Source organism: Electrophorus electricus, chromosome 4 (genome assembly GCF_013358815.1).
Source record: "Electrophorus electricus isolate fEleEle1 chromosome 4, fEleEle1.pri, whole genome shotgun sequence".
In the NCBI taxonomy this organism is placed as follows: domain Eukaryota; kingdom Metazoa; phylum Chordata; class Actinopteri; order Gymnotiformes; family Gymnotidae; genus Electrophorus; species Electrophorus electricus.
Genome location: NC_049538.1, coordinates 21,116,597 through 21,247,292, shown reverse-complemented (window position 1 = coordinate 21,247,292; position 130,696 = coordinate 21,116,597). Strand labels below are relative to the sequence as shown.

The following is a 130,696-nucleotide window of genomic DNA, read 5'->3' as shown; positions in this document are numbered from 1 at the left end:
AGTACAATGGGGAGGGTTCATCTTGCAGAGTAAGAATTATTTCAAGTACCTCCCCTATTCAGATCCTCTAGAATTCCTGTGCATTTTTTATTGTGATTTTTAGAGGTTAAGGCCTTAGAATGGGCAGACCTACTTATGATGCATAGACCAAAACAAATAAGTACCTTTAGAGGGATTTTTTTTTATCAGTTAAGGGCCAGGTTTTCAAGACCAAAACCCACTGCTATCATTGACCAGCACCGTACCCCATCACCTATAATCACAGCCTCCCAGCCAGTCCCTGCCTGTGACGTGAAAGACGCTGCCAATGTTAATCCAGTCCTTGTCTCTGGCATGAGGGGTGCCGCCAAGTCTGTTCCAGTTCCTGTTCCCAGCATGAGAGACGCTGCCAAGTCTTCCAGTTCCTGTTCCAGGTGCGAGAGACACGGCCAAGTCTGTTCCGGTTCCTGTTCCCGGCGCAAGAGACGCCGCCCATCCTGATCCATCTCCTGTTCCCGGCGAGAGAGACGCTGCCTGTCCTGTTGCAATCCCCGGTGCGAGAGACGCCGCCCATCCTGTTGCAATCCCCAGTGCGAGAGACGCCGCCCGTCCTGATCCATCTCCTGTTCCCGGCGCGAGAGACGCCGCCCATCCTGATCCATCTCCTGTTCCCGGCGCGAGAGACGCCGCCCATCCTGATCCATCTCCTGTTCCCGGCGCGAGAGACGCCGCCCATCCTGATCCATCTCCTGTTCCCGGTGCGAGAGACGCCGCCCATCCTGATCCATCTCCTGTTCCCGGCGCGAGAGACGCCGCCCATCCTGATCCATCTCCTGTTCCCGGCGCGAGAGACGCCGCCCGTCCTGTTGCAATCCCCTGCGCGAGAGACGCCGCTCGTCCTGTTGCAATCCCCTGCGCGAGAGACGCCGCCCGTCCTGTTGCAATCTCCTGCGCGAGAGACGCCGCCCGTCCTGTTGCAATCCCCTGCGCGAGAGACGCCGCCCGTCCTGTTGCAATCCCCTGCGCGAGAGACGCCGCCCGTCCTGTTGCAATCCCCTGCGCGAGAGACGCCGCCCGTCCTGTTGCAATCCCCTGCGCGAGAGACGCCGCCCGTCCTGTTGCAATCCCCGGCGCGAGAGACGCCGCCCGTCCTGTTGCAATCCCCGGCGCGAGAGACGCCGCCCGTCCTGTTGCAATCCCCGGCGCGAGAGACGCCGCCCGTCCTGTTGCAATCCCCGGCGCGAGAGACGCCGCCCGTCCTGTTGCAATCCCCGGCGCGAGAGACGCCGCCCATCCTGTTGCAATCCCCGGCGCGAGAGACGCCGCCCGTCCTGTTGCAATCCCCTGCACGAGAGACGCCGCCCGTCCTGTTGCAATCCCCTGCCCGAGAGACGCCGCCCTTCCTGACCCAGCTGCTGTCCTCGGCACGAGAGACACTGCCCGTCCTGTTCCTGTTCCCGGCGCGAGAGACGCCGCCCGTCCTGAGCCTGTTCCTGTTCCCGGCGCGAGAGACGCCGCCCATCCTGAGCCTGTTCCAGTCCCCGGCGCGAGAGATGCCGCCCGTCCTGTTCCAGTCCCCGGCGAGAAAGACGCCGCCCGTCCGGTTCCTGTTCCAGTCCCCGGCGCGAGAGGACAGACAAAGGAGGACAGACCCTCCTTTGACTGCTGCACTCTCTTATCTGCCACATAATGTCACAGCAGCACCTCCAGTCCTGCCAGGTCCTGCTTCTGGTGCTACAGATGCCTCTAGGTCTGGTCCTCCTCATGGAGTGGACGTAGTCATGCCAGTTCCCATGCCTCGTGTTGGCCCTAGCACCAGGATTAATCCTCCTTTTGACTCTCCTGTGCCTAAGGAGGCTGCTACAGGTGGACTCGCAGAAACACCTAGGACTCCTCTGCTCCCTGAGACTGTTGTGTCCACCCCAGTGACTGTTCCTCCTGTTACCCTAGCTCCTGTGTTGCCTAATCTTGTTCCTGGTTTCGTCTATGTTCCTATTCATACATCCATGCCTGTTTGTGCTTCTGTGCTTGATGCCACACGGCAGGGTAACAGGTTTAGTCACCCTATCTGTCCCTGTACCCATGCCTGTTGTATTCCAGGCCCTATCTGTCCCTGTACCCATGCCTGTTGTATATGAGTTATCAGTCATAACTCATATAATTTCCTGTGTATTTGCTTCTGTCCCAGTCCCCAGTTCTGCGGCTATGCCCCAGACCAGCAGTTCTCCTCTCTTTTTTTTCCTTTCATGTCTCAGTCACAACTCTGCCTCCAGTCCTTCTCCTGTCCTTCAGCTTACCATGACCCTGGGTCCTGTGCAGGGTTTGGTCCCATGCGTACCCCATATCTCGTCAAGAACCCTACCTAGAGTCTTACCCCTGGACCAAACCCTACTCCTATCTGCTTCTCGCTTTGTCTCTGCTTCTGTGTCTCCTGTTGGTCCTTCATTTGTCCCTTATCATTTCAGTTTCTGGTTTTTCTTCTCACTCTCTGGTTAGTTTCGTGCTTCAGGAGTCACGTGTTAAGGGGCGGGGGGTACTGTCACGTCCACAGACCTGAGCATTTCCCGGGCAACCTAATTACTTCCGGTTTCACGTCAGTCTCTATGGTTCCCTGTCTCCTCCCCTTAGTCTCCAGCTGTTCTGAAGTGTTTGCACATCACCCCTCCCTCGTTACATAATTAAAGTAAAAGTTGAGTCTCAAATGAATACATACCACCCAGTCTTTAATGTCCACTCTGCTCCACTGCCAGTCACATACTGATACTCAAACATCTGTATGGGTCTCAGGGGTCTTCTCTCTCTCTCTCTCTCTCTCTCTCTCTCTCTCTCTCTCTCTCTCTCTCTCTCTCTGAAAGTCACACCTCCTCCACTCCATGGCTACCTTTCCCTTCTGACGAAAGTGATGTGATGACTTTAGGCAAGAAGGTTAAACTTTCCCTGCCTTTTTTTCTCCCAAACAATCCCTCTACCCCTCCCTTCAATGGCTACTTTTTCCTTCTGACAAAAATGATGTAAGGCCCCACCAAGTTCAAATTTCCTGCCTCTTTTATACCCAGTGAACCGGACCTGTGTATGAGAGGATGTAGGATTTCTTTAATTGAGATATATTAATGTGATTACAGAAAATTTAAGTTTTCATTCTCATATAGATACAGACTACTCCAGTCTCTCTCACTTTCTCTGTCTGTTCCATGTCCTGACACACATACTGCAGTTAGAGGTCATTGACTGACACAGACACCTCTCCCTGACACCTCTATACTTCTTATCTGCCAGATGTACTTAAACAGGGCAATAAGCAAACTTTCCACAAAACATCACAAAAGTTCCTTTTTTTCTGATCTCTGACCAAAGTGGGTTACTGTATAAGTTTGATCACACAAGGTTTTTCTCCATTATTACACATTGGGCCCTTAATACTTTCATTGCATTCCACAACTGAGATTGGTGTGGGTGTGTAAATGGTGTAATTTACAACTTTTATCTTAAAAGACATCTCTTCCCCTTTCCTACTTAAAGGCATGTATCACTACAACCACTTCATTGCTTAATACACTTTCCAATTTTTCTCAATAGGTAGGCAGTGGTTCTATTTATCCAATCATGCTATACCTTATTTTAGTATAAGTTATTAAAAAGGCTGACAGGTATTTAACTATTTATTTAGTTAATGGTTTAAATAAATTATCATGCGTTGTATAATTTAACTCAGTGGGGTGTAGCATAGTAATTACAGGTCTATATAAAACATACAAGGTCCACAGACTGTGCTGTCAGGATCTGAAAATTATTAATTGTATTATTAATCGCTTAATCACTAAATAACTCTAGGCCTGTTCAAGCTGTTCAACCACTAACCTGTAGGCCACCATGACAGTGTAGGTATAATTTTAAAAACATAATTATTAACCACATTTATACTAGAATAATTGAATCAATTTTTTTTTTCTAACATGGCTTTAACGATGGCGATCAGGAGTTGAGTCTGTTCGATTGGGAGGATGATTTAAGAGTGCCTCCCCTTTCATGTGGGTGATCTGATAAAAGAATTTTAACTAATTACTGAAAATAATCCATTTTTCCCACTCGATTCCTAAAAGTTGTTATCAATAGTGTTTAGTCAACAGTGACACGTATCAGTATCAGACACATCAGTTGGAAGTTGGAGAAGCAACAGCGGCAGCATCACCTCCTGAGAGATCTTTCACAACGGGAATGTATGTTGTCTGACCTATGTTATGAAAAAGAACTTCTGGATCGAGCATTTGCTAAACTGATCTCTACACCTGTATACGGTCCTGGGTGTGGGTTTTGTTCTGAATTGTATGACGTGTTGAGATTTCTAAATCAGTGTACATCAGAAGGAATATTGCTGTTACACATGCATAGTGAATATATGGCATAATACTATGGCTCAGAAACGTCCGAATAATAACCCACTAGGTAATGCTTCAAAAAAATCTGAAAACATATAGTTTAGTCAAAATGACATTTTCTATGAACTGAATCAAAGTTTAATAAATTTACAAAATAGTTTACACCAACAAGATTCTTTCAACCAATATGTACTACACGTTGTAAATCAGCTGAATGAAAGTCTAACTTTAATGTCAGAATCTGTTAGTCAAAATGAATACGAATTGCAGAGTCCTGAAAACACACAGGTTAGTCAAAATGACATTTTCTATGAACTGAATCAGTGCTGGGCTGCGTTAAATGAGAGGGTCTTAAGTGGTGAATGTACTCAACAACTGGATTCACAGAATTCCTCAACCAGTTTTGATAATGATGAACACAGTCCTGGAACATATGAAACTGATGTAGATTTTCTCCCTTCAGATAATACTGAAAACCATATGGAAACGGAACAAATGGGGTATGGGGTAGATCCTGACATTAGAATAATTCGTAGAGAAATGTTCAATAACACAAAAATTGCCTCACTGGGTAATGTTAACAGTTTTGCAGAATTTTACAATTACATTCTAGAGGTTATAAATGGCATGATGGATACCGTTAATGAAATAGCTGGTCTGAGAGATGCTGTAAATTTTCTAGTTCAAGGTCCTAATCTGAATGTTTCATCACAACTTGAGTTGAATAACGGGGCCATGGAACTAGACTCTTTTCTAACCATGGTCGAGAAAGCTATGCAGAGCAATCTTGAGATCCTGGCAAGTGATAGTATGGAACTGGTGATTCAGATAGTGCACCCCCCCCCGAAGGCGGTGTTAGGAATAAATTAGCGCACCTCTTCAGATCAGAAGCTTTCCGAAAGAAGATGAGACATCTGTATGTTTTTTACAACACTGACAGCAATCTATGTTTTGCCTTATGCGTCGCACATCTTTTGAATCCTCAGGAAACACCCCAATACATTGAAAATGTTGCTAGTCAGATGCAGCGGGGTGTAGGATTATCCGATAATGATACAGTTAGTTTTAACGATATAAACCGATTTGAGAAGTTAAAATGAGTTGTAAAATAGTTGCGTTATAACAGACGTTCAACAAAAGCAGTTACTTTTTTTTTTAAACTAACAGGACACCCCATGAGAAAACCATTTTCTTATTCTTACACGACAACCATTATTACGGTGTTAAAAATATTGAGGGTCTTCTCGGGTTTCAATACGTCTGTTGTTTTTGTTACAAAGGGTTCACAAGTATGAGAAAACACAAATGCAAGTATTACTGTAACGTATGGCTTGATCCGGAATGTTATGGCTATACTCAGAATACGTTGCAGTGTTCAGATTGTCCAAGACTGTAGGTCAGATTACTGCTACGAAAAACACAAAGAAGAGATGCCAAACTTGTTGGGTGATACATATTCGTTATGCAAAATAGAATTCTACTGCCCCAAATGCGGAATGCTAGAACATCTGAGCCCCTTTAAAAAATAACATAAATGTGCTAAGCCTCAGTGCAAAGTTTGTAGCGAAAAATTAGAATCGGAGGTCAAACACGAATGTTTTATACAACCGTTACAGGTACAGACGGCGGACGAACATTATATATTTTATGATATAGTGTCCAGATAGGAAAAAGGCGTACATATAGCTAATTTTATATGCTGCATGGGGTTTAATGAGGGTGTGTGGACAGCTGAAGGGGATGGGTGCATCGAAGCCTTTTTTGAAATGTTCCGTCATAGAAAATTCGAAGGATTCACATTTGTAGCACATAATGCAAGGGTTTATGATTCCTATCTTTTGTTGAATTATCTGGTGAAATAAGGGGTTACTCCCACTATTATAGCACAAGGGGGGAAAAATTTTGTGCTTTGAAGACACCGCTTATCAACAGAGATTTATAGACAGTCTCTCATTCCTACCTTTGACTCTTAGCGCCATTCCAAAAACCATGGGGTTTACAGACGCTAAAAAAGGAACATTCCCCCACTTCTACAACACCGTAGAGAATCAGAACTATGCGGGGTCGTATCCTCAGCCTGAGTTTTACGGTGTGGATACGATGAAGCCCAAAGAGAGGCAAGATTTCTTTGATTGGTATGAAACAGTCACTGTTAAAGTCTTTGACTTCAGAAAGGAGATTAAAGAATACTGCTGTAATCATGTAAAGATTTTGAAAACAGGGTGTAAAATTTTCAGGCGTGAGATTCTGAGAGATACAGGCATTGACCCGTTCAAGTCGATTACCATAGCATCCCTATGCATGAAAATATTCCGCACCATGTTCCTGCCCGAAAACACTTTGGCCATCCCTCCCCTAGATAATTATATCAACTGTCAGAAATCTTTCTTGACGCCGTCTATTCAATGGCTCGAGTACGTCTCAGACAGACAGAACATACCCATTCAACATGCACTTAACAATAGGGAAGCCAAGATCAGAAATTATTTTGTAGATGGTTACTTTGATGATGGTAAAATGCGCAAAGCGTTCAAGTTTCTCATCTCATCTCATCTCATCTATCACGGATGTGATACATGCTTTCCATCATGCATGCCACACCCTTTAAGTAAAGCCTCAGAAACCTTCGGAGACGTTTATCAGAACAGTCTTAATATAATTCAGATGCTGCAGTGTTTTCACAAATTGTCTGTCACCATCATGTGGGAACATGAATGGAATGACATGCAAAAGAATGATGAAGATGTAAAAAAGTTTCTCAAAACCTTTGACTTTCCAGAATGTTTAAATCTTTGGGATGCTCTGTTTGGGGGTCGTACCAATGCCCTACAGCTCTATTACACAGCTCAACCTGGTGAAAGAATTGATTACTACGACTTCACCTCCCTCTACCCTTATGTGATTAAGGTAAAAATGTACCCCATAGGTCACCCCGTTATCCTTTATTGTGACTTGGGACCATTGGAAAACTACTTCGGCATCATCAAGATAAAGGTTTTACATCCCAGGGTGTTGTAGGCCCCTGTTCTTCCCTACTGGGTAAAGAAGAAACTCTTGTTCCCTCTCTGTAGAACCTGCGCTGAGCAACAACAGTGTAGCTGTGATCATGGGGATGATGAGAGGGCCCTGACAGGTGCTTGGTGCAGTGTGGAGCTGATGACGGCTCAGTGTGATGAAAGTATTTGAGATTTGACACTTTCCTAATAGAACAAATGAGCTGTTTTCGGAATACGTTAAAATATCTTTGAAAACCAAACAAGAGAGCTCAGGTTATCCTGGATGGTTGATGAAACCACAAAAAAGGAGTACGTTCAAAAATATGAGGAAAACAAAGGGGTTAAGCTGGAGGAAGAGAAGATTTTAGTCAACCCGGCCAAGAGGTCCATAGCTAAACTTTCTTAATGGGGTAAGATGTGCCAAAAACCAGACAGGTCGAACACGGTTTTGATCAGAAATCCTGAAGAGTTTTTAGAGTACATGTTCTCAAACCTGTATGATGTAAGTCATTTCTCTTTTTTGAATGACGAGGTGGCATTGGTGCATCACAAGGACATCAGTTGTTATAAACTGGGGAATGAAAACATTTTCATATGTATTTTTACTACCACATATGCTAGGCTCAAGCTGTACAATTTGCTAGATTGTTTACAAGACCGTTGCTTGTACACAGACACGGATAGCATCATCTACAAAAGTCATCAAGGTGATTGGATACTGCCTTTAGGTGATTACCTGGGGGTTCTTACAAGTGAGTTGGACTGTGATGACAAGATTGTAGAATTTGTCAGTTTAGGACCTAAAACATACAGGTATAGGACTCTCAAAGGTCAAACAACAACGAAAGCCAAGGGTATCACTTTAAACTATTCAAATGCTAAATTCGTAAACCTGAAATCTCTGACAGAACTGGTTGACGAATGTGTGAAAAACAATGATCAGACTAGAGTACTTACGACCACCCACAATCAAATCATGAGAGATAAAAAGGGCTTTCTCTTGAAAAACAAATCACAAATGAAAAGATTCAGGATTGTTTATGACAAACATGTTTTGTTGCCCGATTTCAGGACTCTGCCGTACGGGTATTAAGAATCTGATTGTATATAGGATCTGTATTTTTAGTGTTATTGTAAAATGTCTGTAACTAGAATGCAAGTACCATTTTAATGTATCTTTTGTGGTCCTAGCAATAGCGGAAAATCTTTTTTCATTAAAACATTACTTGAAAATTGTAATGAGACCTTGTCTAAAGTTCCTGATAACATTGTATGGTGTTATACGTGTTGGCAACCTCTGTATGATGAGCTGATGAACAAAAATAAACATAAATTTTGTTCAGGGAATACCAAAATCTTTGTGTGATGATGAACTGTTTTCCCTAAGTAAGACTAACCTTCTAATTCTAGAAGATTTGATGAATAACGCCAGTAAGAACGAAGAATTAGAAAAGGCTTTTACAAAATATACTCATCACAGGCACCTGAGTGTATTGTATATTGTACAGAATCTGAAAGCTCAAACGCCAGAAGACCTTCGTCTTAGGTCAAACACGTTTTCCTGGGAGACCCCTGTGGTGTACATTCCTAAGAAGAAAGCTTTAAAATATTGAAAAAAAAAAAGGTCTACACGACTAAAGTCAAATCTAACGATGCTGAATACCCATTATAAGTCATTCCTCCGGCAGAGGAAAGTTATATTACGCAAGGCGTCGGCGGATGGAAAAACCTAAAAACATTGCGTCCGATAAAACAAATTTAAGACAGACCGTGGAAAACGACCTAGACAAAATGATGAGACACATTTTAACCAGGTCTACCTTGGACCCTTATGAAAAGGCTAAACTTTACGTATCTGCGTTGAAAAGATTTTTAAATATAGTTAAAAGCGGAGAAGAAGAAATGGCTCAAATGACCCTATCCCTGCCCGCCGAACCTGAAAATAAGCCATTGACCGGGGGAAAACGAAGAATGATTGAAGATGAAATCGCTAAATAGGTTATAGGTAATGTCCCTACGAGAAGTAGAAAAAATGCTTTCTACATCATGGACAAAATCGCAAAATCCAGTGATGTAGCATTGTGGAACGATGAAGGATTGTTTATTTTCAAAGGAATAACCATTAAAGTGATCACACATGTTGGACTTGATTAAAAACAACCGCGACCCAAAAGATATCTGATGACCGGCGACCTTTAGGGTGGTACGAAGTGCTGCATGCCGTAGCCAAACTAAATATTCTGTATTCAACCATTCCTAATGATGGTGTTCGTCGAAAACTGTCAGACATTAAAAAATCTAAATTATTGTATTCACCGGTTGTTTCACCCGCTACTCCCTCGTCACCCAATAGCGCCGATTCTTCTTCTATTCTCAGACCTTCTGTTTCTAAATCCCTTTCCGCTTGGTTGAAATTTGATTAAATACGTAAACACATTAATGAATATTATTGTAATGAAAATCTATATTAAATAATACAATGTAATTACAAATTTACGTATCACGAGTCTGTTATTTAACACACACACATACACACGCGCACACACACACATACACACGCGCGCACACACACACACACACACACACACACACACACACACACACACACACACACACACACACACATCTGTAAATTAGCTGTATTGGCGCATTGCATGCAATTAAAGGTACCGTTCTTATTTATTCTAGGATACATGTTTTTCACATAAGATACTACCGCTTGATCGTTTAATTTTAAATAATCGGTATACATCGATACAATCTGATTAAAAGATCGTCCTTTAGCCCTTTGACACACACACAAAAAATACACAACGTTGCCCGCAACAAACAGAATCAAAACTCTGAACTTGTTTAGAGTTGTTTTATTTGTTTACAGTTTTTTTTTAAACAAATGAATAAATAAAATGAGGGAAAAGTTCGTAGTTTGGTGGGTTTCCGTATGAATCGAAAAATTCTTCTGAGGTATCGCTGTTGAGATGCAGGGCTAACCAGTGCTCCCCATGCATGTGACTGGGGTGAGGTTTCACTATGTACAGGGCAGGGAATCGTCTCATCTTAACCCTGGGCAGCTGGTCGCACGGAACCACATCGCAAAAGATCCTCTCCAGATCACGACAGCTTTTCATTACATTCGTGAGCTCTCTGGTATCCATGTTATTTATTTTAGGGATAATCGATGAGTATGTTGCGGCGATTGTTAATTTCCAAAATACTGTCAAAATTGGCGTAGACAACGAGATTTATGGTCCTCAGGAGTGTGTCTTTACTCCTTTATTAACGACAAATGCTGCCCGCAATCATCATGTGGGGAAAGATTAAAAGCTATAAGGGTATATCCAGCAAGCGTATTGCCAATTGATGGACATAGCCTGATCTTTAAGATGTTTTCCTGAAGATAGAATTAATGAATAATATTCACGGACCACGTTCCCGGACTGAAAATTGGGTTAAGGTTTTGCAGGATGCTGTGTTCCGTCGACAGAGAGCGATAAACTCTGTGTCGTAGTGTCTAAAATTAAAAGTATTTTTATGGTAGGATCCGCTGTAAGCCTCATTGTCAACCATCCCGATAATGAGTTTTAGGGAGCGGTCCAAGGAAGAGGTTTTCTTGGGTGCACACACGACTCCCGGATGGTAAACTGAAGGTTTTCATGCAAACTTTGTCGATGGAGTATTTGGCGGTGGTGCTTAAAAGGGCCTGTGCGTGACCTAATTTCACAGCTGGTGAAACGGTCACTTTTTTCACAAACAGGGAGTATTTTTAGAACGTAATCCCCGGCTCCTTCTGTCATTAGACAAAACTCATCTTTACTCCTCACCATTTTAATTTTCATATCAACGCCATTCAGTAAAAGTTTATCCTGAAAATATATGTCAGAATGTATGTGACCGATCAAGTCAAAGGTTTTACTTTCAGTACTGAAAGTGGCTCTGGTCCTGAGTCTGAGGTTACGCCCTGTCGGGTCCGTCGCCTCCATGTCCTGACGTGTCTCTGTAAAACAATCCGGCAGAAAACTGTGTTTCCAGGGTGTCCCTACTATAATTCAAAATACATTCAATGACGGCTCTGTAGGGGTACGTGTTACTCGCTTGGCTGATGAGGTCACCCAACATAACATCCACTTGTGAAAACAGAGACGCTATAGGATAGTTTATTACGCCGACCTTAGCATCACTAGCAAGGTATATGCAAAACGGTGATATTCAAGTCCAGATAATCATCTCCATTTCCCGCTACGTAAAATTCGATCAGAGAATTGTCAGTAACATCTGAAATCCGCGATCTTGCTTTTTTTTTTTTTAAAACATTTATTTAATTTATTTATTTATTTTTCTTATTTACGGATACAGCACGCCTTCCTGGAGGACGTCTAGTGTTCTTGTAGGTAATCGCGGCTAGTCCTGATCCTTCTTGCGCATGCGTTATGATGTTACTCACCACGTCACAATTCCTTTTCCTGCAGTTTTTATATGAGCTTTGCTATAGATATGCCTCTTTTAATAATGGGTACAGCCATCATACATAGTCCTTTGAATATACCACCGAGCCTTGACCCATACATGGTCAAGGTTCCTGCAAACCCTGGAAGTCCATTCCCCGCCTGATGCTTATTGTAGTATACGTAGACCTGAGGATCCGCGAGACATCGCGCCAATCTTTTCTTTTTCATACACGAAAATTGTGTTTTACAGGTCTAAAGTGAAGCTTAGCCACAAATAACCCGGACACAAAGGGTATATGAATGTTTTGACTGTAACATTGGTGGCCCGAGTGCCGATGGGTGCGGAGCAGGATGCACAGACCCCCTTGTGGACAACAACAGTGGCACTCACATATAACATCTACGGAGAACATAAATAAATAATTAACACTAAACATTGAATACGTATAAGGGACAAACACAAATCCATATTACTGCTACAACGAAGTACATATAAAATGATGTAAACACAAAGTAGCGACAATGACCAACAAAGGGAGCACACACGGACAGGGGTTTAAATAGACATACAAGACCTTAACATTAACCCCTCTATACGTGTGTGCAATCCCGGGGGGTGTGGTTACAAACACAGACACAGTACATTTGTGCAAATTTCCATTTCCAGCTCCTTCAATGAGTACTATGTATGAGGATATTGTACATCTGTGCTTCACAGGTCACTCTCTTCTAGTTTGGAGGCACTGAACTGCCTCGCGTGAAACTCATTTAAACTGAATAAACCGTAGTAATCGGGAGGTGGATTGAGCTAGATTTCTTTTGTGTTGACTTTGAACTGTTTTGCACTTCCGTTTGACATTTACTTTTCTCTACTGTATGAGGATAAGTCTTCGCGAACTTTTACTACAATGGACTTCGCAAACAGCCCTCAGCTCCTCCCCGAATCGGATTGTTGAGCCTGCTAGGCTAATTCACTGCTGGTGTTCCGACTCTGACTCACCTCATGGCCAGCAGAGACATTTTAGAATGCTCTGCTAATCTAGCTAGGTTAACTAATATTAAACATCAAAGTAAACAAAAATAAATAATGTAAATCTAGTGGAAGTTATTTTATTCAAGTGTTTCTCCCCCACAGGCTAGACTAGCAGCGCCTAATTTAACATTTAATTAACTAACACAGTAGCACTTCGTTAACTAGCAGCACTTAGTTAACTTAGTTATAATGCTATTTAGCATTAGATTTTATTGTTATTGTCTACTCCACTCACCACCGTCATGCTTTATTTCTCCTCTTCCTCTTTTTTCTTGTCTTGTCTGTTATTAAAAAAAAACTCCATGTTTTTTGTTTGGCTTTCGTTGTTGACAATTTGTTGTCAATATTAAACAATCATACACGCTACTTGCAGTGGGAGTGAATGGAGTCGGGAATTCAGGTGTAATATTGCCACTGCTGTCGTTTAAAGTTTGTCAACCCTCGGGAGCCCCCCCACCGGCCTGGGGCCCCAAGCAGTTGCACCTCTGGGCAGAGCCCAGTGTCAGCAGAGGCATGTTCTCAATCGTGGTGGTCAATACAAAAACGTGCCCATGGTAAGATGGCCCATATTACCCAAAGGTACGTGGCTACACCTGTCTCAGCAGTGCCATGTGAGACCACATTATACAGAAGATGTCAACCACCTAGTCTGCCTGAGCACCTGGTTAAACCAGACACAAGTTCACTGTTTCAAGTAATCTTATTCAACTAAGCTGAGATATTATATTTAAGTAAAAATAAATAAATAAACATAAAAAAAACATTCCACTAACCAGTTAATCATGCATTCCTTCAATACAACACATCTCCCTCCCAAAAATACAAGTACAATACTAGTATTTTAATAATATATTAGTATTTTAACATTAATATTTTTAATCTTCATGATTAATCATGATTAATCAGTCTATAATTGTGATTTAATTTCATCAACTTAAAAAAAATCAACACTACTGGTTTGAAATAGATATACTAGACAGGTTCCAAAATAGAAAAATGTGGATAAAATCCTTATTTTTAGCCACCAAAACTCTAAATTTTAAAGTTGACACTTTGTAATTACATTATTTGCAAGCACACAATGAATATTTAACATTAATGAATACCTAAAAACATAGGACACCAGAAGTGTGTTTTGTTGTCTTTTTGTTTAGAGTTTCAACAATAAGCCCATAAGAAGGAGGTTTACTCCAGAAGGAAAGGCAATTAAAAATGGGAGATATTGCCAAAACACTAGTGCAGTGTGGGAAATGAAAGGTCATGTGGCTTACATGGTACAGTGTAACTTCATTGTCATAAAAGCATTTCTAAACTAGTATAGGAAACACAGGGAACATCCTCACCTTGCTAATTAGTCTGTTCCGTAGTGTACACAATAGTTTAACATTCATACAAAGTTTCTGTGACTTTTAGCAGTGATTTTAAGCTCATACATCACCACCAAAAATATGAAACAAAAGACAGGATAGTAGGATATATGAACTTGGCTCATACACAACCTGGCTGTGGTTACACTTGCTATTTTAATGTGATTCAATAAACAAAAATGCCACTTTGGCAATCAGCTAAAGTCAGACTGATTGTTCACATGACACCTGGCAGATATGGTCAGATATGGGACTGGATCGATACACCCTTTCTTGAGCAGAGCTCACAATCAGCGTTGTCCTATTTAGTGGAACCTATCAGATGAAATCATGTCAGTGGAGGTAAGTAACATTTGCATTGCTTGAAATGTGTCCACACAACTGAGAGCCAATAGATTTTTATAGCAGACTCAGTGTGGCCAGGATCCCTCAACACAGATTGTACACACCCACCCCACAGTGAGGCCAGATGTGATCAAATCTACCACATCATACTGAAAAGACAAGTTTAATTCTGGCCATAGTGCAAGAGGCCTTTAGTAGTTTTGTTGCTTCTTTCTGAGGATAAAATGTTCATTTTAGTGCTTAATTTTGGCACACTTTCATATGTCACCTAGATTAACAGCCTACCTTAAAATATGTCAAAATGTCTTCCGTGTCAGAAGACAGATTATGCAGTGATATGGCTCTGGCATGTATATGTGTATGCACACATATATAAATAATTACAGACAAAAACTTTTTATATTACACTAAAAATAGTCTTCAAGTCTACTTACTGGGTATACTAAAAAGATCAATACTGACTATCAATAAAGCAGTATCACTGTACTTGTCATTATTGTAGTTGATTCAGTATTATGCACTGTGAGGTTTTAAGATCAACAGAAACACAAAGAAGACTGAGAGGAAGAAAGCTTGAAAGTTAATTTTGGCCTGATTCAATCATTCAGAGGATTAATACCACAAAATAAAGGCTGTTTATACAAACCATACTCTTTATTCTCTCCCTCTTTCACATGCACATTGCATATTATTATATCTTTCTCTTATTTGAACTGATTTACACAAGTAAATAAAAGGTTACTTTTGTGAGCATGTGCTGCAGTAAGTGTGGTAACATTACCCAAACACCATCAAGACATCAAAACATGTTTCTTATACGTCAGTCTCATTTCTCTCCTTACTCATGTTATTATCCCCCCCCCCGCCAATGCCCTTAAATACAGATGAAGATACACACACCCACACCCACACCCACACCAGAAATGAGCTGAGCTGAGCCTTGTATTGCTTTTGGAAGTAGTTGGCTGGACTACTGGAAGACCCAGCACTGCTCCTGGTACATTTTTCACACATATGATTCCTACTTGGGTAGACAGGAAAAGAATAGAGAATTAAGAAGGGACTCCAGATTTTTTTTTTTTTTTAGGAAAACAGAGAACAAAAAGGCACCAACCTATCCAGTATGCTCTCTTTCATCTTTATTAATTAAATACATCAGGAAGAACCTGTTGGTAAAGAGCAGAAAGAGTGAATATCATTCCACCAGGGACCATAACTGAATAGGGGATGTCCTGAACATGCACATATACAAAATTACTGAACGGAAACTCACTTCTCTAAAAGTGTTGGCAGTTCAGTGATTAGATAATGAACCTGGGGTTTACTATTAGTAGTTACATTTATATAGAACCTTTCTCAATCTCAAGGACACTTTATAGACAGATATCAGCTTTCACACACTCACACACCTGATGAGAAGTGGCAGCCAATTTGCACACAGCGTACTCTCAATCAGAAACCACAGCTCACTGCGGGAACTGCACCAGGTGCGGGAAAAGGGGAGGAGGAGGTTAAGACCAGGACAGAACACCAATCAATTAGGACTGTGGGAGAAAACCAGAAGCCCCAGAGGAAACCCATACAGACATAAGGAGAACATGGAAACTCCACCCAGATAGGGACTCAAACTCAAGACCCTGGTGCTGAGAGGCAAACATGCAAACCTCCAAGCCAGGCTTCACATTTCTGGCATTTAGCTTAACCACTGAATGATTCTATTCCACTTGATAATATTCAGCTGATTGCTCAGGGGCCCCAACAGTGGCAACTCATCAGTGGTGGGGTTTGAACCAGCGACCTTCTGAGTACTTTAACCACTGATCTACCACACCACTGCTCCCTTTGGGCAAGTTTACTCTAGGGTGCTGGACTCTGTGGTATAGGGGTTTATGACCCTGTGTCCTTCATTGTCACCAGCATACCTCTGCTTCAGTATATAGCAGAGATCTGCAACAATTAAGAATTTCAAATCAGCAGCTATGAAAATAACAAATAACACTACTTACAGAGTTGAACATAGGCTGTAATCCCATCATCTGAGCAGGAAAAAATGATAGTTTTAAGTAGTAATGATGGAAATAAACTTGCACATAAAAGATATAAAAAGTTATATTGTAGCTACACAGATCTCCAGGAGAAGGATTAATTCTTAGCTAGGGAGTATTTACAGGGAACAGATTAAATTAGATGAATTTAAAACACTTATACAAAATGCATTTAAACACACACTCACTCACTCACTCAAAATTCACTTCGCAGACTTTTAACATCCATGGCGACGTCTAGCAGGTGATAGGCGAAGAAGAAGTTGTAGTGACCCAGCAGAGACATGAACAAATACCTTACCATGTAGAAGATCGTCTTAGGAGGATTTAGCCAAGGTGAGCATTTGGAAACTATACCAGAAACACGCAAATGCAAAGACTCACCTTGTCTGTGAAAACTTCCAGATCTGATACTTGATGTCAGTGGAGGTAAAAAAAAAAGCATAGCTTTAATATAGCACTTAATGATGTGTGTGTGTGTGTGTGATATGTGGTTGCATATGAGTGTAGTGTTATTGTGTACCAGTTTAAAACTGAGGTATTGGGTTTAGCCTTTTTCTGATGTCATTGCATGGACATTGCCCGGAGATGCCAAGTCCATTCCCAGGAGCTCCGCTATCCTCTCTCTACCACAGACATCTCCATACTTTACATTATACATAAACACTGTGCTAGTTTCCACTGCTATGCTGATAATACTCAGTTATATGTCTCAGCAAAACCAGAGGACATATATCAGCTTAATATTATTGACGAATGCAGAAAGGACGTCAGAGAATGGATGTTGAGGAACTTTCACTTAATCTTGGTCCCCAGAGATAGCTAGGTCCTCACACTCTAATTACACAATGAAGCTCAGTGGTCTCTCAAGCACATCTTCTCTAACATCTAAAGAGCTTGGAGTTATTATGGATCCCAGTCTCTCGTTTGATGCACATGTAAATAATATTTCTAGGACTGCCTTTCTCCACCTTAGTAATATTTCAATGATTAGGAACATGCTCTCCTCACATGATGCAGAAAAGGTAGTCCATGCATTTATTACTTCAAGATTGGACTACTGTAATGCCTTACTATCTGGCTGTACCATTAAGTGCCTAAACAAGCTCCAGCTAGTTCAAAATGCAGCAGCCTGAGTTCTTACTAGAACTAGAAAATTTGATCACATCACTCCTATCTTACCTACTTTACATTGGCTCCCAGGAAAAGTTCATATTGATTATAAAATAATTCTAATAACCTTCAAAGCACTGAATGGTCTTACCCCACAGTAACTTGGAGAACTCTTAGTGCATTACGAACTACCATGTCTGCTTAGATCAAAGGTGCAGGCTCTTTACTAGTACCATGAATAAGAAAATGTAGCACAGGGGGCAGAGAATATTCCTATAATGCTCCCAGACTATGGAATAACCTTCCTGTAAATGTTCAAGACTCAGACACAGTCTCAATGTTTAAGGCTAGGCTGAAAACCTATCTGTACAATCAAACATTTTATTAACTACTTTCAATCTTAGGTAAAGGTATAGATCTGGGGGGGTCCATGGGCATTAAGAATTATGGTAAACTGAAATGTTATGATGCTGTCACCTCTCTTTTGTCACTTAAGTTTGTTGACTGAAATGGCAGAGTGTTGATGTTTTAGGGTACCCTCATGCCTGTGTTTTCTTCTGGCTCTATCCTTTTAGCTATACTGCCATAGCTAGATCTGCCGGAGTCCATCTTTGCACATTATAGTTCCTTAATTTACACACCCTCATACGTGGATATGCCTAATAATCTAGTGTCTCTTTCTGCCGAGGTACACCTACCTTTAATGTCATGATGTTACTGAGCCTTAACCTGTCTCAGCTGACATGGCTACTCCCACCCACCCCCTGTAGTCCCCTGCTGTAGTCTACCGCACCTCCACCCCAGCCAGCTACTTCTCCATTGCCCTTAATGGGCGTTCTCTTGCGGGATGGGTTTCGGACACATGCACACTATCAAGACAAGACTAGGACCTCTAGAAAATTGGACTAAACGTTAACTGCTTATTTTTTCATTTTTAATTTATTTTTCTCTTAAGATTGCTATTATTGTGGTGACCGTTGTCGGCCAGAGGAGGATGCCCCCCACCCCACCTTGAGTCTTGGTTCCTCTCAAGGTTTCTTCCTCATGGTTCATGGAGTTTTTCCTTGCCACTGTTGCGCTTGGCTTGCTCACTGGAAGCTTGGACTTGGACATTTTTAAAGCTTCTTTGTGGCATCTGTTGTAATAAATTTTGATTGATTTTTTGATTGACTTCTCTAGCACCTGCCAGCAAACAAATGCCATTAAGGTTAAGAGCTTGTTATTATCTAATTGTATTGGTACAAACAGCTTTCTTTCAGCTCACTACATACATATAGATGGGATGACACTGAGCTTTGTATGCAGGTTCAGCAAAGGTGCACATGCACTTTCTTTGCACACTGAAATAGAACAAACACTGCATACATATGACAGCAACCTTTCTTTTCACAAACTTGTCTTTTCATGGTAAATTTGAAGATACGAAATAAATGTAAAGTTGTAAAATATTATTAAGGTTATTATTAATCAATAATCCATTGTACTCATGCAGTGTGAGCACTTTGTGTCCTGCCAACATTGAGACAGTTGTATCCGATGATGCAGAGGAAAGCCAGTACTGGCTCCATATTACCCCTGCTCTCCTCCAAGAAGTAATAGATGGGACCTTCTTTATCATTCTTCTCAATTTTTCTGCCTATTCACCAAAACCCTCAAATATCCAAGATCCCACATGCCTTGATCCTTCAAACCTCTCCCCACTTGGGGGACTACTGGACACCTGAGAAAGAGACAGCAAAGGAAGAGATGAGTCATCCTGTTTACCACTCTAAAGTGCAATTCATTTTCACAAATATGCCTTTGGAAGTAGTCTATAATTCTAACTGTGACAAATAAATAAATACAGTGAAAATGATACACATGCATACACACACAAACCTGTATGTACTGACCTTGTAAAAGACAAGGATGAAGTTTAGAGCAACAGCAATGACCAGAGATGACTGGTAGCTCAGTGGTTAAGGACTTATAATCAATATATTGTCACTTCAAGCCCCACCACTACCAAGTTGCCACTGTTGGGCCCCTGAGCAAGGTCCTTAACCCTCAGTTGTTCAAGTTGTGTTCAGTCAAAATTCTGACTTGCTTTGGAAAAAGCTTTTAGAAAAGCAACAGCTAAATGCTGTAAATGTAAACAGAGCCAGGAAATGCAGGATACAGAAATCACACGACAGGCATTACTAAAACAGTAATAAAAAGAACAATTCCATTTAGATGCAGTCAGAAAATTAGAATATGTACTTTTCATGTTGAATATTCATTCATCTGTCTTACTGTTTCAGACAGGTCAAAAGCCAAACAACACTTTGACCATGAACTTGATCATCTGGACCCCCAGCTCATTCTAGAGCTCAAAGTCTTCCTCGGCTAGTTTCCCTTTCTTGGCTTTGGCCTTGACATTTTTCTCCTCTTCTTCTTCAGCAGCTTTCTGAGCTCTCTCCATTTTCAGCACTTCAGATGACACAGAACATTTAGAGAGACCTCAGTCAGCATAGGCCATGATTAAAGGAATGTAATTTGGTATCACAATTTGAAACACTTTTACTTCTGACTGAGCAACCCAACAGTGCTTATCCTTTTGATTGTGAAACTCACTCTGCCTTGTGGAGCTGCCTCTTCCTCCACAGCCGCTGACTCTCTTTCTGTTGCTCCCTCTGCCCCCTCTTCCTCCTCTGCTCCTTATCTGACAAACCAGAAATACATACAAGAAAGGTGGAAAAAAACCATTTAGGTTTATGTTTTTCTTGGATGTTACAGTTAATGTCACACTTCCCCTACACCAGTGTTGCAGTTCCCCTGGCAAGCCTGTCTCATGTCTTTGCTTTACTTCCTTTTTTTATTAGTTCTGCCCCTCATTTGGCTTCCCTTCCTGTCATTCTTTTCAGCTGTTCTTTGTTTGTAGCCTGTGTATTTAAACCCTGTCTTTCCAATGTTATTTTGCCAGTCATTGATGTTTCATGTCTGGTCTGATTGTACTACATTCTGTTTTTTGCTTCCTTGTTCTTCCTTGCCTGTTTTTTTTTTATCCTGTTTTTTTTTTTATTTTATTTTACATGTCCGGTCTAGTTTGTTTGTTATGAATTCTGATTTTGTTCTTGTCTGCCTCAGAGCAGGAGAGTAGGAATTGGATCTCACAGGGAGAGTATTGCTTTTGGCTGTCAATGGCTTTGAAGAAGCTTTTTTAGAGATCAGGCCACAAAGGTCGGTAACAATCCCGGAAGGTGTCCAATGCCACTGTGTCCTTCATCTTAAGAAGCATGTCAAATAACTTGAGTATCATTTTCACATTGCTGGATGACTCCACCAACATGTCCACCATCTGGAAAATGATAGTACCATTCACTACATTACTTGAATACAGGACAGAAATTCAAATATAATGGCAGCATTACAGCATAACTTCTGTAATAGAAAAGGAAAAGCTACTCATCCCATTGAACAAGGTGGAGAAATATCTCATACCCTCCAGCAGAGAAAGTAGCATAACCACCATGTTTTTCTGCAGGTCGAGAACCTCTTTTAGCAGGCCAATCTGACTGGAATCCTAGGATTAGACTAACACACATACAATACACAAAGCAGGAATAACAACCTCTGCAATGCCCTGCATGCAGGAGGGTGCTGTCTCAGGGATGGTCTGCCCACAAGGGAATGCTGCCTCTGTCTTACCCTGTGTCCAGAACACTGCCACCAGCTGCAACCGCCCTGCATCCAGACCCACCAGACCTGCTGCTGGCTGCCGGCGCAGTGCTGGATCCATCTTTGGCTGCACCTGGCAGAGCCTCATATGCCTTCCTGTAGCCCCCAGTGGACGCTTTGTCAGCCTTGAAACCTCCTGTAGTTGCTTCGTCAACCTGCCAGCTTCTTGTGAATCTTGTGAATCCAGTGGCCGCTCCATTGGCCCCCATTACTCTTGGACTCTTCATCTGCCACTGTTTTTCCCCAACTCCTATTTGTGGTTTTGCTTTGGTCTCTGTCATTGTGTCTATTCCTATGCCTATCATGGTAATCCTCTCAGTCCTCATGTCTACCTTTGTGTCTGTCCCTGTGCCTGTGACTGTCTTTGTCCCTGTGCCCATTTCTTTTGTCCTTCGGGTCCTTATCCCGAACCCTGTGGTCCGACATCCTGTCCAGTCCCCTGTCGTCCAGCATCCTGTCCTGTCTCCTGTCTTATCTCCCTGTGTTGTCTCCCTGTCTTCCCCCTAGGTCCTGTTCTTGTCCTGTTGCTCCTGTTCCTGCCCCTGCCTTAGCTTTGGCTTCTGTTCCTGTTATGTTTTTCATCCCTGTCCCAGTGTGTGTCTAGCCTTGTCTTCTGTACTGTTGTTCTTCTGGATCCATGCGTTAAGGGGGTGGGTTGCTCCTCCTTTGGCATTGCGGTTTCCTCAGTGACACCCTGTAATGCCAGATGTTCTTTTGTTTTGGTTGCTCATCTATCCATTTAATTTTGGTTTGTTTTGGTTTTGTGCCCCACATGAACCATGCTTTCCATGTGTGTCTGCTTCAATGTCTCTCCCCTGTGTAATCTGCCTCAGGTGTCCCCATCTTGTATATGTATATCTTGTATATTTAAGCTCTGTGCATTCCCTGCCTTGTTACTGGTTACTGTTAGATGTTACGGTGTTCGCAGTTTTCGTGTTCCAGTCCTTGCCTGTTTTCCTGCTTTGTTTTTTGTGTCTTGTTTTGACTTTTAGCTTCTGTGTTTTGTTTTGTTATTATGTTTTCTGGCTTTGTTTCTGTATCTAATTCCCCCGTTTTTTCAACCCTGGACCTTCCCTGAGATAATGAATATAGATTTGCCCTTAATAAATGTTTCTCTTATCAGCGTTTGTGTCCTGCCTCTAATTGCTCAGTGAAACATATATACAATAGGTTCTACATGTTCTATTATTAAAAAAACATTTATCTGAAATTTCTGAATTTAAACCACAGTGCATGATCACAAGTTTATGATATAAAAAGATGAATTATAAGTACAGTGCCAAACAACTGATTTATTTAAGATCAGTGGTTTCCCTTGTGCTAACTCTTGTTCAGTGGCATTGCCTCTCAAGTTTGATTAAGACCATGAGGTAATAAAAAAAGTGTTAACAGGGAAAAGAAGCCCAACAGTGCATTAGACAGATTAATAGCATAAAACATAAGGGTGTATAGAGATTCTTTGTTCTTTCAGAATGATTTGCGTACAGGGCAGAGGCCTCTACAGAGGCTTCTGCAGGCTTTAGCAAAAGATCCTGGTTAGGCTTTGGTGGACTGCAGGGTAAGATATATGACCTGTCTACCAGGCTCAGGACAATATTCCATGTTCCATGTACGTCTCCCATTATGCCACACAGTTTGTCACTGAAGCAGCTCGCATACAATTCATATTATCACTGTTGATTGGCGAGGCAGGTGTGTGGGGAACCACCCTATGGGACAGCCAGTACCTAGTGTTACAGTCAGAGACTGGATTCTACAATCATTTCAAGGCTGTTTTCGATCATCCTGCAGGTGGGAGAGAACTCGGAACGGTTTTGTGAGAGATACATCAAGGGAGACGCATGGCTGCTGAATATGCTAGGGAATTCCCTACAGTTGCCACTGGCAGTGGAGTGAAACAGCACTGAAAGTCGTGTTTCCTCGCGGGCTCTCTCCTGAGCTCCAAAGAGAACTCGCGTGCCGAGGAGAGTCAGCTTGCTATCTGAACTCATCCAACTCTCCATTACCGTGGATAACCTCCAACATACACATTGTACCTCACAATGCACACCACGGCCCCGTGCTTTCGTTCTGGACACCTCTGGCAGTAAATCTAGTGAAGTCCCTGAACCGATGCAAGTGGGTCGTTCACGCCTCACCCCCCAAGAGCGAGCTAGACGATTCTCCAGTGGGTTCTGTTTGTACTGTGGCGCTAAAGATCTTCCGCAATCGCTGCCCTGTCCGCCCCCATCGAAGGAATGTCTTCTCTACTCTATATTAATCGTCAGCTTACACTACCTATCTGTCAATGGTAAGTGTTTCTCTCTCTCTGCCTTGGTGGATTCTGGAGCAGGGATGTTTTTTGAATGTTTGGTTAGCTACACAACTAAGAATCACTAAATTTGGCTTAGTGTGGGTCTTAGGGTGTTAAACCCCTTAATGGCCAACCCATAGGTGAGGGTGTAGTCACATACAAAACCATCCCAGTCACACTTAAGTTCGGCTTAATTCACTGTGAGTCAATTCAATTTATGCTTTTACTCATGTCCCATGACTTCATTATAATGAGCTTTCACTGGTTGTCTACCCATGACCCTAGTATCTCTTGGTCTACTGCTGAACTGCTTTCAGAACTGCATGTCTTTGCCAGTCTTCTCCACTACTGTCAAAAGCCCAGATACCCCATCACTCCAGTCTATAGCTGACTGTATAGTTCCTTCACTCTATAGGTCCTTCTTGGACGTGTTCAGTAAGCATAAGGCAACTGAACTCCCGCCTCATCGACCTTGGGATTGTGTGGTGGAACTCTTCCTGGGGCTTCACTACCACGAAGAGTTAAACTCTACACACTTTCCTGGCATGAGGAGGCAGCTATGGAGGCGTATGTTGCAGAGGCCCTGCAACACGGCTTCCTTTGTCCCTCCATCTCTCCAGTTGCTGCTGGTTTCTTCTTCGTAGAGAAAAAAAGGAGGGCGATTAAGGCCATGCATTGACTACCGGGCCCTAAATGAAGTGACCATCAAGTACTCCTACCTGCTCCCCCTTATTTCTTTGACCCACGAATGACTGCTAGGAGCTACAATCTTCACTACATTGGACAAGCATAGCGCTTACAACCACATACGTGAGGGTGATGAGTGAAAGACAGCCTTCATAACAACACGTGGCCACTATGTGTACCTAGTAATGCCTTATGGGTTGTCTAATAGTCCATCAGTTTTTCAGGCTTTCATGGATGAAATCTTTTGGGATATGGTAGGCAAATTCATGATCATGTACATAGATGACATTCTCGTGTTTTCTCTGTCTCAAGCCGAACACGTGGATCCTGTAATGGCCGTCCTGGCCCGTCTTAGACAACATCACCTGTATGCCAAAGCTGAGAAGTGTGAGTTCCACAGAGACTGCGTCACCTTTCTAGGGTGTACCATCAAACCAGGAATCTGGATAAAGTGACTGCAGTCCAGAATTGGCCTAAACCCTCTACCATCAAGGACTTGCAATGATTCTTGGGTTTCACCAACTTCTACAGAAGGTTCATACAGGGGTTTGGTGCCATTTTAGCTCCCCTTACTGACTTCCTCAGGAATAAGGTAAACAGAAGCTCCGGCAGACCATGGCTGCAGATCAGGCCTTCCTGACTTTAAAGGAGGCCTTTGTTACAGCACCTATTCTCCATCAGCCTGACCCTTCTCTTCCCTTCATAATGGAGGTTGACGCATCAGATGTAGGAGTGGGAGCTGTCCTGTCACAAAGATAAGGCACACCACCTCAGCTGTACCCTTGTGCAGTCTACTCCAGGAAGCTGCAACCTGCCAAGAGGAACTATGATGTATGAAATTGGGAACTGCTCATGGTCAAACTTGCCCTAGAACAATGGAGGCACTGGTTGGAGAGTGCTGAACACCCCTTCTTGGTGTACACAGACTATCGAAATCTAGAGTAACCAACCCAAGACAAGCCAGGTGGTCATTGTTCTTCTCCCGGTTTCACGCCACTGTTTCATACAGACCTGGTTCAAAGAATCAGAGGGCTGATACTTTGTCATGTATCTATGACAAGGGAGAGACCAACCAGGATCCAAAACCCATCCTGCCTGACAGCTGCTTTCTAGCTGCTATACGGTGGAGCTTCCAAGACGACCTAGAGGATGCTTTGAAGGATGACCCTAGCCCAGAGGAATGCTCCCCAGACAAGCAATACATTCCAGCTTCCCTCAGAGGAACATTACTGGAATGGGCTCATATGACCTTTTGTAATGGACATCCTGGTATCACTCGCACCATGCGCATGCTGTCCCGTAAGGCCTTCCCTTCCTGTCAACTTGTGTGATTATATTATGTCTTGTGTGGTCTGTGCATGTGTATGTGTGTGATCCTTACAACAGGTATTATCAAGTGAAGAAATGTCTGCCATTTTGGAGGTCCTCTGAAATCTCTTGATTGGTCCATATTGCATTTGAACCCTTGTTCAGAGAATATAAAGGAAATTCAATTTTCCCAAGCATATTGGTTCTCTTACCTTTTCTCTTCATGACCTTGACTGTTTAGCACATAAGTTAAACAAGTTAAAGTTAAAAAAAATATCAATATATTTGTTAAAATCAAAAATGTCTGCCATTTTGTTAAAATTGAAAATCAGTGTCAACCCTGAAGAAAGTATTAAGTCAGCCAATTGGACATCTAATCCTTTACTCTTTAAGACATTTTTGCAAAGTGTTTCATTACTTTACTAAATTAGTGAGAATGTCCAGTTATTTAAACCCATGTCATTAAACTCACCGAGATCTAGAGGTGAGATACTCTTGCACAAGATTTCATAATACTTACAAAGGTTTCTGAACTCATTACATCATGAAATTGTCATGTTTTTGCATTAGACCAGGGGATATTGTACAAGAAAAATTTACAACAATTCCAAAACCAAGTTAACCTTTTCTGTCTTTTCATTCCAGTGCCAAATAATGTCATACAAAACCTGGCTGGATGTTCTACAGACCTTAGAGTTCTACATAAATCTACCTAAATACCCCCTGAGATGATGGTTTTAGTCCATTGGAACTGGTATGTAATTGACAGTACATTGCATTTGAAATAAAACAATGCAATGTGTTTAAGTGCAGAATGTCCGTTTTTAATCTGAGGGTGTTTACATCTATATACACTGCCCATATTATACACATTCCCCCATTTCAGGGAGTCATAGGAATTCCAAATGTTCTGGGGTACAGAGCTAGAACAACAACAAAAACGGAAACCTGTCACTGCACAATTACGCAAGGACTGTGCTGTATATAATACAGGGGTTTTGAACCTCGAAACAGCGCCCTCCTCTGTTCATTTAGCTATTCACTGTAATTCAGGGACAAGTTGTGTGAATTAAGGATATTGTTCACTGATCTGGTCATGTAGCCTATTCATTTCATTTGCAATGCTGCAAGTGCACTTGACAAAAGATAATGAAAATATTATATTAGTTAGGGTAGCATTAATATTTTCTATGTATTAAAAGAAGTAGCAGTTATGAAGTACCCATGTTAGTGCTCTACTGTCTGGGGAGTGAGAATGCAAGCTCAATAATGAATATATGAGAGCTGGACATCTCCTTTCACCTCCAGCATGTCAATTTGATTGTAGGGTTGAAAGCGATGGAAGAAATGACACAGGTGCTGCCCATTGACAAATACCTTGAATTTCTCTTCACCACAGCGAATGGAGATCTGAGAGTGTGGAAAAGACAGAGTAAGGGACTGACTATTTATTACTGATTTATACTTACTATAACAAAGGTAATATCGTGTGATAAATAGAAAACATCTGTAACCATAGCTATATGAACTCTCACTTCAAAGAACTGTCCCTCCAGGAAGGGGTTGAAGCTGATGCCGCTCTCTTCTTCACCCCAGATACCATTGATTAGGCTGTTTCTGATTACCAAGCCCTCTTGTATTCGGGGGTTAATGTGGAATGCAATATCTTGTGAGGCACCAACCATAAAGTTAATGCCAAACCTACAAAAGAATGATTTCATAGTTTATCACTGTGTAGCATTTCAGTATAACAGAGTTATGCTTTATGAATAACTGGAAAGCTGAACTGACTATGGTAGTGAAGTGGAGATGTTCAAAACACCACCTGAATACCTGTCAGCTCCATATGGGACCATGCCTCTAATAATTATGGTCCTCTTGAATGTCATTCCACCAGGGATCATATCTGAATAGGGGATGTCCTAAACATGTACACATATACAAAATTATATAAAACTACTTATAAAAAGTACTTATAAAGCTATACAAATAACAGATAACAATACTTACAGGGTTGAAGATGGGCTGTAATCCCATTATCTGAGCACAAAAAACAAAAAGTTTTAGTAGTAATGATGGAGATGATGGAGGTGAAGGTGATTAATTAGTTGATTGTATGTATTCATTTTAACCTGATGAACAGATATCCAAAGATGTAATTACACTCACTGGCAGATTTCCTCCTGGATAGGCCATGCTTCCTCCCTTAAATGAAAAGATTTTAAAGGTTATTACAGGAATTGAGAAAAATGAATATGTATTATATAGTTAGAAGTATTATTTCTCAGCTCACCCCCATTCCTGCTCCTGGATAACCTCCCTAGGGTGTATTTACCAAAAAAAAGATTGAATGGAAATTAATTTAAAACACTATAAAGAAAGACATGTAAATACACAAGCACATGTATACACACACACACACACACACACACACACACACACACACACACACACACACACACACACTTCTCTTACCGCCATGCCACCCATTCCACCACTAGGATAGCTCCCCTGCATGTGGAAACCATAAGAAATGCACAAATTAATTTTGGGAGGTGGAATCAAATAAAAATCTCAGGCATACAGTACTAAAATACAGACCCCCATTCCACCACCAGAACAGGAATATTTAAAAAAAAAAGATGTAATTAAATATATACTCTATAGCTCTATAGTCAAATATATGGTCTGGTCTAAGGACAAGCACAAACACTCACCCCCATTCCACCAGGAAATCCTCCCTGCAGGAAGTCAGTAGATTAGTACCAAAATCACATCACAGGCGTGCTGTGTTTTACAACACAGAGAACACAGGAATATACTGCATGTGGAAGTTTGTACACTCACCCCCATACCACCTCCCATTTCGCCTACATATCCTCCCTGTAGGAGATGAGAAAAACTCTTAATCTCTTATAATCTTAATGGGTGGTGGCCAAGAGAAACACAAAACTCACCATGCCTCCCATTCCTCCTTGCATACCCTAAAAGAGAAAAAAACTTCAGTCCAGATAAACATAACCTGACTTTTCAGTGTGGGGGTAACTGCAGGGCAGTTATGACCTCCTCACCAGAAAACAAATGTTTAAAGATTATTATTATTATTATTATTATTATTATTATTATTATTATTATTTTTGATGTTGTTGTTATTTCTTGAACTTGGGTTTTTCCCTCACCCCAATTATATTGATGGTATCAATGACGACATCTCCCCCAATCTCCAGGGCACACACCCTTTCCACAGGCATTCTGTGTTGGAAAAGGTAGAAGTCTCGCCCATTCACATTTACCTGCAGTTGTGCAACAGAACATCATTATGAGATCCTGGGTGCACCATAAATCACCGTAAATCAAATTGATGACTAAATAGTTATAATGGTATATATATATATATATATATATATATATATATATATATATATATATATATACTACAGATCAAAATTAGAGAACAACACAGTTTCCAGTTTCCTAACTGTCAAGGTCACTGTGTAATCCTGTGTGAATTTATCCTAACAGGAGTAAAAGAGCAGTATTTTGACCTTATTTCATGAGTTGCATATATTCTAAAGCACAGTATAAAAAACTTAAATGAGATAATCGAAAAAGAACACTGATCAAATTTAGAGAACACTTACAGATACCTGCAAGTTATTGGTGTTAATCTGGCATCTGGTGCTAATTCCATTAATTATCTGACAAACCCTATTTAACTGAAAGCCTAACTTTCCAGTTTTCACTGACTTTGCAAGCTGGTGAGCTGTTCCAAAGTGACTGAAACCCTCCGGCAGCAGGTTGTCCAGATGAAGGCCAAAGGAATGACCTTATCAGCCATAGCAAGAGAAGTTTGTCATTCCAAGTCTGTGATTTCTAGAATATTGCATCTTTACAACATCACAAACTCATTCAAGTCCCCTAAGAAGGCTGGTCGCCCACAAGAGACAAATGCAAGACAGGACAGGATATTGCAGAGAATCTCCATGGGTAATCGGTTCAACATTGCAGCTGGAATTGCTCACCAGTTCAGCACTGAACAGGGTAAGGATCTGTCTCATACAGTGTCTCGACATTTAAGAGCATTTGGACTGAAAGCCCACTCTGCAGTGACCAAACCTCTCATTAGCAGAAAGAATCAAAAGGCTAGACTAACCTTTGCTGAGGAGCATGTTGTGTGGACAGAGGAGAAGTGGTCCAGAGTTCATTTTAGTGATGAAAGCAAGTTTAATTTATTGGGTCTGATGGAAAAATTATGTTCATCAACAAACTGGGGAAAGACTGAACCCAAAGTCTGTAAAGAAGACAGTGAAAGGTGGAGGAGGAAGCATCATGGTTTGGGGAATGTTTTCGGCAGCAGAAGTTGGACCTCTCATACGGCTACAAAGCAGAGTGAATGCAAGTGTGTATCAGAACCTTCTTCAACAACACATGGTTCCTTCCTTGCATTCATCACTCAATCAGCCAGCAATTTTCATGCAGGACAATGCCCCCTGTCACACAACACAACAGCTAAAGCAGTTCCTTGAAACTGAAAACATTGAAACAATGAAGTGGCCAGCTCAGAGTCCTGATCTAAACCCAATAGAAAACCTCTGGAAAATCCTTGGTGACAAAGTTATAGCCAAAATACCCACAACAGTCACTGAACTCTGGAAGAGACTGCAAGAAGAGTGGACCAAAATCACACCAGAGCAGTGTAAGAGACTAGTGATGTCCTGTGGCCGCAGATGTGCTGAAGTCATTCAAAGCAATGGCCTGTACACTTCCTACTGATTGGTGACTGTTGTAACCTTCAGAAAATTTGGTTGTGATCTTTCTCTCTGCTACAGTCATTGCTGTTCTCTAATTTTCATCATTGTGTTTTAAGCAAAATCATGGTTTTATGTTGAAATACCTTGGTTATTTTGTAAAACACTGTTTTACTGGCATGGTATACCCCAAACAAAAAATCCTTCAAATGTTGACAAATGAAGATTACATTATTTCGGAAAAAATCAGAAGTGTGTGTGTGTGTATGTATGTGTGTGTGTGTGTGTGTGTGTGTGTGTGTATATATATATATATTAGGATTTATACAAACACCTGATAGCCCTCCGAGTTCACAACGACGACCATTTCAAAATGCCTTCCCTTGTGGAAGGGCATTTCATGGACTTTCTCCTCCCCTTCCCATGTGCCATTTTGGAACGTATTGAAGATCACTTTGTCCCAGAACTGAATACGTGGGTTGAAGTGGAAAGCGATATCGCATCCATCAAATTCACCACACTGCAGATTCACATGAAACCTTCAGGGGGCAGCATAGAGCAATATAATTATTCAAAGACCAACGGTTTAGGATGCACTATTTTGTTTTTGCCTTCCAATGATCAGACTGATAGAAACCAATATAAATACATGATATGAAACATGCATCTGATAATTATGGCTTTTGAACCCTGGATGAACGTAAATTCCTTTTGAAAATGTTACCAACATCCTACACCCAGAAAGATACGGAAAACAAACTAGAACACCTTTTGCATACAGAAGGAATAGCTATTTATGCAGGTGTAATAAATGCCCTGGACAATTCTCTTTCAGTTTCTTGTTTCTTGACTACAAGAATTCATTTTTTTTATTGTGCTATCAAACAAATTTCAGAGGAATTTCTAAGCACAAACAACATGTGACATAATATGGTACTAACTTTTAAATCACCCACCTGCTAATGTGATGGTGCATCATTCCTTGAATGTAAATTGACATTCCTGCTCTAAGACCTCCATTGATAGGGCCAACATATGGGATGCTCTAGAGAACACACACACACACACACACACACACACACACACACACACACACACACACACACACACACACACACACACACACACCTCATAGATATTACATGCCTAGTAACAGTAAAAATGACTAGGACATCAAGTCTTAATAAAACAATTACTCACAGGATTATAGATAGACTGGTAGCCTCTTGGAGCTATGAATTCCATGCTGCCTAAATGTGGTCAGTCTCTCTAGACTAATGGTAGGCAGGAGAAGAAGAGCAGGGTGCAAAGGGCTGGAACAGGGGCAAAAGCATTAGACTGTTCTTATAGCCAGGCAGACTGGGAGGGGTGGCGTCAGACCTCTGCTGATAGTCTCTCTGCTCTACCTCTGTTTGTTCAAACACTGTTATCAGCAATTACTTAGCCCAGGAGTGGTGTTAGGTGTATATGTAACAATGACGGCATTAGGTAAAGGTGTGTGTATGTGTGTGTGTGTTCATGTTTAGTAAGGGTGTGTTTGTGAAATTAAAGTGTTTGTACTTCATGACTGTGTGTTTGGAGCTTCATGTTCCTAACGACGTTCATATTTTGTGGACAACAGAAACCAGTGGGAATGAGAATGTGGAATTGTTCAGTTGGTTAGAGGAAACATTCAATGGAAACTTTCACAGAATGAATAAAATGGTCATTTTAGACAGTTTGTTTTTACACAGAATAATATCAGCGTAATTAGTTCTAGACATGTTTGAAATGGACAAGACAGGTTCAAAGGTTGAAAAGAAGTATATGGATAAAATCCTTATTTTTACCCACTAAAAGCCTTATGTTTACGTTACCATTTGCTATCTATATTATTTGCAACCACATTATGAATATATTCAACATGAATGAATGCCTAAAACCATACGACACCCGAAGTGAAATAAATATTTTTCTCTATACAATTTCACCAAACGGTTTAGACAACCCTAGGTTGATATGGAAGGGGTTTACTCCAGAAGCAAATGTGATTAAAAATGTGTGAGATAACGCCAATACACTATTGCATTGTGGGAAATTAAAGGCCACGAGGTTTAGCTATACAGAACATACTGTGACCTTATGGAGACATCGGGTTACTCTTTTGAGCATCCATTTTACTTAATGTTTATCATAAATGATTATATAAATCGCCATTTAACTGATATGCATTTTGAATAACATAATAACCTCTAATGATTAATGTGCTGCCATGACTCACTGAATGTCCTCACTGAATGTGCTGAGCTATCTGAATTTGATCAGGGATCTGCACATGTAGCAGGGGTGTGAAGAGTGGGAGCAGTGTCAGGCAATGCTTTTCATGAGGAAGGACTGAGAAAGCTCTAAAAATATTGCAACAGGCTTAAGTTTTATTGAAACAGGATTCTGGCACATACCCAGTCAGATTTAAAGAAAAGTAAGCTCTCTCCTGCCACTTTCAGAGTGAATACACACAGGCACATGGTGCTGACACAGTCTTACACTCACAGCAAAGATGTTGCATGTGTGTGTACATGCATGTCTGTGTATGGAATAGCTTTTCTGTGGCTTATTCATTTCAGCAGTAACACAGATTGGAGAGATCTGAAGTTTATTAATAATTTATTTCTCTATTTGGAAAAAAGAATAAAGTATTGCATCAGGCTGAAAGCAATAACAAGAGTTTGCAGGCAAAAACACAAAAAACAATCTGTTTATCTGACTGCAAACTGGATGTAACTCTCCTCCATTTTTCCATTACTAAATTCTTTATAGATACTCCCCCACCCAAAAAAAAGTTAACAAAGTACATAATACATAGTCACTTAGAACAGAATGGCTTAGAAGGTCTGAAAAATTCATAGCTCCAACGAAAAAATATATTTTCTATATATTTAAGTTGACAAAATAAGTTATCAGCCCTACAGTATGTAGATTCCTTCTGGTCAAAACCTTAAAATGACAGAATAGCCTCAATGCTTGTATTCTGTTCAAATTCACTGAAAAAATAAAGAAACACTCATGTACAGAGACATGATAGAGTGTAACTTCATTGTCATGATAAAGCAAGTGGACATTGCCCGCTAACAGCATTTCTAAACTAGTGTAAGAAACACAAGGAACACCTTCACCTTGCTAATTAGTCTGTACTGTACAGTGGCAGAAACACCATAGGAGTGAGTGTCACCCAAGTGTTACATACAACAGCATTACATACTAAGACTCTCGTGTGCAGAAGTTTTTTAACATTCATACAAAGTTTCTGTGATTTTTAGTTGTGACTTTAAGCTCATACCTCACCACCAAAAATATAAAACAAAAGACATGATAGTAGGATATATGAACTTGTCTCATACAAAACCTGGCTGTGGTTACACTTGCTATTTTAATGTGATTCAATAAACAAAAATGCCACTTTGGCAATCAGCTAAGGTCAGACTGATTGTTCACATGACACCTGGCAGATATGGTCAGATATGTGGGACTGGATCGATACCCCATTTCTTGAGTAGAACTCACAACCAGCATTGTCCTGTTTAGTGGAACCTTTCAGAAGAAATCATGTCAGTGGAGGTAAGTAACATTTGCATTGCTTGAAATGTGTCCACATGTAACTGAGGGCCAACAGATTTTTATAGCAGACTCAGTGTGGCCAGGATCCCTCCACAGATTGTACACACTCGCATCTCAGTGAGGCAAGATATGATTGAATTGCTACATCACACTGAAAAGACAAGTGTACTTCTGGCCATAGAGAAAGAGGCATTTGGGATTTTTGTTGCTTCTCTCTGAGGATAAAATATTAATTTTAATGTTTACTTTCTGGCACATTTTCATTTATCACACAGATTACCAGCCTACCTTAAAATATGTCAAAATGTCTTCCGTGTCAGAAGACAGATTATGCAGTGATATGGCTCTGGCATGTATATGTGTATGCACACATATATAAATAATTACAGACAAAAACTTCTTATATTACACTAAAAATAGTCTTCAAGTCTACTTACTGGGTATACTAAAAAGATCAATACTGACTATCAATAAAGCAGTATCACTGTACTTGTCATTATTGTAGTTGATTCAGTATTAGGCACTGTGATGTTTTAAGATCAACAGAAACGCAAAGAAGACTGAGAGGAAGAAAGCTTAATTTTGGCCTGATTCAATCCTTCAAATATTTAACGCCACAAAATAAAGGCTGTTTATACCATCCATCCTCTTTATTCTCTCCCTCTTTCTTTCTTTCTATCTTTCTTTTTTCTTTCTTTCTCTCTCTTTCACACACACATACACACATATTTCATATTCATCTTTCACTTATTTTAACTCATTTACACAAGTAAATAAAAGGCTACTTTTGTGAGAGTGCGCTGCAGTAAGTGTAGTGCCATTACTCAAACACTATCAAGACATGAAAACATGTTTCTTAAATGTCTCATTTCTATCGACTCACATTATTGGTTTCACTCCGCCACCCACCCTTAACGCACGCACGCACGCACGCACACACACACACACACACACACACACACACACACACACACACACTCTGTGGCACTGGGAATTAGCTGAGCTGATCTTCGTATTGCTTTCGGAAACAGTCGCCTGCTGGAAAGAAGTCCCAGCACCGCTCCTGGTACATTTTCCACACGTATGATTCCTACAGGTGTAGACAGGAACAAAATGGAGAATTAAGAAGGGACCTGAGAAAAATATGAGGAAAAGGGAGAATGAAAAGGTACAAGAGTCACCAACCTGTCCAGTATGCTCGGTTTCATCTTTATTAATTAAATACATCAAGAAGAACCTGTTGGGACAGAGCAGAAAGGAGTTTGGTACTGTGGCGATCAAACAGAGGATGAAAAACCTAGAGCTCCCTGGGGCCTGGATCACTCACATGTAGTTGGCTAAATTGTGTTCTTCTAATGTGTGTGTCTCAAAACCATGTGGAGTGGAGTCAAAGTAATCACTTCCAATTCCGCAGATGAAACACTTTGTCTAGAGAGACACAGGAAACCCAGTAAAAAAGGTTTAGTGCATCAGGGTATATTTCCAATTTCAGTTTGAAATAGTGAATGATTTACACATTTAATTAAATGGAGTGCATTAAAGAACTAATTGATTACAACATATAAAATAACAATGACATGACAATACGTGGAGAAGACGTACCTCCATGTCCTCTCTGACCTGCTCCTGTTGGTCTCTAAGTTCACCAAAGGCATCGATGATCAGACCTGCACATCCCACATATAGTATTTATTATTGGTATAGCCTAATTTAGCATTCCAACATACTACACCTGAGATATGTATAGTTAAGATTTGTTGCCCTTTGGGCTGATCAGAGATGCACAGCCTTTTGTATGTAGTCAATAGGAAATTAGTGAACTTGGCTTTCCAAACTACTGGCTTAGTGTACAGTATGTAGTACTCGAGTTCTTCATCTCTTCATCTGCTGTGTGTTAAGAGAGAAGGAATGGCCTCATCACCCTGAATGATGGCCAAGAGGATGACGATGACGAAGAAGAAGAAAGTGATGTCGAAGACCACACGGTAAAGCTCATATTCGTCTCCAGCTGGATCCTCAATCTCATCACCTATACCACCACCAGCTCTCACGCCTACGTACATATGGAACAGGTAGCACTGAAAGAAACAGAGACAGCGTGAGAGAGGGGGAGGGGAAACACATCACCTACTGGAGTCCTCTCATCTTCACCTGAAAATCCTGGCACGCTAACAATGAACAGGCTCTTACAGTCATCATGTCATCACACTTCATGTCTGGCTCATCCTCATCCTCGCTCTTGTTGTAGAATTTGCGGAAGAAGTTGAAGGCCACTACGGTATAGAGGTACACCACCACAGCCAGCAAGCCCACTGTCATCACCAACTATGCCAGGGACCGAAACACAGACATGTATGAACTGCAACAACTACATTTATATATCTTTCGTATATTTCCTCTTTTTTCTATCCTGCCCTGTTTACTGTACCTGTTTGCCATTGTGGGTAACGGAGGACAGGATAGTGCGCAGTGTTTTAACACCCATGGCGATGTCCAGCAGGTGACAGGCGAAGAAGAAGTTGTTGTAGTGACCCAGCAGAGACATGACCAAGTACCATACCAGGTATAGGAACGTCTGGGGAGGATTTAGCCAAGATGAGCATTTGGAAACTAAATCAGCTCTGGATACAGCAACATGCAAATGCAGTGAAGACTCACATTATCTGTGAACACAACTCCAAACTTCCAAATCTGATACTTGATGTCAATAGAGGTTAGCCTAAAGACAAAAAAACATAGCTTTAATATAAAACTATATATATATATATATATCTCATATAGGATGCTGTTTGTGTGGTTGCATGTGAGTGTAGGGTACCAGGTAACAACTGAGGTATCAGCTTCAGGTTTTTTCTCATGTGTCATTGCACTGACATCCAGAGATGCCAAGTCCATTCCCAAGAGCTCAGCAATCCTCTCTCTACCATAGATATCTCCATACTTCTCTAGCACCTGCCAGTGAACATCCCCAAATATGCTTATATTCACATGACAAATGTCATTACGACAATCAACAATTGATATGAAGAGCTTGTTATAATCTAATTTTAGGGCTACAAAAAGCTTTTTTTTTTTTCTTACTACACACATATAAATGGGATGACACTGAACTTTGTTTGCAGGCTCAGCACAGGTTCGCATGCACTTTCTTTGCGCAATAAAATAGAATAAATACTGCATACATGACACCCACCTTTCTTTTCACAAACTTGTCCCAGTAGTTGTTAGGGAAGGTTCTGCGTAAGAAAAATAAATAGTTCTACTGTTAACTCAAACAGACGTTATTATGACCAGCATATTTAACACTTCACTTCATGCAATTAAATCTTAGCCTAATTTAGCCTTATTATCCTAATTAGACTAATTAAAGCTTAGCCTATGCTTTTCAATCCAATTTCCATCAGCCATATGGTTTGCCCAATAGTTTCTTAAAAAATATCAAGGAACACAGCACATCTGTGCATGCATGTGATTGGAAGCCCCTTTTCATACGGTGTATTAAGCACCAATCTGTCCCACTGGCCCTTAATGTCATCATCCTCTGGTTGTTCAGTCACGTAGAGACCATCGAACTCCAGCTTCCGGGCCAGTTCCTTCTCCCTTTTAAAGATGACCAAGGGGACCTGCACCACAGAGGACAGGCACAAATGCAAAATAAATGCAAAGCTGTAGGATCTTTCCTTATTGTTAATCAACAATCCATTGTACTCATTGCACTTTGTGACCTGCCAACCTTGAGACAATTGTACCCGATGATGCAGAGGAAAGAGATGACAGTGTGTAAAATGCCAAGGAAAGCCATTGCAGGCTCCATATAACCCGTGCTCTCCTCCAGGAAGTAATAGATGGGGCCTTCTTCATCATCCTCATCACCATTTTCCTCCATTCCAGAAGCTTCTGCCTCTTCGCCAGACCCCTCAAACATCCCAGAACCCTCAAACATGCCTGAGCTTTCGAACTCCTCCCCACCTGGGGGACTACTGGACACCTGAGAAAAAGACAGCAAAGGAAGAATCATGATGTTTATCACTCTAAAGCAAAATTATGTTTTTGGCAATAGTCCACATTAATTATAACGCATGCATACACACACAAACCTGTTTCTACTGACCTTGTAGAAGAGCAGGATGAAGTTTAGAGCAAAAGCAATGAACAGAGCCAGGAAACGCAGGTTGTAGAAGTTGCGAGAGAGGTAGTTCTAAAACAGTGATATTAAGAACAATTGCATTCAGATGTAGTCCAAAAATTAGAAAGATAGGTACTTTTCAATTCAACATTCATTCAAATATTACTTCTACTAATTCTATATCAATGCAAATTTATAGACAAAATCCTACTGTTTCGGACAGGTCAAAATGCAAAGACTCTTACCATGAACTTGATCCTTTGGACCTCCAGCTCATTCCAGAGCTCGAAGCCACCCTCGGCTAGTTTTCCTTTCTTGGCTTTGGCCTTGACTTTTTTCTCCTCTTCTTCTTCCACTACTGTCTCCTCTGGCTTGGCCTCTGTGTCTTTCTGAGGTTTTTCTCCATTTTCAGCACTTCAGATAACATAGAACATTTCAGAGACCTCAACTAGTAATGGTTCATGATTAAAAACATGTAATGTGGTATCATAATCTAAATGACCTAAATGCTTGTTGTTTTTTCAACCCAACAGGGCGTATCCTTTTGATTGTGACACTCACTCTGCCTTCTCTGGTTCTGGAGCTGCCTCTTCCTCCACAGCCTCTGGCTCTCCTTCTTCTGCTCCCTCTGCCTCCTCTTCCCCCACTGTTCCTTCTTCCAGCTGACAAACCAGAAGTCAGAAACAGAAATAGTTACAAGAAAGGTGAAAAAACATTTAGGATTGTTTTTCTTGGATGATACAGTTGAAAGACTTAAAGTCAAATCTTTTGAATTACATCCAGTCTATGCAATATATTAAATGTTGCATGGTACTACACAATGTCACTGCAAAATGAAAAGCTTCTCGGACTTTGGCCTACCAGTTTTCTCTTGAGGAGTGGTGTACCCTCTGGTGTAGGGGGTTCTTCTGGCTCTGTCTCTCCCATATCACCCAGACCTCCAGGGATATCAAATCCAGGCCTGCCTCCTGTTTCTGTCTCCTGCCCATCCCCATCTTCTTCCTCTCCTCCGCCAGCCTCTTCTCCATCACCCGATGCACCTGAGTCCTGGACCTTCCTGGCACCTGGCTCAGGTGGAAGATCGCCATGCACCTCATCTTGAGTTGGGTCAGGCATGTTGGTTAGGATCTCGGTCAACGTCATCTTCTTTGCCCCCTCTACTAAGCCGCCTCCAAACAGCGTGTTCCATATGAGCATGAAAAAGCCTTTACATACACTGTAGATGAAATGTAGGATGCCCATAAGGATGGTGAAGAAGAAGGTGGCTAGGCCAAAGATCATCTCCTTTATGGTCATTCTCCGAAGCCTGCGGTAGTGTCGTCTGAGGTTGCGGAAAGTGAAAAGGTTGAGGAAGCCCACCACGCTCTTAATGAAGTCTGCGAATGCTGAGCTGGGCTCTGCTGGTGCCACCTCCCCATTTCCTTCCTCTCCTTCTCCATCCCCATCTCCTGTGCCACCACTTTCCTCCTCTTCTTCATCTTCATCTCCATTTCCTTCCTCCTCCTGCTCAGAGATCTGGGACGCAATGTTCATCTCAAAAATGGTGTCCTCGCAGAAGTTGACAAAGAGCTCCATCTTCTCAGACTCACCACCCTCGTTGACCACATCAAATATGAACTGTCTCTTAGACTCTCTGACCTGAGGCATCTCCCATTGCGTCCGGTTCGCCTCACTGATCTCAAAGTAGATGCGCTCGATCCTCTTGCTAGCACCCATGATCTCTATGCGGCCTAGGAAAGGGCGGAAGTAGTTCAGCACACTCTCAGCTTGCTCTAAGAAGTTCTGTAAACGAGTGTCATGGGGCACATGCTCAGAGAGGTTGGTGAGTAGCACAGCAATGTTGAAGCCGATGTCTTTGGCTGGCTCCTGGTAGCGGTCGGCAAACTCTTCATAGTTGATCATTTCATTCTCATCGGCCTCGGAGCAGGAGAGCAAGAACTGGATCTCAGAGGGAGAGTATTGCTTTTGGCTGTCCATGGCTTTGGAGAAGTCTTTTTTAGAGATCAGGCCACGTGGGTCGGTAACATAATCCCGGAAGGCATCCGATGCCACAATGTCCTTCAGCTTAAGAAACATGTCAAAGAACTTGAGTATCATCTCTACATTGCTGGATGACTCCACCAACATGTCCACCATCTGGCGAGCAATAGTACCATTCACTACATTACCTGAAAACAAAGCATAAATTCAAATATAAAAATGGCAGCAATACAGCATAACTTCTGCATTGAAAAGGTGGAGAAATATCTCATACCCTCCAGCAGAGAGAGCAGCATAACAACCATATCTTTCTGCAGGTCTAGAAGCTCTTTTAGCAGACCAATCTGACTGGAATCCTAGTATTAGAGCAAAACAAATACACACACAGCAGGAATAATATATTTTGAATATTATTCATCAGCAAAAGTTCCATCTTCATCCTTCATGTTCTAAGAGTTCAAACACACTGTATTCTGTGAGACATCTGTATTGTTATAAAACTTTACACAAACATACATCCAATTCCCATGAGACAGAGCTGTCAACTGACTTATGATTCTTACCAAATTCCAGTGTAACATGGAATAGCTATTTATTAACTTGACTTGAGTGCATACATGGCTTGCAACACCGTTATAAAAAAGTCATCCTGTCATCACCTTACCTCGGAGTGTATTTGACTCCGGAAATGATCCTGGGTTTGCATTAATCAATGACAGATACAAGCAGAGACACACACTGTTAACATATAAGCTGTAAGCAAGGAGCAGACAGATGTGTGGTGTGGGAGAGAAACGCACGCAAACAGAACTGAACAGGCAGCCGGTTAAAGAGAGCTGATGTGGAGCTAGTAAAGCAGCTATTTTCAAATCAGGCATTAAAAGTATCTACCATTTGTGTTGCTACGAAGATGAATTATTAAGCACTAAATATGTCTTATACCAACTGATGACAGGACTCAGGAAGGTCACAATATAATTTTCATTACAGGAATTACATTATATTCATTCCATTCCATTCATTATTTCATGGCATATCATGTCATAAAATGTGACTACTCATTTCTGTCATTAAATTTTGTAATTTTTTATGCTGGTTAGTTGTGTCCAGTATAATATAATGCAGATTGAAATAAGAACCAGGCATACACAGATGGCGGTATACACTGCACCCTGTAGGCTAATAGTCAACAGGCACATACTACAGCAGCACTCTTGAAGTACTGCAGCAGCTGACCAGAAGGTTAATGTCGATTCTAAAAAAAGTTAAGTGTTGATTCTTTTGCTTATCATATGGAGTGTATGTGGGGTGTGGTCCTCAGAGAAGCAACAAAGCACAGTGACACCTCCCTCAGCCCCCCATGGTAAAAATCATAACAGCCCTAATCCAACCAACAACAGGGAACCCCTGATAAATGAAAAGTGACAGGTTTGTGGGCTATGAGGTGGCGTCAATGAGAGGAACACAAATCTTGATGTTCTACTATTTGCAAGTGAATAGCACAAAAACTGGAGAGCACTGTCTGGCAAAATCACTTTGCTGCCTTGCAGCTATTAAGTTTGACATGGGAAAAGAATAACACCCTCCCCCCCCACTTGCTCTGAATGTTACTCTGGTTTCAGAAAGGGTGATCCTAACTAGCATTTTTTATTTATTTTTAATTTTTTAATTTTTTATTTTTTTGTGGGAAAGAAACCCAATGGCAGTGCACTTCAGGAAATGTGCAGAATGTCCCACAAAACACGGGAAGTGTCCGTCATAAGCGAGGTATGGAAAAGTATTTAGTGAGCTGTATTTTTATTGGTGAGGCATGAGCAAAGGAGAGACACAAATCCTTACGCCATTTCGGAGTCCTGGGACAGGGTGCATCTGGCAGGATTACACATCAGAATAAAAATGTTATCCAACAACATTTTTAAATCATTTTTGTATTCATTCCATCTCTCCCTCTTGGATACACTAATCCATTCTAACTTAAATTAGTCATATCCCATTTTAAAAGGTTCCTTCTTGCTGTGTCTGGTGGTCCCCTTAAGAGGGCAAACACAAAGCTGTGGTTACAGGACAAGCTGGACAAGCTCTGGCAAAAAACAACTCTTCCTCACCTTCTAGTTTACTAGCAGCCCTTTCATTTCTATACTTCTTTGGCACAATTCAATTATTACACAATCCTCTAAATACGGAGATAGTAGTGTTTGTCCGCTATAGTTGGATTTGGTTTGGATAACAGTGCAGACTGCCTAATGCAGAGCAGTCAGTTGATGATCATATGAACGATCCTTGTGCTCAAATCTAAGATGATGGAGACTCTCTCTAGAGACAAATACAAAAATGCATTGGCAAAAGTGGGGTGGGTACCAGGTATTTTGAGACAACAAAGCAAAAACAGACAGAAACACAGACAGCTTAAAAGAAATAGGAATCAATTAAAAAACACATATCATTGTGTATCAACCACAGTCCATACAGAAGCATTCAGACATCACAGCTAGTGTTAGTCACACTACCAGACTCCATGCTCTTTCAAAGTGTGAAAACACTGGATTAAAGCAGAAAACAGGTCATTAGCAATATAGGGATTCTTTGCTTCTCAAATTGTTGCTACCACCATCTCATAACCTGCCTGAGTAGTTCAATCAACCAATATTTTTCAGCCTTATTTTGAATGAACATTGATTTTATTTTATTTTCTTTTTAAAATAAAGGAGCAGAAACAAACCAATGTAAAGTTAATGTAAATCAATAAAGAATAAATGAGTGAATAAATGCATAGTTTAAGATGTAGATACTATGTGAGAAGAATTTAAACTGTTAATAAAATGAACATAAACATACAAAATAAAGCAGGAAATTAACACTTTTCTTTGTTTGGTTATATTATTTATATATCTAACGTAGTCAAAAAGTGGAAAGCAACTTTAAGAAACAAAAACAAGCAAACAAACGGTTTATAAGTTCCTTATTAAACATGCAGTGGAACTTATATATGCCTCACAGTATAACATGCATCATTTCTTTTAATTAAAAACAGTCTATAAAAATAATGCATATGACATGCATAACACATGCATAACACAAAACTCATTTGAAAAAACAATACTTTTGTTTTCCACATATTCAAAAACCTGCAAAAGGTTTTATCAGTGAGTGTACTTTTAATTTTTGTTTATGTATTAGAAGAACACTAAACAATTAAATACACACATCTGCTGTTAGGGAAACTGTACTTGTTCTGTTCATAAACTTTAAAGAGGCATTAAAGACCAACTCAAAATGTTTTTCTGCTTCAATTAAACCACTTAAATGTCAAAAATTAACATCCTGCTAGGATTGAAGACAAACAGCTAACTGTACTTCATTATTTGGCATGGGAAATAGAAGAACCTTCAGCAAAGTCCACAACTGAATGCAGAATAATTAAGACTTCATGTGTTTAATGAAATCAAACAGCATGATGAGCTTGTATGAATGTTTGTGTGTGTTTGTTTACATGTTCTACACTCGCACCTGTGCCAGCTTCATCATCATGTGTGCAAACACGTGCAGGAAGCCGACCACAGCATCCCACAATCTGCTGTGAGCCAGGGACTGCTGGTTCCCTGTGCACGGGCCCTAACAGACAGGACGAGCAGTACATGTCTTAGGACTAAAAGGAGAAACATGGAGGTGAAACATGTAAAATGAACTTGGACAGCTCAGCAGAACATACCTGGATGTATTCAGTCAGGCTGTTAAAGACCTGCTTAGCGACAGTCATTGCCTTAGAAAAGTTTCTCTTTCCTGGTTCATCAATGATGTCCTTTCCAGAGTAGTACCAGTAGAAGTCACTGATTGATTCCTTTAAAAGAGAGTGAAAGGTCACTGAGATGTCAACTGGCAGAGAACCAGAACAGGGACAGAAACAGTCAAATGCCTTTTTTGGTTGTTGTACCTGCAGTCTCAGCAGGTAGTCCACAGTACAGATGATAATGTTGATGGTTGTGGTGCTTCCAGTTTGCGTACGCAGATAGTTCTGGAAATCTGGAAAAAAATCACATGGGCACAAAAGATGATGAGCCTAATCAAAAAGATTTAAGTTTTAATTTTAATGTGCATTAAATTGGATATATGCACATGTTTCTAGAAGAACATTAAACCACAGCATATTTGTGATATTTTCACTTGCCATTATTGTGGCCCTCGCAAAGCAGCTGCAAGAAGCGGAAGAGGTCGCATGTGAACTCATCATCTGCCATCACTTTCTCATCTGCATCAGTGCACAGGACACACACATCCACCAGAAATTATTGTCATAAGAAACTGGTAAAAAGAGTTTTCTTTTCTTGTGAGTGATAAGTGGACCTGAGTTGTAGATTAAGCATGAAAGGAATGAACAATAAAAATCTTCAAGACTAATTTTGTAATACAATATGTGTGGCATTACAGAAATTCAGCTTCTTTTACATAGGGATGTAAATGCAAACACAGAAAAACATATGTTTAAGGCTGATGTAAAAATAATGCTTTGCATTGAATAAATCATCTACATTTGACATCAAGCAGTTGGCATATGAATGCATGAGTGGAGTATTGAGTATGATCATATTATGGCAGGCTGTTGGTTTGTCATTAGCCTGTTAGTACAACCATAAGGACTTCTGTAGGACATGTTTGTCTGTCTTTCCACCTCTGAGTAAAGCAGCGGACAGTGAGAAGATGAGGCACACAACAGGTATCCACACTGTTACAATGGTTTATCTTCTTCTTGCATAAACACTGATAACTATACACATACATACACACACACACACACACACATGTGCACATGCATGCACGCACACATACATGGAAAGCTCACACAGTGACCTGTTACATACGGATGACCACAAAGGGTATAATGTACACATATATAAGAACAGAACATGGAGGATTTGGGCGACATGGTGAAGAAAACCCACAAAGACCAAACAGAAAAAACTGATGAAGGAATCTCTGACACAACAACACTAACACACAGATTGATACGAACAGAGGTACACACGGCCATGTGAGACAGATCTACTGCGCTCCACAAAACACATTATGTGAAGAGCTGGAAAGCAGAGGAGTGGAAGAGGAGGGGAAAAGGCGGTAGGGCCAGCGAAAAAGCCCAGGTCAAGGAGAGGAACATCATATGAGGGACACCCAAGCTCATCCTCTACACAAAGCCTGTACACTTCTCCCAGATATAGATGGAAAACAAGAACATTAATGACCATGAATTTCACATCCCATGTGGCCAGAATGAGACAAAAATGGGAAAAAGGGAAGAAATGGGACTGAAATTGTTTGTGAGGCAAACAATGATTGTTGGTAGTTTGAGGCAGTACAAGAAACGAACTGGAAAAAATGTACAAGAACATCTATTGAATCCATAGGATATCTAAGTAATAATTAAAAAAAGCAATGAGTTAGGCAAACATCCAACTATTACAAAACAAATGGACAAAGATAGTTAGCAGAAATGTATTAGTCAAGGACAAGTTACATTATACAAAATATTTTAAAGTAGTTTTACTAAAAATACTATTCACTATATATATATATATATATATATATATATATATATATATATATATATATATATATATATGTATATATATATATATATCTCAGAGAGAGAGAGAGAGAGAGAGAGAGAGAGAGAGAGAGAGATGTATTAATCAATGATAGAATAAGGAAAAGACAACATGCCCTTGTTCTGAAAATACTTTGAGACCTTGTTGTAAAAAGTGGAAAATTGAGACTAATTATCAAAGTTACAAACAAAAATATGAGTAATGTTAAAAGCAGAGTTACCTCTTCAACATTTAGCTGGGTATAAGACTAAGAATGATAATCAATATGTAAAAACCAACATGGGTAATTCCACCCGCAGATTTAAATTGGCATTATTCTTTGTTAGAAAATATTTTTAGAGAAAGCATTGAAATGGTCACATGCATGTTTACAACTGGTTTTATTTCATTTCAGTATCAGAAGTAAGCATTTCTTATTTTGAAAAGCACACAGCTTTGCAAAAACTCTGTTCAGTCAGCCTATCACTGACAATTGGGAAGGAAATAAAAATAAAAATTAGTATCTGAAGGACATACAGCGTTTTCACTGAACTGTTCTGAATAAACTTATGACCAGCAATGATCTATGTTAATGATGAGCACCAATAATGTCAAGATTTAAATAAGTACAGAAGTACAAAGTACAACCTCCTTCTTTGGCCATGATGTTCCCAGGACACTGCATTATTTGAGAAAAACATTCAAATAATGTTTGTTGCCTATTTTTTTTTAATGGTACTGAGACTGGGGGTTCCGGTAGCTGCAATTCATTTCATGGTTTAGGTGACCCAGGTCACCACAGTTCTCTGTGATCTCCTCAGAGAAAACTGATCGGAAAAGACAGGACAAGAGTCTTTCCTCACAATCAGTCATCATTGAAAGAGTGTGGGAGTTACAGTAGATCTGTGACATGGCACTCAAGGGACAAAGATTGAAGAAACATTTCAGCCATTGCTGTTAATGACCTAAGGAGATGTTAACAAAAGGTAACCAGGCATATGTCAAAATACAAGACTGAACTGTTATCTGGATGTACTTTATAGGTTGGCATAATGTTCTAGTCTTTACATCTTTGATAGTATAATTAAGAGTTGGAATGAAGGGGGTTGAATGGGTCACTGTCGCAAAGACTGAAAAGCTGGCTTCCATTTTCCCTTGAGCACGAAATTAAATGCAGGTCAACTACACGCCACAAAGGAGAAATGTAAGAATCACAAAGATAAGGAAGAAGACAGTAGGAGATGGGACAGGAAGGGAGAGAGAAAGGAAGAGCATAGACTGGAATTATTTACCCCGTTCTAGCTTGATATCTGAGAACCGAGGAGGGGACAAAAAGGAGAAGAGAGATATAAATAACAGTCTAATATAAACATGTACACTGAAGTGGTTCTGTAGAGAACAGTACTGCAGAGCTCTATAATGGTTACATGCAGTGCCAAGAGTCTATTTCCTGTGGGTCAAAAACACAGTCAAAACACACATATGGAAAAGTACATAGATGTTTTGTTATGATGTGATTTACAGAAATGTAGCCAAAATGAACTGTGACTACTGCAACAGCACTGTTAGGTGCTTTAAAATGGCAAAGTTTAGAGACGTGTAATGTAGCGATGACAAACACACCAGTGCAGCATGTTCACTCACTTGTGCCCTCCTCTGAAACCATTCCAAGACCATCTGCCTTGTTCTGCCTCTCAAACGCATTCAGGTCCAGAACACTGCAACACATAATAATCATTATCCAAACTATGAAGGTGACCAAGTAAGTAAATGACTGCTAGAAAGTAAGACGGAGGGTTAAAGGAGGTGTGGCCCACCTGCAGGTCTGCATCAGAGACTGCAAGCTTAGGAAAAAGCCCACATCCTTCTTATCCTTCAGGTAGTCCAGCATTCTCTGGACAAGCACAATGCAGGAGAGCCATGAACACACGCAAAAAAGCTTCTCAAACCCCTGCAGCAACCTAGATCTACGACATCCCCTTTGACTCAATGATCAGCCTATTACAGTAAAGATGTTTGGCAGCTGCATCAGGTGTGTTAGAGCATGGAAAATATCAAACCATGTTAGGAAACATCACCCCAAATTCACCTCATGCTGCATACACTGTTTCAGCAGTGTACATTACTGTTAAAACATTGGGCATATGCATTTCCTATTGGTTTTTGGTATAAAACATGTCTATTTCAACATATGTAATAGGGCTTGCAACATTACATGTCATTGATCTACAATGCCAAGCTCACCTGCTGGACATCACTGTTACCTCCGTTGAGGATGGAGATGCCCAGTTTAAGGGTGGAAGATACCATGGCCCCAGGCTCACCTGAAACCAAGCACAGGAAAGATAGTTTAGCTCTAAGGAGGCCCTGTCCTGTGGTGCAGTGAAATCCAACAAGCTGGAAGTGAACCTATGAACCTCTTTCAGCCAGTCTCATCAAAGAAACTTTACCTCAGGGGCCATTAGTTTGCTTTACTTGAGGCATTTTAAATATGACGTTTGTCAACCCAAACCGTGGGAAGCAATCTAAATATAGATTTAATATTCTGTTCCTGTGTTTTTTGTTTTACAATATTCAATATTTAAACACAGCTTCTATTTGGGTGTATGTTGGGAACTTCACTATTGGCCACTAGGAGGCACCAGTGGTCCACTGATTGCATATTATTGAACATGGCAGAATGTATCTTCTCTAGCAGTTTGACAAATGACAATGAACTCAGACCTAAAATAATTGCACATTTCCTAATTATTTTGATTCACTTGTGTGTGTGCTCACCTGTGTATGTATGTGTGTGCCCGTTTGAAGCGTGTTTGTGCGTACGTGTACCTTTGCATGCACTGATCATTTGTAAGACCATCTCTGCCGCCCCGCGCTCATGCAGTCGAGACTGCTGGTACAGAAGCCTTTGCTTCTCCATTTCCTTCTCCTGTTTATCAGAGAGCAGAACAGAACAGTGAGCCAGTTGTCTGGGTCCACATCCCCTCCCCCTCCCCCGACAGAGAGAGAGAGAGACACATACACACGTGCGCGCACACACACACACACACACACACACACACACACACACACCTCACTTAGTCTGGGTGTAATACTACCCTGTGCTGCTCTTGTTAATAATTACCTACCATGTCTTGTGTTTGGACATTTGCTGCAGAGCACTTTCAGCTGCAATTTGTACACAAACGTTGCGGTACATATCTATACAAATCATATCTCATCTTTTATATTTATTATTGATTACTGCTCTCCTAATATAATGAACTGCAGGTTTTGGTAGTTAATAACACCCACACTGACATTATACTGATATGATTGTGGGTTCGGTGGTCAGAAAACCACAACTGTTGAAGGGCTACATAAACTGTGCATAGTACCCGATAGGCTATAGACTCTATACTTGTAATAACGTAGCTGTACACTTGTAATAATGTAGCTGTGGGTGTACATGGATAAATTCATTATTTGAGCATCAAAATCATTCTCATTCACTCACAGACATGCTCTCCCTCTCTCACTCTCTACCTCTCTCTCTCTCCCTCTGTCTGTGTGTGTCTCTCTCTCTCTCTCTCTGTCTCGCACTTTGCCCCAAAACACAAGTGGTATTAGTGATAAGGTTGTTATTTGAACTGCCCACGTTTGCTGACTGGCACAAACGTTTGACTACAGCAAACAGTCCTGCTCACCACCGCCACTGATACTAGTCTGGTGCACTTCTCTCTACCTAACTCTACAGCTGGGTGCTGCACGTTTGCTTACAAACTCCAGCCTCTGCAATCACTACACCACACACAGTAGGGACTTAAGATTTGTTCATAAAATGGTCCTTTAACAAAAGAAAACATCTAAACACTCTAACAGAGGTGTCTGAAAAAGGTTACAGATTATTAAATAAAATGAAAGCTCTCTGATTTTGCCTGAATAGTTTGGAATGGTGGTACTTTGATTGTAGGCAATTATATGATTATGATGATACATTTGACATATGCAAGGGATGATACATAAAAGGAACATACCCACCCACTGGGCATGTTAGAAATGATTCTGCACCAACTCCAAAGATAAGAGCACTCCAGCATTCAACCACCATCCATTAAACCACCCCCACCCTCCCTTGTATGCCTATGTGTATTTTTACAAAATGTGAATTGGAGATACCACTCTGATAAGCAGAGGGTCTCTGTAGTTTCTGTAATGCATCACATTTGAATGTGTGTGTTTGGGTGTAAGAAAGAGAGAATATGTGTGAGAACAGAGTGTGTCTGACTGTGCAGGCTTTTACTGTAGTTCTTGGTGAATACAGAGAGGAAGAATCCAATTAGAAATAAATACATGAAGACACATTGCATGACATGGGGGTTATGACACAAATGCCTGATTCCAATCCAGTCTTGTACAAATTACAATTCTCCAGTACTCAGTGCTGGGGTTGAAAGTGAAGGTTCAAACAGGACTTTGGCCCATTGTGCCTTGTAGTTTTGCTCATTTTGAACAAGTCAAGGAAAGTAAATCTGTTTATCTGTCAGTGAAGACATCAAAGAGCAACTTGATTTCCTGCATTGGAACCAAAGCACATTTTGAAGCTGATAAAATGTTCTTTGGTCAGTAGGTAAGTAAAGGTGAAAGAGACCAAGGGGCACTGGTGCAGAATGCACAGAAAGCGCGCACACACACACACACACACACACACACACACACACACACACACACACACACACACACACACACACACAGACACACACACACAAGGCTGAGTCTGGAGAGGTGGGACTGCTATGGTATTAGGGACCAGTTAATGTAATTTCTGTGAGTTGTTTTGAGTATATGAGAATGTGTTTGTGTTTCACATCTACAAGTACACAAACTCATACACACAAACACTTGCGCACACACTCATACCTATCTACTGCTGCACATGGTAAGCTAAAGACACTTCGAGGACGACACAGATTGCCTGTGAATGACTACAGTTGATAGATATTGTGTATCTAGAGCAATTTGTAAGTAGAAGATTAAGGAAATAAAAATGAAGTATTATCCATTATATGTAAAGGCATTAGTGTCCTCTGGGAAAAAAAAGCAATGGATAATACTGACAGTGAGCACATCACAGTAATGTATATTTATTTCACTTTGTAGTCAAGGCTGGTTAGACCACTGTTGGTCTGTGATGTGTTCACATGTCTTTGGTAAACTTGCTCAAGCTATGCGGAGGTTTCCATCTCTCTGCACTCCCTCTGGTTAGACGTTTCACATGACTACACCAGGACGACCAGGATGCAAACCCAAAAGGCAGTACACAGCAAAGGTGTGCACAAGTCAGTCCACGACAAGTGAGGTTAAGAGAAAGAAAGCAAGAGAGCAAGAAAGAATCAAGGAAGAAAGAAAGGAAAATGGTAAGAAAGGAAAGATGAAGGAAAGCTGAGAGAACGTAAGAAAGAGTGGGAGTGTGTAGGAGCAGGGGTGCAGGGTGCAGTGGTTCTTGACGTGGTCACTCAGTGCGTGGATGGGTGGAGCTGTAGCTGATGCTCCACTTTGTCCCATGGCCCCAGCCCTTGGACCCCCCATACCATCTCTGTCTGCCGCACCTCAAAGGATGGCTCCTTGCCCCCCTCCTCCTCTCCCCCTTCGTCCTCCTCACCAATGTGGCAGCTCTGCAGGGGTACACAGCCATGTGAATAACTCAGGCTTGCTATTTGTGATGCGTTGGTCGAGAATACACAGACCAAATACCCACCTTTGCCATAATATCAGCATATGCCATATAGAGATAATCCACATCGAGTTTACTGCAGTGAAGATAAGGTCAGCCATAAATGAGATATACAAATCTGGGAAAAGGAATTTCCTTAGAATAGTATTTCAATGCATGCACAGGTGAGAGTGGAGTACGGGCCTTACGTTTTTTCTGTGAGAGCTGTGCGGCTGAAGTGAAGGATGAGCTGATGCAGGGGGTCTGGCTTAGCTTCGGTCTCCTCCTCTTCCTCCTCCTCCTCCTCCATGGTTTTCTAAACAAGCCAAGTCCATAAGCACTCTACAGCCAACCCTGCCTAACCGCATTACCTAGCCAAAGCAGAGACGGCACGCTTACAGATAAATCATCGATCATCTTGTCCTCAAAGGAATAGCCTTCATTCTCCAGCCAGTTGCGCTTGTATCCATCGAGGAACATGTTGGACCCTCTGTGCCTGCAGGGGACAGGAGACGGGGAAAGCCTAACTCAGTAAAAGGGGAAACACTGTGTCTAAAATGGTGGCTTGACCTTTGTAACCTCACACAGTTCCAGTAACAATTGGGAGTGAGTGTACGCTTTGAACCTGGGGATGTTGTAGAGGGGAGTCATCCGGAAACATGCCACCACAGCCCGGCGCCGTTGTTTCGACAACAGCTTGTGCCAGACCATCTTCTTGGATTTGAACGGGTGTTCGGTCTGTGCAAACGAGAGAACGGCGAGATGAGAGGTCTAACCTAAATGTCAAAGACCCTTAGGGTAAAGGTCAAAGCAAATGCTTGCATTTCATGCTGTCTGTGGAAGGACTTATATAATGTACAACTTGTATAATTGTGCTTTTGCAAGGGCACTTACCACTTCAATGTGGTAGAGCACGGCAGCTACCTCCTGTACCCTCTTCACGACCTTCACTGGGTTCTCAGCATCCTCTGCCTTGCCTGAGGTCTCCTTATATAAAGCCATCTGCCAACGCATGGAGGGGTCCTCTACCTGCACAGTCAGAGACAGTGGTTGAGGAATGACTAAACACATTCACACGCGCACGCATACACACACACACACACACACACACACTTCCTCTGTCCTCACCTTGCCTTGTAGATGCAGATTATTCTGTAGGAATTCCCTCACTTCCTCATCTGTGTCTTTCTGTAACAAGCATGTCAAAAGTCATTTAGATCAATGGTTATTTAATTTTGTCAAAGGTTATTTAAATAACAATGTCAAAAGAGCTATATAAATAACACTGAACTGAGCTGAATTAAAATGGTTAGAACTAATTTCACTGTAGGTGGCTTGATTTAGCACAACACAGAAAAAGTTGTCAACCATATAAAACATTACCACATTACAAAAACTCATTCAGTTCTGTAGGTTTCAGTAGCTCAGTACCAGAGAGTAGCGGATCTTGGCCAAGTTTATGAGTTCTTGGTCTGCAGGTGAACACATATTTAGACCAATGGGAAGCAATTTCTTCAGAGCAGCTACAATCAGTGACGTCTGCACAGAGTAGCGGTCCCCACGCCGTTTCTTCTTGGTACGTTCTGCATCTGCGCCTCCACCCTGCAAAGACTTCTAAGTTAGACTGTACCATAGCTATTTCTGGTTGGGGATGGTGACTGATAAATGATCACAGTGTTTGGGGAGTGAAAAAAACAAAAGTTAAAAAAAAAAAATTCTAGCACAAAAATACTGAGGTGGCTTCGCCTTTTCTTCAAAAAATAAAACCTCCTTCAAAATACCCATAGGATTTATAGAGAGAGATATAGTATACTTACCCGAATACAAATAATAATAATAATAAAATAATCTGTATACATTGCCCATGTTTTGTTTCATTCTTGTACTGTCTGCTATTGTTCTACACAGTGACATTTTAATTGCTAAATTAGTGTCTGAATTGCAAATTATGTTATAGTTTATTTTTTAAAGGATGAGGGAGGTGCTGTGGGGAAATGATACTGAGGTTATTGGACTATTCTACTGGGTATCAGGGAGTGAAAATGTTAACATCATGCTTGGAGGGCAAACATTAATGTCAAACACTAAAATCTATAGTTACACACTAAGAAATGATGCCATTGTAATAACTAAAGTGCAGCGTATAGCCGGTGGGTGTTAGGGCTGAGAGAGGAGGTTGGGGGCAGTGTTTCTGCGGTGAGATGCCTGTCAATGCACACACAATGCAGTCCTATTGTTAGTAGTGCAGCATAGTTCACCCTTCAACACAGCACATTAGAAATCAGCAAAAGACTATGGGGCCTCCTTCATCACCCTGAGGTCTCTCTCATACACCCACACATATGCTCTCCACTGCTAGCGCCAAAGGGTTCCATTACTGTCTGTTATCTGCTGCCATGAGAGTTCCCTCTGGCCAAATGCTTGGACTTTTAAGCGTGAGGAGTGATTGGTGTGTGTGTGTGTGTGTGTGTGTGTGTGTGTGTGTGTGTGTGTGTGTGTGTGTGTGTGTGTGTGTGTGTGTGTGTGTGTGTGTGTGTGTGTGTGCGCGTGCACGCACATGAGTACAAATGCCCCTGTGTGTCAAGGGAAGAGAGAACCCATACTGAGGAGATAACAGGTGGTGCACCAGTAATGACCATCCAGCAAGACAGGAGCGGAGGCATGATTCTAAAGCCTGGCCTCCATACAGCTATAGCGTGTACACCCACAGGGACATTTTCAGGAAAAGAATGTGTGAGTTAAGTGATGGCCTATGTCAACACAAGTTGAGTTGGGTAACATACTTATAAATCTCTCATCCATTTAAAGTTACCTAAAGTAAGTAGAGGAAAACGGAATTTCTCTTTTAGTATGATGTTGAGTGAATTAGAATGGAGGTCAGTATCAGCTGAGAGATGAGAACCATTAAAAGTCAGGTCCCCTGGTCCACGACAACAATAACAACAACAAAAAAATAAAACAAATAAAAAAAACATTACCCATGATGCAACACTCAGTATATACGCAATATACTGTATATACTCTTGTTTCTCTAGGAAACTATGAAGAGATGAAATATTGGCAATGGTGTATTCATATGAAACACAGTTAAAGAGAAGTGGGGATTAAGGGGGCCCCCGTAAGGGAGCTTCACCACAGAGCTTTAATACCAGTCAAGTACAAACAAAAACAAAAGCAGTAATAGAAAGTTCAAGAAAAAAAATAAATATAAAGACAGAGAAAAGGGGAGATGAGGGAAAAACAGAAGTCTATACAGACTAGCAACAAACGAAACCCAGCAGGTGGCAAACCCATCAAACTCAGGGCCGGGCAGTGGGACTCAGAGGGTAATGGGACTCAGAGCCAGCAGCAAACCAGCAGCTGAACAGAGTGCTGTGGGCCTGATCCCACTCACCAGAGCTGAGAGCTTTCATCAAACACCTTCCAAAGCAATCTCACACACACTGGCAGCCACTGGGGCCCTACCTAGTTTGAATAAAGTAACTGACAATACACTAAAGTACAGAAAATACTAAAGCTTTTTTTTTTTTTCTTGATAAAGGTAAGCAATTTGCTTGAGTCTGAAGGTATACTTTAGCTGCGATGGATAAGCATGGTGTCACTTATCACCCTTTCAGACCTCAGAAAAAGAATGGCCAGGGGCCCTTGCTAGTGTGCATGGCTCAGTGTGGCAGCGAGTGTGCGAGTTTGATGGACAGGCCCGGCAGTGTAGGGCCATGCGAACAGCACAGCTCTGTCGTGCAGAAATGTGGTCTGACCTCTCCGTCACCGGCCTAGAGAACACGGCAGCCCCACCAGGACAGAACACAGGGAAAAAACACACAGCACTGTTAACATTGCCGCACCGAAGATCCGTGGCCTGCTCCTCTGCATCACCCTCACAGGAGGGTCAGACAAGACAACAACAACAAAAAAACAAAAACAACAACATCAGCTGCTGCCCCGACAGACTGCCAGACTGCGCAAAGAAAAAAAATCTCGACAAAACTCCGCTACACAAACTGAAGCAAGAATTAGTTTGGAAAAACAATTTGTTTAATACCTTATTCTATTTTCCATAAGAAAGATAGAAAAAAGAGAATATGGCATTTTAACTGAATATCCGATGGAGACATAGCATTAGATGTGGCATTCTGTCACTGACTGAATGGGAACAGAGCTGAGATTAGTGTGGTCCAGCTGTCAGTGCCTGGCTCACCTTGGTCATCTTGCTCTTGCTGTCAGCCATAAGAAAAGACATGTTGTTGATCTCATTCAGCACCACAAAGTTCTGCTCCTCACGTTTAAAGTTCTGCAGTGAGAACAAGGAGAATATATCACCATATGGCAGACAGCTGCTTCAAAAGTGGATGATAATAAAGCATGAATCCTTGGAATTTCAAAAGACAATGCATGTGCTCTTACGTGAGATTTGGACCAAAAGATGAAAACCTCTCCCACCATCCTGAAGAGGTCTTCTGCATCAGGATCAGGGGAAGTCAGCCACCTCGCCCTGCCAAAGCACAAGATATGATGTCACTTGTGACAACTTGTGACATGTCTCTCACTCACAGAGAACATACTGTATCTACTAATGCTATGGTCTTTTTTTCCAGTACTACCTTAATATTAGGGAGACAACTGTATATAACTGTTTCTAGGAAACAAAAAATAGCATGGGATCATCACAATTAATATTCGGGTGAAATGATACACAATGTGCTCTTGACTCAGGGCTCAGACTGCCGGTTTATGAGCAGAACCCGTTGGCCTCGGATAACGGTATTTATTTATTTATTGTGCTGATGCGGCCTCAGCACCTGTTGTTGTCCACATAGCGGATAAGCAGCGGGTAGAGGGCATACAGATCCCTGCAGAGCACAGCGAACTCATCGCGGATGGTCCCCTGCTCGCTGTCCACCTCAGACTTGCCCTCCATGCGGAGCTGCTCCTCCTCTGCCACCACCTTCCCCGAGCGCTTCTTCAGCTTCTCCATGGTTGGGATGAAGTGGGATTTGAGCATCTCTGGCTTGGCCCTGCTCACAATGGGCTGGGCGAACACTGTTGGAAGTAGGGAGGTGACAGCCACAATAGAGTATTGGATGCATACTGATGACATAATAAGGTCAAGGAATTGCCAGGCTTCATCCCATTTGGTATTAAGAATGCTTTTATGATATGAAAACAGCAAATTGCTGGACTGCTTCCAGAAAGGTTGCATGCGACTCACTAACCTGCCAATCTCTTCATCCAGGAGGCCTCATCAATGCCAAGGTTATTGACCACAATCTTCATGATGTTGCCCAGCAGCTGGTTGAGGTGTTCTGAGGTGACCTCTGTGCAGAGCTGTCCCTCTTGCTCCGGGAAGTTCTCCGCACCTCTCTCCCACCAGCGGGGGAGGTAGTTGCACAGCATTGGCAGGGTGATCTCGATCACGTGGGGCATCTCCGTGTAGCGGGCGCCGGACTCCGCCATGCCTGCGATCTCCTTCATGAGCACGTCCAGCTCGGGGATGTCTGGGCATAACTCCTCCACCTGACTGGGCAGTCCCAGAACTTACAAAAACAAGACAGAGTACAAACGTGAGCAGACCCACTAAATGACAAACTGCAGGTGCATTATACAGTTTTAGCTGTACTAATGTACCTTTCCATGCTACCAAGGCTCATTTCCCAATGTGCAGTAAGAGAGAGAAACAAGGACTGTACTCACTGGCTCTCTCTCTCGGGGTTTTGGTTGTGTAGACTGAATATGTGTTGAACTCATTGAGGTGGGGTTCCAGATAGGCCACAGGCATGGCTGCAGCTAGATGAGCCAGACACTCCCCAAGGGCAGGTCTTAGTCTAGAAAACACACGTGTCTGCGCTAAACCCAGTGTCTGAAAATATGAGCATGCTTCACACTACTTGTCTTTACGCAACTGCCTCAGTTGGCTGGCCCCAGTAAGCTTGATGTTACAGAGAATGAGGAAATTGCGCTTACTTCTCAGCATGGGGTGTCTTAACGGTCCCCACAGAGTAGATGCTGCACATGAGGCGATAGCAGGATATTTGCAAGTCATCCACTGACAAACAAGAAACAGATAACTGATAAAAACAGATTCGTTGAAATTGAGTCTACATACTTCTATAACAGGATCACACAAACAAGCAAGCAAACAAACAAAAAATAAATAAAGTTCTGAAAAGAGGATTATATCAGCAGACTCTGACTTACAGATGACATCATCTCCAAACTGGTGCTGAGCAATGTGATCGAAGAGTGAAGTAAGCACTGGCAGTAGAGCAACGGTGGTGTAGTTAATGTTCTGAGACACACCCTTAACCTACAGCGGAAACAGACAGATACGACCAAGCAAAACAAAATAGGAGTCAGTCAGATTTTTGTATTACAACAACAGGATGTGGTAAGGCTGCTCTAATAGTAGGATACAGAAGGGGCACTTCTGGCATCTAACCTGGTTTTTGGTGGATACTTTGCCCAGTTTGAGGTTTTCAACCATCTTCTCGATGTCATCAGCAGCACTCTCAAAGAAGGAGCGCAGGCCAGCCTTTACGATCTCTGGCCCTGATTTCATCACGGTCCTGAACAGAGTCGATGGGGTGAGGAGTGTATAGTGGCATGCTGTTGGACTGTACAGAGTGATGGGGTGGGAAGTGTGCAGAGTTATGGGGTGAGTAGTGTACAGAATGATGGGGAGTGATGGAGTGTGATGGAGTGAAGAATGTACAGAGTGGTGGGCTGAGGAGTGTACAGAATGTTGGGGGTGAGAGTTGTACAGAGTGATGGGGTGAGGAGTGTACAGAGTTTTGGAGTGAGGAGTGTACACAATGATGGGGTGAAGAGTATAAAGAGCGATGGGGTGAGTAGTGTACAGAGTGACGGGATAAGTGTGCAGAGTGATGGGGTGAGTAGTGTACAGAGTGATGGGGTGAGGAATGTACAGAGTTTTGGAGTGAGGAGTGTACACAATAATGGGGTGAAGAGTGTACAGGGTGATGGGGTGAAGAGTGTACAGAGTGACGGGGTGAGGAGTATACACAGGCAGGGGGTAGAACTGTGCAGAGTGATGTTAAAGTGATAGGGTGAGAGCCAGTGACCTCCTGGTTCCAGGGATATCATGAACCACAAATGTTGTGGTCTCTCTGCTATAACAAATCAGACTCATCTCATGAAGACACTGCTAGTGTCCTGGTGAATTGACACCAGTGCAACAGAACAGAGAAAACACAGTGAGCCGTTCTTAAGTTACCTGGCATCCAGTGAACGGGACAGGATATGCAGGCAGTTCACCACTGCTGTAGCATCAGTTCCTGCACACAACACACACACACCATGGATTTAAGTCAGGTTTCTAGGTCATTACTGGATCACTGCTGGACCCAGACACATCATGTCACCGTCCTCTATTACTTAATTTTTGTTTGTTTCAAATCAAGTTTGGTACAAAATTATTTTTGGGTGGCGGGGGAGGGGGTGGGGGGTGGGGGGTTGGGGGCGACTTAACATATAGTGAATTGGAAACGTTGCCGCGAAAATACTATGCCAAGTGTGTGTAACATTTGACCAGAAATACCATAAAAAATGAAATGGGAGCATTGGAGAGCATGTATAGTCTGATGCTAGACAGCATGAATTAAATGTCACTAAATATTCACCTTATATCACCATAAAGCTAGTTTAAGTGATAAACACAGACTATGGTCACATTGGTTGCAATGAGAAAGCACATGCTCAAAACTGTGATGGAATTGTATAGCCGATTATTCACTGAGCAGCATTTTGCGTGGTTATGCTTGTAGGAATATTTCAAATAATGCGAGACCATCTTCACTTTATCTTCAAGTCAGCATCATTCTGCAAAGGCTTGCAAATAGTCAGCAAAGCACAGCACGTAACAGCAATCAGGGCCACTCAGAGAGAAAAGCACATGGCAGTAGCTCCACTCAGAAAGTGTGAAAGAAAGAGAGTGAGAGAGAGAAAGAGAGAGATACTCAGAGACAGAGAGAGAGAGTAAACAGAGAGACAGAGAAATGTTAATAAGAGATTAGGAAGATTAAAGGAGTAAAATGAGCAAAGAGCAAAATGGAGGTTAGTCTGAAAGCAGTAGTTGGGTATTAATGACATGGAGCAACAGGACTGAGGGGGAGGAGGTGTTCATCCATCAGTCCCTTGCAGGTTTCTTACCAAAGAGGGAAACTCTGTGCCTCACTAGAGCAGCCAACTTACAGAAGATACTGAGGTAGGAAGAGAGAGAGAGAAAGAGAGGGCAAGGAACGAGGGGGAAAAGAGAGTGGGATGGAGGGGAACAAAGAAGTGAAGTTCAGGCAAGGATAACAGAAGGAGGAGAATCAATGTAGTCTAGAATGAGAGGAGACAGAAGAGGAATAACGGGGTGGAGATGGAGGACAGAGTACCAACACAGAAGGGAATACCAGGAGCAGAGCGCATGTGTGTGAACACATGAAATCTCTGAAAATACTGAGAATTGGAATAATTAAACCAAATGTTCCCAGATTCATACCTTTGATGTACTACAGTTTTCAGTTACATGTTTGTGGTCCTTTAGAAATTGCAAAAAGACAGGCCTCACTGATCTAAAATACTGATAATATGGCGAAAATTTTAAATACTCGCATGTGACTAACATGTCCGGTGTTTGTCTAGCATTGGTTACCTGGCAATCATCTCTTTCTCCTTGTTGGAGGCATGGCCACCACTGCCCAGTACTTTGGCAGGAGTGGAGAGGAAATAGAGGCAGTGATTCTTAAAGTACTGGTTAATCAGGGGCAGCAGGATCTAGAGGTGAAAAGGTGTCAGAATTTGAAAGATATACAAGCTGAAGATTTATATTTTAAGATATGTTATTCTGGCACTAGGGGCTTTCCCATAAAGTGATGTATACACAAATGAATTAATTAATTATATTCAGATGAATAGATTTTGCATCCAGGGGATGTCTCACCTTGGCAAAGAATTTGATCTCCTGCTCATGAGGGGATTTCTCAACTCTACCACTGCTCACAACGGCCTCTGGAGTCACACAATTACACACGTGCGCGTGCGCATGCACACACACACACACACACACACACACACACACACACACACACACACACACACACACACACACACACACACACACACACACAGCACTTATCACATTGGGTTGTCATCCCTACTAAAAAGCTGAGTTTCACATTAGCTATTTTCTGATCATTTGGGGGGAAAAAAAGAACAAAAAAAAAGTTTATATCCACACCCAGATGAGCAATAAACTCCTGGGCAATCTCCATCCACTTCAGTAGCTTCTGCAGGAAGCCATAAGCAAAGCGTTTCTCAATGGAGGAGATTTCCTGCTCCATGTCCTTAAGGCCCCTGCAGGAATCGAGAGAGAGATGAGACAGATGGGAAAACAAAGGCAAAGAGATTAAAATCTTAAACCAGGAGAGATGCCACATCCCCTTCACAACTGCCTTTCACATTTTTAAAGACCACATTAATCAGAAACTGCATAACATTTACACCACTAGTATTGAGCTACCTTGTGACAGCATATCCCTCGAACTGAAGGAATTTGAGGAGATCCTGTGCTTTCTCTCTGTCGCGGGCTTTCTCTTTAGCCGTCAGAGTGTCGTAAGGAACAAGTAGTGGATGGGTCCCACCACCTACAATCACACAGCGTTTAGGATGAGCAGTACATGTGCTTTTTTTCTACAATATCTCATTAATATTTTTCAGTCACCTGAAAAATCTGTTCTTGCTCCTGCTTACACAATGATTTCAACATGGTGTTAAAGGTCTGTTAGAGGGCTACTGTAAGCTGTCCACCTAATTTCAATAAACAAATTTGGAAATCTGGAAAAGATTTGGAAAGCTTTGTCCTTAAACTTTTTAAATTATTATGTTGGACTGCAGCAGAAAGCTCAATGGGACAACATCTTATTTTTCAAAAACATGCTATTTAGACTTCTTGAAGTATCTGTGTGTAAATATTCAGATTTGTTATGTGCAACACTATATAACTATATTTCTATGAATGAAGTTTAGAATAAAATGCAATCATATTCATTCAGAAAAAAAAAATTCATAAAAAAGCTGGCTCTGTACAGGCAGCATTGCAATTAGAATATTTCAAATGTTGTGGTGACTTTCAGGATTGTCATTTGCTCCACTACCAGACTCTAGACCTCACCTTTGGCTTGAAGCTCCAGCTTTTTCTTCCTGCCCCAGGTGTTGTGGTAATTCTCAGCCAACTGCTCTGCCATAGACTATAGGTGGATAAATGTTCAAAACACACAACCGTTACTGCAGGAAACAAAGCCAGTAGTAAAGCTGCTTGAAAAAATATGCAGCATATGATTTCCAACTCCAAACCATACCTGCAGTTCTCTGGAGAGAGCCATGGTGGTCAAATCCACTGGCTGGGGAGAGTAGCCCTGACTAGGATCATAAGTAGCCTGTATAGAAACAGAAATAAACAGTTTTATGAGAAAGATGGACAAAGAGAGAGAGAGAGAGGGGGGGTCCAAGCAATGATTTCTGTCCCATTTTGCTTCCTTGTTCTCTTTGTCTTTCCCTTTCATTCTGGTTTTACCTGAGCAGTTTGGGAGATCTTCCTGGTGGCGGTGGCAGGGGTCTTCTCAGCCTTCTCCCCCTCTTCCCGGGCTTTTTCAATAGTCCACTCCCAGGCTAACATGGCCTTTATGGACTCCTTAATGGGCCAGCGATAGATCTCTTTATCCTGAGGGGCACAGCAGGCAGACAGCTGTTTAAGAATTTGTGCAATATGAAATAATCAGTTACAGAACTAAGTCTTGCTAGCAAAACTATTTTATTAGCAATGAGTTGACTAGACATGTTTCAGTCATAGATAGTCAGTAGACTCACAAGACTAGTTGATTCAAGGAGACAATATATCAATGAGTACCTTCTCAGAAAAGGTCTTGTATGGGCGGAGCATAGGATGTGTCTTAGCAGTTTCATCCAGAATTTCTCCATATGTCCAGTTGTTCTGGATCTGAAACAAAACAGTTTTGTTATAATGATACTAAAACCATATCCAGTTATTAACTGCCACATCACATCAGAAAATGATAAAAACTACAATTTTTAAATTAAGTTTATGAATGAAGAGAGGCCATGTGGCTAACCTTCTCAAAGGCCCATTTGTCATGAGTATGCTCTGCATATTTGTTTATGAAGGCATCCAGCTTTTCTGGGATGATGGTGCTGTGAAGATCCAAGAAGCTGGTTAATGAATCTGACCAGGTTTTATCCTGGAAGGTTTCACAGTGTTCCTACTATAAATATGACTAACACACATCTCAGCTGACCTACTTCAGCTGACCTAGCTGGCTTGTCAGGGCAATACTCACTTGGTGGTCTCCACAGGTCTGGGATCAAAGTTACCCTCAGCATCAACAGTGGCTTTCTTCTCTGTCGCAGAATAACTGGCATCTACATAGTCTGGTGGAATGGCTCCCGCAATGGCACAGATGCATGGCATGGCAATCTTGAACAACTCTGCATCAAATTTCTACAGAGAAGAAAGTAGTAAATACACATCTTTGAGTATTTGTGTGCACATGCATCCTATTTCTCACAGACACAATTCATATGTTGCCATCTCACCTTGTGTGCACAAGACTCAAAGATTCCCCAGAAAAGTTTGCGCGACAGATGTAACTCCTCCTCTGACGTGGTGCCAAAGTTGGCCCAGCCGTTAGGCAGGCAGTAGTACTTCCAACAGCGCTCATAGTGATTAGTCAGCAGCTGAAAGAGAAAGTCACTTCAGCTACAACCCACAACTAATAATCTATAGTGTATGAAATGGGGAAATGCTGGCATGTGATCATAGAGAAAATGAGCAGTGAATAAACAAGCATACTTTCAGGGGCATCTTGGCATACTCATTGAGGATTGGCACATCAAACACAAGTCTCCTCAACAGATGCTGCAGCATTGATGGATGTAGGTACCTGAAAATACACATTGACAAAAGGGATCAAAGTGGAGAAAAACAGACTGGAACATGTTGAAACGAAAAAGAGCATATGAATGCTATCGAACTGCATGCAGCAGAGTCAGGTTACAGTAGTGCATATGAGAGAGTGAACTGACTTGACCAGGGACATGAGGCAGTCCTCGATGATGTCCCTCTGTGCCTTGGTGAGAGCACGGCCGCGCGACAGCCTGTAGATGGTGTGCAGCATGGAGTCGATCATGATGGCGCGGTGGTCGGAGCCAGCGAACAGAGGGGCGCACTTTGTGAGCAGCGGAAGTACGGCGGAGCACAGGTAGCGGTTCAAAGCCAGTGCCATCTCTGTGGTGCTAAACGCTGCCTACAGCCCAGACAGCACAGCTACATGTTCAGACTGTTCCCAGCCCGTGAACTAATGGCATGCTTTAAAAACTATGAGTTCTTAACACCTGTTTAGTTTAAAAATGTGTTATTGAGTCTATATGAATTCTAACATAATTTTTTGTTAATTAAGAACAGACAGGCAGTGGTAGCCCAGTAATTATGGTCCTTGACTTGTAATTGGAAGGTTGCTGGTTCAAGCCCCACCACTGCCAAGTTGCAATTGGTTGGCCCCTGAGCAAGACCCTCACTTACTCAGTTTGTACTCTGTCATATTTGTAAGTTGCTTTGGATAAAAGCGCCAGGTAAAAGTAATGTACTATTATTACTGGACTCACTCTCTATTATGCAAAATATACACAGACCAAATGTAGATAAGAGCTCACCGTGTCCAGAGAGGCTGCAGCTCTCATGTCCGGTAGGAAGCCCACCTCCAACACGTGGAGCAGGAAGTCTTGGTTATCAATGCCATATACTCTGTCCAGGAACAGCACCATGGAGGCTTTATGGTCTGGTACAAAGCTGGCAGACATCTTGGGTTCTATGATCTGACCCTCTTTTGAAAATGCAAACATAAAAAAAAACAAAAACAATAAAAGAGTAGAATAGAAGAGTAGAGAGACAAATGGAAAAAATCAACATAAGTGTATAGTCATTTCAGATGATGCCTTCTATTAAAATGATTAAAATTGCATACTTTGGGAATCCTTTTCTTTCCTGCATACCTTTGCCAAAGGTTGGAATCTGCACAGACAAGCTGATGACACCCACCAGATCTTCAATGGGCACCAAAGACCTGAGGATGGCTCTGATTCTCAGAGCCTCCCCCTTACCAGCCTCGATCAACTGTGGAGAGAGAATCAAGCAATGAATATGCCTTTGACATTTTACAGAAATCTATATAAATGAGAACAAATTGCACATTATGTTTAACATACATGCATCTCAGGGGCACAGCGTCCCAGCAAATCAATAAGAGCTGAGTAAAATGACATGATGGCATTCCCTAGATGGACCCTGTTCTCCTCATGCTGCTCCTCCCCACCAAACCTATGAGGCAATCATAGTGCACAAATCACTTGATTTCTCAATAAGGGGCAAAGGCACATGCCATAGGGCTATGCAATACTTCATCATAATGTTCCCGCATTGAAGACTTACATGAAGCGCCTGTCTTTCTTAGGGGTAGGACCATCCCTCGCTGGATCCTCTGAGATTTTAATTGCATCTTCCATGGCAGCTAGCAGGCCAGCCCCGCCCTCTCCTCTCAGGGCGGGGCCAAAACACTCGGGCCGACGAATGAGCAGTCGCACCACCACGTTGGCATTCTCCTCTACGCTCTCACCTGTATGGAGAAACTTACTTGCTGTCCCTCAGTGCATATGCTCATGGCAAGCCTAACTAGTTAATGTGTGATTGCAGTGCAATGATTCAGATCTGAACCTAAAATGACCATGTGTGGTCCATGATAATGGTGCTTTTCAAAGTCCAGCTGCTATTTCTGCCATCATTCTCCTAGATATTTGACGCATTATATCTACTTGTTACTCATTTTAAGACCAACACAAACATTTTTGTCTTACTTTTTAGAATGATTTCTGTTGAGTCAGTATACTAAAAGTCAGTGTAGATAATGTAACACAGAGCTCTAATGACCAAATTTGCAGCTTAATTACTCAAGAAATGGCCTGTTTGAATGCCATCACATTTTATGAGGAACATGATTCTCCAGTTGAGATAAAACCACATTAACAAACTCAGAAATCAATGCCAATGTAAATTTAGTTTAAAACCTACCATTAACGAATACAGCAAAACGGAGGAAGTCCAGATATCGCTCCCCACCACAAGGGTTCCAGCCAATGTCGGGGTAGCCTTTAGACAGCAGCATGGGGCACATCTGTAGTCCACACCCAGCCAGATATGTTACCACCTGTTGAATAAGAAAATGACCATGACAAAATGAACATACTACACCCACCTCCTCAGACCTGGATCAGGTCTGGAACCACTGGTGGAAAAACAAAAATCTCAGGTGTGCTGAGGCAATGGTATCTGTTACCATCTCAAGGTCCTGCTCCTGCAGGGCTAAAGCCAGCTCGTTGTTGTCAATACAGGATGCTGCAGCCACATCCAGGGGGGTGGATCCTCGCATTCCTGAATAACCCAAAATGTTTCATCTTCACATAGTGGCAATACACTCTGACTGTTCATGCATGATCACCACATCACAACTATGTGAAGGTGTGGTTAGTGTGGATTATGCAGCCCATTTGATGGTTTGGTTAGTGGGGATTATTCAGACCCTCTGATGGTGTTATTAGTGTGGATTATGCAGCCCCTCTGATAGTGTGATTGGTGGGGATTATGCAACCCCTCTAATGGTATGGCTAGTGGGGATTATGCAGTCTCCCTGATGGTGTGGTTAGTGTGTATTATGCAGCCCCTCTGATTGTGTGGTTAGTGTGGATTATGCAGCCCCTCTGATTGTGTGGTTAGTGTGGATTATGCAGCCCCTCTGATTTTGTGGTTAGTGGGGATTATACAGGGCCGTTGGTGTTGTGGTTAGTGAGGATTATGCTGGCCCTTTGGTGGTATGGTTAGTGAAGATGATCATCTGGTGGTGTGGTTAGTGGGGATTATACAGGCCCTCTGATGGTGTGGTTAGTGGGGTTTATACAGGTCTTTTGGTGTTGTGGTTAGTGGGGATTAAGTTGGCCCTCGTAGTGTGGTTAGTGGAGATTATACAGGCCCTCTGATAGTGTGGTTAGTGTGGATTATACAGCCCCTCTGATGGTGTGGATATTGGGGATTATGCAGCCACTCTGATGGTTAGAGCAGAGCCTCACCTAGACCAATGCCACTGTTCTGTAGCAGGTAGGACAGGTGGTCGAACATGGCACGCTGATTCTGACGACTGATGCGACAGAAGTAACACAGGAAGCGACAGCAATTTGTCACCATTTGGGGGAATCTAATCTCCTTCAGGGAGTGCAGGACAGAGAGTGTGTTAAAACAGACATGATGCGCTGATGTTCAGACATGCCTATAATGACAACTACACAACTGTCAGCACCTAACCACAAGAATATTAAAGAAAAGTTCCTTTTTCAACACCTTTGAGTCTCCTCCACCTCCAAGCACATTGACCATGACCTCCATGACAGTCTCGTGCATGCCCAAGGCCCTCATCAGGTTAGGATGCTGGTAGAAAACCTTATTATTCATGAGGTTCCTGAGAGACAGAATATGCATATCAAACATGGCAGCAAATCACAGCTCATAAGAGGAAAAAGAATTCATAAGAGCTTTCTGTTATTATTCTAATACTCTGGTATTGAAAAAGGAAAACACCAAATTTTGACCTGTCTACCACTACAACATGTGTGAGTGAAAACAGGAAGCACTAACCCAATAGTTTGGATCATGAGTGTCTCCTCTTCTGGGCCCATCTGAACGATGAGCAGCGAACGGATCTGGCCCAAGCATTCCAGCAGGTCCATGGTGTCCTGAACGGACACGGCATTGATGGCGTAGGCCTTGGGGAGAGCCCGGATCAGCTCGCCAAGAGAGTCGTACTGCCTGTGCAGCAAGCTGAACATCATGCGCACCAGCTCGGGGTTCTGGATGAACGATTCCTGGGCCCAGTGGATCATTGTGTGGGAGATCAGCTCCTGCAGAGTGCCTGGTAGGGGGTATATTACAAAAATACCACTCAGATCACAGTCTGAATCCCCTAATGTTTTGTTGTCTGCTTTTGACTAATCCAATAACATTTCATAGGCTGAAAATCGCTCAAAGTACTATCATAAAATGCTTATTGCATTACTAAAGAAAGCAGACTGTAAAGCACAAAGTAAAGAACCTACTTAAAAGCCTGAGATGCATATATGTATGAATATTTCTATATTTGTGTTCTATATTTGTATAAGTGTTACTGAATTCTGCCGGACTCTATGTGACTCACTGGGTTTGTACTCTTCCTCTTGTTCGGGCTCTTCGTCATTCTTCTTACGGAGGATCTTGATTTTTTCCACCAGCTTGAGTAGCCTTCCTCTCAGAGTTCTATCCACCTCTTCCTCCTCCTCCTCTTCTTCCATGTGCACACCTGACATTTACAGAGACATTAGCATACATTAGAAAACACGCAGGCTTTTCAGGTGAGGATGTATGAACAGAGTGAGACTCCGTGATTTGAAACTTCCATATGGGTGATATGGTCACTTGTGTGTTTGAGACTGACCGCAGTGACTGAGGATATCGTTGTGGAATTGCTGGAGATGTTCCCGAATCTCTTCAGACACTGGACAGTCATCATCATCCAGACAGTTCTTAAAGTTAGTCAGCATAATGACCTGGACAAAACAAGAAAAGAGCAAAGACCTATAAGCATGTGTCTGTGTAGTGCTCAAGCATGAGTTCTATGTGCTCTAGGGGCAGTGGCTAGGGTAAAAGAGGTACCTGCTCCTGTGGAGGGGAGCGGAACTCGCGCGTCTTGCGTGCTGTCTCAGCAGCCGACATGGTAAAGGCTCTCATCAGCTCATTGTAGCGTTCTCGCTGGTTCGTCTGAATGAGCTGGACAAACTTGTCTGAGAAGGCAACGATAGCCTCCACCCGGTGTCTGAGCTCACAGTCACAGAAGTACTGCAGCAAGGTGCACATCTGAGAAGGAGATGGAGAATGAACATATCATGCCCAGAGCACAGGTTTTTGGTGGAATATGCTGACACGCTACATAAGTCACCATAGTTAATGATTAATAATATGTAACTGACAGATGGCTTTTGCATGGGGAGGAAGGGAGTCTAACCTGCAGTTTGACTGATTCCGGAAGTTTCATTTGGAGAAGTCCTTCTTCTGGGGCATCCTCTGCTTCCTCTTGTCCCTCATCTTCTCCTTCCTCTGCCTCTTTCTCCTCCTCTGCCTTTTCTCCATTGGCCTTTTCTCCTCCCTTCTCCTTTTCTTTTTCCATCTCCCCTCCCTCATCTCCTTCATCCTTCTTGAGGGCTTTCAGCTCCTCATCCTCCTCCTCTTCTCCCACTCCTTCATCTACTAGCTCTTCTTCAACTGCCTCCTCTTTCTCTTTTGCCTCCTCTTCCTGCTCCTTAGCAGCTGACTCTCCTTCCACCTCCCCCTCCCCCTCTTGCTCCTCTGCCTTCCTATGGGCCTCTCCGAAAACGTTGGGGTCGATCATCTTGAGGATATGCTTGACATCATCGTCATTGAAGATGCCCATGATAAGGAGAGTGCTGATAAGTTTGAGGATGGGGACGAAGTGGAACTCCACACTGCCCCCTACTGGATCACGCATGGCCTGACTGCCATCCATGACAGCTTCTGTTAACATACTCAGAGACTTGGTCTTCAGATCCTACAGAGACAGCAAGAAACAAACTAACAAGTGAAATTTTGTCTTACATCAAAATAATTTATATGTTACTTTTTCTTTCACTTTTTGACAATGTGATATGGAACAACACAAGAACAAATTAAAATGTATTAGAATCTTGCTGTTCTCTCCAGACTGTAACAGATTTGGCCTGAAATAACTAAATCAAAGGCAAATCATGAAATACTTTATGCCATAAAACAGATATGCTTTTACCCCAGGAGTATACGCCATCCACCATACCTGCAGAGGGAAGATGGGGCTGAGAGTGTACAGGTCCGGGTCAGTGCCCACGAAGCTGACAGCTGTGAAGTGGAGCTTGGGCCTGAGGCAGGTGGTGAGGCCCACACCCGGCAGGTTATGTGCCTTCTCCTCGTCGGGGTACAGCGTGATGCTGAGTGTCTCCTCCGTCATGGGCACGATGAACTCGCGGTTGGTACCCAAGCGGTTGCGCTTGGCTGACTCCAGGTGGATGCTAATGAGCAGGTCGTAGTAGCCGATGCGTAGCGGCCCGGGCAGGTACGTGTTCTCAATGGCGTAGAAGAGCTGTGACTCATCCACGTGGCTGCAGAGAGCGTGTGCCACGCGATTGTTGCCCAGTGCGCACACGGCACAGTACAGCATCAGTGTGTGGTAGTGGAACTTCAGCAGGTCCTGCCGCTCCGACAGTTCCAGGATGTCGATGCACCTACATACAAGGAAAAGAAAGGAAAACTCCGTAAAGAAATTTCTCAGAAATTTTTAGGTGGCAACTATGAAAACTTCAGGGAAGCTGTAAATATAGAAAAACAAAAGATAATAGTTAAATGAATATTTGTATACCATTTTAATAAGCCTAGGTGCAAATTCTTAAATAAAAACATCACATTTTATTAAATGATCAATTTTCCAGATTTCACTAAAACTGCTGAAAAGTTTTCAGCCATAGATTTTCCATTACAGTCTGAGTAATGGTTATCACTGTCCTATCTGGTGGACCTGTTCTCCTCGGGTATGTGGAGCGCCATCATGGTGAGTGGCTCGATGCACTCCACCATCCAGCCATGTCTGTCCGATACTTTTCCCACCTCAGGCTTCAGGAAGTGGTTAGGCATTCGACTCCAGATCACCGGGCTCAGCATCTCAACGTCCAGGCGAGGCGGACACTGGGGCACGGGGTTCTTCCGCTCACTCCGGAACATGGCAGCTGACAGGGGCATGATGTTCTAATGGACGGCCCATGATTGAGGTCAGGAACCCAGGAGAAGAAGAGATAATTTCATCAAAAAACAGACAAAAATGAAAATTCATGCAAGCCTTGAAACTGTGAATTATGTCCTGATGGCCCATTTGATCTGATGAAATGAAGCAGAACAGAGAAAAGGGGTACCAGTTCTGAGGGGGTGATTGTAGCAAAGGTAAGCTGAGACAGATGACTGACCTTTAGCTTTCCCAGTTCAAACTGAAGCATGTTTTGACTGAAGGGCTGAACAAACACAGCAGGGAAAAGCTTAGTGTTGGGCTCCACCTGCAAGGAAAAAACAAACCCCCAAAATCCATAAAACCCTACCCAACAAACCAAGTGAATATATAAGGACATGTATGATAGAAACTGTCAACCCAGCCAGATTTAATTCAGCATTTGAAAATAAAAACAAACACCCAAAGGTGCTAAACATCCAGATAAGTCTTCTATACCCCACCCATGCCTTGTGCATCACCACCAACAAGACTCACCTGGTAAAAGGTGTTAATTTCCTTCCCATTGGCTGTGAAAGTCATGAGACCAGTTGCCAAGTCAACCAAACAGCCAACAACCAGATCCTCCTGAGTGAAGCACTGCTGGGGGCCACTGATTAAGTCTGCTGCCCACACCATGTAACAGTTGCTCCTCTTTATGCTATCCGGAAATGCATAACATCAGAGCGTACATATTCAATAGAACTTCAACACAAATGCATATTAATCAGAGGCTTGAGTCACAGAGTCATGATCCTCTACTCACTTCTGAATGATTTTTGGCCTGGACATTTGGTTATATGACATCCTTTAAACCATTTACAGTTTAAATATTTTACAATGCATCATTTAATGTGAAAGAAATGTAATTAAAATAGTTTAAAATTACACCAAACTTAAAGATCACAGAGATTAAAACACAGAGCTTCTACTGCTGTTCCTCACCTGTCATGAATGTTGCCTTTGTCATCTCCCACAGTCACCGTGACTGTGCGAACTTTGAAGAGGTCAAAATTGAGATCATACTGGTGGAAATCAGGGGTAACCCAACCCACCCAAACCCCACCTGGCTCTTGACCAGCGAATATCCGCACTGAGTAATAATACTGTTGTGGGAACAGACACAGAGTCAGACATGTATATATAACAAGTTTATACATTTCCAGCCAGGTCCCAAGGAAACCCACAAACCCTGTGTGGTTTAGTTGTTATAGGTATCAACTATAGTGGGTGGAGGAGACTCACTGTAGTGGTGCTGAGGATGATCTCTGGGTCATCTCGGTCATCCGGCACCACGTCCTCTATCAAGCGGGGCAGGACAGGAAGAGGAGGGGGAGGGGCAATCATGGCTGCCTTCTTAGCCTTAAACAGGAAACTGAGGTGGGATGCAAACGCGATCAGTGATATACCCAACAGTAAGAATCTGTTGATAAGTTATAGCAGTAAACACATGAAGGCTAGGAACACTTTTGGAGTGTATGTCTCTAAAGTTTGTCTCTATGTCTCTGAATCATTTGGCTATGTTTATTCTCTATGTCTGATTCATTTGGCTAAGTTTCATCTCTGTGGCTCTGATCCATTTGTTCTTGTTTTTCTGTCTAATCACAGCAAACTTTACTGACATTTACACTTTTTTTTGTTGAGATGCAACAGTTTCCAGATACAAGCATCATACACAGATTCAGCTGTAGACCTTTTGTTAGCTGATACAGCGACACAGCTTGACAAGCAACAACTGCGCAGCCAACTGACCTTGAAATAGGGAGTGTGCGATTCCTACACAGTTCTCACAATACACATAAATCCAAACTGAAAGCTGACTTTCTGCACCTTAACTTCAAACTCATTGTTTTAGTTAAAGGCAACAGGAATTATGTCAATGTCCAATTACTTTTAAATACCCATATCATTCTGAGATCTATCCTCACCCCTTCTTTTTGCCTTTCTCAGAGGCGGTGTCTTTGTCATTCTCCTTGATGCTTGGGAGGTCTTTAGGCATCGATGGTTCCTTCTCTTTCTCCTCCTGCTCCTTCCGGCTGGCTGACTTCTTCAGTACCTCGTATTCCGAGTGAGGATCCACCTCCAGGACCTCGTCTTCTGGGATTGTGAGGGCGCGGGTGAGGAGGGTGGTCCCTGCAGGCACCTTAAATGTCTCATAGAACTGGATGGGCATGCTCAGTCTCAGGAACAGCATGTCCGTATTGGCATTCTGGGAGCCAAAAGTCTTGTGCGTGAGCTTCAGGCAGGGGGCGCTATCCACTGTACCGTCCACACGAGACACCTGAAGCCGCAGAAGCAAGACGACTCACTAATATCTTATTAACAAATGCAACAGAGGTGTATATAATTTATCCAGATCATACATACAATTTGTGCCAAAATGTGCTCTATACTGAATTCTGTATAATTTCAATTCGCATATTATAGATGCTCATGAAATATGCACGAGTAGCACTTCAGTGCTATTAAGAGAGAAGTACCTCAATGTGGTTGTGGTTTGTGGGCACTGGAACGAACTGGGGCAGACTCTTGCTGAACCACATGGTGATGTCCCTCTTCATGTTGATGGCGAACGGCTCGAAGCCCTCCTGCAGACCACAGATGGCAAAGTAGCTCAGGCTGCTCACATTCTGGCCCAGGTTAATGCGTCCTACCTGGGACAGGCCCAGTGAGCACACGGGGATGAAACCTGGTGGACAAAGAAGAGAACTGCTTGAGAGAACGGTTAAATCCGAGCCTCTTTATAAGAAATAAATAGGTAACTCTTTTCAAAGTGGCAAAAGCTCAAACAACACTACTCTATAACACCCCATCCTCGTTATTATAAAGTCCATCTGAAACCAGTCATGGTCTAGAGTTAGATGCACTCACCTTCTCCAATTTCAATGTCTTTAAAGGCCATTTCAGACCCAGAATCGCTGATTAACATCTCTCCATTCAGAGTGAACATGATGTTCATCTCCACCAAGTCGATCATGCATCCCACCACATCACCAGACTGCCACTGTCTACCAAACGGCTCGTTCCCAATGTGCCAGCGCTGAGCCTGAAGAGAAAACCAGCATGCAGACGTCACTTATTTGTACCTGTACCACTGTTCCTCTCAACAACAAGGTTTCCCTGCTGTATCCATATTTTCATAATATGGTTTATCATCAGTAACTGCTGAAAAAGAATCTTAAATAAACTATTTCACTAAGTTTACAAGGACTCTGAAATCTACTTGTCCTTTCCTCTAAAGAGTGTGAGGGTTATCTCTGTACTAGTGTATTTGCATTAAAGCTAAAAGAAGTCATAAACAAATAATTTAATTAATAATATGATTAATGCATTAAAAATGTTATAACAAATGTTTAATTAAAATGATATGTAATATTAATTATGGATTAAGTATTAGGTGTATAATCTATTGACACCACTAACCTGTGAAGGTGAAAAATCAGTAGAAGCTTCTACATATACAGTATATGTGCACAGTGTACAGCTCTAATGTCTTTGAACATATTACACGCACCCTGTTCCCATTGAAGACGTAGGCCAGCTCGTCTGCTCCCAGATCAGTATTGGCACGCACGTTGGGCCGAGCCCAGCCCACTCTCATCTCCCCTGTGGTTACCGCCTCGAACTCAAAGTACCATTTGCCTGAGGTCACGGCGTATTGCTTTTCGGCTCTGAAGATGCGCACCTTGTCTCCACGGGTGTTGTCTGATGTATGACCACCTGAGGGCAAGACGGACAGCAAATTGGGCAAAATAGGACAAGGTCAGGGAGGATAAGAATAAGAGGACATTTTGAGGTTGGGAATTGTCTTCAGATTTTATGTCTGTCAAAATATTCCCTGTGTACCTGGACAGAAAAGTAAGCACAGTAGTAAATTGCAATTTAGGGATTATCACTTTAGCACAACTAACAAAAATCTTTTGTATGTGTGTGGCCCACGGTTTCCATGATGTCCAGCTTTTCAACGTCTATAATAGTGCTGTTATACAGTGCTGCTTATACTGTGACAATGAACGCTGGGAAAACCGATCTAAAAGACTAGTAGAAACTTAAAGGAGCTTGAAAAATACTCACTGCTCTCCTGGTCAGGAGGCTCGATGTTGTACCCATAGCCAATGAGGGTGCGCACGGCGTTGTTGACACTGTCTCTGTTGGTTTTCTTTGTTTTCTCGTCCAGCAGACTGTACGGTACCAGGCGAGGGTTACGCTTATTCATGATGTCCTGAGGAGCACGGCAGTGACAAAAAGAGGATACTGACAGTAATGAACATCTCCACCCCTTAATACAATTCGGCCAGATTCAATTCTGTTTACATTCACTATATGACGTATAGCATTAATTTGAAGTGAACCGTTTCTTTGTCAGGTGGGGGAGAGATGGATGAACACAACCAGCACAGTCCTCATATCAGAGGTCTGCGTACCTGGACGATGCTGTAGGTCCAGCCCTGCCTCACTCGGTCGCGGGCCCACACGTTGTGCCCATTCTCTGCCAGCTTCTCCACCAGCTGGTTCTGGTTGGGCGTGAGCTTCACATGGCTGAGATCGAGAGGGGCAGGCTTATAGCCGCTGCTCATCACATACCTGACAGGCCAGGACAGAGAGTGTCACAACTGAGTGTGTTCCTATACCCAGATACACTCAGCCATTTTAAAAGAAAACTCATGTAATCTCTTTGCTCCATATTAAAGTACATCTTAGCATTTCACTTAGAAAAAAAACAAACTATGTCCCAAAACAGTGTGACCCAGTACATACGTTTTGGGAAGTTTGATCTTCTTCAAGTTTTCTTCTGCTTTCTCATCTCCCATACCTACATGGCAGCCAAGAGCCAGGAGTGTCCTGAGACATTCCCGAACAGAACATACAGACAATGTCCATGTTAAGGGACAAGGCAATGAGCATCAAATGACTATAAAGAGGAAAGAGAAAAAAATGTGAGCAGGCTGGAATTCTCACTAACTTTAAAATCTCCCCAGACATCTGCAGATTGTAGTTCCTCTCAGGTTCTGGGAGACTCAGAAAGTCCACCAGGCACGGGTGGAGTTTCTTATTATCGTCACGGAACTGAGGAAGATGAACGATAAAGGTCAATGCCTCTGTGTGTGAGTGTATGCGAATGTGAGTGTGTGTCTGTGGGAGGTCGAGAAAGGGTGAAAGGAAGAAAGATGGATAAAAAGAAAGAAAAAAAGTTCAAAAGACAAAAAAGCAAGCAAGCTGCTTACAGGCCCATATGTCCAGCCTTGCTCGATGCGAGTTACAGACCATAGCTCATGGATGTTCTCTGCCAGCTTCTCCCTGATCCGCTCCAGGTGGGGAGGCAATACAATCTACCAAAGCACAGGGGCAACAACACTTACAGTCACAGATATTACCAAACCACAGATGTAATACTTACAGTCACAGACATTACTACACCAAACCACTGGGGTAAGATTTATTATGTATCTACTCACACTGATAAGACACCCATAAACAATCTGATTTAGTCTCTGTCACTTTGGGGTATATTGCAATATTTCTAAAAGTAGTATTATCACAGTACTGTCATTAAGGACTCAGTCCTGTTTATGTGCAATATATTATCATATTTATTATACACTCCATATATTTAATATATTTCTTTTTTTTCTTACTACCCTTGTCACATATTCTAACTACACAGTCTACAGTGTCCTTAGTTAGGAGCTGCACTTACTCCTACATAACCAAAACATACTTCTTCACCCTATATATTCTATACTTCTTTTAATTTTATTGTTTATATAAAATTGCAGAGTACATACATTTCCTCCTTCCATGTATATATAGTATTTTAATTCGTTATTCATATTTCCTACTTCACAAAGCATAGTTGTAGCGCACCCAAGCCTCACAAACATTTCAGTCTACAACTGTATGACTTTCTGAGCACATGACAAACTTGACAGAACTGAAACTACCCTACTTTACCAAAGCACTACATGTATACAGTTTTGCATAGAGCACCACATACTTTTTGCAGTGTATATAGCAATGAGCTCTTGAAAGAGCTGAGGAGAAAGAAAAACAAAGATGAAAGGGTTGAGGGAGTACCTGGGCAGTGTCCACAGGACAGGGTGTAAAAGAGGTGTGTGTGAGGGACATTGTGGGCCCCAGCAGGTTTCTGACTCCATTATAGTCATGCTTGTACTCTTTAATGGGCTCAATCCGCATTCTCTCTTTGGGCAGAAGAGCCTCGTAGCATGGCGCATAGGCAGGGGGAGGGCAGAACTTAAAGTCACCGTGACGACCACCCAATAGGAATCGAGCTCTGAGAGATCAAAGACATAACAAGTTAGTGAAGTTATGACACTGAATGGATACCCAATAATGCACCTTGAGTCTCTGCACCTTCAAAGCAAGAGTGGAAATGTACCTTTTCAAAGAAAAGTCTACTCTGTGCTTTATCAACAAACAGTAAAGTCCAGCTTTATGTCAACTTAAATTACAGACACAAATTCTCACTTGACACCAGCTGAGAAGCTTATGACAGGGAAGAAGAGGCCATCCAAGTTGAAGTTCTCGAACATGCCCTGCACGGGATGGCCGTTAATGCGGAAGGAAATACTGGGCACGCTAAGATCCAGACAACAGCTCACGACATCATCAGCGGCCAGGATGTGCTGATTGGGTGATGCCACCTGACGTGACACATGACCTGGAAGCACCAAACTTGGACTGAATAGGATTCGCTAGTGACATCAGTTTTGTCTGAGGCATGCAACAGTTGAGGATAGAAGAACTTCAGAGCCAGATCAAGACATCCATGCTCACCGGACCACAGGTGAAGCCCGTCAAAGCCGTATGAGTAGAGGTCATCTCCGACGCCGTTACCCCCCCAGCCCTCTCCGCCGCCGGGGTAGGGACTGAAGCCCACAGTCATGGCCCAGCCCACACGCAGTTGCGAAACTTGTGCTGTCACGAAGGGCTCCACGTAGTCTACAATCACCTCGTAGTACCACTTCTTATACTGTGTTGAGCCTTCGCATGTCCCTAGGAAGATATTGGGCCTCATGCTGAAGAGACAAGAGGTCAAAAACCTTAGCCAAGGAAAAATCCTTTCAACAATCACTGAGTTGCGCAACAGATTGCACAAAACAACAGAGAAGGGGTGCTAAAGCTTCCACAGACCTAAATCTCATATCTTGGATGCCTTTGCTAGAATGAACATATCAATGAAAACAGTGGGTGAGGGAAGGATGTGCCAAATAGTACTTTACCTGGTCACATAATTGACGATGTTGGTCTGTAGCAGAAGGTCACGACCCGGAAGTAAATTTTCTGTGATGAGATTTTGATTGGACCTCACAGCCACACCATTGCACACACACAGAGAGCGCAGGACATCTAAGACCTGAAGGGACAAAACAACGAAATCAAACACCATGTTTCTGTGTGCTTGCATTGGTTTCAAACAATCATTTCTCAACCAGTGCACCTTATGATTACGTCCATGCTTGTCCAAAAGAGAGATGATGGATTTGATATGGTTCTCCTGGATAATGTTCAGTACTTCAGGACTCTCAATCAAAACACAGTACAACACCTCTAGAATGCCTGTAGAGAGAACGGGCAAAGTGATGAGAACATTATTTAAAAAGTGCCAAATTACTGAAGAAGCGGGATGGAACACTATAAATGGCGGACACCTGAAGAGGCTTCCAGACGATCGAGCTTGCTCACCAGCCAGTCGAGATTATCACAGAAGAGAGCACAGTTTGAACGGTTCCCTCTGATGAGAGAGGCTACAGAGAGCAGAGACAAAGAGAAAGAGAGAGACAGTCAGAGAGAGAGAGAGAGAAAGAGAGAGAGAGAGAGAGACAGGCAGAGAGAGAGAGAGAGAGAGAGAGAGAGAGAGAAATAAATATGGTGGAGGAGAGATGATGACCCATGTTCTGCCAGCCAGAACAACAAGTACTCATGATTTCAGTGCTCTTCACCTGTTCATCCTACAATTGATGCATAATTACACAAAACTCTCAGGTGACCTCTTTCACATCATGGTGAAAAGGGGCAAATTCACTATTTTACAATAATGACAGAGTTACATAACAACTAGATGACAGGAGCTAAAGGCAATTGCAGCCATTTTCTTCATTGTAGATGTTTGGAAACCATTTCTTGCAAATAGTTAATTTAAATAATGGCACTTGGACATGTATAGTACATAACTGAATACATGATAATAATGACAAGTGTTTCTCTGTGGGAGCCCTCAGCCCAACTCAGTCCTTCAGGTGCTAAACGCTACCGCTTGGCACCAGGCTCACCCAGCAGTTCATAGAACAGGTTGACTATTTCCTTCCAGGACTCAGCTGCTTCCTCTCCAGCAAACTCAGAGAAGTGGGCAGCAGTGTTGTACACGTTCAGCCTGTCGACACACTCCAGAACGATGGTAATCATTCCCTACAGTACAATCACAGGCAATCCAGAGAGCAGTCAGAGAAAACAATGTTACTGTCACAAATAAGACCAACCTTAAGAATAAGTCACACCAAGAGAGACTTTCCACCACAAATTTACCTTGTGAACATCTAGGTTAATCGGTGTCTAGGATACATAATCTATACATTAACACACACACATACACACATACACACACACACACACACACACACACACACACACACCTACCTCTTCTTGGAATAGGTTCTGGCGGCTGCGCAGTGAGCGGAGTTTGGTCTGCTTCTCCTCATGCTCCAGCTCTTCCTCCGGTGGCCGGAAGTAGTGGATGAGATCCTGCAGCGAGAGGATCACCGCGTCCAGGGGAAGTGTAATGGGCCCTGTTGCCCTGTTCTTCCCACTCAGAGAGTCCAGCCCCCTGCAGGTCAGTGATAGATGCACACACACACACACACACACACACACACACACACACACACACACACACACACACACACACACACACACACACACACACACAAATATAACTAAAGTAGGATTTTAATATCCTTATCAATATGCTCATGTGCCTACTCTCTATTCATATTTCACAAACAATATTTTCTTTAAATAATAATAATAATCATTCACGGACATGTTCTGTTCCATACTATTATGACTCAAAGTGCCCCAGATCATGCCTGCCTGTTTACTCCTGTCTGGACTGGGCAGGCTGAATCATGGTTCACCTGCAGGGTCAGTCTGACTGGCTGCTGTGGTCAGTGTTCGGTGGGCTGGGAACTGTGTCATACTTGATGAACTGTGTGAAGAGGCCCGTGGTGCTGTAGATCATCCGCGCTGCCTGAGATTCTTCCATCTGTGAGCGTGCCATCATCAGCGTGTCATCCATATGGCCCTCCTGATGCAGAATGACCTGGAGGAGAGAGGGAGAAGAAGATGAGAAAAACTCCAGACGGCTAGCAATCGCCATGTAAGCATTTTTCACAGTATCCTCAGTCATACAGGTGAATCGCACCATCTGTGAGTGGGACAACAAATGAAGGAACCACAACAGTTCACTAATTAAACAACAAAAAAAAAGCATAATGAAGATGACAGTACTCATGGATGAGCTTGACGCTAATTATGCATTGCTACAACGAAGTGAGAAACACAACTGGCAGTTCCAAGCCACACTAATATATTGCACCTTTCTCTTCATGGTACCCAGACGAGCTGCTTTGGCATCCAGAGCAGCGTAGGTGACCCACAAACCCGTGGAGACATGCTGTACGAAGCACATGGACTCGCCGTACTTGATCTCCGGCACCCCCATCCCCTCCACGTCGCGCTTCTTCACCACCTCAACCTTCTCCTGCTCGGTGAAGCAGAGCAGCACAGGGGGGCTTGGAATAAGAACTTAATACTTGAAAAAAGAGGCCGACTGTTTAAGGAAAATAAATGATCTTTTTTTTTTTTTTTTTTTACCACAAAACTAAACATGTTGAACTTGTGCGAACCTTGGTGGCCCGGAAGCAGAAGGCAGATTGCTTGGTGTTGGCCTTCTGGGGCTCGAGCACCATCAGGCCTTTCTCCTCGTCCAGGCACAAATAGCGACCAGTGGTGATGTGGCGGACACGGAACGACTGGCCCCACTTCATGTGGCTTCCGCTCCAGCTGCAGGGAGCAAGCATTAGAGCGTACCATCCTTGAGTCAGATAAGAGATCTTTAGTTTTCAAGTGCACTGCCTAAATAACTCTGTTCTAAAAGATGCTGAAAATCGATCTGTTGATCTATTTTTCCACACAAAGACATATTTTCTGTAAAAGGTTTATGACGGTTTAAAGATTTGTTTTCTCCACAAATAAATACAAAAGTAAAGGTTTAAGCACCTAATCATATGATTGCTCAGTTCAAGCCAGTATCCCTGAAATTCCAGACTTACTCTGGTTATTCTCATGAGAGTTAAAGCTAGAAACTCCTGGCTACTGGCTCAGATCTTTATCTGCCCATTAACATTTTCTAGACTCCCCAGTAATGAGTGTAACATTACTGGTGTCTGTCCAACAGCAAATTAGTTCATAGGGGCGATTTCCCTTGCCTGATTCTCAGAGGTTCGAGTCTCCACAAAGAGCGAGCTTGACTGCAGACAGTTCCTGTCTCATACTGTGCTATGCTGAGAGAAAGAAAATGCAGAGGGAAAAGAGAGAGAACATGGGACAGACAGAGAGGGAGAGAGACCAGCAGAGAGCAGGAATCTGAGCAATGGTTAGATAAAATGTAGAAGAGATTCCTTTGCAAATGCTATTTCTTCTCTCACTTGCGCTGAACTCCTTGCTCGGGTGCCGGAACAGCCAGACACTCATCCATGTGACCATGGAACAGGCGCAAGACATGTCCTCCAGTCAAGTAACCTACAATTACAACCATCAGCAACAACAAAGACTATACAAAAGTAATAGAAGCCGTTTAAAGTAGAAAATGTATATGTGTACATTAAAGCAGTGCCTAAGGTCACATGGGAAGTGCATCGGAATTTGGACCATGTTATGTATGTGTATGGTGTGTATGAGCATGTTGTATATGAGTGTATGAGTGTGTTGCATATGAGTTGCATATGAGTGTGTTGTGTAAGGGTGTGTTTTGTATGAGTGTGTTGTGCATGAGCATGTTGTGTACGAGCTGTGGTGAAGGTGCATACCCTCTGCCAGCTCACAGCCAGAGCACACTGGGTTCATGTTCCACAGCGTCTGCATGAACGAGGCGTCTACCATCAGGTCTCCACTGGCACAGGACAGGTGCTGCAAGAACCCAAAGGCATCTTCAGTGCAGTAGCTCGTGTATGCTCATAACCTCATGGATGTAGTCAGAATAATGTTTCATATGCCAAGGGAATGTTGATATGGCAGGTGTGTGTGTGTGTGTGTTGGGTGGACATCCAATCATAGCAAAGACGAATGAAGATGAAGCGCAAGAATGAGAATCTTACCAGGTATCTCTCAGATGACACGCTAACCAGGATGAGGTCATCTCCCACTCTGACCTTCTCACCTTCCGACCTCTGTTTGGAGGCAGGATGGATGGTCCACCAGCATGCTTCACCTAAGGATACAGTAGGGTCCATCTCGCATTTCTACTTACAGAGAAATGAAGCCCAGATCACACAGGCACTAAACAAAAATATTAAAATATAGAGTTACCTTTACATTACCAATTCCCACAAAATAAATAAAAATGTAACTGAAAAGTGAACACCTGTAAAAGACTGCATAAGTACCTGTAGAATCCTCCTGTAATCCGACATCAAAGGCTAGCTTGTCTGTTAGTGATCGAGAGGTGGTCAGGCAGCTGAGGTACTACAATTATGAAGGGACAAAGGATATGAGAGAATGCACTTCTGCATTCATCCATATCATCAAATATTCTTCCTGGCACATTTCTCCATATACTCATTTGCTACTCCACTAGAAACATCTTTCATAAATACAGTTAAAAAGTGCAGATTGAATCTAGTCCATATGTTGATAGAATCAATCCATCAGACACCTTTAACAAAGCTAGCTTTTGACCACAGGTTTCTGACCACTGCTTATCAGGATATTATCTAGTTGTAAGACTATTGTCAACCTGGCTTTAACACAAATGTGTTAATTGCATGGTTTTGGGCATAGAGCTTGTAAAGCTTTATCAGGCACAGCGGGGTTTTTTATTACACATCAGGGTCACTGCTGCAGTGGTCTGCAGTCCTGGGGTCAGAAACAGAATGTTGGTGATTGCCACAAAGTGATGGGAAAGGTCATAATTTTATAGTTTGTATATAAACTTTAAATCCAGCATAGTTGTATGTGCCACTCCTCACCATGTCAGAGTGGTGGTGTCTGAGCAGGATAGCATGGCCATAGAGTAGTGTCCGGTGACCTCCTCCCTGGGAGGACTGGAGATGCAGGGAAGAAACAGACAAAAGACAGGTGTTAGACTAAAACTTCCCCTCGCCGAGACTGCAGGGAGCTATGCTTTATGTATGTATTATGTATGAGGGTGCTTTGGTGCATTTATATGTCCAGGAGTGTAGCAGACATGGTGGACCTCTTCACTTTCACAGAAATGCCATTCTATCCCTCATATTTTCTCTAAGATAATGGTTAGCTAAAAGCTGTAGAAAGATGCAAACTTAGCCATGTTCTGGCACAGACTTGTTATGAATTTTCTTGACTGAGTTAGAAAAATTCTGTAATACATCTGTCAGTGATCTATGTGATCCTATTAGCCAGAATGTAGCATAACTGCAGCTAACTCAAAAGATAATAACAAACACTAGGGCATAAGATTTGTTGGACATTGTTATCAGAAAAGGGTTCAGTGACATGTTAGTCAGTGACATTGGTCAGATTTTTGAACAATATGAGTATTCTAAATGAAATGTTCCCTGTAGGCGTGGACTCTCTCATAACACAGCTACATAAAAACTAAATTATTTCATTGCATGTTTGTGATAACTAGTTTGTTAACATAGGAGTAGCTGCCTGGTTTGCAGTGCTAATGAGTGGGACAGTGTGGCTACACAACACACAAAAACACACTGCTGTAAAAACAGAAGTAAATAATGTTTTGGTGCTATGGGGAGATTTGGGTTAAATCATCAATATCAAAGGCTGTTTAATCTGATCAGTAACAACGTTCATCTTGTCCATTTCGAGCTAGCTAAATAAATTTGTTATTTTCCTCTACATGCTGCTAATTTATTATTGCTGTGTCCTATTCCTGTTGTAGGCATGCAACAGGATCAGCAACTTTTCTTCAGTTCTAGTGGGAATTTGTGACACAGCATATTTAGTGCCAAAAACCAAAACCAACCAACCAAACAAACAAAAACAACAACAGGTAAACAAAATGTAAAGATCGAGCTTTGTTCTAATATATGAGGGACTTATATTTTTAAAAATGTTCTTCTGAAGGAGAGATAATTTGCAAGTTGAAACAGAAGTAGACAAGCAATTTAAAGGTTATGGGGAATATGGAAAAACATCCCTAATGCTTTGAGGGCCATGTCTACTTCTTTAACTGAATGTGCACTGGCTTTTTCAGACAGTAAATATTACTCTTTTAAAGCTAATGACAACTGTGTCCTGCCCACTTATAAAATTACTGCTATACTCCTGTGTGTGTATGTGTGTATTTGTGGGTGTATGTGAGTGTATTTGAGTGAAATGTGGCACCAGCCACCCTTTAAAAAGTCTTCATCCTTTGAGACATAATAAGAGAAGAATTTAAAACAAAAGCAGAACATTATGGGAGAGAAAAGGAAGAGAAACCACACCAAAGATGACTGGGCATCTCCACCTCCTGTCACACTTGAAGGAAGTGAGTCTCAGTACCACAGGACAAGCACACATGAGTACATAACTAACAGGTAAACAAACGGGTCAAAGTTCACACCAAACTGGGAGGGATCACAAAAGGCTGCCACAAGGACACCAGTCACACCCTGCGGTCAGCTTACCTTTTCTCAACATCCAGTAAGGTTTAGAAATGAGAAGACACAATTATTGTTGTTATTAGTAATTACCACCACCACCATTACCACTGTAATCATTATCATATTCATCATCACTGTCAGTAGCATGACTCGTGTGAGGAAGAGAAATGGACAATGCAGGTCTCTGAGGTTAAGCACACCTTAATCCACCAGGACAGCGGTGGTCAACTGGTCTGGGTCAGTGTGTTACGCCACCATGTGTCTGTCTGTCCACATTAGCAGCTGGAGCGCGGGTGTGGGAGGGGGTCCTAACTCCTGCCACCTGAGGTGTCACATTCCCTCCCCTTTGACATCCCGTTTTCCTGATGCCACTTTTCGCTGGGCTACATGCCATGGCATTCTCATTCCTGGCCTTCCAACGGCAGAGGGGAAAAGCCCCTTGTCTGCAGAATCAGGTGAAGCCTTGCTCCCTGGAAGCCCCTCATGCTCTTGTTTAATAACCAGCTACTACTACAGGCTAAATGAAATATGTCCTCAACTACCGATTAGAGAGGGGCATTTCTGCACTGTTTACTGGACGACATAAAACTACAGGAGAATCACAGAATGGGATGAGTGAGAGAAAAAGAGGTGAAGGAAAGGAAAATGAGAGAAAGTGCCATGCTGGGATTGGTCTTAAGGAGAAAAAAAATCAGAACGCTGAGTGTGAGTGATTTAGTATTTATTAGTGATTTAAAAAAAAAAAAAAAAAGATCATATAGGGAAAAGCCATTAAAAGTGAAGAACTGAAAAAGGAAAAGGTTTTAATGAGATGGTGAAGTCCTGCATGAAATGGTAGTGTGTCACAAATCCAATGAGGATGCTGTGTTTCTTTAGATGATGAGACGTTCTTGACAGCCATCACTGAATTGCTCAAAGAAACACAGTGCTTTCTTTGAAAACTTGCAACCTTATATGTCTTATCAAAATAAAGCCCACGGAAGACTTAGATTAAGATCAAAGCAGGGGAAAGGGTTAAAAGTATTGTAGCATTAGCCAGGATCTGACTCACTGCTCTCTCATATTACAGATTTGTATTCATACTCTCACTCACTCTTTCTCTCTCTCATTACTCTAGGGCTAACTCTTGTGTGAAATGTCATTTGGGAACCAAATGACGTTCCAGCCCAGCTATGCCAATAGTAGACAAAGTGAGGAACATGTGTGACAAAGGATCAAAGCCGAGGAAGAAGTCAAGGTGGTGGACAGTAACTGCAGCACCATTTCATTTCATCCAGACGACACACTGAGTGAGAGAGACAGGAGGTAGTGGAGGAAAGGTGCTTAGATTGGGTAGGGGTAAACAGAGGAACACGTGAGTATGAGACATATGTAAAGACATACCCATTGGTCCAAATCGACTGCCTATGGTCGGCAGAGAAAAGGGATGAGGCATCAGGAAAGAGACAAAAGGTAAATGAGGTTAAGTTACCCTTACACAGCTGTCTGGAAATGCTTCCAAAGCCAAAGACAGCAATGTAACTCACATCACCTCCAGACACCCCACCACAGCTCTGAAATGACCTCGATTTAATAAAAATAAATAGCAACAAGCAAATCGTAATTCTGAGAACTAAGAGCTACTGAGAAATTAGAAAACTTAAACTAAAGAGGAGAATAAATTAGAAAAAAGAAAATATTTAATTCCAGAAAGCTACTCTGGGACTCTGAAATGCATATACAAGTGTTGCAATAAGAATGCATCTTGAAGGCTTAATTATGCTCCTATGAACCTGTCCTGATGCATCTCATGCAGACAGACACATAGATAGACACATAAAAATACACACACACACACACACACACACACACACACACACACACACACTCACACGCACGCTTGAACGCACGCACACGCATAAGCACACACACACACACACACGCATAAGCACACACACACGCACACAATAGTTTACCTCCCACCTAAAGCCTAAGGTGCCATCTCTTTCTCAACAGTTATATAAATTTGCAAATGAAGAGTTTTTGGTTCATATAAACCTCATTTGGTATGTCTAAGATGGGCCTGCTTTCTCGAAAGCATCTTGGCAAAATCATCCAAATAAAACCCCATCTATTTAAACTCTCTCAATACTGAACATGTATGGTTCAGCTGACATCCATGGTCTTGAGAAACCCTGTCCCAACCATGCCTCTCACCTCCATCATCTCCACGGTATTGGCCAGCATCTCCTGCAGGGCCCGCACTGAGAGTGACTGCTCCAGCACGAAGGCACAGATCGCAAGGTCAGGGGGCACATTCTGGACAATGGAAGGAAGAACAGGCATGTAAACAACAGCCAAGGAAACAGCAAATCATCACTACCAAAACATCAGCCCTACTTAGCCAGGGGCCAGTGCAACAGAATATTCTGTATGGAAAGAATCACTTTCACTGGATTAAGAATACTTTTTGACTCATTTTGTCAGGGACACCACCATCTCTTACTTTTGAAGATGTCCTTGACATTATTTGACTTTCTGTGTTTTCTTTCAGTTACTTGGTTTTAGGGGTTATGAATATTAACAATCTACTCTGAAATTAACAATTAATCTTAACTATTCTGATGTCTTCAAAATGAGCATGTTCTAAATGCTGTGTTGTAGTCTTTGTCAAGAATGCTGTGAGCACTAGGCTAGCAGATTAATACCTGGGCATTGGATGTTGTTTCCAGGAAGCACAATCTGTTCCCAAAGCCCTCACAGGACAGGCACAGTTTGATCTGCTCCTTCAGGATGGTCGCTGAACACTGGAGCACTACCGTGTCATCCTGCAGTCCCGCAACAGCATGCGAGAGGGATAGAGAAGAAGAGACAAATAAACATTCAGAGCAGGGCAACGGGCTTTGTGATTGTTACATAGTGTGACCTACAGCATAATAAAAACACACTGATGTATACTTGTGATGTGGTTGAAGGCTTGCCTGTGCTATTTTTTAATCAAAAATAATTTATGGTTGTTGGATAATTCAAATGCCACAGTTCATTCCAACACCCACATAACTCTTATCTGGGACACCTTTGATTAGTCAGGATTTTTACAGGACACAATCAAACATTTTGTGATTGGTAAGAGAATTCATATTGCATTCTGCAGTATTAGTACTGCAAAGGCAAGTACTGCAATGACAATTAACGAGTAAGATATAGTGCAGCTGTAAATCAAATAACACATGCAAGGCCAGATGACAAAGCCGACAACTGCTTTTGACAACGGGAGTGAGTCCAATTAAAACCTCCTAAGCTGACGGTGTGTTGTTCAAACAAAACACCCCCACAGACCTATCCTTCAGTGGCAGTCCCTTCAGGAGCTGGCTGAAGTGTAAATATACCAATAAACACTCGCACCTCGAACTCTCCATCTGACACAGTGCCTTCTCAGCTGTTCCTCTGTCATTCATCAGAGAAGCATGCCATGCCTCTCTCTCACTCTCCCCCAGTCTCATTCTAGATGATCTTCAAATGGTTTCCTCCTGAACAAAATTTCTCAACAAACCTTTTTCATGTAACATATTTAAATCTAAATGTATCCTTAAAACTTTACATTTTCATCTCTCTCTCTTATCAGAGACTGATACATGTATATACTGGAGGTTTCAGCAGTCCAGTTGCTTGTGGAATGGAATGTTTATTTGGTGACGTATGCAGCACCTCAGCAAAGTTAATGTGATGTATGACATTATGAAACATGATGATTACATCATCAAACATGATGCAGACAGATGTTTCCCTCGAGCTCAGACAAAGCCTGTTGGCTCTTTAGCTGTGCCATCCCTCCCTTTAGAGTCAGCCCATGATTTATCTTTTTCCAGCCCAAATCTGTCTCCCTGTGCTATTCTGCTGTCCTGACAAACAGGAAATGGGGACAGTGTGCCCTCTGTTCTGTTCTCCAGCCTCACCCAACCACCTGTAGCACCAATTTCCAAACACACTGTACAAATTTCATAGAATATTTATAGTACTATATGTCTATACATTATTGTGGAGGTAATATATCAATAACACAGACAGTTAACTATACATTAAGTTTTTATTGATACAGACCTGAATTATAACATTTTCAAAACATGTTAACACCTTATACGTAAAACCTGATAAAACTGTCCTTCACACCACCAAAATAAATCTAAAACAGAACTAATTTTATGAAATATTGAATATGGAGAAAAAAGAAAACTAATATTGCAGGTAAACTACTGCACAGGTACATGGGCTACCTCTTGTTTCTGAGAGTAGAAATATACACCTGTGCGTGTGTGTGTGTGTGTATGTGTATGTAAGACCCTGGCCCTGATATGGAGATGGAGCGGCGGTCCAAATTTCTAAAAGCAGCCGCTACTTTGGTGACTCATACTGCTTGTTGGGTCTGAACGATCAGATGACAACGAAGTTGTGCACACAAGACCAGCAGTGATGACGGATGGAAGCTTCTCCATCTGACTATGACTCCCTCTGTCTGAACTCCGACCATGTCCGCTGCCAGCCTGGTTCTCACTGCTACTAAAACAGTTTTGTGCTTGGTTACCTGAGCATGCTAAAGACTTGTGGAAGACAACTGCATGGCTCAGAAATGGCAAAGCAACAGAAGCTTGAAATACATCTATCCAGGTCTAGCCCATAGTTTTTTTTTAATTCCACAGGCAATATATACAAAAATATAGATGATAATTATTCTGACTTTGTGCTCTCTGCGGAAAAAAAATATAATATGTATGTTTGATACAAGCTTTTATGATAGAAATTAGTTTTCTATTGCCAACACTATTCACTGAAGCAAAGCCCAAACACAAATAAACTCTGTTTTGGCCTTGAGTAATTCCAATTCCAGTGACAAATGCTGGGAATGCTGATAACATTCAGAACACAAAGAATTAACTAAAGTTGCGGGGAATTACAAATTGCTGCAATCACCAGCAGAGTTTACACATACCGGAACAAGGAAAGGCAAGGCAAAACAGTGGATAATGGACCTATATATATATATATATATATATATATATATATATATATATATATATATATATATATATATATATATAAACCTGGTTATCACTTAGGCAGCAAACCCATGATAATCATAGTTTTGCTGACTAAAGCCAACTATCTAGTGCGTCTGAGTTGAACATGAGATCAGCTTTACTGTAGCTATGTACCAAGCTGCTGTTCTTAGGCCTCATATGCTCAGGCTTAACTCATACTAATATAGACTGCTTCAGGCCTGCAGGTGGGGGGTTTGTTAAGCCACAATGCTTTGTGGCAGTGATGTATCATAGGTGGGTCTGCAAGCATGATCAGATTAAGGTAAACAAAAGTGTGTGTGTGTGTTGTGGGGGGGTGCTACTATTAACATTTTGATGCATTGTACTAACCTATCGGACTAAAGACATGGACTCACTGAAGATGGCAGACCACTGTAGGTGTAAGATTACAGCTAAACCATATTTAGGACAGGAGTCATGGTAAGACAAGCACAGGAAGATCTGGATGTTTAGGCAACTGGGACAAGCATATAGTGCTGCCAGTGAACTGAGACATGCCTTTTTATGGCCTTATTATGAATGCAGATCTTGACCTCTACTCTTTGCCAATAATACTGTCAACCTAAGTTATGATAATGCTCATAAGGAACAATGGCTATATTCAGGCAAATATGCTCTTACTCGCAAAACTAGATTTAGATATAAATACACCAGAGGATTATGAAGCAACACTAAACTAAAATATGAATGTTCAACATTTACTGGTTTCAGTGAAGTCAGAATGCTTCTCTGAATCTGAACCTATCACCCAAGCTTACACTGAGTGCAAGAAGATCTAAATGTGAAGCAGTTTTATCTACCATCTTTTAAATGAAAAGGAAAATTGGTAATTACAAATTAAAATCAGGTGAGTTTTGAGTTTTTGACAATTTGAAAATTTTGTACTGGCAATTTAACCATAATGCAGCTACAACAGTACTACCTTTAAACTCAACCAAATTCGACCATGAGGGCACTTACAATCAGGGTCTACTGAGAGATGACATGGCTTGTCAGGGGCCTGTATGCAGTGAGTACTCAGTCCTCAGGTACTTAACTCAAGAGACCAAACTGAAGTGTGGCTCAGTGTGAGTCAACAAATGTGCTGTGATTCCTGTGGGTGCCCCAACAGCAGACAGGTTCCTACCATCATGTTTAAAAGAGCACTCTGGTCCACAGTGAGAGGCAGGAGGCACCACAGGGGCCCCCATCAAAGGCCAACTGAACTCTACGCTCTGTGGAAATGAAGTGGTCATTCAACCCGATGCTTTAGGCTTGCTTTTTTTTTTTATTTTTTTTTTTAGCACCAATCTCTTATAAACATAGGCCTAGCTATATTCCCATATCATTATCCAGAGAATAAACACAGTCCTCCACAGAATCAACACAAGCAGAAGGCAGGATAGCCGATCAACATTAATCATTAAATATTTTAAGACAAAAAGGATCAGCAATAGGAGCCAAGATAAGAATAAGGGAAGAAAGCAAGCCAGAAAACCCATAGAGCTCCAGGGGTACACGAGAGACAGTCTCTGAGTGTGTACTGAGAGATGGTCAAGGGATTCCCCTCTCAATACAGGTCTGATACAGGTCTCCTTGTGCCAAGTATCGGACTCAAGCCCACTGCACTGACAGCAGGTGGGGAGACATGGATGGAGAGATGGATGAGGTGGTTGGATGAGCTCAGAACGCAGAGGAGAGGGAGGAAAAAGAAAAGAGCGACAGTCGATACCTGGGGGTGAGATCCATGGAGGGCTGACCTTTTTAAAAACGCTTTTGTCTGGCCCGGACTAATCCGCACTGAAAAAGCACACAGCTCTTCGCATGGGAAGCTTGCTGCCACTATGTCCCTAAGTGATATTTCACTTCCTCAGTAGTTGGGCTGCCCATGGTCAAGAATCAGTGTGGTATTTGTGGGGGCAGCATTTTGACAAAATGACCACATTAAACATAAACATCTAAGATGCTAACCAATCTATGTGCAAGTAGACGTTGATGAAATTCAGAAGGAAGAAGTGATTTTGAATGAATACCAAAATGTTTAAATTACACTTCCTGGTTGACAAAACGACAAAAAGGGATCCACAAAACCTTCCGTTAAAACACACTTTAACTATAATCAACCATAGTCAGCTTTGGACATAGCTAGTACCTACGGCTAACTTGAACTTGAACCAAACACACCAAGCAACGCACATCAGGTAACCGCCAAGGCATCCGTTTGCAATGGCGTAAACGTTTATGCCCTATAAATTCACCGAATAAAAAAAACCCCAAAAAAACAACAACAACAAAAAAACTGAATTAGAACGGAATAATGGTACAGTGTAACAGTCCTATACATAAAGTACCTAACAACTTTTCACACGTCTAGATTAAGCATTTCACTTTCTCTGCAACAGTGATGCATTTTATTGGTAATGCTAAAAAAAAAACAAAAAAACAACCTACGACATAGTGAACGCTAATAATGTCATTGCTGCCAGCCAATCTTATATTGGAGCACTATATGAACCACTATTGTGAAACAAGAAAGGCAGACCTAGCTTTTCCTTACATTTAGCCTTCTATGGGGTGAACCTTTATTAAATACAAAACAGTGGTAAATTACGAGTCCCCCCCTGAAATCCCTCTGAAAGAAACACCAAGTACCATAATATAGCTACTTTAATTGACAAATGTCTCCCAAATTAGCAGCGTTTTCTCAAAGCATAGGGTTTATAAGATGATTTACACACTGGTTTACAAAGTCTACCTTTTCATTTATTTTACACTTGTAATATTTATGTTCATTAATGCTAAGTTTCAGTCAACAGTATTTTAACTTAGTATTACAAACACTTTAATAATGCCAAGGAGTAACAAACAAAACAAATTGATGCAATCACCGTAAAATTACAAATCACTGTAAAATCCATAAACATGGGATTTTAAAATGAAAAACCAAACTTATAGAGCCTTAAATGAGGTGACTGTTAGTCAGTCCCCTATACTGACATGAAAGCAGCTGTGTCTTCTGCATACCAGGCTCTAAGGAAGTGTTAACGTTTAGGAAAGACGCATGCGCTCATGCATGCGTGTGGGTGTAGAAGAAGAGAATCATCACAGGAGTAGCTGAGCGAAGGGAAACAGAAAACTGACGCTGGTGTTTATGGAGGGGACTCTCAGTCTCTTAATGACATGAAAATAGCTGTACAGCTGCCCATTTAGCCCTTCTATCGTTTTATTCAAAACACAATATTGGCTTCACAGACCACCTTTCTCCAGCTTTTGGATACCCCTTACATTTGGTCGTAATTTCAGTTTCAAACAACATCTTCATCCCCCCAACCACTTCTACCCCTCACCCCAAACTCTATTTTGAGGTGCTGCACCTGTCACCCTTGAATTCCGCAGTACTGCTGACTGGCAGATAGTCCGAAGGCATAGTGCAGCTCCAGTGGAAGCCACTCCTTTACAGGCCACGACCATTCAAGTCACACGACCCACTAACACATGTCACCGCTGCATGTCTCAGAAAATCAGAAATATTTTAATAAGCAATTTCCCAGTTTCTCTCTCTCAAAAAAAAACCAAAAACAAAACTCCCCCCCCCCCCCCCAAAAAAAAACAGCAATATATATATAATTTTTTTTTCTTCATTAATCTATAGCACAGCTGTTGATGGGGTGGATGACTGGCTTATAGGTTATTTAACTAGATGTTTTTTTCTTTCACAGTTTTAATTAGAATATTTTTCTGTGTTGTTTATCTCATAATAGTCTGGTGGTACAGTGATGAATAAACATGTCTTCTCTGGCTCTCATTAGGCACAACTAGCACTTCTCTATAAGTGCTACTTGAGCAGCCTCATCATCAGTCATAAACAGCTATAATGCAGAATCATAGAAGCACTGATGCCTCCTGAGTCAGACAGACACTATAGAGGCTTTCTCTGCAGCACCTAACTTCTAAGGAAGTTAAACATTGATGTGCTTGATTTGTTTTTAACCAAATGTATGTGGTATTGAATCATTTTCCTAGGTTCTCCGGAGGCCATTGTCAATATGAAGGGAATTTTAAAACTCTTTTCCAGTTGAATTTGATATTGTGATATCCACCAGAAACATGTTTATAGATAGCCATCATTCTGAGTCATTTCTGAGGCAGACAGCACACGTGTAAGAACTTATTATGTAAAAAGAATAGTGTGAATGCAGCTTTGATAAAACATACATGACAGAGTATGTAGGCTATGTTCTGAAATTCTCATCGCTAACTGCCCATCAGGCACAATTACAAACAGATAATTAACTTAACCAAAGCTACTTATTAATGAGTTTTGAGATGTCTTTGAGGAGAAGATTTTTTTTGTGAGTCTTCTGGTTTCTGGCTCTCACAACTAACATTTAGTTATTGCAGTTGACCCAACATGTGTTATTATATAGTATTACAAACTGGGGGTCGGTTTTAATTATTCTGTAACATCACCAAAATAAAGGCACAAGCCTCAATGCAAGGCAAGCCACCATGGAAGTATGCACCTATTTACTGTGTAAGATCTTGTGAGAGAACTTTGTGTGTGTGTGTGTGTGTGTGTGTGTGTGTGTGTGTGTGTGTGTGTAGATTTATCTGTAGGTATAACTAATAACTAAAGCCTAAAATCACTGTATTTAAATCATTGATCAGGGAAACATCTTGCTCCACACGCATGCGCTCTTTCATGCACACACACACACACACACACACACACACACACACACACACACACACACACACACACACACACACACACACACACAAAGTTCTCTCAATGGATTCAAGCAAAGGAGAATTAGGACACAGGGTCTCTCGCTTTCCCTCCTGAGTGTCAGGCGTTTATAGTGACAAAACTATAAAAAGAAACTGCTGTTAGAGCCTAGAACCTTGCAACCCGAATACCCCCTTGAATGTGCTCCAACGCTCACACGATAATGCACTCTGAGCCTGTCTCCCCATATCTCTGCCTTTCCCCTTTCTAACTCTCCTAGAAACAAAGACATACCTGTCACATGCATCTCTCTCTCTCTCTCTCTCTCTCTCTCTCTCTCTCTCTCTCTCTCTCTCTCTCTCTCTCTCTCTCTCTCTTTCCTAAAAGAATCACTCCAGGCTTGACACAGGTAAAGTATAGAAAGGCTGCTTGACCCTGAGCTGGGACCGACTTGCTGTCACTTAACAGTGCCACAGGGCACTGTACTGTACGCACCGTCAAACTCACATAACAACAATTTAGCCTGGCCCTCAAGAAAAGAGATTGACGCTACATGTTTATCACGCCAAGTTTATTCTCCTTTCAGAGTAGCAGTGCTGATTTGAGTTCATTTTTTGCCTTTGTCATTGATATGAATTCAAATTCACAAAAAACTATTTATTAAATTAATTTCAGTATCTTTCAAATTGATCATGAAAACCACGTCACCTCAACGAGTTGTTTAGTGTTCCGCTGAAACGTATGTGTGCCATTTCTCTTTGTGCACTTGCCTTAACCATATTTACATCTGCAGTGCTAAAAGGTGCCACTCTAGCAAACCTACATACGATAAATGACACATGCCTTCATAAACTCCTACAGGTATTCTTCTTTTAAGAACATAGGGTGCAGTACATTACACTGATTATCTCAAAAGAAGCATACATTTCCATGCAAAAGTAATTTAATAAATTACATGGCCAGCAAGTTAGAATTTCTACTATTTAACATAAGATACTCAGTTGAAAGTATTCCAAATTGGCAGTTAACACATTTAGGACAGCTTTGAGGATTTGTTTTATTGTCTCGTTAAAAATATAAAAAGTTGATCTTTAGCTATAAGAATCCTTTGTAATGTTTCCAATCAGACACTGTCCATTTTGACACTTCTACAATTGTAATTTGGAGCTATTTTTATTATTGCTATTACACAGAGAGCTTTTTTCCAAAGACCTAAAGGATTGAAAACTTTCCACAGCCAGAAAGTCATCTCCAGGGAGAGTGAACTGAAACTGTTCTGAAACATTTATACTCATTCCCATCTGTCCCCATCTTTATAAAAGACATGCTAGTCTTGTCTCCATTTAATGAAGAAATCAGTTTAAATTCATTTTGTTGTCCTCTAATGCTACTACAGACCTGTTACAGGTAAATCAGTAATAAAAGGCACTCATGTTACTTATGTTGAAAGTTGGTTAATTGTTTCTTACTGCAGCTGATTCCTTGTATCAGGGTTTTTGGCATCTTTGTTATTTGTTGGCAGTGCATTCACGTTTGTTTATTAAATGGCTGATCATCTATAAAATAACATCATAAAATACTTTGCCATTGGCATTAATGGCATATTGTCACATTAAGATCCAATGACCTATTAGACCATGCTATCTGTTTTATGTTGTCTTTGGAGTTGCCCTACAAACAGATGGCCTCTCTGATGTCTTGCATATAGCTTGTTTAAATTGGTCTGTCTGGGAGTCCCTGTCTATCTTAGCCCTGTTTTGTCATAAGTCTCATGGTATTGTTTGCCTGGCCTATCCAAGCAAATCTAACCTTTTAGCCTAGACAGAGAGGTGAGGGGGCAACGGCAAAAAAGCCCCCCAAACTGAAGCCACTGAACTGCTTGCCGCATCATCTGCCCTCTAGTTGAAAGTCTCTCCTTTCCGTCCCCTAGGGTAAAAATAGATAACGATGCTAACAGATGCAGCAGTCACCGTCCATCTGCACATGCAACTACTCAAAGGGAAGAAGATTCTGGAACAAAGACTGAAAGTTGCATTGCGGTTGTCGAATTTAGGATGCTTGCGATCCAGTGAGCACATGTTTCTAATTAATAGGTTAGCAGGCTCCAAAAAATCCAGGCCAAAAGGCAATAGAGTGATCATAAAAATAGTCAACTACTCTAAATAGAGAAAAAGCAGCTGGCTCAAAAAACATCTGTCAAAAGTTGGCCTAGACGCCTAGCACTGGCATGAGTCTACTAAAGCGACAGCCATGGGTTCCTCACTTAACTAGGGCAGCATAGATGTAGAACAGGAATTCAGCATTTCTAAATATCAGGTGATGGTGGAACAGGATGCCAAATCCATTATAAGCATAAGAAACATGTGCATTGCACACTAAAAACACAGGCACAAGAAAAGACTTTGAAGTGCAAGCATGCAGAGACTTCTTTTCCAATTACTACATTACTACATGATATAGGCCTACTTAAACAGCAGTAATGAAAACCCCATTATAACTATGCCCTCCCCCAGTCTCCTGGAGCATGTGGACACACACACGTGCACACGCACATGTGCATGCATGCGCACACACAGGCACACATACACACACAAAGTCTACCCCTCTGGGTAAATGGCACTCACCGTTCGCAGGAACTGGATCTCTTCATCCCCTCCCTCTCCTTCAGCCATCCTGCTCCCAGGGTTATCAGCAGAAGCTCCTCAGGAGAAATCACAAAATCCTTCCGTTTGCTCTTCACTGGGTTTTTTTCCCCCTACTGTCTCTTCTCTCTGTCTTTCCTCCTTCTCCACTCTCTCATACACACTCCCTCCCTCTTTCTCTCTCTGTCTCTGTCTCTCTCTCTCTCTCTCTCTCTCTCTCTCTCTCAGTGACTGTGTGTGGGTGTGTTGGAGGACAGCATGTGTCCTGTGGCTCTCACGGTGGTGTGAGAGAGAGTGACAGTCAAATCAGTACTCCTCCAGTCTCTCTCCCTCCTTCTCTCTCTCTTTCTTTCTCTATCTATCTATCTATCTATCTGAGCCTGTCCATATTTGCAAAACTGAGCCACCCCCTTCTCTGATCCTGGTCCTTCCTCAGGTCTGGCAGCCTATAAAAGGCAAGTGTGTGTATTTGTGTATGAGTATATGTTTGAGGTCTCAAGAAGTCATAAAACAAATTAAATTAATTACAGAATACCACAACATTCATACAGAACTTGTGTTTCAATTATTCAAATCAAAGAGGAGAACAGCCAAATCTCTGGGTGTATATGTTGGTTCACTGCTGCCCATGATCAAGACATCAACAATAAATGACGAAATAAAAACAATAAATGTGTCCATATGAGAGTATAGAGATACAAGCTTTAATACTGAGCAAACAGAATAACAGAACAATCCATGTACTGGCCCTAGGACATATTAATGGGCATTCTTAAACTTAAGAACATGCCACCTCTATGGTGCAATGGCTGATTAAGGTGTAATTTCTCAAGACTAGGTGATCATCGATTATTTGTCTGAAAGATTATTTGTCTTCCACTTGTAACCTTATTACAATATTCAACCTAATGCATGACAATATTATCAGATGAAAACTTGAATGCACTGCTACCTTGATATCTATATTTGTCTGATGAATTACAATACAGCAAGTTTTATTGTAAATTAAAATATTGTAATGTTTTTCAAGTGCAAAGAAGAGGGTGCTTAAAGAGCAATGCTGAATTGAACAACTGAACATGATATTTTTTTAACTGTACCACAATTCTGTTTACATAGACATTAATTAGCAAAACTGAATTAGAAACATGTTGGACATCTAGAGAACACTCCTTTGTTTTTCCATTAAATAGATACAATGGTACACAAGGTGGTTTAAGGTTGCTGTGTGTATAGCTACTATAATATCTTCTTATTGGTTCCATTTCCAATCCCCAATTTTGATGACATGTATACATAATGGTACATTAAAAATTATTTAACAGTCATTAAACCACATGATCAATTAGTGTCTGAATGTGTGTGTGAGAGTGAGACAGAGAGACACATTACACATATTATCTTCTATCATATTCAGTTAATTCTGGGTGCTGAGAGAATATCTCTACCAAGCAGCAAATTATCCACCATTCGGGTACAGGATCTTTTTCAAAACTACAACACTTAGATGAGGAAAAGCAACCATAACCGGAAACCATCACCAACATATGCTCATACAGCAAATAACCTGTTTCTCGACACATTCAAACACCAAGAGCTAGATGGCAATACATCTGTAATATTACTCAAGCAAAATGAAACCACAAAGGTGAATTGCAGGCACACACTCTTTCTCATACACACACACACACATCACTAGGTGCCCCGGCTCACCTCCACAATCTCCATCTAAGTGTCACTTCTAACATCACTCCTTTTTCTAAGAGCAAGCAAAGCACATCTGGGCAGAGAGCAGCTGGAATGCCATGGGCTTTTGGGAGCTCGTTTGCTAAGTTTAGTGAGCATGCTCAGCTCCAAAGATGACGACATGGTCCCAGTGAGCTTAAATGGATGCTGGGAAATTGAGTTTTTAACTCACTTTTGTAAAGATTCGAAAAATGAGAGTAGTAATTTGATCTTAACACTAGATGGCAGCATTAAAAAAGCAGTTAGCAAACTAAAAAATAAAAAACCCTCACTTTAAACTCATAATGAAAAGATGTTTAATTTCCACTACTGGCATTTTTTCATTTATTTTTATTCAGCTTTTCTGTATGACTCAGGTTTATTTTTAAAAATGTACTTTTAAGTGAAATTAAATCAAATTTAAATCAAATTTTCATGTTTCTGCTTGTTATCAGGAGGTTACTTATCCTGACTCCTTACTGTCATTTATCTTGTTAGGATTTTAAGCTTATGTGAGTGGTCCAAGTGTGAAATCTCATGAGAGTCCCTCCACACAGACAGACATTACTGGTAATCATCCATTAAAAAAATGATATGAAAGTCGAAACGCATAGTTTGAAATACAAGTATTCATGCATGCATTCTCTTGCATATATGCAGGAAATAAAGCTCATTTTGTGCTAAATTTATCCATCACATCAGTCTCTACTATACTTCATAATCATGTTTTACATCTTAGATTTAAAGGCCTGTCGGTCCAGTCTTGTATCTTCTATCATGGTAAATGTAAAGCGTGTGACATAAAAGTGTATTTGCTAAAACAAACAAACAAAACAAAACAACTACAAAAACTGAGTGTTCAAGGAATCGGCATAATCTTGTTCATCTGAATTTTATGAATCATAAAAAACCCTTTTTATTTCATAAGGTGCAAACAAATACATTCATTTCCCTGAAATCATCCTTGCCTCCATACCCGAGTTCACATGTTTCTTTGGCTCCTGTTTCATTAGAAGGCTTAATGGAGTTTGAATCTTGTGGACCAGGAACCTGCGAGTGGGCCAGTCTGAGCTGCTCCTTCTTAGCCCGCTCTATAAACTACTTTAGCCAAATCTGACCTACAAGACTAAAGACAGCACAAGTCAGACTACAGTAGATCTGTCTAATGTCACTTTTACATTCTTTGTATTAATTCTGATTTTAGAATGGATGAATAATCCCAATTTAGTTACTACCACAACTACAATGTTCTATTTCAAGTGCTTTAACTTTTTTTCTAGAGTGAATGAAATTCATAATGACACTGGAAGATTAGATACTCATGTTGAGGGATTACCATCATTGTTTTTGTCAATAAATTCAAACATTTAGTCAGATACCTGGTCTGCACTATACTTTTCAGACAATGACAGTCTCTTGTGCTTCATCAATTTATAAACAATCTGTGGACAGAATAATGAGTACACTTGTTATTCTAGGTAATAAGTATCAATTACATATACAAATTATAAAAAAAAATCTAAAAGAATAAATGTGCTAGTGATTTTTTAGAGGATAAATCCACCATAATTAATCTCACTTTTTAAACTAGCCTATGGAGAATATGTCCATATTGGTAATACAATTGGTAATATAATTTCTTATCTTGCTTGTCCTTGAGCCTGCCACGAAGAACCAGGCACAGTGCAGCCACATATTCCAGGAAGTCTGTGGTGCGCAGAACGTCAAATGACCAAAACACTTTTAGAGCAAAAACGTATTGTAATAGCAGCACTTACTTCCTTTATATGCCACAAATATGAAAAATCTATCCACTACATTACAATTCCAAAGATCATTAAATTGTATCTGCTTAGGTTCAGTACTTTTGTACAGAAGCTGATGTGCCATGAAGAGCTAATAACTGCTACAATACTCCTAAAACACACTCTGAACTTCAAATCCTCTTCTAAGTGATGGAACTTCTGGATCATTGGACTTAACTTTCCTTTTGGGAGTGTAACAATAGCAGACATGGGTTTTACAATTTATTGCTGGTATCATAGGATTTTATAAAGACAGCACTACATGCATGTTTATATCATGCAGCAAGTAATATTTCTTATGTTGGATTCCATTAGTTTGAATGACTTTCAATATCCATTAATTTGATTATGTACCAAAATAAATGTGTGTGTGAGGAGGAATCTACTTAATCCTTGGCTGATTTTTGATCCCTTCTTATGTGCATGTGCATGTGCATGTGCTTCTTACGACCCATGTGAAACCATCACTGTGTCTTAAAAGTCAAACTATTTGCATTGCATTCAAAAGAGCCTCTTATAGTTCCTCTTGCATCAGTGATGCGTAAATTCCAACAAGTACCATACATTTGTTCTCCTTAAAATACGATGAGAAGCTATCTGTGCTGTGAGTTTTAAAATTGGGGAAGTGAATACAGCTCTGTCCAGTCTAGCTGCCACACAACACCAGTACTGTTCACACCTGCACTATCCTAGTGAACCTTAGAGAGCATGAAGGTAGTAGACCATGTCTAGAGCAAGCTAACAAAGAGTAGATCAGTATTCCAACTGCATCTTCATTCTCTACTCTAACCCAATTACTCTCCCTGTTTGCAGAGATATATTTGATCTCTGGAAAAGTACAATAATCTATACACAATGATAAGCAACTTAAAAATGAACAGATATGTTAACTGTACATTTTGCATATTGCATTTTTGAACAATAAAGGTGCGATATGCATTGGGTGATAGGCCAGGTTATGCCTGTCTGGTGTTTTACATCCACAGTGGAAACAGGAAAACATTTAATTCAGCTGGTGTGAATGTATGGTTACTGCAACCATAAGTCAGTTTGGAATGATTGATCAGTGTCAGTGTCACTGATAACAGTAAACAGAAACACCACATAACAGTAGTATTCAGTTAGGACATATTTTGTATTGGATGAAAGAACATTTTTGTATAGCTAGGCAAGTAGCTTGATAACAGGCAGAAACAGAAGACAGAAACTGTACGAACTACTCAAAAATGAACTACTTGAACAAAATCTATATAATAATATAATATATAGTGCTAATTTCTAAATCACCCACATTATATTATAAAAATGTATCAGTGTTTGGGACATTGTTATCAGATCATTAGCCTTGTTGGATATTAAGAAGTGGTTTCCTTAGAAAGTAACAGAGGTAACATCATTGGAGATATCCCACTGAAAATGGTTGTTAGATAACAACTTATTCAGTAGTATGGCAGTTCACATATTGAAGATCCTTACAGTGCTCAAGCCAAATTCCAACAGTGTGCATTCAAACAACTAAACTAAACACCATAGAAGACAGCTCTCCTTTATGGATTTAATCACACTATGGTAGAACTAGTGGAGCACAATCAAACATTTAAGGCAAAGGTATGATCACATTTAAAATAGGACACCCAGATCCCAAACACAAAGCCACACTTTGTGAACATGCTCACATCAGGCCCTTTGTCCCAGTTACACATGTACCAGCCACAGCTATTACATTAAGCTGGAAATTCAAGATACACTATGAACATATCAAATTTCAGGCACAGTCCTGAGACACAATCTATGAAACATGTTTCAGCTCTACAATAATAAATTCATGATTTTTATAGTTAGTTTAGAACCCATGAACTGGAGACCTTTTACCTAATGAGGTTCATTATGTGGGTGAGTCATTTACTTAATCATTAGCGTTGCCTTTGCTGCCACCTTCTGAAATTCATTACAAATCACAGATTTATAGCGTATGCCAGTAATTATTCTCTACTGTGCAAAAAAATTAATAGAAAATGTAATATGCTTGGAAAAATTGTATTATACGAACAACCTATAATTCATCAATTGATATTAATAAATAGTGCAAATGTTTACACACATTAGTGCTTCTAAAGAACAGTTTTATACTTTCATATTATGCTTTCTTAATTTAAAATCTTGAATTTCTCATACAGGGATTTCATATCTATGAATGATATGATAATTATGATATTTTGATATTACAAGTCATTTACAAGATTGATATAACTTCCACAAGTTATTCCAAATTTAGTGGTTGATCACTTTTAATATGTTTTTCATCTGTTGTATGTCTAGATGGTCTTTGTTCTAAACCCTGAAAAACATCCTGAATCTATTTACTACCTTTTCCTAGAGAACCAAAGATGGTTTCATAAAACGCTAAGATGAAAAGATTTAAAAATAATTCATTATACTAACTGGATTTTACAACATCTTTGTCCAACATTTTACAACATGGAGTAATATAGTGATATAGCCCTAGAATTAAAATGTTTCATTACTGCTGAATGAGTACAATATGATTTCTACAAATCTGCCTGAGATCTGTGCACTCAGCTAGCCCTGTTATGTTGCTATGCACCTGTCACCTTTTACCTTTTATTAATGAAATGATTGCAGCATTTATCAGATTTCCCAGGACTTAAATGATTGCCTGCTGTGCAACTCAGAATGCAGTCTGTGTTTGCCTTCTGCTCTACACAATGAATTGCTTCACTTACACAGGGACACTAGGCAACTAGTTATTAATGTGTTTATAGTACTTTTAAAATCCTGCAATCTCATTTGTTTACCTGCTGATGCTACACTGTCACAAGCAATGGAGGTTAACTTCAGATAATGATCCAAAAGTGAGAAAGTGGCCTAGCAATAGTCTAAACAAAGGACCAAATATTGGTTGACTTAAGAACGCACTTCCCATAATAACATGTTTTACTGCTTATTATACATTACACTGCAGAGTGCATTACCAGACTACCTGTTTCGCATTTTGTATGAGAGATTTTCAGAACCATGGACAGCAAAACCCCATTTTCTTGTGTAATTGCACCTCATCATTACATATTTTTTTTCAATACAGTGTCTTTTCTCCTTCTATAATATCCAATAATACTCAGATATCTATTCAATTAATATCCATTAACAAAAAATGGAAAGACCAGGCAGACAAATCCAGAACATGATCCAAAATCGAGATCCTTGACAAGGAAAGGGGAGTCGTAAAACCTCAACTATCCTCATATTCTCTGGCTGAAAGCCAAACTCAAAGTCAACTTTATCATTCTCATGACAGAAGTGTTGAGTGGGGAACAAACTATAGTTCCTCCAGTAGCATAAAACATTGTAAACAGTGCAAATAAAAAAGTAAAGACAACAATGCACCAACAATAGCATAATGCATAATATATAGCTAACATATAGGTATAAAATAGCTATAAACTATACACAACACAATTAATAACACAAATCTTATGCCTAACTCTAGGCAAATATTTAGTTGTGGAATGTTTGCGAGAGGCTTGAATTAATGAATGCTTGAAACACGGAGGGAGCCGTTGCTGGACTATATGGAAGAACCAGGTACTCAAGGTGACCCGAGGCCATACTAAACACAGATTTCTATTCATCTCCTTCTCTTACCAAAATAAGGTTGTAGGCGCTGCAGATATCCAGTTTAGTGTACTTAGCACCCCTTAGCTGTTCAATTGCAGCTGGAACAAGAAATAGAGGTACTTCAGCAAAAGGGTGTTTAAACCCCTGTAATTTATGAATACTCTAAACCCCTTTCGTTTTTCTTCATGAAGAACACTGTCAGAGGCAGGAGATGTGAAGGGTAGAATATAGCCTTGTGCTAAGACTTCAGCAACATATTGCTCTATGACCCTGTTCTCCTTGTGAGACAGAGTAGGTAGATAGTTAGACACAGCAATGTGGAGGGCATATATTGTCTATTGCACAGTCTGTCTCCCTGTGGGGTGCTTTTTTGAGACTGAAGATTTCAGCCAGATCTGGGTAAGGGACTGGGATTGGTTGACTGGGGTTGGCATCAGGGCTTTCAGTAGAATTGGACATTAGAGTTAATGATAGTGACGAGAGGCAGAGCACCTAACAAAATGGGGAATACTTAAGCATCGGATTATCTGACCATGAAATAAGAGGGTTACTTTGGCGTAGCTGGGGCAGTCCTAGTGACTAGACATGCTGGAGAGCTGATCCGGTAGAATGAAAATGAAAGCTATTTTATGTGCAGTACACTACTGTGCAGGGGGATTTGTGGAGTACAGTGTATAATGTACCATGTCCTCACAGGACCCCCATCCAGTGCTTCCATAGTCAACAGGGTTGACGATCCACTAGGCTGCCATCAACTCTGGAGTCCACTAAGGCTGGAACATAAGCAGGCCAACATAACACAAGCGTTACTCACAAGCAGTGTGTAATGCTTACTTCAAGGACAAATGACTGGCAAGTGAAGGGATCACCACTCCTTGCTGCAACACACATTGGACTCATATGCTGGGCGCAGATGGAAGGCTTACTGGACATGGTCTGCGGCCCCACAATACAGGCACAGATGCTGCTGGATTCTCCTCTCACTTTCTTCAGAGAAGAGACCTAGTTACATGGGTCATAAAGGTGCCAGTGCATCTCATGCTGGTATCGATGGGGTTTGTGGACGGGAAGGGGTACGCAGAAAGAGACATTTCTCCTTCAGGAGCTGGTCATACATGATCACCTAGTCAATGACCTCATCCTGGGAATTTGCCTCCTCGTGGCAGGTGACTTCTTCCTCAATCCATCCACCAACACATCGATCAAGTGCTTCTTAGTCCCAACAGCTGCCACCACATCAAAATCTAAGGCATGTTCTGCCACTGATTCCTGATTTCCATTTGAAGTGAAACAGTTCTCTTTCACACATTCTACTTCACTTGTGGTGGTGGCACATTGTATTCAGATGTTTTATGAAATTGAGTTAATGCAGTCTCAGTGGGAAATCGGTGGTCACCAGTGCAGTGCCCCAAACTTTGGCAGTCCTGGTAAGATTACTGATCACTATTTTGACTTACAAAAGGACTTATGGAATTACAAAAGGGAATTACATAAGTTGAAATTCTGCCAGAGAATTAGGCTGCTCAGCAAGTTAATGTGAAGCACTGTGCTGAAGGTTTTGTGGGTTTAAATAGCCAGGGAAAATAGGCAACAGGTATCACTATTATTATCACTATTCTGGTGAAGGTGACTGATGAATGTGAACAGAGTGAAATGAGTGAGATGTGTATTGTGAGCTGAGGCTGTGATTGGTGCTTGTGCGGGTGTGATTTTTGACACTGCCTCATGTCTGGCCGGGTGCTGGTTGGGATGTGACAACTGGTTACTCATCTCTCATGCATGAAAGATTTGGGGACAAATAAAAGGGATTGAACCTCTGCATTTCTGAATTTTTATTCTACAAATTCCACTGTATAATCACAGTTTTGCAGTTGGCAGGATCTTTACTTGTATTCTTTTGTTGTTCTAGCTGATAGTATTGAACTCTTTGTTGAGTGACCTTCTCTTAACTTATACAACATGCACTAGTCAGAATTTGATAACTATAATAATAGTTATAATGAAAACACATCATATGGACAGTTATCTTTATTTAGGATTGATTCAAATTTCATGATTGCTCATAAAATTATATATATGTATATATATATATATATATATATATATATATATATATATATATATATATATATATATATATATATATATATATATATATATATAAATATATATATGAATGCTGTAGCCAGCTTGGACTCCCAATATTTTAAAATGCCAACAGAAAAAGTGTTTATTTATCCCCACCAGAAGGAGCTCATGCTCACCCTTTTATCTTAACCTGTTGTCTCCTCCATGGGCTAGCATCATCAGCCTGAGACTCCAGTATGGAAAGCCCCAGGAGCTCATTTACCATGCAGACAGACCAGTAGCACACATGAGCAGTTTACCCTTGGGTGTTGTCCACGGTTTCTCAAGGGATACAGGCTATAATTCACTATGAAACCACCATGATTCGACAGTGTTTTGGTTTCAGTGGCCAGTGGAACTTCAGCTCTAGATGAGCTAGATGAGCTTCCTCAGTTAAGCAAACAATCGATCAGTGTTGTATCAGAAGAGAAAAGCCAGCAGCATTTTTACTCCCACTACTTTGTCATTCGCCCCCCTCGCCAAAAAAAATCCTCTGAAAAAAAACCCAGCCCCACGCTTCTCCCCATATTAGATCTCTGTGTGTTATCTATCTATGCAAATATATATGATCAAGCTGCTGACACACAAAGTGTTCTGCTGATCTATTCATCAGTGCCACTGGTTTGTGACAACTGATCTATGCTTACTTTAACATAGACATTCACCCCACACACAGAAAACACAGCAAAGCCTATGAATATCAAACAGTCCCATTCGGGCTGTCTCTAGCCCTGCAGGTGTTCAGTAAATGTGCGGTAGTAGAGTTGGCTCCATTGAGAAACAACAGGATAATAATATTCTCCTACACAGATGACTATTTAATTCACTCCCACTAGAGGGAACAGGCCCTTATAGATTTCATTGCGGTATTAAACCATCTGCAGAATCTAGGGCAAAATATCAATTTTAAAAAAAGAGTCATCTGGTGCCCTCACAGAGTACAGACTACCTGGGCCTCCATATAAACTTTCTCCCCTGTTGAGCCAGGCTGTCAGAGGAGAGAACAGTACCTTTCACACAGTGTCTAGCCTATTTTCATTTTCAGAAAGCAGTTTTGTATGCTGGGGCTGAAGGCTTTAGTAGACTTCTTATGATAAGAAGACTTTAAGTGCTTGTTCAGATCTCTATGCCTGTGTCTCAGCACTGTTTTTGGAGATCCTGCTGTTATGCTGACAGGGATATCCCTAGGGCGCATATCCTCAAGAATATCTCTTACTACGGACACATTCCTGGTAGGCTGTGGGGCAACTTTGATATACAGAGCTATGAATAGCGTGTGGCTTCCTCAGAATTTAGTCAGATGCACATAAATTATTTGGAACTTCTCACAGTTTTCTTGGAGGTGAGACCGGGGTTTCAGGGGTTTTTTCCTAGGCCAGCATGTCCTACTGAAAACAGGTGGCCTATATCAATCTCCAGGGCAGTACTCACTCATTGCAGCTAAACAAACTGGCAAAAAACCTTCTCTTACAGTGTAGCTCCCAGTTTCTGTCCCTCCACGTAACATGTGTATTGGGGATACTGAACAGGGGAAAGATTTTCTGTCAAGGTGAAAGCCTCTGCATAGGGATTGAAGACATCACCATGAAGCCTCAGGTTGTGGCAGAGATTGGGGCAGGCAGTCATAGATCCCTGCCTCATGGGAAAATGTGCATTGTCTTCTGTATTTTTCTCTACCCAGACAGCTCTCTGAGACTGGTCCGAGAGAGATGGAATTTGAATACTGTGGGCCTGCCCCCTGCAGTCATTGATACAATACAAAGAACCAGGGCCTTCCCTATTCCCACAACATATGATATGCAATTATAAGTTTTTGAGGAGTGGCGTACTCCTAGGAATATTACTTCTTTTCAGAGCTCCATGATAGAGTTGCTGTTTTTTCTGCAGAAATTGTTGCATAGGAGTAAAGCCTTTTCTACTATCAAGATGTACTTAGCAGCAATTTCAGTCTGCCACATGGGCTTTGGGGATAAACCTACAGGAGAGCATACCCTTCTCTATCGCTTCATGAAAGGGCGTGCCATAAACATCTGGTGTCCAGGCCATTGGTCACACCATGTGACCAGGTTATCTCCCTTTTGAGCCCCTTTCTTATGAACCCTTTGAGCACCTTCAGGGTGTGGGGCTGATGTTTCTCTCTTAAAATATCTTTGCTTCTGGCTCTGACTTACAGTGATTTACAGGTGTTGTCCATCCACCCCTCTTATTTGCAGTTTGATCCACACTACACTAGAGTGAACTTGTATCCTTTATTTGCACTGAAGGTGATGGATTCCACTTATAGGAGCCCAGTGGTGAAGCTGGAATCTTTTCAACCCTGCCCTTTGTAGTGATGAAGGGTCAGAGGCTTAGCTGCTTATACCTTGTCAGAGCCTTGCACCAAATATAGCCCAGAAGATGGATTTTAGTAGACATGATCAGCAATTGTGCCATGTGCCACTCCTCATAAGGAGAAGCCATTGTTGCCAAAGACTCTCCCACTGGACTGTGGAGGTGATTACTGTGGCTTGTATGTATAAGGGCCCTCAACCACCAGAGGGCCTGAGGGCCCACTCTACTAGAGGAGCGGTGACATCTTAGGTCTTGTTCAGAGGGCTTAGCTTCAGGGAGCACATTTGTATGGTTGTACAGGCTAGATGCTTCAGATCCATCCCTGGCTCATGCGGTCCTAAGGACCGGTGTCTCTGAGTTAGTTTGAATGGACACTTACCTTACCCTTGTACTTTTGGCCAGGTGATACAGTGAAATTTGGGAAATCACCCATAGTGAAACACTGAGCAAAGAAAAAGAAAAAGAATTTTGGGTTATTTCATGTAATCCCTGGTTCCTTGATAATATGTATGGGAATAAATCTCTTCCTTCCCACAGGTATGGAAAGACATTTCTCTAGAGTAAATAAAAGTGATGGAATCTCCAGGGGGTGGAACATCTCAGATTGTGAGTTTTTATTTGACAGTCTCATAGACATAAGGTGGATCAAATCACAATAAACACCTTGGCCTTACGTTTGGCCACATACTAGTGGGAATGATACCAGGATGTGAGGTCACATTTGATTGATCAGTACTGGGCAAACTTTGCTTTTGGTGAAGATTGCAGTAATTCTGAGATGGGGAGGGGGGATAGAGCTGGAAAGAAGCTGAAACTGCAGATAGAGCAGAGCTGGGAAACCGAAGAGTTTGGTTTGGAAAAATCTCGACCTTGGTCTTGGGAGGGAGGGACACAATAGAAAGCACAGGGAAGCCTAGAGCTCTGTTTTTGTCTCTTTCTGTTTTTTGACATTAAAAACCATAAAAGGGTAAAAGCTTGCTAGGAGGATCTAGGTATGAAGTAAGTAACACAGCCACAACTAACAAACCTGATAATGTGTGTGTTAGATTTACAGTAGATGTGCAAATGATCAAGCATTGATAATAGTCACTAATATTTGGCACTGAGGTGGTGGGGAGCCCCAAAATCTAATTCTGCTTAGGGCTGCATAAAGGCTTAGGCTGGCCCTGTGAGGTTGGTTATGCATATTATCATAACTTAAATAGGGCTATACAATACACTGATTAAGATTTGTATTCACCCACACCTATTCACCTGCACCTATTTGTGACGGTTGTCCTATTTGTGACGGTAAGTGGGGTAGGATAAGCAAATGATCAAAAACCCCTATAGTCAATAGCAGTTAATAAAAATGCATAAAACCAATAAAAAGAATATAAAGAATGTCTACACAAATATATATTTCTTTCTAAAAAAAAATTCCCACTAAAAGCCCAACACTCAAGGTGAGTTACCAGAAATCATTTAGAATTTCAGCCAAAATAATACCCAGGCTAATAGCAATATTGGTCTGTAGCAATTGGACCTAAATGTAATATTTTCTATTAGGAAATGGTAAGGAAAGTATTAATTTGCTTCACAAATTATTTACCATATTTTGGACAACATCTTTTATAACTAACAAACACACTAAACCCCATAGATAAAGTAGGGGACTAGTAAGAGAAGCACTAACATAGATGGAATTTACTTTATACGCTGCAGTACAAATACATTTAGCTTTGTAGATTCATTAGCTATGGAGTGAACTGAAAAATAAGTATCTACACAGCATTAATGGAAGGTTGTTTCATTAGGATTATTTCAATGGAACATGTAAAACATTGAGAGTGAAGGATGCATGTTCCTTATTCTCAGGAAACATCACCTCTTAAATGAAAGAAACGCTACTCCACTGTTTTCCACTTCTATGACAGTGATCAGATTGATAAAAAGGAGGCAATACTGACTTGTTAGAAACATAATGTGATGGCCCGTAAATGTTGCTCGTTACTCCAAACTCTGCACTAGTCAAACAGTGTTGCTTCAGCTGCAGCTGGTTACTGCAGAATTGCCAAGCCCAGGTGACTGTGAGGTTTAGCATTTTGTGCCCGTGTTTCATGCAATGAAGGATTACAAATAGGACACCCCTTCCTGTGCTTGTAAGTGAATTTAACCAGTTCTCTTTCCAGATGTTCCTGGCTTCTGTGGGATTATACTCATCATGTGTAGTTATGATGTTTAATGCTCCCAGAGGTATACGAATCACATCATGATTGACCCCAGAGCAGTATTCCTAAACCCATATAATCCACTCAGTATGACTGACCCAGGATAACTCTTAAAGTCCACACACCTATAAATCACACCTTACAGCACGCTTCCAAATAATTTTAATATTGACCGACTCCAAAGCAAATCTAGACCAATAAGTCAATGTTATTAACCTTTGAATATAATTGCTATAGCCCCATATTAGTTATGTATTTATTATAACTCACCCAAGATCAGTACTTAGCAAGCCAAATAATTTTCACTCACGATTTAAATATTTCTCATGACTGACACCAGATTAGTATTTCAAAAGGCCCAATGGCTTCATAGCTGTTTGAATGGCTTCAGACCAGTTTCTTAGTCTTCACAGGCAAAGAAGCCTCAGTGTGACTTACCCCAGATCAGTGGTTTCACAGCACACACCCCAGCCACTATATTCATTCATCAACTTCTTATACCCCTCCCAGTCAACAAGTCTTTGTGCCCTAAAACAGCATTTTACACCTTCCCCTCTGACTAAAGATTAGGATTCTCAAATCCAAGCCATCTAATAGTTTTCAGTTTGAATTATAAATTAATAATCTTGGAGTTTATTAGGTTAAGAGAAAAAAAACAAAACAAAACACACCCATTAGATATTGCTCTGTTTATTAGATCCATAATTTTATACATGACAGGACTGTGCTTTATAAAACACTGGACAGTAAAGTACAAGGCAGGGACTTGAAGTGCAGCGAAAAACCTCGTCTCCTTTTCAGGAGTCCTGGAGAGAGGAAAAAAAAGACAAAATCTGTATAAATACGGCATCCCAGCACTGCAATAAAACACATTTGTGATTTAGTCAGCTAAACAGTACGCTATGTTTTGTATTAAACAGATGTATTAAACTAGACTATTGAAGAAATGGAGACAGACTTTTGGCTGCTTCACAGACCTCAGCATCATCCCTTCCAAATAAAACCTCTTAAAACCTACAGACCAATGTAACAAACCGCTGATAGTTATCATGCCTCATTACTTTATGAAAAGCAGATTAGAATGAGAGACAGCAATTAGGAACAAGAACACCAGAATGAGGCACTTGCCCTGAACGTAGGCATTTAGGCTCTATCGATGCCCAATTCCTCTGGGGTGGAGATGCCGAGCTCTGTCAGGGTGGGACGAAGCTCCTGGATCAAGTACGGGTAGATCTCTTTGTGTGGTCCTGATTTGTCCTTATGAGAGGATGACATTACACATAGTTCACAACACTACAACTAATCAAAAGTTCAAGCCACACTATGACTCATAGTGGACACAGGCTTACAGTCAGTCCTAGTTTGTGTACATTTATTATAAGAAAAAAAAAATTAACATGTTGCTATAGCAGCACATTTATCTAAATTAAATGGAAATGAGCCGTTTATGGGTTAGATTGTTGTTTGCTTAGCTGTACTAATACTAAATTGTGGTACCACTTCTTTATGAGTTAACTCTCTTTAAAAAAAGATGATCTGAAACAATATTAAATGTCATCGCATACTTTAATAATAATTCACTCACAAGGACTATTTTTTTTTTCCTTTTTAAAATGCAATTTCATTTTGCAGAAGCTAGTTAGCTACATTCAGCAATTCTGACTTCCCAGTCATGGTAATGAACTTATTATTTGAGGAGCGATAACATTTGCTATAGCCAAAGACCAACATTACTACTAGTGCAGTAGACTGAAACTTTACAACTAACTGTAACTATTAATTTCATTGTGTTAATATTCTGAAAGCACTTAATGCATCTTTGTAATCTAGTTTCATCCTATGATGCTGAAAAAAACCCACTTGCTTATATATGGACATAAACATCAGTGTAGTTCTACAGTACAGCAAACAGAAGGAAAACCTTTGTACAGAGCAACCAGAAAGAAACAATCATGTAACTAGCTGTGACCAAATGTATTTCTTTTGACTTGTGGGTTTAAGTTGAGTTCTAACATACATATTTGTACTGATTTACAGAAAAGGTCATTTGTTCCAAACAATTTTGCATTTAATGAATACAGAGGTTTATCACAAAGCTGCTGCATTAGTTATGAGACTGAAGTTTAAAGTTTGTGTGTAATGTTAACCTAAATAATAGAGTCCATAACCACCCCCCCCCCCCCAAAAAAAAAAACCAACAACAGAAAAAACACATACTTGTTCCTCTAGGGTGAGTTTAAACCTTAAACAAACATTTTTAAACTTTGTGAGAAAAATTAATGGTAAATTATTTCTGGGTATAAATGTAGACATGTTGATGGCTTGCTATGAAATACATTGACAATTTGTGTTATTTAGTTACTTAAATCCTTATTTATTTCTCATATTTTTAAATCATTTTAAATTTGATTAGGCTATTTTTAATATACTATACAAGAAAAACAGCCTGTTCGAATCAGCTCAACAATGAGACCACAAAGGATAACTAATTTCTATGTAAAACTACATTTCTATTGAGCCATCATTTAAAAAAAGTATTTACATTTGTGCTCATATAATTTTTTTAGTATTTGTGGCAAAGTCCACAGCACACTTTCTTTTCCAAACAGAAATAATGGTCATCTACACATGTAGCATATTATGTAATGCTGGGTTTTAAAATGGATTTGTACAATCCCATTACAGGTCTAATCATCATAAACATTGTTACAGTCAAAATACTTTGGTATTTATTTTTAGACACAGAACTATAAAATGCCTAAAGGTCAACAAGAATAAAACCTTTTAATACTAATAATCAGTTTAGTGCCATGTAAAAAGTTGAGAAAATTATATAAATAAAAAATAATAATATAATGTGTTACAAGATCACAAATTGTAGACAAATAATATATTACTATAAGAATATATGTATTTTGCCTCCTTTCTTTTGTGTCATGCCAAATCTTATATTTAAGGTTAAAAAGCAAAAATTCCATATTAGGAACACTGTATAAAAAAGCACTGCCTAAGCACTACACATATCAAAGCTGACATGGAGGGCCCTCACCTTCACTGCCTCCAGAATACGGATTGCACTGGCCAAGTCATCCAGTCGTCTGCAGGCCCTAAGCACAGAGTCTAGGATCTTGGGCTCAGGGACCAGGTCATAACCGATTAGTGTGTTCATACCTGAAACGATGGATGAAATACAATGACAAAGCACTTTTGTAAGTCGTTCAGGATAAGAGCGTCTGCTAAATGCCGTAAATGTAAATGTAAAATGTGTCCATAGTGTGAGTATGTTTTTCATTTATCAGCGATTGCTGATTAACCATTAATAGTAGGATGGTCTGCAATTCTGTTCAAAAGTTTCATTTGGAGAAGAAAAAATTCAAATTCGTAAAATTCAGTTGAGCAAGTAAAATATACAAAATATATAAAATGACTGCAAATTCTTGATAGGCAAGACTGTGTGTAATTTTATGCAATGCAGAAAATATCAGATGTACATTGTGTGCACCACAGGGTAAATGAATAGATAATGTTTTTTTTTTAAATATAGCACTGGAAGAGCAGTTCAATCTGTGCATGCTAATTATCTACACAATGTATCTTTTCTAGATTTTTAAGTGTTTTTCTTCTTACAACACAGATGTTTTTTGAAATGGCACTATATTAAGTATTGTTAAAATCTCCTCTGGATATAAACTTAATACATAATAGACATTACACAAGTGCCTCCAGAGTAATTATTTATGAAAACATACAACTTAAGGAGTCAGCCATTAGATCTAAAGTATCATCGCGCAACAACACTTTCCCCAGCAAAAGAAAGTCCAAAGCAATGACAAAGCAAATACACACAAATGTATACATAGCACACACATAGGACATGTATGTTCTGGGTATGCTTAATGGATGTTATGTCTCTAATCTGCTAATCATAGTGTATCTTATCTAGGCAAAGGGAGGAGGTCAGATTAATGTACATGTATTGAGTCCCAATATTCTCATCAATGGTTCAGTCTCTCCACCTATTAATTGTAACCAAAAACATAAAAAGGAGACAGTGTGCCTCATGTGACTGAAGCAGTCAAACAGGCTTTAACTAACACAGCAATGTCGATTCATACCAATTAATGAATTTACATGGCTCTCATATTTTACCTTTCCTAAGCTCCCAGGCATCAAGGTCAGGCTTGCTGAAGTAAGTCACCCAGCGAGCATCAAACTCCTCATCTGTCTCCATGCTAGCATGGGAGTAGCTTCGGGACGCCAGAGGGGCTGGAAAATGAATATGTCATTTATACTCGCAGATTTCATGATAAACACGAAGGAATAACTAGTACAGCGTTGTCGAGCTTTAATCTTGAACGAAACCGGATATAATAATAATTAGCACAGCTGGAAAAATGTCTGAAGATTGCACTTAGCTAATGTTTACACTACATAGCCATCTATGATAGGTAAATCTAGTCAACTAGCTTCAAAGAGAGTCAAATAGTGCCAGCTTTTGAAGATCTAAAAAATTGAGGATTTTAACGTTACAATATGCTGAGTAGATTCACTGACTATCATATCTTCATGCATTAGGTATCAGGTTGACGATTATATATTTGAAGCTGGTTTCCTTTTGTTGGGTCATCACAAGGGCATGCACGGTGCTAGCTAATAGGCTGGACGGCTAGCTAGCTAACTATATATGCTAACAAGACTTTTTGGACTGTTCCAAGTCAATGTAGCTAACCCTAGGTAGTTGAATTTCGTACTGGGCCAGTTCCTTAGGGCCAATACTTACTAGCTAGTATTTTCAGTCAAAGTAAGGTTACTCGAGGTGAAATATATAGGTTAACTAGCTGGCTAGGAAGATAGCAAGCTAAGGCTACTGTTTACAGCAAATGCTGCTCTTGAGCGCTATGATTAGCTAGTTAGCATAATAGAAAGAATGAGTGAGCAGCCAATTCGACTGAAAACCGGAATAAATCTTTTACTACAAATCACACTTACCAGTGTAACAAGGGCGTATCCGCGCTAAGCTCCTGATACTTGAGGCTGAAACACGAAGAGCTGCAGAGAACATCTTGCCTGCCAAGCGATTAAGTTAGTTCTCCTAGCTAACGCTATCTAGGTTCTATGGCTCAAAGGGTACAGAAGGGAAAAGAGCCTTACACCGGAACACGGCAATGACGTGGGATGATGACAAAGGCAACAGCAGTATATCTTAAAAAGATTTAATGACGATTAAATAGTGGGAAAATATTAGCTTGTAACACATTTCCCTTTTTCTTACGTGTGTCATGTCGATTCTTTTTAACTATGTTTTTTTCATTGGCAAAATAGGATTTCACCGGTGCCTATAGGTTATGCTTCCTTATTCCTTAATCATACCTGTTCTTTACATTATTCATTATTCCTCATTACATCGTAACTGACGGTCACGTACAACACGGACCCGAATGCGAGTTATGTTCGATCACTTCACCCCTAGATGGCGATGCTTACAATACATTCAATTTTGTGATCGTATGGAGCTAAAACAGGTACTGCTACTGTAGATGAATAGTGAATTTTCCCTTTTTGAAATGTTGTTGTTGTTGTTTCGATATCGGTTTTAATCCTCATCTTGACAGAAAAGATACTACAGCCTAAATTAGAATCTTCTGGTGTGAACGCACACTGTAACCACCGCGTTGCTGTTGAGCAATATATTGATGACATTCAAATTACAGTTTTAGTTAACTATGACAACATTAACACATGAATTAGAACTTGTTTGTTATGTGTAATCATGTAATATTTTTTCAGTAAAAACGTTTTACCAAGTGCCTGTTATCTCCTCGTACAGCTTTGACTCCAGTTCCACAATTACACCCTCAACTGCACTGATTCATTCAATATGCACACATTTCCGAAATGTGTGCGTCCAGAAATGTGGTCTCTGAGTGAACAGTGCCAGTTCTCAGCTACATTCGGCTGTAAAGAAAATGGTCGCTAACAAAGTGAACAGTTTCCTTATGTTATTGCTATTCGTTGTATGGTAACCTATTCAGATCAGCAACAAAAATAGCTATCAAACCTCAAAACCAAATAAAAAACACCTTCAAATAAACTTCTATTAATTTATTTACATTTGTTCATACATTGAATGTTGAGAGAGAAAGATGGAGAATAAAAGGATGAAAAATGTCCCCTTTGGTCTGTCCTGGCAAAGGGTAGAACAGTGCCTGGAGCAGTCAAACACTAGCTGAAAACATCAGCCCAGTAAATATTCAATTTAAAGGATTTTTCAGATAAGAGTGTCTGAAAAATGAAGGCCCTGGCCATTCTTCTAGATAAGAAAAGACGGCACCATATGGAGGGAGGGAGATAGTGAACTCCCACACCAACCCAGAGCCCTCAGTCTTATCCACTACAGAGAGAGAGAGAGAGAGAGAGAGAGAGAGAGAGAGAGAGAGAGAGAGAGAGAGAGAGAGAGAGAGAGAGAGAGAGAGAGAGAGAGAGAGAGAGAGAGAGAGAGAGAGAGAGAGAGAGAGAGAGAAGGGCTATGGAAAAAGATGGCTCTGAAAACATTAAGTACAAAAGTGCAGTTCCCAGGTATTGCTGAAGATGTGGCGTTATTTTTTTCCCCACGCCACAATTTGGACTGTTATGTATCATCAGAACATCCCTGTGTGGATTCTAGGAATCAATGTTTTGTTGTTTGTTTGTCTGTGTTAATGTCCATTACATTTTATGCCAACCTTGCACATAAAACTTATTCGCTATATGGTTATGCTCTCTAAATGTTTTGAATATGTAGCATATTTTGTTCTGTTTTTAAATGATGTATGATGTTCTTATTCTTTCCACCAATGTAGTAGCTTTGAGACCAATTTGAGAGTATATCATATATATATATCTATATATATCTATATATATTTTTTTCAGAATCAGAAGCAGACATTTCAGGAATTCATACATCCTACCAGATTTTTTGTGTGTGTCTTGACCATCTATTGGCTCATAAATTTCACCCAATTAACATTGGTGCTTTGTGAGGCTGGAGGTAATGGGGTATGGATGTGTCTGAAATGTTCAGGCATTTACTAGCTTGGGCAGTGTGCTACCACAAGCTTTTAAATCACACATACAAACTCTCTGTCTTTTCTCTCTCTCTCTCTCTCTCTCTCTCTCTCTCTCTCTCTCTCTCTCTCTCTCTCTTTCTCTCTCTGTCTCTCTCACACACACACACCTTTAGTAATTTGATTAGTGAAACCTTTCTGTGAGGAGGATGGTGGTGAGAGAAAGAAACAGGCCTCTATAGACAGTGGGCTGGGCGAAAGTCAGTTAAGTCAGTGATATAAACGCAGATAACCTCTTGTGTGTCTCCAGCACTTTGAGGTTATGTTCTGTTTGAGGTCTGAAGCAGCAGGCATCATTTCCTCCTCACAACCTTGGGTTCAGTGCCCTCTTTTGATTCACTTACCAAGTTCTTCAGGAAGGTTAATTATATGTCTACTGCAGACAAGAGAAACTCAGGGAAATGAGTGTAATACTCAGAGGGTTTTTAAAGAGTTGCTGCCTATTGTTCAAAGCCCAGTGCAGCCCCTGAGACTTTGAGTACATTTGCAAAATTGGATTGCATTGGGTTGTATTGTACAAACCCATTACAGGTATCTAGTGACATTTTGATAAATTAAATGCATTAACTGGACTTCAGGCCTTAGAGATTTTCATTATGATCAGGAGAAACATCCCCAGGTTACACATGAAAAAAAGTATTATGTACTTAGTCATGGCTGAAGAAGTTAACTCAGATGAGGCACCCTGTGGACATTCTGTCATTGTCCTAAAATGATTGATGTTCTATCTGAACATACTGCGCCCACTGCAGGGAAGTGTAATCTGGTATAAACACAGTTTGTGGGTCAGCACACTTTGATCTGCCCTAGGGATGCCTTGTAGATCCTAACACTGATGAAGAAATTATATTCTGTTCATTATTCAGCGCTAGCAGGGATTCAGTGAGTTGCAGTATTCTAGGCTATCATGGTCTTAAAGACAAGCCAAAATAATATCTTCAGAGGTGACCGCCAAACTCCCAATGTAGATATATGTAATGTAATTACAGTAATACTGGACTCAGCCTTTATAGAGTTTTGTGTTGGGGTCATTTGAGGACAATGGTATGGCACTGAATCTAGTGAAAAATTGCAAATATTTCTCCTGAAAATGAACAAAGATGATCTGGGATCATCATCACACCTAAATGAATGTTCAGTTGTATTGAATGCCCAATAGTATCTATCACTTTAGCACCTGAGGTTAACAGTGAAACTTCAGCTCGTTCGTATCAAGCAAGGCAACGTGAGCTCGGATCTCACATGTAGGTGGATGCTGCTATAGTGCAATAACAATCGATGTCCACCATCTTTTAGAGCTCCTTTGGCTCTTAGCGTTCATTCCTGCACAGTCGAAAACAGAGCACTCACATGCAAATGACCAGAATTTGGATTCTGTAATACTGTATTGCTTTTAAATACAAACTAAAAACTTTTTTTTATTTAAAGCATCTTAACACTCATCTTGCTGAGCACTGGTGTGGCATAATTGTTCCTTTTGTTTCCTGCTTTTGTTTTGTTCTTAAATGTTTACATTTTTAATAGATTTTTAATTTTGTTCTACTTAATTTCCTGGATTATCAAAGTACATTGTTCTGCCTCTGCTGTAGCTGAATGCTATACAGTGTGATAAAATAATAGGTGCACATGACATCATGTAGAATATTAATTTTTCCCCAAATAATTTATTCTCAGGGAAAGTGGGCAACAAAACAATGTACATTTTAATCATTCAGCATGCCGTATAGCACTAATGTGATACTGGACAATAGTTTTCTCTTTACAGCAATGAACAATCCAGCTTGGGCATTAGCAAGAGAAAGACAGATTGATCCAGTCACTAGCAGTTCTGAAATGGTCATGCCTCAGACATGCTTCTGATCTTTTTAAAGACAACACAAATCTTACTTGTAACTTCTGTGGGTTGAGATACATCACTGCACTCAACCAATCAAGCACACTGCAGATATCACAGTGAAAGAAATCTCCCTGTCTGTAGGTCCTCTAAATGAGTTTCACAGTTTCAGTGGGTAGCCCTGATTTCTTTTTCCCTCCAAATCGGCAGCATGTTTACCTTATTGAGGGTCTCCACTCTAAGGGCAGAATCGTTTTGGCTGTGTTTCACTTTGGATGGCAATGTGGTCAAACGGTCTTTTTCCTGCTTGGTGCAGTCCATCATTGCCTTCTCTCTCCTCCCAAAGAGCAGTCTGGGTCTCCGGTGGCTGGTACCCAGGCTCCAGAGGGTCCAGAGGGTCCTTGGATAAGAGGATGCTGATGGAGGGCACTGTCCTGTGCACAGTCATCTCCCCGTCACCCCCTTCCTGACTCTCCCACACCTCCCGCACGCTCTTGTACCGCACTTTAGTCAGCTGGTGCAGTCCGCCCATCTTCCTCTTCATGATCTCGGCACAGGTGATGGTTTTGGTCACCGCTCGGCCCGATCCTGTGAACACCACCTGCCTCAGGCTGGCCTGCCCGCTGCTCCCTGCTTCGCACTGCATCCGGGCCATGGCAAAGCCCATGAGGTTGCGGATCTTGCTGCCTTCTTTCACCCTCATCTCCAGAACGCCAGGCAAGAGCCCTGGGAATGGGCATGGGCTGTCCTCCTCTGTGCGGCACACCTTCTTGAAACCTGCCGTCATACCCCCCTTCAGTGCAGGGCCGGGTGGAGGCAGAGGAGAAGGGGTGAGCAGAGCAGCAGTGATGTGGTGAGTGGTGGCAGTCCCACCCTGAGGGGGTTGACTCTCCTCCTGGACAATGCTCAGATCCATAAGAATACCTCCTTATCTTAGGGGAGTGTTAACCAGCCCCGGTGAGTCTGGAAATCGATGCTTGCTGTAAGCGCCTGCTACTATCTTCTACAAGATTCATGCCTCAATCATGTCTTCATATTCACTGCTTAAACAACTCAGAACCCCGCTAGCTCACTCATACTTCACCATGATATGTAAAGTCTTTTTTTTTCTCATAAAATGAACAATCTAGCTTGAACAGGCTGAAAGACATTAACAGCTGAAAGCCTCAGCCAAGGAATATTATCCACTTAGTTAGGCTTTGATTTAAACCATCTATTGCTCCTTCTCATGGAGTGCTGAAACACAAGAACAACCGCCAAATATAATGGAACAAAGTGGCAAGTACAGGCAAAGCTGAATTCAAAGGCCTATCGCTGAAAATAAAAACGTTCTTTAATTAAAAACATTACCCCTGTCTCATGTATCTGAGCATTAGTGAAAAAAAGGATAAATTTCATGATGTGATCTGATTAACTTTTGAGCAACTTCTCTGATTGTCCAGTGCTTCATCCCGCAGAGCTGAATGCTGATTACTTGAAAGCAGTCATCACTTTTGCAGAATCTTTTTCTCACATCTCTGATGATCAAAAGGGATCTGAACCCTTGTCTTCTGCCCTCCACTCCTTTTCACTGCTGTCCTCTCCCCCTTGCACTGCTCCGAGCTGTACTCCCATGGACTCTGCAGGCACTGCCTTCTATCTTAGTTTTCTGGCAGGTACAGGCTTGGCTTGAATCCATGCTGCCTAGAGTCTTTTAAGGATTTCCATGTGACAAAGTCTGTGATTTCTTGCCAGAGATGCAGAGGGGAACAGTGCTGGTTTGTAAATGCAAGCACGGGAGGATCTGTGTGGGTTAGCGGGCGAGAAACAGGGGGCTGGCACAAGACAGAAATATTTCAGCCCTCTTAAAGGTGCAGTAGCCTCCTCTGGGTCACACAGCTGTCAATGCAGTAACTAATGGGCATGGTTTAAAAGCGGGAGTCTGTTTCTTTAAGAGCAAAAGCACCGGTTCGAACAACTTGTGTCAATCTGTTTAGAGGACGTTCCAATGCATGTGCTCAATGTACATGACTCATTAACTGGCAGCTCTGAAACAGGGAGTCAGTCAAGCTTATAAAAATGCATTCTCACCGGGTGAAACAATAAATGAAATTAGCTCACTTCTAATTGAAAATATCCTTCAAGGGCCTGCCGAAAGTAAGGGGCATTAAATTGCACTGTACTTAGCCTTTTATCCTTGTAAATGTTTTTGCTCATTACTGTTTGCATAATGTGCTGTAAATTTTCCTGGCAAAGAAGCAATAAGACCTTCTTCATAAAGTATATGGGTCTCATTAAACATAAAATATTAGAAGTTGACTTAATATGATATAAATAATTCATCTGGATACATTTTTGTGCCTACTTGAAGTACTGAAATGGTGTCATAAATAATATTGTGCTTGTTTCAGAGAAGGTGTGAGTACTTAAGAAATCTCCTTGTTATTTCCCAGACATAACACATGCATTTATTCCTTCTTAAAGTTTCTGTCTTGCTGCCCTCACATTTCTTACAGGTCTAACATATGACATTTGTACTGTCATGATGATCTATAGATGGCTACCTAGAGGTATATTTTCCCCATTTGTGCCCTGTTTGGGAACACGAGGGGCTTAGTTATGAAGCAGCTCTACCTGGACAGCTGCAGTCAAGGGCCCCTTGCTGGTGAACAGCCAGACAGCTGGGTTAGTTAGCACAGGTGACAGCAGGTTGTTAAATGAGTAAAGACAGGCCACTCAGCCTGAAACCATGTGTGGAGAGAGGGAAAGAGACAGAGAAAGAGAATCAGAGACAGAAAGATATATATATATATAAAGAGAGAGAGAGAGAGAGAGAGAGAGAGAGAGAGAGCGAGAGAGAGAGAGAGCGAGAGAGAGAGAGAGAGAGAGCTACCTGAGCTGGAAAATGCAGTGTATTTTTATATCGTTTATTATTATAGTTGTATAGATGTGCAGTTTCAAATATGTATACATAATAAACTTTTAGTTAAAAGCACTTTGACTGTAGCAGGATATATGACAACAAACCTATTTATTCCTACAGCAGACACAGTGTGTCGGGTGGTGGTAGGGGTGGTGGTGTGTGGGGGGTGCGGGTCGGTGTGTGTGTGGCAGAGTGATCATTTGGCTGTTTGGGAGAAATTACCCTCATCATTCATAAAGAGATGCACAGCTGCCTGAGGGGAACAAGCAGTGTTACTGCATTATAAACACACACACACACACACACACACACACACACACACACACACACACACACACACACACACACACACACTCTCTCTCTCTCTCTCTCTCGCTCCTCTCTCTCTCTTTCTCTGCCCATTTCTCTAAAATCTGACAAGTAAATGGATAATACTTCATTTCTTTTGAAACATGTTCCTACATTGTGACAGAATTAATTTGTGAAGAAAGCTTTCAAATGTTACTAGGGTGGAGTGAAGCTTTCAGCATATGGGGTGATGGGCCCTCAACACCACCCTCCCACCCCCACACACCCCTCCCAAGCTAGAATGTATAAAGGATACACATACTGCACATGTGGAGAGACAATATATCAGAGTCTTTCAACTTCATGCTTTTCATTAAAGCTTGACACACAATTCTGTTTTTATCATTAAACCTATTATATGCATTACTAAACTGAATAGAATTGATTGTAAAACAGCGCACATTTGAGCATGCAGGGTACCATCAAATCAATATGCAACTTGCAAACCTCATTTAGGGCTACCAATAATGTAGAATCCCTAATAATTTGATCAATGATAGTGATAAAGCTCACATTGCCCATTCCACTTGAAATTAATCCTGTGTTCTGTTGCTGTGGCAAATTCCCTTGCAAGCAAGCTCATAACTGTATTTCTGGGATGTGAAACTTCTGCTTACGGGAATGGTACAAAAACTCTAACACCACATTATAGCAGGTAGTGCTGTGTAGTGAATTTATACAGGATGCTGGCTACATCTCAGAAATCAGAACCACATTGAGCATTTGTGGGCTTCTGGCATAGGATTTGAGCTGTTAGAATCGCTGGGGAGCATTGGCCTCCTCTACTGCTCTTCCTCCACTCTGCTACTGGATTTACTTCTTTGCTTCTGATTTACTATGAGAATTTGCATATTATACTGCAGATTTTAGGCTAAAGTCCAAGCTGAGCTATTAATTGGCAATTCAGCAGACAACATTTGAAATAATACAGAAAACACCATTAATCCTGCCAGCCAGCTCTCCCCCTGAATCCTGAGTCCTCCTGATAATAATAATAATAATAATAATAATAATAATAATAATAATAATAATAACGAGATTAAACAAAGAATTCCTAGGCCTGGAATAGCTCTGATAACTGGAACTCACGCCAAACTCATAAGCACACACACACACACACACACACACACACACACACACACACACACACACACATATATATATATATATATATATATATACACCTTTCTTTTATATATATATATATATATATATATATATATATATATATATATATATATATATATATATATATATAAAAGAAAGGTATGCATAGCCATAGACATTTTGTAGATGAGTTTTGGTCATTGACAGCTAAATTAGAGCTATTAACAGAATTAGAAGCTAGTAATACCTTTAAATATATACTGAAAGATGCTCTTATCACTCACCAATCTGACAGCTTTGTAAAGTGCAAAACAAACCTTTCTATGCTTGTGGTTTGTGTGTGTGTGTTTGAGTGTATGATAGGGGTGTCATTCATTGTCTGGTCCTCAAGGGCAAATAAAACTCTCAGAGTGCACCAAGTGACAAATATCGATAATCATTCTTTCATCTCCTCCAAACCTTTAAGGCCTTTTTCACCTACTGTGACACTGTCAGGGATGGAAACACAGAAGTGAAGGAGCAAAGAAAGAGAAAGAGAAAGAAAGGCTTGCCTGGAGCAGGAGGGGCATAATTAACATGCTATAACTCCAGCAACACCTCTCCCTCTCTCTCCTGCTCTCACTATCTCTCTCTCGCTTTCTCTCCCTCTGTCTGCTCCTCCCGGTCGACACTGCAATGCAGATGTGAGCCTCATACCCTGGCACTGAAAACTTTTGATGAGAGAAGAAAGAAAGACATGGGGAGAAAAAAGAGAGACAGAGACAGAGAGAGAGAGAGAGAGAAAGAGAGAGACAGGGAGACAGAAAGGAAGAGAGGGAGAGGGTCTGCTAGAACCCAATAACCAAAACATTTGCTTCCATTATTCTTACATTTCAGTACACGCAGAAGTACATTTGTTATTTCTATCGTGTCAGCGTAGCTGTGCTATGCGCTATGACATAGTATTTTGGTTACTTCATGAATGTCCCTGCATTTGATAACTGAAAGCAATTTCGTTCATTCATTCTGAAATGGATGGAACTCTTAAAACATATCTTGGTAACCAGAAGAGCACATTAAAATAAAGCACGTTGCTATTCTCATTTTCTAAACGAGTTTGCACAATATTGTTACCTCCGCATTTGACTAAAAACTCTTCACTATAATTGTTGTCATTATCTGATAATGGCAGTGGCATGCAGATTCTGTTTTCTACTGCCTCTACTCTCTCTAATGTAGTTTATTGGAAATTTCCAATCAATTAAATTACATTTAATTAGCCCAGTATGGGAGAAAGCAGAAAGCTAATTAATGAATCTGGGTGCAACATTCCCTTTTTAGAATTTTCTAGAGGACACAGTGCCCTTCAGAGAGCTACTCGAGTAGGCGCCATGACAGGAAATCAGTGATGTGCCATGATGGAAGAGCTTTTATCCACAGAGAGGTGCGATGTAAGTCAATTTGTTGCTGAGGAATAACCTGTTGTGGGGTAGGGACTCAGCATTCCTAATAAACGGGAGAACATCCAGTAATGCTGACCTCTGTTTGAGGGACTGTAAGCGTCTTCCCAAAGACCAACACACAGGGTCATCAAAGCCATCCTCAGACTGCCAGAAATCCAGCTCGTATTCAAGTTTAGCAGACTCCATTAAAGGAACTTCTTCTATTCTGTGGAGTATGAGCCATTGTTTTGTGGGAGAGATTTTGGCCAGCAGTAAGTTACTCGTTAATGTCAAAATAAGAGAATGCGACTCATTTCTTCTTTAATGTTACGAAGACAACAAAATTACGTTGTTTACTGAGACCAGACACAAGCCTGTTACCAAGCTGTTCACTTGAAATTAACATATTATTATGCAACAGTGGTTCTCAATGGGAGAGTTTGTCGCTCCCCAGACCCTCATATAAAGGCAGTGTATTCGGCGTGTTACCAGATGGTTATAGGGCTTTAGGAGAGAAAAAAACAGACAGGGAAAAAGAGAGAGAGAGAGAGAGAGAGAGAGAGAGAGAGAGAGAGAGTTTCTCCTGCAGTGCCTGTTCTTACTGGGTCACTGCCTTCTCCGTCATGCTGCATAGAGGAGCTGGGTCATCTAACTCAGCAGGCAGCCCAGGAAATGTCAAATGTGTGTGTGTTTGTGATAAAATAAATAGATTGTGGAATATGTCACTAGGTCTAAATCCAGATGTCTTGTCACTCATTTTTAAACATATATCACAGCAGCTTAAGCACAGTTTTGTTAGAACTGTAAGCAGAGAGTGCTCCTGTACAGCACTGAAAATACACTTTCAGCCAACACAGGAACAAGACCATACATTTCTACAGGACAGAACCAGATTTATCCCGTTTTTAATTGCAATGGAGAGCAATCAGTGCATAAATCCCTTGCAAATCCCAGCTTTACAATGGAACTATAATTGCAGGAGTGTAATTGCATGCCAAAGCTCTGCTTCCATGTGTGTGTGTGTGTGTGTGGGGGGGGGGGGTGTATATGCTCACATGCGCATGTTCATCATTGCTCCCTGTGTCTCAATAATTAGAAACAGGGGGGAAATGAGGTGGCAATTTTGTGTCAGCAATTAGCATAATGTAAAAGACGCATCAGTAATGTTGTGGTGGGTCAGGCAGAGGTTCTGCTGAGCGGACGCTGGACTCCCCGCTCATCTCCGCAGGGCACACCGGCTTGATGTTTACACTTACAACCACAGACACAAAATTCACAGGTGAACAGCAGGTCTCATTAAAATGGTGGGAGCGTTTTATTAAATTATTGCTGCCACAGGCTATATTTATGCACTAATATCTCAAATTATAGCTTCAAATGATAAATATATTATTTTTTATAAAAATATTGAAAATAATTTTTCATGGTTCTTTAATAAAACTGAATTAATTAAGAAGATAATTAAGAAGTTAATTTCTCTTGTATCCTTTATAAATGACTGAAAAAACTGTGTTTAAGTATCCACTTGTCTGAAAATGAAATAATTAAATGAGAAGGACATAGGAATCAAGGACTCCGTCAGTAGTTCCATTTGACAACTCTCTAGGGCACTCAGGCAATCAGCAGCATGGATTTACACCACATTTTCATTTTGATGAATTATCAAAATCCCCCCCAGACCAAGGAACTGGCAACCTCCAGACAAAAGGTATGCACTGATAAGTTTAGAGGTTAACAAGCTGCAAAAGGGATGATTGTAGCACAATTTAAACGTCCTACTTCAACATACAGCAGGTACATGTTCCATGTATTACAGCCAGCACAGCAAAATCGCTACTCATTGTATATTTTAGAATGTTGTAACTGCACTCTTTTCGATTTTTTATCAGTGATTTTTGCTGTGGAGTACTTAAAAATGATGATTAAAATATTCAGAGTTTCTCAGGTAAGGTGCATGCACCTATATTTATTCTTAACAGAGGTTTCCAATTTTTAACAATTAGGTCAACTGTATTTGATGCAAACGAACCGAATACCAAGAAGCAGCACAGTTCAGCACCCTACCATGTGACCTAAATGACCTTTGTCACTTCTTAAAGAAGCATTTAGATGCCTTGACTAAAGTGTGAAAATTCTCCCCCTCTTTTCTCTTCTGTGCTGTTAGATGGTTGAACAGTGTATGCCTCGCCTCACAGAGCTTTCTGCTGATGGAATCAAACCACCTTTTACAGATTTAAATGAGGTGCACTCGCCTGTGATTGGTATTGGAAAAGCATTTGTTGTAGCGAAGCCACACAGAAGGAGCTTTAAATACAAGGCAATCATAGTACCGGGCATAGACATGAATAAGGTGTGTGGGCGTGCGTGTGTTTGTGTTTTTGAGTGTGTGTGTGTATGTCTGTATATGTGACTGTGTGTTTGTGTGTGTGTGTGTATGTGTGTGTGTGTGTGTGTGTGTGTATGTGTGTGAGGGCTGCTAAGTGGAGTAACTACTGGATTATCATGGTAATCAGTGATAAGGCGAAACAAAGTCGGACCCTTGAAGTGTGCCTTTCTCTCCCGGATATTGTCAGCCCTTTTTCACTCACGCTGGATAAAAGCTATAATTTAAAAACTCATCTGAGGTTCATCTTTCATTATTTGATCCATGCACTTATTTCTCAGGCTGAAAAAGCTGCGTTGGGGCCCGAATTGTGACAGGCGGGTGTGTATTCACACACAGCTCTTACATACAGCCTAGAAAGAGCCGCATATTCCCCTCCCCCATTAATACACACATCAAGATCTCCTGCTGTACTCGGATACAAACATCTGACACCTTTAACTTTCCATCTTTGATAAGGCCATAGATTTCCTTTGCTATAGCACTGTGCCACCTCTGCTTGGCACTTGATGTATGCAGTAGTATAGAACAGAGCCCTACACAGTAGGTTAGAGTGGGTGAGCTCTCTAATTTTGAAGCCCGTTATAATGAGACCTTGTCATGGGCAAGGCTCCTGCTGCCAGAGAGCCTCCTCAAATAAGCACCTATTGTGAAGTTGCGGCAAAAAAGAGTGCTGAGACAGCCATCGCTGGCAGCGGCAGGAAAGCGGGGGTGGCAGGGAGGCGGGGGTGGCGGGAAAGAGGAGGTGGCGGGCAAGAAAAGAAAAGGAGGATAACAGCAGCAGCAGGAAAAAAGAGGAGAAGATTGCAGAGCTATTTGCTGTGTTAGACATTTGAGCATCGCCTCTACAGCATACAGTTCCATTATTCTCCACCTCACTCTCTCCCTTTGTGTCGCTCTCTCTCACTGTCTGTTCATCAAAGCAGCAGGGCCTGCAGTTCGGAACATGCTAAGCTTGAGCGAATAATTGATCAAAGTGAAATTAAAACAATTGGATTTATACCCCACCAAGAAATGAAAGCCTACAGAGCCTCTGGGTAATCAATCAGAGAGCGTGGAGCCATGTACCGTGACCAACCTGTTCTGATGTTAGGGAATATGTTTATAAATATTAACCCCTTATGATTGATTTATTGAACCTTCCTTCAAGACTGAACTTACCACGGATACTATTACATATCAACCCTTTTAAGAAATATATGCACATAACCAATGAGAAAATTAAACATTTCTCATGGATAAGTAAGAAATATTGCCTTCCACGTTGCAATAATTCATAATTAATAAATAATAACAATTTAATATTTTTTAAGATAGATTTTTAACAAATATATATATTTTTTCTTCTGTAAGGTTTCCATTGTAAAGTTGAGCGTATAGGAGGTGGACGCATGTGCAGAGGAGACCAATAATTATTATGGGAAAATCCAGAATCATAATCATCTGAACAGTTCAGGGTCACAGAGCCAATACGTAAAGCATGGGAATAAATAGTGAACCAAAAGGAAACAAAACACACAATGACAGAAAAAGGGAGAGCAGGCTACAAAAAGGAATGCAACTTAAAAGGAAAACACTTAAAGAGGTTTGCACTGACAAATATGAACAGCAAACACCACAGTGACATGGATTCACAATAACCAGCCACAAGACTTAACTAACACAGTAGTTAAATACATGGTCTAACAAGCATTAAACAAGACACAGGTGATACAAATAATGGGCAGAGAAAATGAAACTAAGCAACTGGACCACAACAGTGAAGTGACGCAAAACAAAGACACGAGACAGGGAAACCACAGAAACAGAGACACTAGGAGGGGAAAACCGTGACAACCATTTGAAAATACAAAGTTTTTCTTATAAAAGCAGTATTGTGAAGATTGAAGATTACAAACACCCAATGACTCAAACAAAGACATCATTTCCACTATTCACACTGACACAAGTATTTAGGTTGCTGCTTATCAATTTTGCCTTCATTTTCACCAGGTCTAGACTAATTTCAGTCTGGACTCATTTATCTCTACTACTTGCTGCAGAATGCAATAATCACTATAACATCCTTAATCACTATATTATCTTCCCTACAGGTCCAAAGGCTTCCAGTCCAGTCAGAAGAACAGCCAAACCCCAGTTTTTAAAAAGCAAAATCCCAAGTTCAGGGTTTGTGATTAAAGGCTTAATACTAGAGCTGGAGCCAGAGAGAACTAAATAATAATAAATTAAATATACTTTTTAAAATAATGATTGATATTTAAAAAAAAAAATAGTATATCCTATCCTTTGTAACATTTATTAAAGTAATTTAAGAAATTATGTAACTTTGATCTTGTCCCAAAACCCAATTCATTAATACATCTCTTACTTCTTGATTTGTCCCCATAGTCCTGAAAACTCCTGCCATCAGCAAATTAGGACTAGATTCTGCGATGCTTGATAACTGTGGACCAATCTCTAATGTCCCCTTCCTAGCCAAGCTGTCGGAAAAGGTCATAGCCTCCCAACTGCAGCCCTTTTTAAGTACTCAGAACCATTATGAACAATTCCAATCTGGTTTTCATACCAGATTGGAATAAACGATAAGATGGTTTTGTTATGCATTTTCAATGATCTCCTTCTATTTACAGACTGCTCTGAGAATTCTTCTTTGTCTTGCAGTGCAGAATTTGACACATTTAATCATAACACAATCATAACAAAATATTTTTCACTCATCTCTTGGCTATTGGCATCACCAGTATTGTCCTTGCATGGTTCATTTTTATCTCACATAGATCTGTTTGTTGTTCTTGGTATATATAAATAGGCCATTGATGTGCAGGGAGTTCCCCAGGGATCAATCCTTGGCCCTCTCTTTTTCACTATCTACATGCTACCTCTTGGTCAGATCATTTACAGTTATGGCCTTCACTTTCATTGTTATGCTGATGATATGCAAATTTATATCAACATCAAAGCTACCACTTCCCTCCCTTCACCTGCCCTTTTTTTCTGCTTTCAAGACCTCAAACAATGAATGAGCATACATTTTTTGAGGATAATATACACTGACAAAACAAATTACTAATTGGTTCTAAATCCATTATCTCAAACCTTTCTGATTT

At 41.2% G+C, this 130,696-nt stretch overlaps 4 protein-coding genes across 10 annotated transcripts; all 4 read right to left on the bottom strand.

The window, feature by feature from the left end:
- Positions 1-26,949: 26,949 nt before the first annotated feature.
- LOC113576599 (galectin-4) lies at positions 26,950-31,679 on the bottom strand. The gene is made up of 10 exons (XM_035525441.1): positions 31,635-31,679; positions 31,391-31,479; positions 30,769-30,973; positions 28,866-28,979; positions 28,644-28,670; positions 27,856-27,891; positions 27,697-27,726; positions 27,520-27,608; positions 27,222-27,387; positions 26,950-27,096 (listed from the first exon to the last, which is right to left on the bottom strand). Exons 1-10 carry the CDS (start codon positions 31,677-31,679, stop codon positions 26,950-26,952), a joined length of 948 nt encoding a protein of 315 aa, XP_035381334.1.
- Positions 31,680-32,825: 1,146 nt separating this feature from the next.
- LOC113576609 (ryanodine receptor 1-like) lies at positions 32,826-96,832 on the bottom strand. Of its 7 annotated transcripts, XM_027008805.2 has the most exons (109): positions 96,640-96,832; positions 86,920-87,039; positions 86,429-86,530; positions 85,616-85,636; positions 82,616-82,690; positions 82,034-82,112; positions 81,746-81,858; positions 81,458-81,557; positions 81,077-81,170; positions 80,858-80,932; positions 80,276-80,432; positions 79,966-80,130; positions 79,568-79,689; positions 79,008-79,194; positions 78,644-78,779; positions 78,023-78,118; positions 77,812-77,930; positions 77,594-77,727; positions 77,148-77,389; positions 76,839-77,031; positions 76,428-76,644; positions 75,578-75,682; positions 75,316-75,419; positions 75,111-75,194; positions 74,777-74,936; positions 74,427-74,574; positions 73,867-74,072; positions 73,224-73,398; positions 72,833-73,041; positions 72,281-72,633; positions 71,598-71,727; positions 71,298-71,458; positions 70,851-71,013; positions 70,555-70,641; positions 70,113-70,339; positions 69,378-69,822; positions 68,556-69,116; positions 68,207-68,407; positions 67,989-68,100; positions 67,713-67,853; positions 67,157-67,430; positions 66,863-66,980; positions 66,595-66,727; positions 65,808-65,902; positions 65,543-65,678; positions 64,907-65,090; positions 64,684-64,795; positions 64,471-64,591; positions 64,132-64,301; positions 63,505-63,725; positions 63,272-63,362; positions 63,016-63,156; positions 62,760-62,920; positions 62,535-62,613; positions 62,312-62,401; positions 61,979-62,125; positions 61,764-61,841; positions 61,577-61,652; positions 60,926-61,049; positions 60,644-60,759; positions 60,347-60,414; positions 60,059-60,180; positions 59,569-59,618; positions 58,634-58,694; positions 57,839-57,965; positions 57,598-57,706; positions 57,364-57,445; positions 57,094-57,224; positions 56,616-56,936; positions 56,202-56,442; positions 55,807-55,894; positions 55,601-55,693; positions 55,161-55,175; positions 52,834-53,004; positions 52,531-52,590; positions 52,297-52,431; positions 52,028-52,140; positions 51,802-51,898; positions 51,612-51,718; positions 51,448-51,499; positions 51,281-51,364; positions 48,540-48,639; positions 47,955-48,034; positions 47,528-47,604; positions 47,355-47,428; positions 47,003-47,020; positions 44,300-44,380; positions 44,066-44,154; positions 43,844-43,972; positions 43,642-43,746; positions 41,974-42,003; positions 40,799-40,828; positions 40,409-40,490; positions 39,016-40,322; positions 38,716-38,816; positions 38,400-38,568; positions 38,140-38,226; positions 37,762-38,016; positions 37,521-37,651; positions 37,222-37,264; positions 36,847-36,980; positions 36,687-36,747; positions 36,457-36,603; positions 36,219-36,353; positions 35,950-36,106; positions 35,631-35,695; positions 35,356-35,456; positions 35,214-35,265; positions 32,826-35,118 (listed from the first exon to the last, which is right to left on the bottom strand). In XM_027008805.2, exons 1-109 carry the CDS (start codon positions 96,685-96,687, stop codon positions 35,023-35,025), a joined length of 15,297 nt encoding a protein of 5,098 aa, XP_026864606.2. In that variant the 5' UTR covers positions 96,688-96,832; the 3' UTR covers positions 32,826-35,022. The 7 variants fall into 7 exon arrangements, with proteins under 7 accessions (XP_026864606.2, XP_026864607.2, XP_026864608.2 ...); XM_027008806.2 differs by lacking the exon at positions 40,799-40,828; XM_027008807.2 differs by lacking the exons at positions 40,799-40,828; positions 41,974-42,003.
- A 14,333-nt stretch (positions 96,833-111,165) lies between these two features.
- Positions 111,166-115,644, bottom strand: LOC113576589 (cytochrome c oxidase subunit 5A, mitochondrial). The gene is made up of 5 exons (XM_027008758.2): positions 115,481-115,644; positions 114,641-114,757; positions 113,541-113,662; positions 111,620-111,748; positions 111,166-111,297 (listed from the first exon to the last, which is right to left on the bottom strand). The coding sequence occupies exons 1-4, from the start codon at positions 115,551-115,553 to the stop codon at positions 111,635-111,637; spliced, it is 426 nt and encodes a 141-aa protein (XP_026864559.2). The 5' UTR covers positions 115,554-115,644; the 3' UTR covers positions 111,166-111,297; positions 111,620-111,634.
- A 3,587-nt stretch (positions 115,645-119,231) lies between these two features.
- Positions 119,232-121,189, bottom strand: rpp25b (ribonuclease P and MRP subunit p25, b). The gene has a single exon (XM_027008820.2). It carries the CDS (start codon positions 120,342-120,344, stop codon positions 119,667-119,669), a length of 678 nt encoding a protein of 225 aa, XP_026864621.1. The 5' UTR covers positions 120,345-121,189; the 3' UTR covers positions 119,232-119,666.
- Positions 121,190-130,696: the final 9,507 nt, after the last annotated feature.

What these genes read in the sequence shown, in the direction of transcription:
- LOC113576599 (XM_035525441.1), bottom strand. Translation starts at nt 31,679, where the DNA reads ATGGAATTCATAGCTCCAAGAGGCTACCAGTCTATCTATAATCCT. An exon ending in ACCAGTCTATCTATAATCCT is followed by an intron (nt 31,480 to 31,634) that starts GTGAGTAATTGT and finishes TGTGTTCTCTAG; the next exon opens with AGCATCCCATATGTTGGCCC. An exon ending in TGGAGGGACAGTTCTTTGAA is followed by an intron (nt 27,097 to 27,221) that starts GTGAGAGTTCAT and finishes CCACACTCTCAG; the next exon opens with ATCTCCATTCGCTGTGGTGA.
- LOC113576609 (XM_027008805.2), bottom strand. Translation starts at nt 96,687, where the DNA reads ATGGCTGAAGGAGAGGGAGGGGATGAAGAGATCCAGTTCCTGCGAACG. An exon ending in TCGTCTGGAAGCCTCTTCAG is followed by an intron (nt 77,931 to 78,022) that starts GTGTCCGCCATT and finishes TTCTCTCTACAG; the next exon opens with GCATTCTAGAGGTGTTGTAC. An exon ending in AGATGATCGATGATTTATCT is followed by an intron (nt 51,719 to 51,801) that starts GTAAGCGTGCCG and finishes TGGCTTGTTTAG; the next exon opens with AAAACCATGGAGGAGGAGGA.
- LOC113576589 (XM_027008758.2), bottom strand. Translation starts at nt 115,553, where the DNA reads ATGTTCTCTGCAGCTCTTCGTGTTTCAGCCTCAAGTATCAGGAGCTTA. An exon ending in TGCCTGGGAGCTTAGGAAAG is followed by an intron (nt 113,663 to 114,640) that starts GTAAAATATGAG and finishes CCATCGTTTCAG; the next exon opens with GTATGAACACACTAATCGGT. An exon ending in GTATTCTGGAGGCAGTGAAG is followed by an intron (nt 111,749 to 113,540) that starts GTGAGGGCCCTC and finishes TCCTCTCATAAG; the next exon opens with GACAAATCAGGACCACACAA.
- rpp25b (XM_027008820.2), bottom strand. Translation starts at nt 120,344, where the DNA reads ATGGATCTGAGCATTGTCCAGGAGGAGAGTCAACCCCCTCAGGGTGGG.